Source organism: Liolophura sinensis, chromosome 8, assembly GCF_032854445.1.
Source record: "Liolophura sinensis isolate JHLJ2023 chromosome 8, CUHK_Ljap_v2, whole genome shotgun sequence".
Taxonomy (NCBI): Eukaryota; Metazoa; Mollusca; class Polyplacophora; order Chitonida; family Chitonidae; genus Liolophura; species Liolophura sinensis.
The window spans coordinates 49,083,344-49,227,522 of NC_088302.1; the positions used below are offsets into that span (position 1 = coordinate 49,083,344).

General features: G+C 39.7%; 8 protein-coding genes across 10 annotated transcripts; 6 read left to right on the plus strand and 2 right to left on the minus strand.

Moving 5' to 3' along the window:
• Nucleotides 1-13,058: 13,058 nt before the first annotated feature.
• Nucleotides 13,059-13,988, plus strand: LOC135473629 (mucin-2-like). The gene has a single exon (XM_064753490.1). It carries the CDS (start codon nt 13,059-13,061, stop codon nt 13,986-13,988), a length of 930 nt encoding a protein of 309 aa, XP_064609560.1.
• A 10,697-nt stretch (nt 13,989-24,685) lies between these two features.
• Nucleotides 24,686-55,494, minus strand: LOC135473630 (chromodomain-helicase-DNA-binding protein 1-like). Its single transcript, XM_064753491.1, is given in 42 exon segments — nt 24,686-27,749; nt 27,989-28,171; nt 28,607-28,705; nt 29,291-29,446; nt 30,180-30,319; nt 31,348-31,456; nt 31,730-31,908; nt 32,473-32,589; nt 32,855-32,873; nt 32,875-33,176; nt 33,471-33,578; nt 33,773-33,923; nt 34,751-34,883; nt 35,391-35,533; nt 36,009-36,229; nt 36,929-37,050; nt 37,738-37,816; nt 38,059-38,145; nt 38,685-38,784; nt 39,394-39,542; nt 39,807-39,956; nt 40,467-40,538; nt 40,715-40,867; nt 41,483-41,636; nt 41,824-41,876; nt 42,114-42,249; nt 42,643-42,833; nt 43,211-43,300; nt 43,701-43,917; nt 45,032-45,159; nt 45,828-46,015; nt 46,458-46,558; nt 47,217-47,442; nt 48,471-48,604; nt 50,458-50,505; nt 51,496-51,648; nt 52,171-52,269; nt 52,652-52,707; nt 53,186-53,272; nt 53,554-53,599; nt 54,427-54,735; nt 55,375-55,494. Coding segments are annotated over 42 exon segments (5,622 nt in total). The 5' UTR covers nt 55,473-55,494; the 3' UTR covers nt 24,686-27,613.
• Nucleotides 55,495-63,829: 8,335 nt separating this feature from the next.
• On the plus strand, nt 63,830-71,229 carry LOC135473877 (epoxide hydrolase 1-like). Its single transcript, XM_064753802.1, has 6 exons — nt 63,830-64,238; nt 65,494-65,618; nt 66,600-66,712; nt 68,717-68,885; nt 69,683-69,846; nt 70,765-71,229. The coding sequence occupies exons 1-6, from the start codon at nt 64,038-64,040 to the stop codon at nt 71,025-71,027; spliced, it is 1,035 nt and encodes a 344-aa protein (XP_064609872.1). The 5' UTR covers nt 63,830-64,037; the 3' UTR covers nt 71,028-71,229.
• A 3,837-nt stretch (nt 71,230-75,066) lies between these two features.
• Nucleotides 75,067-81,009, plus strand: LOC135473631 (uncharacterized). The gene is given in 4 exon segments (XM_064753492.1): nt 75,067-75,198; nt 77,450-77,596; nt 79,887-80,100; nt 80,522-81,009. Coding segments are annotated over 4 exon segments (666 nt in total). The 3' UTR covers nt 80,695-81,009.
• A 94-nt stretch (nt 81,010-81,103) lies between these two features.
• On the plus strand, nt 81,104-88,518 carry LOC135472636 (uncharacterized). Of its 2 annotated transcripts, none has more exons than XM_064752239.1 (7): nt 81,104-81,380; nt 83,317-83,461; nt 83,830-83,974; nt 84,403-84,925; nt 85,353-85,474; nt 86,345-86,488; nt 87,967-88,518. In XM_064752239.1, the coding sequence occupies exons 1-7, from the start codon at nt 81,352-81,354 to the stop codon at nt 88,203-88,205; spliced, it is 1,347 nt and encodes a 448-aa protein (XP_064608309.1). In that variant the 5' UTR covers nt 81,104-81,351; the 3' UTR covers nt 88,206-88,518. The 2 variants fall into 2 exon arrangements, with proteins under 2 accessions (XP_064608309.1, XP_064608310.1); XM_064752240.1 differs by having other exon boundaries at nt 84,430-84,925.
• Nucleotides 88,519-88,656: 138 nt separating this feature from the next.
• LOC135472638 (26S proteasome regulatory subunit 6A-B) lies at nt 88,657-101,481 on the minus strand. Its single transcript, XM_064752241.1, has 13 exons — nt 101,430-101,481; nt 100,962-101,042; nt 98,972-99,097; nt 96,844-96,951; nt 96,547-96,609; nt 95,484-95,530; nt 95,086-95,176; nt 94,769-94,841; nt 94,017-94,226; nt 92,591-92,697; nt 91,631-91,776; nt 90,375-90,456; nt 88,657-89,334 (listed from the first exon to the last, which is right to left on the minus strand). Exons 1-13 carry the CDS (start codon nt 101,469-101,471, stop codon nt 89,224-89,226), a joined length of 1,287 nt encoding a protein of 428 aa, XP_064608311.1. The 5' UTR covers nt 101,472-101,481; the 3' UTR covers nt 88,657-89,223.
• Nucleotides 101,482-101,581: 100 nt separating this feature from the next.
• On the plus strand, nt 101,582-106,160 carry LOC135473028 (small ribosomal subunit protein bS16m-like). 2 transcript variants are annotated; one of them, XM_064752803.1, is made up of 3 exons: nt 101,582-101,624; nt 102,533-102,805; nt 104,996-106,160. In XM_064752803.1, the coding sequence occupies exons 2-3, from the start codon at nt 102,574-102,576 to the stop codon at nt 105,118-105,120; spliced, it is 357 nt and encodes a 118-aa protein (XP_064608873.1). In that variant the 5' UTR covers nt 101,582-101,624; nt 102,533-102,573; the 3' UTR covers nt 105,121-106,160. The 2 variants fall into 2 exon arrangements, with proteins under 2 accessions (XP_064608873.1, XP_064608871.1); XM_064752801.1 differs by lacking the exon at nt 101,582-101,624 and adding an exon at nt 101,631-101,816.
• A 35,220-nt stretch (nt 106,161-141,380) lies between these two features.
• Nucleotides 141,381-143,170, plus strand: LOC135473941 (forkhead box protein B1-like). The gene has a single exon (XM_064753898.1). It carries the CDS (start codon nt 141,642-141,644, stop codon nt 142,650-142,652), a length of 1,011 nt encoding a protein of 336 aa, XP_064609968.1. The 5' UTR covers nt 141,381-141,641; the 3' UTR covers nt 142,653-143,170.
• Nucleotides 143,171-144,179: the final 1,009 nt, after the last annotated feature.

Consider the following 144,179-nt stretch of genomic DNA (forward strand, 5'->3'; position numbering starts at 1 on the left):
TGTTCAGATGGTGGAGCGGGAAGTGCTATATATTGAGTTACTGTGGCTTGTTACAGATTGGGAATGTCCATAAACTTGCAACCAGCCTTGGCTGCAGTTCTCTCACCCAGAGACAAGTGTAGACAGATTTGCTGATCAGAGTACTCCACCGGACAGAGGGTTGTAGATGGTGGACGTGCCCCCTATTTGAAAACTTGTACAAAAACAAGTTAGCGAACCGTAGGCAGGTTGGGCCCCTGGCCGGCACAAGTGCTCTCGGTTCCAGAGCTCCCTCTGCCTGTGTAGGTTCAAAAGAAAAAAAACGTAGATACACACCATATTGAGACCATGTGTAGCTTGGAACAAGGCGCGACCCATTATGGAAGGTGTGGCTGCGAGCAGGCTTACGTACAAATGCTGTTCCCATGTAAGAAACTGCAGTTTCTTGATCGATTCGGTTTTGACCAAACTAAAACATCGGGTCAGTCCTCGATCTAACACGTCTTGGGGTTGGCTTCCTCTGACCAAACGCCGCAGAATATATGGGTTTCTCTCTGCCTTCCGTTTCTCTCTGCCTTCCTCCCTGTTTGCGAACCCAGATCGACTGGTCTAGCACGTTAGCAGCTTCCCGTGTCCCTGGTGTCAAATCTTGTCGAAATTAATGAGGTTTTTGAGTCCGAATGGGTGCGTACAGAGCGCGCCGCTCCGCCGTGTTGTGAGGAAAGAGCCTAGTAACCCGAACTATGAACCGCCTTCACCCGCACATTGTGAACGAAGTAAGCAATGCTATTGACGCGAGCTCCCCGCTGTCCTTTCATTTCTAGAACGGAAGGCTTTTCGGTACGCTGATGGACAGGAGGTGTGTGTTTTTAACCGCTCATATGCGTCACTTTGAACACAAGACTATACCACTCATCGTGTACAGGGTCAACGATTTCATCATGTTAACCTTTTTTCCTCTCAGCTATGGTTGAATGCGGTTTTTAGGAGTAATTAACCCGCTTTCCCATGCGAGGACGTTCCCCTGGTGTTTGCAAATGCATTGCAGTTTTAACATATACAGTCAAATATTCTCCAAACAGAGGACAATTTCTAGGGATACCGTACGAAAGTATGCCTTACTGATTTTCTTTCTGACTTTGCTATCAGTGATTTAAAAAGTGCTGCTCATTAAAACAATTTATAGCTTAAGTCGAAATGGAACTTTGTAGAAACACATGGTATATCACAGCTCATGGCAGGTAGCATTCAAACACTCCACCGTTATAAACAGTTTCGGTCGTACAGTTATTTGTGTATACAGTCGGCATAAGACCTCATCATTATGTTCCAGCTAAGTTCATACCTAGGCTGATCATCACTCATGGATTTGAATTCAGATGCTTAACCAATGTTCCGGTTCAGAGATTTGTTTAGTGTCAAGATCGTCACAATTTTGGTTCCACAAGCTCCCAATTTCCTTTGAATTCCCATCAGCATCATCACAACTTTAAGCTGACCACTTTTGCCAAAACAAGTCGACTAGTTGGTCTAATTTTGTTTTGGCTCACACACTCGTTATCTCTTTAACTGAGTTCACAAGCTCACCTTAAACTCGGTTGCCAGTATTTCAGATACAGTTGTTTCGACCATTTGTTCTGATTCGCCCTTGTTATAAACGTGTTTGCTTTGGTTTTCAAGGTATAAGTGATCTGAAATTAATTGAGTTCACAAACCAACCATTAGTTCAGTTTTCAATTATAGGCCATCATCGTATGTTCAGAAACGTCAAATGCCTTTGTTTAAATTAAACAATCTCTTCACCAGTTGAAGTCAGTGCCATACAGTGGTCACAAATTTGAATTCATAAGCTGACTTTGATCTCGATTGAAGTTGATGGGTAATTCTCATATCAGGTTCCAAAAGGTTATATAGGGGGTTCCTCAAAAGGAATCACATGAGCTTGAAGATTAAGTCAAAGGAAAACCAAGTCAGACATTGATTCCTTTCTGTTGTTACCCGGCACTTTCATTATTAGTGTCGAGTTTCGTTTTAACTTTTCAAACCCTTTTACTACTCAGCGCTTGACATATGCGTTTTAGTGGACACCCTTTGGTGCTGGTAATCTTTTTGAGGTTGTTTTATGTGGCAAGTTTGAAGTTTGTGTGGGAATTCTAGTATATCATACGTTCTTTTGACACAGGGCATTCAAGGATCCTAGTTTTTTGACACTTTTGCTTCACAAGTGTGTAAACCAGAGGTATAGCAGCGTGGATGACCAGACACTTTTCGTGTATTCTCGTTTTGTAGTTCTTTATTAGTACCGGTGATTAATTGGGCAGTTCGTACAAGGCCAGAAATCCATCTATTCATACTGTTTGAAGTAGCCTTCTTCTCATAGTGTTTGATACGTCCAAGTTAACAGAGGAAAACTGCATTACAATCATCTGAAATATTGAGAGCAGTTTTACAGGGCGATTATAAAGAGCTGAGACAACCTCAACTATAATCTGACATATATTTACTTTCAACACAGAGCACAGTTCTTTTGAAGTAAGAATCATGGGCTAATCGATACAACCATTTTAGGGCTAAGATAATCTAAAGTTACTATCACCAAACTTCATATATAGGTACACACTGCGTATTTTTTCTGCTTTATACTACATGTATTCGTTTCGACGAGCGGAACTCAGGACCTCCAGCACTAAGAGTTAACTCTTTAACGTTACACTGGACTATCATCTACGGTCTGGCTGTCTTGCTCGGCTATCTGTGATTTGTGTGATCTCGGGCGAATCGTGAGGATTATTTTACTCGTTATAAACGTGATAGTTCTTGACCGACGGCGTCCTGGACGGAATCGCCTGTTATTCGCGTTCAAGGGGCTTTAAAACATTTCAAATGAATCTGACTAAGGTTGTGCGTCCTGGGTAGAGTTTACAGAAGTTTATAGCCGCCATAATAACCCGAAGGTCCTCCGTTAAGCTCGAGTGCATGACCCACTATCGGCAGCGATAACTAATCTTGGCCGCCGTATATCAAACATGGGCCATTGGTGGCCGCAATATTCACTGGCGAAAAAACAGCTGATGTGTTGAAACATACAATCACATAGACAATATCACGTGTACACATTTCGGACCACAGACTGCCTTTTGGGTATGATTTGTGAATCTTTGAGGGTTCAGTTCCTGGCACCATTACGAGAGGTTTTGTTCCTTTTCCTTCCAATTTTGTCCATGGGCTTCCCGGCATGAACAATGTATGCACAAGGTCTGGAGGAACGTTAGATCTCCGAAACGTGTACGGTTTCCAAACCGTGTGATAATGTAGGCCAGTCTGTCTACGTACATCTACGTACATATATGTATATATATATATATATAATTTGATTTGATCGGTGTTTTACGCCCTATATATATATATATATATATATATATATATATATATATATATATATATATATCTGTGTGTGTGTGTGTGTGTGTGTGTGTGTGTGTTAATGTATATAAATATATATGCGGCTTCGGACTGTCAGAGCTGGCAGCCGACTCTACGTTCACACCTCTCGTCGACCTTCTTACCACCAACCCTGTATATACGGTGATCAACACACACCGACAGGGAGAAAGAGAGGAAGTCTGTTTTTATGCGCACACAAAGGGTTCCCATTAGAAAAGAAATAGATCAGTTCTGGTTAAACAAGGCGGCTTTTGTGTCGTCGTGTTTTCTGGTGGTTGTAGTTAACAGATATTAACAGTTGACTGGCTCTATGAAGCCAGTGATACGTCTTGCGGCCTTAATTGTTCTCTGCGTGATAAAACCAGTCGATTCAATATACTTGTGCAATAACTGACACCAAACATAACGTGCGCATAATGAGAACGTGTAAGTCTTTCAGATCGTATCAGCTCCTGTAACAAATTTAAACGTTGACGACAAATGGCTCTTTAGAAAGCCAATCGCCCAGATTCACCAAAGATTTGTCGAAAATGCATAGCTAAAATTTTAGTGTATTCTCATATGCACTATAGTTGAGTTTTTTTTCAGAGCACGATTTGACAAACATTTTATTAAAATTTAACATTTTGACGGAAAAGAATATACCCGACAAGTCAGTTTTATGAAAGTTGGAAATGTGCCCCCAAAAAATTGTCTTTCCTGTTTTGTGTGCTATTTTATGCCACTGAAGGCCTTTCCGCGCGGAGTGAAACTCTTTCGCGGGCTTTGCGAATTTTGTAGTCACTATTTTTTCTACAGTGCGAAGAATTAATGAGGAGTGAAATTATTATATTTTAATGGGCTACCATATATAGCCAGAAGCTCTCCATAGACGTGGCTGTTGTTCTACGACGGTGGAAAAAGGCCTTCCATGGGCTCCCAGGTAAAAAAGAAAACAGCAAATATTATCAAGATAAGGTTTTGAATCCGAAAGAGCTAAATCTTTCTTTTCGCTAGATTGTATTTTTCCTTTGTCTTTTGTTTTCCACAAAGTCATAAATCTTCTTTGTGGAAACTTACCAATTAACTTAGTCGGATATACACGGGTAATAAACACATACAGATATTTAGATTCCTAAAAAACACTTCTGCGTGGTTTCATTGGATGAAATTATTGGCCAAATTTCCCAATTATCCTAACATTGTTATCCTCTAGAAGGAAAATTACAAGTAATGTTACGTAACGGGGCATGTTAGTCAGAGGGGATTACAAAGCGATCGCATGTTAATTGTGCTTGGTGATGGGTGGTTCCAGCCTCTTACTTCTTCGCAGGAACATCCCGCCATTAGCATTGACGTAGGTCAGCTATATGTCAATTTCACCAGCTTTTCTTCAGGCCCAATCTAACGGCGTTCAGCAAATAACCTAACGCCAACACCTTTCACTTAATGTATGCTTATGCCCGGTAGATGCTCGCTTCGTCAAGTGGCAGCCAGCTTGTTTTATATTCCCATTCATCATATCTCTCTTACAAAGGCCGACTGGAGAATGGAAATTGCGGTATTTTTTTTCAACACTCTCCGCTCGAGAAATTGAGCGCATCAGCTTCGTCGTCACACCACTGAAGTTAAGATATCTACAGATTCTCCGAACTTGCTGATAAACAGACGTGTCCGTGCCGTCAAAAAAAAAAGGCCGGACAGAAACCTGTTTGCAAACCAGTCGACTGAATCTAGTGTAATTTGTATTGAAGCAAAGTCGTCAGTGCCTATAATTACCGCAGTAATTGATGGCCCGACTCCGGTGGAAATGCCTTTACTGCTTATCTTATTGCGTGGGCTCGCCTCGTTGACCATTCAGTGTTACCTCGGAACAAAAATATGAATATCAGTTGATAACGGAAAGGCAAATTAAACCTTTTGTTACTTTCTTAGCGAAGGCCACTACAAAACTGCATACCAAAGGAGCATAATTATACGGATGTGATTTGTGGAATTCAGAGTTAGAATGTGATTCGGGGCGACTTAATGAATCATTAGTTACGTTTAAGTTTTTGAAGTTATTTTTTTCACTGCTAAATAAGCAATTTCATAATTAAAAAGAAAACAGATAAAAGTTATGCTGAGCGAACTGATGTCAGTCCATGACGATTGTTTATGGCTTGTAACTTTCAAATGATTTGAACTAAACTGTAAACTTAAGAAATTTCAGTCTGGCAAAAATTGTTGTTCTTCAACATTCTTAGTTATTTTTGTTTATGTTTTAAATTATATGACTCGTTACTCTTCGATAGGGTTCGTTTTACACGAAAAGCTGATTATCTGTTATTATTGTTAAAGTGGTACTCTTTGTTTATGTTCCCCATAATCTTCAAATGATTTCCACATATAATAGATAATGTCACTGTTTTCATTTATTTCATTGATTGCTTAACGCCATACCGATTTTAAATCAAAATGGTGGTCAAATTTATTGGATGAGAAAACTGAAATGCCCGGCTTAACCACCGACACTTGGCAAGTTACATTCGGACTTTGTAACTCGTGGTATAGCATACAGGCCCTATATTGTGGACGACAATTGATCTTCGGTGGTCATTTGACTGTACAGGCGATCCCATAAAATGCGGCGCTGTGGGCCACATACATTGTAACCAAGATCCCACGGACAACGAGTGCGCGTGAACTATATTTACTGTGTCTGTTTTGTTACATAACATAATTGACCGCGTTTTCTGGACATTATCAATGTTCATTATATACCTACAGTAAATTAGGTTCGCCAATTTGAAAGGGATTTCGTGAGGCCAGAAGACACCGGTAAATAATCGAATGAAAGCTATGGTTGTGACGTCACGACTTGAACAAACTTTCGTGTGAAACCCGTATCATTCTGGCAAATTGCTCCCTGTATTTTCTACGTAACAGAATCAGGTACAGGGGAAATTCATCTATGAGGGTATAGTTTAGTCTCTCAAAACTAAAGGTCTCTCACAACTGCAGTTCGGTTTAAAGCTTCTCCACTATTCATCCGTCAACATCCCTGGCAACTGTAAATGTATCATCGCTATCACTCAAATGCATCCAACCTGCTTCTGTAACAGCGCATCAGTCAACAGCTAGTCAAACGGTAAATCCGTCACTCCGACCGTACACAAGAGGACGTGTACAGGGTTTAATGGCTGGTTTGTTTGCTGAAGGCTTCGGCATTCTGCATTCTTTTAGGAGCAGCTTTCCTCTGCCATATACACTAGGAATCATCAACTTGTGTTTAATCTGTGTTTCTGTGCAACGCCAATTTGAGGCTACAAACAGAGAAACAGTTCCGAAAAGGTCAACTATGAAATTGCCAGGAAATAATAAACAACGCTGAATATGATGTTGACTTTGAACTTTGACCTGTGCGATGATTGGTTGACAGCTAGTGACCGTACTGGCCCCGGTGGCTCGGCTCGCTCCCAGGCTATATATCTGCACAATCTCTGACGCGATGGCTGATAAACGGAGAGCTGGCGGGCGTCACTTTTGTGTGAAACCAATCACAGCTTCATGATATACTCCAGAGATAGCGAGCGAGGTGAGGGAAATGACACAACGCTCGCACAACACAATCACATACCTCTAAATGGGCTGGGGCGAAAACGTTTTGTCTACGAACTTTTGTAATAGCCAATTACGTCTAACGTACAAAAGTGCATCGAGGTGTATATTTTGCAGAAAATGAGATGTATAATCTTGTCCATATATATATATTTCTGTTGATATGAGCTTCCTTTAAAGTTTAGTTCGAATTGAATGCTTCAAAAAATTTTGTGTCTGTAAAAGTATCAGCAGTTCAATTTATATACAGACAATTTACGAACGCAATTATTTATTGTATACAAAATCAGATGTTCACCGCGGATACACAAAAAGGCACAGAGACTATGTGTGAAGTGTACACTGTGACAGCCCCCCCTCCCCGAATATGTTTGCACAATCCCCATTTTCCAATTGTACAAATTTTGCATTTTTGGTACATAGATGTGTATGAATGCATGCAGTAGATTTTAGTTTCGTAAAAATAAAACCTATGTAAATGAGCAATTATAGGTTTTCAAGGGTGTGTGGGTTAAAGTCGCCCTTTTATCTCTTAATTGTCGTACAGTATCATGGAGAAAAAAATGTCGTTTTTGACAGTTAAGGATTGAAGCCACACCTTCTAATGAGATATACATTCATACTCGTCTCTATCCGCGATTTTTCAACATCCATATTGTATAATCTGTAAAAATCATTCAATACATCTGCATATGGAAATAGCCTGGTGCATTGTTGTAGTTTCTGATCGAGCTCTTCAGTGAATTCTCCGGATAATCGAAACAACGAAAGACGAAGATGTTGCGCGCTTGAATTTAGCTCGTTTTGAAGTGGAAGATTAATAGCGTGCAGTGCACCAGCAAGTTTGCATGACTGGAGTCTATTTTGATGCCATGATTGCTTGAAAGCAGTGTATTTATATATATGACTGTTTGATATGAACTTGTTGTAGATTGTGTTATACGTGAGTATGCAGGTAGTGATAGAGAGGTGCTCCACATTTGCATTAAAGCGATTGGATCATTGAAAGAACACGAATTCCGTATATGAGAACAACAATATACAGATGAATGTACCGATACTTGCTCACTCGTAACCAGGGGGTTTATAGAAGCTTTGTGTACCTTCAGTCTCGCCTTTGGCCTGTTTAGTTTCCCAAGAATTCAACGTTCGTTTTATTTGATTGATTGATTGGTGTTTTCACGCCATACTCAAGAATATTTCATTTTCGACGGCGGCCAGCATTATGATGGGAAGAAACCGGCCTGAGCTCGGGGGAAACCCACGACCAACTGCAGGTTGCTGTCAGACCTCCCCACGCACGGCCAGAGAGGAAGACAGCATGAGATGGACTTGAATTCAAAGCGGGAGGCCCATTGGTCATTGCGCCGCGCTGGCGTGCTAATGCACTCGGCCATGGAAGCTGTTTCAACGTTTATGACAATGTTCATAGAACGTTGATGCCAAAAAGCGGCCCTTGTTTGGCCCTTTGTGCAGCCTAACATTCGCGGAAGACCACTTGGTGTGCATATCTCTACGTCACATGTGAGAAAGTTTGTCGGTAGCTTGCCAAATGTTGGTGGTTTACCACATAAACTCTGCTTGCTCTCCACAGATAAAACTGTCATTGTAAAATAAATGAAAACTTCTTGAATGCGGCGTTAAACATTAATCAAATGAATAAATATTTGTACAATTTGATGTCTTTATATTTAAGTGCACAAACATGACTCAGATCAATATATATTTCGATATCTGTGAATGAGTATTTACCCTGAGAGAAGCACACTGGCACTGCCATTGTACACAGTAGATTTCATGACGGGTGTTTTCACAATAGAATGTGACATGTTTATCGCTACTGATGTCTAATCAGTCGACCATTCATAGATCCGTCAGCGTGTACTTGTGTCAGCGCTGCACACGTGTTTGTGACGAGGGGAGTCGGCTTAGAGGGCGGCGATGCTGTGAACGGGGGCGCTCTCCTTCACAGATATTATCTTGAACGTTTTGTATAACACTACATTTCTCACCCCCCACCCCACCCCCCATCCCTATAATGCACAGAGGAGCTACATGAGAGGACACAGTTACTCCAAATGAAATAATGTTGGCTGTTGCTGTAAAAAAAAATGCTCTTTTGCGGTGGCAGAGCACAAAGGTTACATTCTTGCCAGTAAAGAAAAGTCCGAATGTAACAAGCATCATTCCACTTCAGTTCACGTTTTCCTAATGTAATTTAGCCACGGAATTCGTGCTGGATTTGTTCGCTTAATGTTTTGTTCTTTTCAGCAAATCAAATTAGAGTTTCCAAACTCACGAACTTCATTAGTACAAACTTTTGGCAAACTTCTGGCCAGTTTGGTCATAATAAGCAACATACAGGACACGTTCTCAATGTCTTCAGTCACCGAAGGCGATAGAGTACGGATGATGTTAAAGTAAGGGTGTCGCTCAGGCGGTGGAGACCATGCACTGTGATTGGCATCGCATAACGGCTGAGACTTTATTAGGAAAACAGCTTGACTCGGGTCGACAACCCGACTTGGCCACCTTCCATACGTCTCAAATTTGGCAGATTTAACTCTCAGCAACAGTTTATTTTCTTCTGTGTCTTATTTCGTGCGGTGTTTTCTTAACATAGTTTAAGCTGGTTGTATTGCGTGAAGACGGCGCGGCTGCACGACCTTCACGACAGAAATCAAGGTTAAGCTGAGAGGCAGAGAATTTGCTTAGTTATCTCTTGGAGATATGTACTTTCAAATCTATTTCTGAACTTGAGGAAAAGCCTAAAGGTTGCTACCGACGAAAAAACGGTAAAAGTCGAGAAATGAAGCAAAAGTCCGTGATGACTAAATCTGGCTGGAACATTGGATTTGCAGGTTAATAGGCCTTCCTCGGAGAGAGAAGGGTTAAACCGGGCAACAGCTGCAAAAGATGGTTCACGTTGGAGGAAAAAAGCCCGTCCACTTCTGGAAATTCGCTTTGAGAAACTAAGAGGCGGCTGGTATCCCAGGGACTGCTACTGATGTATAGACGTCATGCAATCATACAGTATGAACCCGACGTAAGGAAGATGATAGGAGTTTTTGCGTTACTGCTTGGGTTGAACGTTTCGGACCCACTGAGTCGGGAGAATAGCTTGGTCGTCGAATTACCCAGAGACCCAGCCTTGGCCAGAAGCTTGTGTCTAGAAAACTTAACGACTATGTAACCGAATAAGAAAGTCTTATTATCTTTGCTTGACTGGCGCGGGGCAGAGCTAAGTCCCAATACATTACTGACGTGACCGACAGGATTCCAGAACGGCTTTTTTTTACAAAGCCATGATAAAACCTTAATTTGAAATAGAAAACTCTGGATAATGACAGAGCATTGCCTAGGCCCTGAAATAGAAGTTCGATTAAAAGCCCTATCATCGTGGCGGATTAGGAATTCAGACGAGAAGAGAAGATCCCTGTTTGTTTCCAATCCGGGACCGTCTAAAGATCTAAGAGCTACTATACTAACGCATCCAGCTGTGACGGATCGCAAACCAGACCTATATAATGACTGTATATAATATCTGATTCGATTAAATGAGGGTGCAGTGACCGTGTGATGTATGGCGCAGTTGGTGACGCTCTCCACGCTAAGGTGTACCGTGCACAAACAGCCTAACTGGTGGACCGCTCTGGAGATTTAGGGCTGTCACATCATCCTATACAGAAAGTTACCCCTGAACCCGGCCATGCATGGCTGCTTGCGCATTATTTACCCGTCTTTACAGCTTCAGTCAGCGGTGTTATTCTTTTTGAAAAGAGCCTTAAAGGTTGAATTGACAGTCTCCCCTGTTCAGTCGGCTCTGCGCTCGACCCCGCCCCCTCGACACCGTCCGCGGTGAATAAGCCCGAGGGCTAGGGTACACAGCGACAGAGAATAGGTGTATACGGCATTGTTCCAGAAGCTGGCTGTGGATGAGACGAGGCACACCAGTGCTGTGTGAAATGCAACAGTAAACAACCCCTCTGTCTTATACGGTATTTATCCTTCTACCTTCACGCTCCACACATGAATGCTTTCCACCCTTCGGGCATATTATAGCCGTGCAAGTTTTTTAGTTATTTTTTTCTCGGTGTAAACTTCTTCATGCAGGGAAGGGAAGTACCCCCTGCTGTGAAGGTAGACGTCTGTAGAGCTCTCTGCAGCTGTGGTCTCACCACTTGGACTCTGTATTAACATGAGAGCGGCAATCTGGGGCCCATGCTGGTGCCTGTCGACAGACGACCCCCTACACCAGTTACTAGCTAATCCCCTTCTCCGCACGGAATTTTTCCCCCCAGGAAACAATCTAACGTACTTCAGAATTCCTCTGCACTTGGCTTCATCTACAGATCTTAGGATTAAAAAGACGTCCCAGGCTTCCTTTGTTTTGGAAAACTTAAATGTTATATGATTAAAGGCTGGCAGTGGCTAACAAATAATGCTTGTTGAATATTATAGAAGAAAATTACCGATAGGTTATTTCCCATCATTTCAAAGGAACGACTCGGAGATTTTGTAGAAAGTAATCCGGAAACTGTTGAGGTCCATTTAGACGACTCCCATGTTAAACCTCCGCCTCTGGTTGCCATGGTTAACATGGCCCCACACCGCGCATCACCCTGTTCCCGCTTCACCAAAAGAAAACTGTTTCGTCACCAGTTTGACTCAAAACGTTTATATTTCCATTAATTTCATCCAGAATATGGTTTCGATTTAAACTCGGTATAGACCAATTTGCGTTAAATGCGTGGCCCGATTATACACATATCGCTTAACTGATGTTAATCCAAAAGCTCGCAAAGGGGGAGATGGCGGAATAAAAACAGAGAAGTGATCGTTGATTGAGTACAGCGATTCGGACAGTGAGAGACCATCAGGAGGTTTTCTTACACAAAAATCGATCTCTCTCGCTCTCATCTAGTGCTTGCTCCTCTCACTCCATCACTAGCCCCAGATGGCTGTTGCAGTTTCCATGAATACGTATTACGAGGGCATGGCTGCCCATTGCAACCCTATCCTCTGCGGCGACTAGACGATGTCGCCGCAAACAGTTTCCCAAATCACTTCTCTGTCGATGGAAACCCCTAGCCATTCTGGACAAAGGCGAGAAGCCTGTCTGATCAAACCCCGATAGCTCGTCCTGTTGAAATACAAGCCAGCCTAGGACGATGAACCCTATAGCGAGGTTTACGTCAGCTATCGTGGTTTACTGACTCTCTCCACCAGAGGTATACACACTGCCCATAAAGATTAAGTATGTGTTGTAATAACATTATCTTAGAGGGAAGATAAAACATCAAAGCTGCTGGCCGCGAAGAAAGGCTGTGCTTTACGGGGGAAAAGATTAATTATACCTAGTTTCAGCTCCATGTATGAGACGACCTCTCTGAACATAACCCACTAGAAGAATTCCCCCGTATCACTGACTGAGTGATAAATGACTCGGGGAATTACCATTGTTCATTTCGGTAATACTGGTCCATCGATTCCCTGGTCTTTTTTATATAACCTCCCAGACACGTTGTCGTAGGATTACAGATACTCTGTGTTAAGATATATGGGGTCTACAGCGTGGAAGATGGACTGAAGGAAGCATGCTGATAGAGACCAACATTTTATTGAGCCTAAAGCGCAATTTCTTGTCGTTCCGCATAGTTTTAGATTGACTTTTGATTAATTCCTGAAGTTTGACCTCAGCATCCAAAGAGTCTACATTTTGCAACTGTCCCTACTTGTCGTAGTGTAGCATAGATTGTCAACACCAACACGCGGTATGCAAATCAAACATTACCAGGGTGATTACCCATGGAATTAAAATGATTGTATATAAATACGTATTGCATAAATTATCTTATGTCATATTTTATCCGCACCTGTTATAAATATTCTCACCACAAAAACTATCAAAGGCTTCTCACATCACGTGCGAATGTTTCCATTCTTACTGGTCGCTTTTATAAGTTAGAGGCACTCTTAAAGTTAGAACCTAATATGTTATTTAAACCTTTGGAAAGTCACAGACTGAAATCATTTCAAAATCTCGACAGTCACAAATGTCCTCCAGCACCAGTCACATTTCATCTCTGTCAACACGCCACCCCGCTGTCTTCAGTCACACCTCTGTCCTTATGCAGTCACACGGCACCTCTGTCTTCAGGCCCACGACACCTCTGTCTCGGTCACATGACAACTTGGTCCTCATGCAGTCACATGACACCTCCGTCTTCAGTCACACGGCACCTATGTCTTCAGACCCACGCCACCTCTGCCTCAGTCACATGACAACTTTGTCATGCAGTCACACGTCACCTCTGCCTTCAGTCACACGTCACCTCTGCCTTATGTCAAACGACGCCTCCGCCTTCAGTCACACGACACCTCCGCCTTCAGCCACACCGCAGCTGTATCTCTTTAGTCACGGCATCTCCATCTTCACGCGGACACATTCGTCCTGTCATATCCCACCTCTGTCCTCAGTTGCGACCATTTTTGTCCTCAGTCAGGCCGCACCTCAGTCCTCATCCTACCTCTGTCCACACTCAAACACCACCTCTGTCCTCAGTCGCATCCCACCTCTGACCTCAGTCACACCGCACCTCAGTCCTCATCCCACCTCTGACCTCAGTCACATCCCACCTCTGACCTCAGTCACACCTCACCTCAGTCCTCATCCTACCTCTGTCCCCAGTCAAACACCACCTCTGTCCTCAGTCACATCCCACGTCTGTCAACAGTCACACTCCACCTCTGTCAACAGCAGCACCTTGCCTTTGTGCACAATTATACCCCAGCTGTATCCACAATCATACCCCATCTCTGTCCTCACACACATCCTAACTCTGTCCTCAGACACACTCCACCTCTTGTATATGCCACCACGCATCACCTCTGTCTCGGTCACATCGCACGTCTGTCAACAGTCACACTCCACCTCTGTCCTTAGAAGCACCTCACCTCTGTGTACAGTTACACCCCATCAGTAACCATACTCATACCCCATCTCTGTCCTTAGTCACATCCCACCTCTGACCTCAGTCACATCCTACCTCTGACCTCAGCAGCACCTCACCTTTGTTCACAGCACCACCTCACCTCTGTGCACAGTTACATCTCATCTGTATCCACTATCATACCCCATGCGGACACATTCGTCCTGTCATATCCCACCTCTGTCCTCACTCACATCCCACCTCTGACCTCAGTCACATTCCACCTCTGACCTCGGTCGCATCGCACCTCTGACCTCAGTCGCACCTCACCTCTGTCATATCCAACCTCTGTCCCCCGACCCACCCCCACATCTGTCTACAGTCACGTCCCACCTCTGTCCTCATTCACCCCCACCTTTGTGACAGTCACACCCCATCTCTTTCCCCTGTCAAATTCCACCTCAGTCCCACCTATATCCCCATCCATATCCCATCTCTAGCCGTTGACAGCCATATTCCAGCTCTGTCAGTGGTCAGACCTCCTTTCCTAGTTACACAAACATCTGAGCGCTGGCTACCTACACCCCAGTCAGTTCTCGTTATGCCTCATTCATTTTCATTTAAATTCCAATTCTGCTATAGTCTTGTGTCTAGTCACTTCATACCCTATAACATGCAGCGTCATGCCAAGGAATACTTTCCTCCCTCGCTCTCTGAATAACATAGCGGTGGTTTGAGCGGGATATATTTGCCTGAGCCGTTACACAGACGGGCTGTTATTGGCAATTCGTTGTTCCTCCGTGTTAGAATTAACAAGGAGATGTTTCTAGTCTGTGAGAACACCTGTGAAGGCCAGCTTTCCCCCCACATCCCCGACTCTGCTTACATAGCTGCAACTTCCCTTAGTTTTATCGTCTTTTCCAGCTTTAATTAAATCTCGAGGGCGCGTGACTTTTGGCTGCTTTCCTTGTGGCACTCACTGGACTCAAAATGTCTGTCCGCCAGCCCCTTAACAAACTGATCGACCCGATTCCACCCAGGTGTAAATCAGCGTACCGTGGCGTACCTGTAGCTCGCCCTGCCAGGTGTACGAGCTGTTCCCTATAACCCAAAGGTCGTCTGCTGAAGATTTCTTGTGTATGTTTGTATGCATTTAGCTCTATGCTATCAGCAATGAGCACTAACCCTAAACTTTTTCAAACTGTTACGGCGTTTGCCCAGCAATATTTATCATACGCTTCTATACGTGTCTACATGGGTCGTTCAAAGGTAAAGTTTTGTATATGTTTGAACAAAAGCATTTAGCCTTTGCTGATTACGGTTTTCTTTGGTTCACTTCAATAAACTCAGTGCTACTCCTGTTGTGATACATGTATGATGTGCTACAGCGTAAGCCTGGTGCTGTGATGTGCTGCAGCTAAGGTCTTGTGTGATGTATTAATAAACCCAGCGCTACAGCTGATGTGATACGTGCATGCTATGCTACAGCGTAAGCCTGGTGGTGTGATGTGTGCTGCAGCTAAGGTCTTGTGTGATGTATTAATAAACCCAGCGCTACAGCTGATGTGATAAGTGCATGCTATGCTACAGCGTAAGCCTGGTGGTGTGATGTGTGCTGCAGCTAAGGTCTTGTGTGATGTATTAATAAACCCAGCGCTACAGCTGATGTGATAAGTGCATGCTATGCTACAGCGTAAGCCTGGTGGTGTGATGTGCTGCAGCTAAGGTCTTGTGTGATGTATTAATAAACCCAGCGCTACAGCTGATGTGATACGTGCATGCTATGCTACAGCGTAAGCCTGGTGGTGTGATGTGTGCTGCAGCTAAGGTCTTGTGTGATGTATTAATAAACCCAGCGCTACAGCTGATGTGATACGTGCATGCTATGCTACAGCGTAAGCCTGGTGGTGTGATGTGTGCTGCAGCTAAGGTCTTGTGTGATGTATTAATGAACCCAGCGCTACAGCTGAAGTGATTCATGTATGATATGCTACAGTGTAAGTCTTGTATTGTGAGGTGTAAAGCTTGTTGTATGATGTATTAATGAACCCAGCGCTACAGCTGATGTGATACATGTATGATGTACTACAGCGTAATTCTTGTATCGTGGGGGGTAAAGCTTGTTGTGTGGTGTATTAATGAGCCCATTAATTTATAGTGTTAAAATGAGTGTATACTTTGAAAAATGATAATGCTTTCCACATTAAAATGAAACTTTATTACCGATTTTGATCGGTAACACGTGGAGAGACACACAGACAAGGCTGATATTTTGTGAAAGGTAATTATTTAGGATATTCTAACATAATAGCAAAAAGTCGATTGCATTGATGCTGATACATTTTTTGTCCCAATATAACCAATGGATTATCCATTGAACTGGCCGCGGGAACCTTTCCCGCCTTAGGTAATTAGGACCTAAACTGTCTTTTCTTAACTCCTTCATTTGCTGGTATGTTTTCTGAGGACATGACTGGTGATGTTTTACCCACATATTTCAAGAGAACGGACCAGTTAGTTCAGCTTATCCCCGAGTCGCCATCTACGCGGGAAAAGCAGCTTGATCACCGTACTCCTTAAAGCGCATGCGTCCGTCATGCTATTGTCCAACAAATGCTCGCTGTGTTCCAGTTCGGGTTGTCTTTCGTCGGTTAATTTCCCAGATGTATTAGGAAATATGAACTTTCAGCTTCAGTCCTTCATCTGGTGCAGCCAACTCTGTTACTAAAAGCAGACCAAAGAATTTAGCTTGCAAGAAATCAGAGAGCAAACTATAAATCTGGTCTTCTGGAAACGTGTATTAGTTTAATCCAAGAGTCGACGGTCCATAGACAACATTCAGATTTTGCCGAATGGATTGCAAAAGGACCTCACACTTTGTGAATACTTTTGGATTAAACCTCATGATGTACAGTTTGTCTTGCTTACTTTGTCACAGAAATGACTAACAACGTCCTGTCTTGCAAGGGTTTAAATGAAGTAATATATTGAAGGATTTTTTTGGCGAAAAGAGCAGTTAACAGTAAGATGCGAAGCATCATCCTCCGAAGGTAATTAGGGTAAGAGTTTGTGTGATGATGTGTGAGAATTCTAATTTGCTCGAATACATCCGAAAGACTTCTATTAGACAAAGGCACGTGCCTTTCAAGCGAACACCAAACAGCTGTAAAAGCTTGGCAGCCCATATGCTTATCAATTTTCCAAAGAAATTTAGCCAGTGGAAATGCTATATATATGCTGTATTTGAGTGAAAGCTTTCAATATAAAAGACTACAGCGTACAGAGTGCTGTTGGTGCCTTTCTTGCCTTTAATATGTTCCAGAAGCAGAATGTGCAATCTGATCATGGGTCAGGTTTATGGAGATTTCTCAGAAATCATTTTGCTCAGTATTTCTAGGGTATTTTCAAACGCATGTGTGGAGTAAGGTAAGCTTCGGAAGGCAAACTAACAAGATTGATCGATGTCTCAGGTGGCGTAAGACCTTCTGTTCTGGTCAGATAACGTAGACACAGATATCTTTCTAGTGACCATTTCGATACGTCAACACTTATATCTTGAATCTCAATTGTAGTTGGTTGTGGTTCTTCTGGCGTACTCTCTCTGGAAGGGCCTTTTCTAAACCCTCAGCGCCAATCCTGACAGGCCAAGAGACACATACATTAGCAAGAGTGTGGAAAAACAACGGGCGGTACTAATCCGATCGCTTATTCAACGCCTGTCTGTCTCCGATCAGAAAATATCCACATACATGTTCTATGTAACCACCTGGGTGTAAATGGTGGCACGGAAAACGTGCGCGCTATCTGGCGTAATAACCGCACATAATTGTGCTGGCATGGAATTATTGCGCATTTTTAGAGTTCCCGAGAAGAATTGGATTGGGTCATCATACGGACGAAGTCCTTCCGAGAACTCGTGAAATGAAATCATTTTAAAATATGATTTAATGGGCAATGGATCATCTCCCATGTGCTGTGACATGACTACAGAGTAGCATTCGTAACTGAGAAAAAGATTCTCCCTCCTATAAGCTACATACCTGAGCCAGTGTAATAAACATTAGAGAAAATTCCAAAACGACCACCGCTTTTTAAGTCTCAGAAACAAGGCATATATGGAATTCATTTTGAAATTCCAGCGTGCTTTAGGCAGCATCGCTGTAGACGTTATTGCATGCTTCCAGACGTTTATGATTGTATGATGGAGCGATTCGACGGTCCCACAAATTCAGCCGTACAAACTCAAGTACAATCAGTGGTTTGAATACTTGCATATTTTATTATTACTTCACTTACAAAACGAGCTGTAGCAGAAAACCGAGTATGACCAATGAACGAGGACTCGTATATGAGCGTACGAGGACCAAAACCCTCGTACCTTAGGAACATCCTGGTAAGTATCCAATGGTTTCGAACTCTCGACCTCATTACATTATCCAAGGCCAGTTGTCACCAATGAAGCGGTCAAGGCCATTGGACCACAGAAATGCCCGGATTTCTAACCAGCTTGATTTGAAGCAAAAAAAAAAAGGAACAATCTTTTTTACTCCAGTAAATCACGTACTAGATTTAAAACAAACACCTTGTCTGAGATTTCTTATCCAACAGTAATGATATCCAACTGCATCGGTACGTAATTCAAACGTCTAAGTTTGTACACACATGTTTCCATGGCAATGGTCGTTTCTGTCTGGATTCAGTCTTGTTCGACAAGCCTATATCACATTAAACCAGACCAGATCTAAAAGGCATCCTGTAAAAGAAAATTGATTTTAGATCGAAATTGCATTCCAATACCGTTCGTATTTGGTGAACGAGATGTTGGAAATTTCGTGATTCAAGCTGTCGCTGGTGGCCTCGGCAGCTGTGTGTACGTGTGGCTGAATCACCGTACCCACTGCACACACTCCCCACCGGGCACAGCCTGGAGAAGGCTAAATGATTGTCCATGATGACTGGGGCTTTTTTTAAACAGCCTACTGAGGAACCAGTTGTGAGTCAGACTCAGGTCTGGTCCGAAAAACGGGTCGATATGCATTGTAAGATGTTGACGTCTTGGATCAATCAGCTGTGGAGAGCGGTCTATCAGGACGGTGCCTGGGCGCTAAATGTAAGGCAATTTAGCCACATGACGTAGGCCCATATACAGCACATATACTGTGATGTCGTTCCCACATGACACAGGCTTCATCTTCGGCCGTATGCGGGAAGGCCTTCCAGCAACCTGCTGATGGTCTTGGGTTTCCCCCGGGCTGTACACGGTTTTCTCCCACCATAATGCCGTCGTATAAGTGAAACACAAGTGAGTATGAAGTAAAACACCCATCAAATAAATGAATAAACAAATAAATGACGCACGCCTTTATATACTGCACACGTACTGTCCTATAGTTCCCACACGATAGGGGGGTATGGGGGGGGGGGGCGCCGTGGCTCACTTGATTAGCGCTCTAGCGCAGCGTAATGACCTGGGAGCCTCTCACCAATGCGGTCGCTGTGAGTTCAAGTCCAGCTCATGTTGGCTTACTCTCCAACTTTACGTGGGAAGGTCTTCCAGCAGCCTGCGGATGGTCGTGGGTTTTCCCCGAGCTCTACCTGGTTTCCTCCCACCATAATGATGGCCGCCGTCGTATAAGTGAAATATTCTTGAGTACGGCGTAAAACACCAATCAAATCAAATTAAAACATGAAATAGGCCTATACACAGCAGATGCATATATACTGTACTCTGGTTTCCACATAACAGGCATATACACAGCACATGTAGAGCCTACTGCACTGTCGTTCCTTATATTTATATGTTGTCTATTCTTTTAAACAGAATTGCTAATTTATACTTACCGGTACATTTAATTCTTGTAGTATAGCCAAACACTACGGCTGGGTCCGCGGAGTGATGCCAGATTGCTACGGTATACTATTTTTCAGTGAGGCAGCGGTATATTTTTGTTATGATTATCCCGCGGGGAAAAACTTTTCATAGTGAAAATCACAGCAACTGATCTAAAGCCAGTAACAATGCTTGTCGGGGTGAAAGGCATAGTGACAATAGGGGAGTTTCGAGTTTGAACTCTTTCATCGCTAAAGGTAAAAAAGTCCTACTGTATCATGTGACCTGTCAAAACTATTTTCTGTGACATTTACTACAACATGAAATTTCTAGAGGTAAGAGGTGTCATAAATGTGCATCAGAAAAACTGTGAGACAGGTGATTGGTAAATTAATGTCAATAAAGGTTGTCTAACATTTTCCACAAGTCACATGATATAGTCGGGCTGTTTTTACCTTTAACGTCAAAAGAGTTCGAACTCGACACTCCCCTATTGAATGAACGCATTCCTACGTATATTAGCTATAACGCGTTTTACACACATGGTATTTCGCATAACTACATAGTACATCTAACCACCCATGTATACGACGGACAATACATGTGTGTTAGTTGCTCTTTGATAAGTGTATGTACATCATACAGACCCTATAACCTATACATGTAAACTGGCAGGGCGGCTAGAATTCATTAAACTAATTGGCCAGCGGAAGGGATCAGAAGACCATTCTTGGAGAAGACCAGGAACGTAATCCACGGTATCGTCTACATACAGTTAGATTAAACGTGTCCTGTGCATTCTTTACATGTAGTCGTCTCAGATCTGCTGGTCGGCTCTATAACTGATACAACAAAGGCAGGCCGAATCCTCTAATTACGCAAAGCACACTTTCTGGCTTCAAAGAAGACACTGTCCGCGGCCAGTCCCAGGTGTCATCAGAGAAAACCGCTATTTTATCCACGCTACATCATCCAGATTGTAACCTCCGCGAGACCAGTCAGACCCGGGCGGGATTCTGAGAGAGGTTCGGGCTTACGGTCTTGGAACCCAGCTTACGTTCAACACTCAAGACGGCCCAAGAACAAAGCAAGACACAAATGAAAACATACAATGCCATCGGTGTTTGGTAAACAAGCCAGTGTTGTCCTAACCCAGTAACAAGTTGACACAGGCGTTTGGAGACCGCTACATCAAACAGTCCCCTGTTCACACCTTGCTGTGTGTATTGTACAGGCCTCTATGTGCCCACCGTGAGCGGACTACTTTAAACCCTCCTGCCCCCACGTCTGAGGGGACAGAAAAGCGGCGCGGCGCGACAGCTCGCGATTCGCTCGTTGTGGAAATCTTTACGGCCTTTAATTATGTGGCGGTGTCGGCTCAGTTATGTACCTGAATGTTAGCAGTATTTTGACTCGACGAGGAGCAGAAACACAGCGGAGTTTCACCGTGGTGTGGTGGAGTGTTAGTCTTGTATCGAAACAAGTTGATTCTCTTCAAAACAGGAGCGCTCTGAATTTCCCCATTGACAAATAGCCCGGAGGTCCATATAGGCTTAGATCCCTGGAGAACAACGACAAGGCTTCATCCCATATTGTCGATTTGACATGAGCCTCTGGCAAATGCCATGGGATATTTATTAGAAATGTAACACTAATTAAGACATCCGAATTAATGTTGTTATTTTTTTTATGGTAAGGTAAATTTAAGCAGGAATTATTAATCAACTAGAGGTAACCTCGACTTATATTACTTCACTCGGTCATTACTTTTAATATTGGTGAAGGAAACCAAAAGCAGTCGCAAAAGCAACGTAATTCGCGAAGTTTCCTCATTTTTCCCCGAACGTAATGGCGTACCGTAGTCAATCCACCACAGGCTTGCTTCGATTTGTTCGCCTCATTTGTCAAGGGTTAGTGATCTTTGATCAAAAAGGTGATTGCATTTAATTGTGCTGATAGTCCGCACACCCTTAATGTAGATTTGTAGAGGATATGTAAAATGGATTACAAACTACATGCATGATATAGCACAATAAGATATCAAAACGTAAGCCAAACGAGGTATTTCTCCATTGTAGACATACGATTACACGCATGGAAAGCTACATGGGTGTGTTATAGGTGTCGGATAAGCTTATATAAGTATTGTTCTATAGCGCCACATGATGGGAAGAATCAGTTGAATAAATTAAAGAGAAAATGTTAGTTTAAACAGACGTTACAACCTGCCCAAATCATTAAAGTGTCGCAGTATATGTATGTATTTTGACTTTTCCCTACATATCGATCGCGTATTTGAACCTTTCAGTGTTGATATCCATGTGAAATGTTTGTAAAGTATATAGCGTTCATCCAAAAAAAACTGTTGTACATTTGTTTCATGACAGCGGTCAACTTTTCTAAGTGGTCAGAACCTGTGCTAATCCACCACACCTGCCAGAGCCAGAGCGAAACCACGGCACACAACCAGACTCGTGACACAGCCATGGAGAAAAAACCGCACCTCACCCGGTACGTGACAGATCCAGGGCGAAACCACCGCACCCAGTGAGACTCGTAACGTAGACCAGGGTGAAACCACCGCACCCAGTAAGAATCGTGACAGAGCCAAGGCGAAACCACCGCACCCAACCAGACTCGTCACAGAGCCAGGACTAAACCATCCCACCCAATCAGACTCGTGACATAGTCAGGGCAAAACCACCACACTTCACCAGACACGTGACAGAACCTGGACGAAACCACCGCACACAAGCATTCTCGTGGCAGAGCCATGGTGAAAACACTGCACCAATTACAATGAACCCGTTAGACCTCTATTTTGCTAATGGACTTCACAATAAACCCATTCGACTCCCACTTTGTTGAGGAATTTCACATAAAACCCTTTAGACTCTTTTTATTCTTTCACTGAAATCCTTTGCTAATTTATAACACACATTGAAATACACGCTACTCAAAACATGAGATATATTTGAGTCCCCTTTGCTAATTTATAATACAAATTGAAATAAACGCTACTCAACACCTGAGTTATATTAGAGTCCCCTTTAATAATTTATAATTCACATTGAAACACTCGCTACTCAATACACGAGTTAATACATGTCAGTGTTGTATTAAAACTTACATTTGATTCAAACCTGACATCTTATTCTTGTGAACAAATCATAAAAAAATAATAATCTACACCTTTACATCATTTTCATTGTTAAAAATGGTAGGAGAAAAACGAAATGTATAGAAACTTGCAGCCAGTCATTTTAGTCGGCTATGGGCCAAACTATTCACAGCGGGTATCATAGTCTTTTGGGACAAATTTCGGTGATCCAAACGTCTCTGGACTATATTCGCCGTCATTCGGTATACATACAAACTAGGTATATACATGTACTTCTCAGCTGGACAAAGGACATGGTTTGTGAAGTTGTTTCTGTCTTTAGGCATAGATAACTACAAACAAGGTACGCACTTCTCAGCCGGGCGAAGTGCATGCATGGTTTCTGACAGTGTCTTCCTCTGTGGCAACCAAGACACGATTCCTGGCTCCATGACCAGATGTTACCAAACGTCTACGTACATGCGGTAGAGCACCTCGATAGTGCAACCATTGATATCTTAAACAAATACAGCGTTATCTGGCAGATCGCGGGGTGGGGGGGGGAGGGGCAGAGTGTCGGGGTGACGGGTGATCGATTGGCTGCATTTTATGGTGGTGTTATAATAAGCTATTACACAGGATAACAGTGAGGATCAAGAGGAGAGCGTGCGAAATCCAAGTGACCTCTTGGGTAGAAGGGAACCGCGTGTTGACCCAGCCCTGACGAAGTGGAGAGAGAAAATACAAACAGGTGCGTGTTTAGTGGAGTAGGATAAGGGCACATTGATCCCGAGAACAAGCCCGATGTGCCCAAAGCCCACTCCCGTCACCACAGCGATCAGATACCCCCGGCACTATTTGGACAACTCGGCGTCACATTATCGGCTCGAGCCGTCCGATTAAAGGCGGAAAAATCTTTTGTCATTTAAAAAAAAAGACGTTAAGGTGACAGCTTCGCATTTTTGTTTTCTTAGCAATCGTATTATTCTCTTGCTAATTTTGTACGTTAGTGTCCTCGGTGGCCCTCGTTCCTTTAGAAACTCTTCATAGTGTCGCATCGCTTGTAGTCTGGTTTAATCAAGGACATACCCATACAGCTGTGGGTTATACATTCAACCGCTAACAACTCACTCCTTCCTTGGGTTTCAAGTACAACATATATTTGACATTAAACCACTGCTTTTTAGTGTGCATTATATAGGCCAAAGAGATCATTGCTATCCGTTCACGTGCATTCGGTCCGTAACACTTACGATGGCCTGCTCGATCTAGGGGAGATAACTCAGACCGTCAAATGAAAGTACATATACATGTACGGGTAAATTGACACTTCAAGAATTACAGTGAAGATATAAACATTTTTGAGGGACTGGCACTGAAGACATTACACGTGTGACCAGTCAAAAATGATTGTACACAAATTTCTACACTGACATGGTTCCACTATTGTCTCGTGCAGGCCGAGATAAATCATTCATGTACAGGCGCCCATGGTTTTTAATTAACAGTATGGGTATTATTGAGTCAGTAATTTCATCCCGCACTAAATCCTCCACTAGGGCAAATTTCACACAGCGCTTGAATCATCTTATAAACTGTTCACATATCCAGCTTTAAACTGTGCATTTGTTACCAGTGACAAACGCGCAGTGTATTTTCAAACGTTGGCTTCCCTCATTTTTCCAGTCCTGATGGCTTGCAAGACCCTTTCTTGAGACTTTTTACAAGGCCTTCCTCCTAGAATTACTCTCGAATCACGACAAACTTTGTTCTTCGCAAACATTTTTTTCACATTTAAATAATAAAAAAGAACAATTTTTAATTCAAATATTCAATTTATTTTAATTCATCTGCATTGTTATTTACATACCTACATGTTAAATAACATAGATACGTTTCAGACCGGTGTATATGACGGAACTCAATGCCAGGGTCCCGCCCATTTATATGGTCTGATAACGATGAGAGATGCCAATCAATGAGCGAAATAACAAAACAGGCGCAGCAAACATCGTCGTACTCGAGTACTGGACGATAACAATGTGTATAACGCAGGTAAGGTTCACCATTACCCGCCCCTTACCAACAAAAATATAAATCAATTAAACTATTGCACACGGGCAAGATCAGGCCCAAAATATATACTAGAACATCTTTCCGGAAATAAGCCTCAATTATTGTTTGACATTGACTCCAATTTTATCAGTACCCTCGGCGACATTCCTTTTAACCAGCTCCCAGAACAGCTAACACAGCCATCTGCCCTATTGATGGAGAATTGTTACTCTGACTTGGCCACAACAACTTTGTTTTGTAGTATTTTTTTTTTCTTCAAAAGTGAGACTTATCAGCATTGCCAGCATCTGAATTAAACAGACATTACGGTTAGCCTATACAGATTTTGTCATGTGAAATTATCAACAGTCAACTGTGCCCCGCACAGCTTTGTCCTAGACTGTTTAAAAAACCATTGATCTTGTAAAATAAACAGCCATAAACCAGTTTGCAGCAGATTTAAGAAAAGCAACTTAACTGTTAACAAGGAGATATGATTTTGACATTCTGCTTCTAGCATGGCTAGAACAGCCCTAGACTTGCATAAAAGCCTAAACAACAGCTGAAAGATGTGAAGGCACAAGACCAAACCTTCCCCTTTCTGTTTGGTTAGATGTGGTGTGATGTCAACATCCAAAATATATCTCTAAGGGTTACACTCCTAAGCCTTGACCAAAAAGGCCAAAACAGATCAAAAAATGATGAAGTGACAGTATTTGTAGGCAGCGCAAGATATCAGCCTCCAGGACAGCAAAACCTTAGGACTTTGGTGGTCAAAAAAAAGTTTCCTTTCTGACACACATTAACAGCACTTACAGTATTTGAAGAAAAAAAAAACACACACACACACACACATTTTTCTGTCTTGCCAGTCTCAGTGACATTGCTTCCTGGACATTCACTGGCACTAACGTCCCTGGTGTACATAGCTCACCAACAAGATATGTAAGGGGCAGAGTTATGATATGTACATTATAGCAGACGTAATGCTAGCCCATCCTGGCCACTAACCCTTGGACTTTCCTATTAATTACATATGATGTCCTGCAGACTTACAGTATGATGGTAGGACATGCTGTGGAGAAGAAGCTTGATTAAGACAGATACAGAGCATTTAACATAATCACACCAATACTCGCAGAAAATACTGTCGTGGTAGAATGGGATTGATGACAGAGATGGAGAGCCTGGCCAGCTTAAGCTTCACGTAACAATACAGCCAGATCCTAACCTTACATCCTGTACAGATGGTGATCAAACTGTCTACTAATTCTACGTAACATTCACCAGGATAAGATGTTATTGATGACCTGGGTGGTATTAAGCAGGACTGCTCAAACCATGTCATGACAAAGCATTCATACACCGTAAAGGTAAATGTAAGTACTCTCCCCATCTTACATACCTCATACGTATATGCTACCCCAGGTTTCATTCACACTGCAAGTATGATGTAGACTTAGAATCCAGCTGTTTTGTATATGCAAAGGTCTATGGGCACTTGGATGAAAACATATAGTACATACTGTACAACTGGACTTGCCAGACAAAAAACAATTCATAGATTTACATGTCATTAGGCCATTCACAAATGAAGCAAACAGGAATGAAAGGATTCAAGAGAATGACGACGAATGATAAATTTAAAGTAGCCCACAATGACGCCAGGGCAACAAAAATTTCAAACAAAGTCAACCAGCCAAATATTCACACATCTATAATTAAATAATAAGTTAAAAAAATTATTTCAATTTCCCGTGTAAAAAGCTTACACGTGAATGTTTGTAGCAGAAAGCTAGTGCAATTAAACCTGGGCTCACCAAGAGTTATCTCCCTTCAAACGCATAGTTTGTCTGAACACACTTCAGGTTGATGAATACATTTTCCCCTTCAATGAGTTGTAAACATATTTCACCGCTTCAGTATGTTAAATTTGTGAAAAATTACCAACACTGAAGGTAGGTAACTTATTCACGATCATTATGAAATCAACATAAATCTACAGTCATACATCTTTGCCCAATCCAAATCAGTTTGTTGGTCCCAAGTGATTTCACAACCAGTTCATATATAGCTCCAGCTTACTTTGCCACAAGACTTCATCTGAACTAAATAACTGTCTATCATTTACTCATCACTACATGGAGGAGCGGATCTGACAAAATTACCACACAGGAAAAACAGAGAAACTGGTGCTGCAAATCCTAGCACAAACAAATGCTTTATCCAACAAAATATACACACATGACAAAAATCAGCCTGTGGAAACAGTTAATGACAAAACAGAAATGGACAGCAAGTCTAATTTGAAAAGTAAAAATGTGGGATCAACAATAAGGTCACGGATGTTTCTTTGGCCAGCGAATATATGAACATCTAACGTACAGCATGGAAGGATGTGTCTCATGAAATATGCATGACCCTTAGTCAATACATCATTCTCTCTCCAAACAAGATTCACAGCATCTCCCACTCAAACAGCCGGAAATTGATCAAAGACCAGTCAGAAGTGGAAGGATGATCTTTCTGTTACAAGACTCTCCTGATGATGACAGTCCTGCTCGCCTCTCTTTTAGCCGGAATCCGGTAAATCACACAGACGTCCTATCACATCGCACTGACGCTTCATCCATTGACCAGTTCGCTTTACAGTGTAGGATTATTGCATAAACTGGAGATTAGTGAGAGCCGGTGTCAGTGCTGCGACTGCAAAGAGTCTGTGTGTAACTGAGAAGACAGGCCAGCTTTACTGGTGCTCAACTCCTCTGGAAGCCGACGTTCTTTGGGCGAGCGCCTCTCATGGAAATCTTCCATTTTACGTTTTCTATCACTGAAAAGAAGAAACACTAATGGTAAACTTTAACTTCAATTACACATTCATACATGTATATCCACTAACAAAATAAACTGGCAAATATTTAAGATGATATTTAAGTTGAACAGCTCTACTCTTACATAACAGAAACATTCAAGTGCTGTGGGAATGTGTGTCATTTCTGATGCAGGATATCTCCATCTAATGTCATAATGATGGTAAGACAAAGCATGTAGGAATGTGTACATGTGTACCTGTCTCTCTTGTACTGGCTATGCTCATGCCTAGGGTCAGATCTATGGTGCTCTGTTCTGTGGTCTCCACGGTGATCTGGTCGTCCATGACGATAATGTGAATACCCGCCCATCCCAGATCCCCCATATTCTCTGTGATAATGCTCTCCCCTGCTGTGCTGGTCTCGCCGGTCATGGTTATATCTGAAAAAGAACCGTAATTCACTATCCCCTTGTAAGTGGGTAAAATGCAAAGCTTTTAAAAATATTTTAAACAGACAAACAAATCTATGCACTGACAGGTTTCGCTCTAATCAAGTTCATGGCTGAAAAACAATGTCAGTTTGAACGCATTAACATTTTTAGCAAAAGTTTTAAAATTACTGCGAGCAACCAAGAAACATTTGCCAAAATCTGTCACGCGTGTAATCCCCTGCCTATGCCTTGTTTTCAACATCATTAAAATATTCTGCTACAGGGTCAGTCCAAACCTGTATTGTGGAGAACAATTAATGGCAATTTATCTAAAAATCAAGGTATTATTAATTAGTTATTATTAAGCTTGGGTAAAATGGGCCTTGACCAACAAAGAGATATCCTAGGCGCAATCTAGAGTGAAAGACTGGAAAATGGCAATACCTTTGTTGTGATTCCCCGTGGTTAGAATGCTTATACTCATTACCATAATAACTACGATGAGACTCTTGTTGGGCACGGCCAAAGTTGTTTCCCTCAAACCTGAAACCAAAGAGAGCAAATAAGACTCAACCATTTTATGTGCAAAATGGATTTCTTTAAAATGAACTATCACCTTGTTCAAGCCAATTTTTTTTTTATTTTAGAAATGTACATCATTAGGGACAACAAAAAATTTAGTGTTTTGATATGCTCAGTGTTTCACATCGTATTCAAGAACATTTTATAAGCCAGCAGTTGGGCATAAAGGTGGAATAAACCAGCATACCTCACCCCAGGCTACACCATACCTCACCCTAGGCTACACCATACCTCACCTTAGGCTACACCATACCTCACCCCAGGCTACACCATACCTCACCCTAGGCTACACCATACCTCACCCTAGGCTACACCATACCTCACCCTAGGCTACACCATACCTCACCGCAGACTACACCATACCTCAGGCATTTAGGTGCAGCCAAACCAGTATGAGCTAAATTTGTCCACGCCACGTCATTGGCAATGATTGATCAGCACAAGTGAGACCAACACTTTACCTGAAGAATCCAGCAACAGTTCTTCTTAGTTAAATTAAGTTACATGCAACATCTAGCTCTTTGCCAAGGCTGTACATGTAATTACCTCGACCTGTGGTGGTCAGCTCTGGCCAGAGGACTGGCGTGAGACCAGCGGTCAGAGGAGCTGGACGCGGCCTCTCCTCTACCTTCTCGGCCCACATTACGAAATGCAGGATTGTGAGACATCCCTCCAAAGTGACGTGGACCATTACTCATAGAGCTGAAGAGACAACAGTATTGGTTAGCTTTTTAGCAATGGCATCAGTGGGAGGACAGCAAACACATGCACACATATATCTTCTTCATTCATATACATATGGAGAGCTTTTACATTAAGTAGGCATTTCTAAGGAAGAGGCAACTGCTAAATAAATGAGATATATGACACACCTTTTTAATCTTATCAATCAAAAACCTTCGTAACTATACTTGACACATTAGAAACATTACACAGACTTCCATTCTGTGAAAGTAATCAGGACAACTGATCATGTATCTCTAAAGAAATTGAGCATTTAGATAGGTCTAAAAGCTTCATGAATTCTGGTGTTTCACTTCATTGTCAGCATGTTAAAAAACAGTATTCAGGTGTCCACTTCAAAAAGAGATTTTACAAAGAGACTTTAGGCTTGTGCCTAAAATTATCATCCAAATTTAACTTTTAAATAATGCACCAAATTTGCAAACATTCTAAGAAAGTTTGAGCATCCAGCTTAAAATATTTTATTCCATGAAGAAGATTTAAGTTTTGACTTTTCCTAAAAAGGCCCTTGTAATTCTCCACGGCAAATGATCTCTGCTGTTCACTGAGATTGAGTTGTATTCCAAATAAAGTCAAATTCCAAAACTGAGTTGCATTCCATATTTCAGAGCCACTTCATAACAGAGTCTAAGCTGACAAATCTTTTGTAAGACTAAAGACAGGACTTGTAGCAGCCGTGCCTCACCCTCACCCGTCATGACTGTCCCCCTCGCTGTTCCTCTGAACCCTCTTCCTGTGTGAGGACTGCTGTTTATCCTCTCTGTGGCGTTTATACTTCTTATTATGCTCTCCTGATACAGACGTCGGTGTACGACTTAAGGGAGTTTGAGCCTGTTATCAAAGATGGTAATTATTTCTAATTAATACAGCACCTACAGCAAGGTGATTAATTAGTGAAAATTTCATGAAATTATAGGTGATTTGCTGTAATAATACTTTTTTGTCAAAGTGTCTTACTTTATTTTCATTAATCTTCATTCAGGACTTCATTCAGTGAAACCTTGCTAACATTAACGGAATGAAAACTGAATAAATTTAACTTGAAAATATACAGCCTAAGGCAACACCAAATTTTGTGTTTTATGGGTTGAAAATCCACGTTTTTTTTTGTTAAAGTTTTGATGATTTTATGATTTTCCAGTTGTTTCAAGGCTTCCTGATCATGTAAATGTGTTTTAAACAGAAAAAATTACTCGGATAGTCTATATTCCCTAAAAATTGATGATTTTTACTGAAAACTATTAATTTAAGTTTTAGTTTTATTTTCATAGCCTTCAGCTACATTGAAAAAAGATTTCAAGATATGAAACGACAAATTAAATTGGTATGGCCTGGAGTATCTTTTACGATACGAGATGCTGCATCAGGAGTACACACAAAGTGATTCTTACAACTTTACCACGTTTTGTCATATCCTTGCTCATACATGCATTTTCACCATATCGTGTTGTCATTAGAAGTAGCAAAACTCTCAGAATAATGAATGAATGCTTGGGGTTTAACGTCGTACTTCTCAATTTTTCAGTCATATGATGACGAGAAGTCATTAGGTGTGTGTACATATACTGTGTCTCCTTGTGGCAGGGCAAGTCCAGGCCGCAAAAATGCTGCCGTCACTGAAGTATCATGCTGAAGACACAAGACAAGACACCTCACCAAGTCACAGACAACAGGCCAACCAGTCCTGTGTCCTTGCTCTAGCCTCTCAGTGCTGAGTGCGTGCGAAGTTAGGCAGCAACAAGTACCACTTTTAAAGTCTTTGTAAGACCAGACCCAGGTTTGATCCCGCATCTATCGGCTTTGAGGCAGACACTCAAACCATTAGGCCATCAGATCAGAAAATGATCAAATTTACTCACTTCAATCTGGCCTTCCAAATCTTCCCTCTTCCTGACAGCATGTTTATACAGACGGTGCAGCTTTTTGGCATCAAACTCCGTAAACTTGGAGACAAAGTTCCACAGATGGCTGCAACGACAACAAAAACACAAAGGTGAGGACAACTATTACAGAGGGCATAATGGTTACGCATTTAAACAATGAGAATTCAATTTTGGGAGACGTCAGTATTCATCCAGCTAGTCTGCATGTGGTAAAGATTATCAGTACACAATATGAAACAGATGATCAAAAATTTATAATCCCACAAAGTGGTTGGTTACTATTGGTCATACAAGAACATGACATGGCTCTGACATTACACATCAGTCATGTACAGCAGTCTTTTATTACACCCCTTACCTCCTCCATTCTTTGATGACCTCAGGGTCGTTGTAAACAGCCAGGCAGGCTGTGATTCTGTCCCCGATCTTCAGCAGGCACTTTCGGGTGTGCTCAATCTGTTCTCTCTCTGATAAACCTTCGTCCGGATTGTACAGCTGCTTCAGGGCTCTCTTTACTGGACGCATCTTCTCTTTACACTTGAAACCAGAATATGGAAATTTTTATGTTTTTGTTGCTTAATCACCACACTTCAGAATTTTCCTCTTACCCTAATTCTTCAGCCTTTTTCATATAAAAGAACAACTTTCAGCACAATTTATGCACATTTTAGAATTGATTTTATAGACAAAACTACAATGACTGGATAGGCCAGTTTCAGGGCTTCACAAAAAGTATAGTTTTATCAGTCAACACAGAAAAATGTCTTCAGCATATGCTTAAAAAAAAACACCTTGCAAAGATGCGAAAAGATTTAAGAACTATAGTGTATGATCATAAAAGGCCTGGGGTGAACTAAAGACCTTTGACAAGCCCCAGGTGACACTATTTGTGAAGTGTGAGTATGACATAATGGCATTATGATGGAATCAATGGAACCATCAAGGGAGACTCATGTAACCATCAAGGAAGATTGATGCAACCATCAAGGGAGACTCATGCATCCATCAAGGTAGACTCGCGCAACCATCAAGGGAGACTCCAAACCACAGGCAGTAACAATAATAAGAGAGATCACACACGGCACTGAAGAGAGATCTCACCTCATTGAACACCTTACTGGGCAGTTCATTCCCTATTTCTCCCTCTTCTGCTATTGCCACTGGATCTGATGATGCTGTGAAATGCATAGGGCCAGGTATCTTGTTTTTGGTATTCCCCTGTTCACAAAAAAGAAGTCAAAACTGTTTAAAAAAAATGAGCAAAGTTTCACAAAAAAGTAGAGATCAAGACACATAAAATATGGAGTGAATGTGTCATTCAGAAAAAGAGCAACGTTTCTTACTATTTTTAGAGTATTTACTCTTACATCAGATACCTTCGGTACATAATCAAGAAAAAAAGACACCCTGAACACGAAACTAAATTCTCCCACAGAACTGTTTTATTATGTCACATGTCCAATTAAACATGATAAACAATTACATAAAGCACTACTTGCAGCTTTCTCTTCATCTTTGTTTTTCTTTTTGTCCTTTTTCTTCGCCTCTTTTTCATCTTCATTCCGTTCTTTCTTCTTCTTTTTCTTTTTCTCTTCCTTCTCCTCTTTTGGCTTTATCTCCTCTTTCTCCACACTCTCCTCCTTGATTTTCTTCTTCTTCTTCTGGCTGGTATCAGGGAAGCTGTCATTGGTCTCCTCCTTGAAGCTGCTTTCGGCCTCCAGAGCTTCTAACATCTTCTCATCCACCTCAGCTGCTGACTTCATCTTCCTCTGCTTCCTCTGTCTCTTTGGTTTGGTTGCAGGTTGCTAAAACAAATAACATGAATCTAAAATGCTCAACCATCATCTATATTTTTACCTGTATCAAAAGGCATAATCCTCTTTCTCAACACTGAGGCGTGTTATTATTTGCTGTGCTGCTGTTATGATTGAGAGTAGTACTGAATAAAATGGGGAAATGGTGTATATCATAGAGGAAACTACACCTGAAACTGACCTTGTCAAGCTCATTCTAGACCATGTCAGGGGTAACATACTACTTCAGACATAATTTCAAATAAATTTGGACAAGGAAGTTTCAAACTAATTAATTTTACTTACTATGCCTTCTTTTTCCAATTCCAAATGCTTCTTTAACACCTTTAACAAATAGTCTGCCCTGGTTTGTAAATGTTTGGCTTGAGGTTTGTGTTCGCCATCAGGCAGGATCTGAAAAACAAAACAAAAAATAAACAAATGATTATGGTTTAACCAGTTGTCAGCAGTAAGAGAATTATGCATGTGATTGCATGTGCACAGTTCAGAACAGAATTACTTCAAAAATCCCACAACGTTGAAGCTAAGAAACTTGCCCAGAACTCTCAGGGTAAGACAAATGTGAGCATCTCGACAAGTACACCTACCTTCTGATGAAGATTGAACTCTGGGTCCATCTTGATGGACTCCCAGTTGCCTATGCCATATTCATATATGCCCTTCAGTAAATTGGAGTCATCCGAGGAGTCCCACAGGCAGTCCCAGTGGACGTTCTTTACCCGGAAACTGATCTCGTACCTAAAATATACACACAGGGTAGGTTAACATAAGGCAAGAAAGCTCTTAATCTGTCCTACATGTACAATTTACGCAAAGAAGTCAAGCTGAATAAAAACGTTCTCTGTCTCCCACAATATATACAGTATGGCACGCAGAGCTTCCAGGCTTTTCTCAAACATACCAGTCTCTGGAGTTAAAGCAAGAAAGAGAATGGATGTGGCCAACAATGCAACATGCCTGCCCACGAAGTGTGAGGTTATGATACTATCTCATTTGATTTGTTCATTTATTTAATTCATGTTTAGAGCTGGATTTGAACATGTGAGCTCTACGGTCAAAGGGTAAGCCAATGCTATAACCATCTGTGCCAGCATGGATCATATCTTTTACCTGATTGGGGGCCTCCGTGGCTCAGTCGGTTAGCGCGCTAGTGCAGCGTAATGACCCAGGAGCCTCTCACCAATGCGGTCGCTGTGAGTTCAAGTCCAGCTCATGCTGGCTTCCTCTCCGGCCGTAAGTGGGAAGGTCTGCCAGCAACTTGCGGATGGTCGTGGGTTTCCCCCCGGGCTGTGCCCGGTTTCCATCCACCACAATGCTGGCTGCCGTCGTATAAGTGAAATATTCTTGAGTACGGCGTAAAACACCAATCAAATAAATAAATAAATAAATTTTACCTGATTGATGTTGTATGCAGCCAAAGAACATTTCCCTAATCTCATTTCTCCAGACTAAGAATCTCATTTCTCCAGAGTAAGATCCACACAGCTATAATTGTGAGACAGGCCTGATCACATTCTCCACAACCATGACAGAAATGAAAAGAATGTCTGTGAGGAGTGACTTACTTTTGTCTCTCTTGTTTATTGGCAGGAAGGGCAGTGGCCAAGGGCTGTAACTCCTCTTCCGCTTTTATCACAGATGCAGCATTGACTGTCACACTGGACATCTTGAATGTAGGGCCACGGTGAGTCTTCTTCCCTGATCAAAGTAACATGATCACGTAAAACTCGAGCATGACAGGTGGCCATTCACAATGTATATCTGTATCGTATCACTTTATGGACACATGCACAAAAAGAATCGACAAGACTTAGCACAATATACTAAGTTAGCAATTTTCCCCTCCCTCTTATGGTTTAAACGAGGTGTACTGAATATCACTTTTCGAAAATAGTTTTCAGAATTAGAATTAAATCCATACTATACAATCATACATTTCTTCCATGGTTGACGAAATAGAAGTGAAGGATGAAAAGTTCTTGGCCCGAGGTACTGAAAGAGGGTTCGTCAGATATGTGATGTTTCTCCTTCAATTACTCAGTGTAATGACCTTAATGACTTATAACTTCTTGAATATTTTCATTGTTAAGGAGGTGCTCAACGAGTAAACTATATACAGCGGTGGATAACTCTTGGGTACGTATCATCCTCCTCTCTTACCAAAATTCTCCACTGCCGGTGTAGAGAATGTGAGCCGGTGCTTACCCTCAAAGTTGGGATCTTCCTCTAGTTTGGCCTTGTATTCCTTCATCGCCTCGTCACAACGAGTCTTCAGAATCTCAGCGATGTGCCTCAGGTCAGCCGCAGACTTCTCCTGGAGCTCAGCATCACACGCTATGGCATCCAGTCTGACAAATGATGAAAACAGCAGCTGTGATCAGGACTTTTCTTATGGATTACAAACCAGAATAAAGAACATAGTTTTTTCTTAGCCTGAAAATATTCAGCAAGTTTCTATTTTTGTCTTATTAAATTTCCACATGCAGTTAATAGTTTGATGAAGGAGTATAAAGATACAGATGCTTTCTCATGCAGCGATTTGTATACAAACAGAACAAGTTGTCTTTGATATGTAGCATTTACATGGAGTCATCCGTCAAAATTCTACAGATTGTACCAAATAACATGTACCTTATTTTCATTCCATAACCCAGACCTCGTCTACTTGTACCACACAGCATTTATCTTATTTTCATTCAACAAGTAAGCCTTAGTATTAAAATAAAAATTTTAATCGACATAAACAATTTTGACCGAGTCTGACTTTTAAATCGTGTTCTGGAGCTTGATATCTCAAACTTCACTGCCATTCAGCCTTCATACCTTGTCATAGGGGCTCCAAACTTTTTGTAGCTCTTGACAAACCGTCTGATCTCGGCTATGGTAAAGCCCTTGATGTTGTCCTTGTTGACAGTCCTGGGCCTTCCCCTTCGGCGAGTCTTTCCCTCCTCCCCGTTATCATCACTACTCTCGCTGTCCTCGTTTTCCTTGCCTTTCTTCTTTCTCTTGTCCTGATCTTCATCAGAGTTGTACTCCCCCTGAAGCTAAACACAGGCACAAAGCTGAATTAAACCCTCACCCTAAAGACAAATTCACTTTTACCATCTTAGTCAGACTTTTGGGATGCTCTAGAATACTGGAATGGAATAGCTTCAGTACAAACACAGAAGATTGATACAGGAGCAAAAATTGGATAATAATCCTGCGAAGGATAATAAAGTTAGTTTTTCATACAGTATCTATTTTTCTTCCAAAAAGAACAAAATAGTTTTTTCCCCAAAATAACATTTGTCATTTTAGTCAGATTTTTGTATCTTTTAGGTCTGGAATAGTTCTACTATCAACATAGAAGTGCAGACTGGAGAGTCGAGAGATTGACACACAAGTAAAAAAATATGATAATGATCCCTGCTTATAAAGTCAGTATTTGAAACATTTTCGTAAGAATGACAAATGTGCAGAAAATTTAATGTCCATTGTCGTGAATGTAATTCACTGAAGTTCTTGGTCAGGCTTATCCATACATTCCTTACCCAAATAATTAAAAAAACAAATTCTGGTAAACTCACAACCTTATTGCTCTCCACCTCCATGAAAAAAACTTATGTTACCCTCTTAGTCAATCGCGTGGAAATAATGAGTATTATTTTTAGCACTACTGAGTAATAGCATCTTTATACAAAGTTTATCAGTCACAGCTCCTACAGCCAAGCACCTCTGGTGTTTAGCACTGCTAGGGTTACCTGTTGTATGGTTTTCCGACTGCGGGGAGGAAGGTGCAGGTTTATCAGCTGGTGTTGTCTCTCCTCTTCCTCAACTTTCTTCCTCTCATCTTCTGGTATAATCTGGTCCCATTCCTTTCCAACTGTAAACAAATGCATGAATAATTTACACCATACGTCTTTCTAAATTATTAGAAATCTGAAAGTTGTTCTCTCTATAGTAAGTCAGATGACAATCTCCCATACTGACAGGTAACCCATCTGTATCTTCCATGCTGACAGATAACCCATCTGTATCTTCCATACTCACGTCTAACCCACTTGTATCTTCCATATTGACATCTAACCCACCTGTATTTTCCATATTGACATCTAACCCACCTGTATCTTCCATACTGACAGATAAACCACCCGTATCTTCCAGATTGACATCTAACCCACCTGTATCTTCCATATGACATCTAACTCACCTGTTTCTTCCATACTGACAGAAAACACACCTGTATCTTCCATACTGACAGACAACACACCTGTATCTTCCATACTGACACTTAAGCCACCTGTATTTTCCATACTGACAGACAACACACCTTTATCTTCCATATTGACATCTAATCCACCTGTATTTTCCATAATGACACGTAACCCACTGGTGTCTTCCATACTGAGAGATAACCCACAAGTATCTCCCATACTGACAGATAACACACCTGTATCTTCCCTACAGACAGATAACCCACAAGTATCTCCAATACTGACAGGTAAACCACCTGTATCTCCCATACTGACAGATAACACACCTGTATCTTCCATACTGACAGAAAACAAACCTGTATCTTCCACATTGTCATTTTCCTCGACTTCTTCCTCCTCCTCTTCCTCTTCTTCCATATTATCAAAGCTCACCACCTGGATGCATGGAAGACAGGTAACAGGATGTATGCTTCATCAACACAATGCCGCTCAGGACAAAATTTAATGGACCCAAAGTGTGAATAGTGACACAGTATAAGATTTTTATCTAGTAAACTGAAACCTTGCAGAACGGAGTGTTCCAAATTGATGATAATCCAATATTTAAAGTCTTGGTTTTAACTGAACCAAACCAGATCGTGTCAGTGGATACTGAGTATAGTGATGTATTTTTTCACCTTAAACTGTGATAGTAGCTCATCTCCCACCATAGATGGTTCTGTATCCCTGGTCTCAGCCCTTGTCAATATTTCATCAATATCCACCTACAGAGGCAAACAGAATTCAATTTATGGACACATCCTAAACCACAGTTAAAATGGAACACACGCATTCAAAAGTACCTTCATAAAACCATATTTCCATCACATCTGAGCAAAAATTAGGATACAAAAATTAATTAGGTACACACAGTTTGATTAACTCCGATTTCATATTTTTCAGACTCAAAATTCACATTTTTCACACTACTTTGAATTAATATTCTACACTTATATCTACAAGCTTTAAGCAATGTGAAATGATCTGGCATTAAGTAATTTTGAAGATGATGGAATATCTCTAAAAGAAAGTCAGCATACTATGTAGTGTGCCATTTATCCAACAGTATAAGAGCAAGTCAAGAAAACTGTCTACGAATCAGTCCACAGCACTTGTCCCAAGCTGGTAATCTATTTCAAAGATTTGCCAGTAAAACCGCAAAAAAAAAAAGATTTTCCAGGCTTTTCATGGCCCGGAAAACTTACTGTCCAGGCCCCATACGAACCCTGTTTACAATGCCAAACAACAAACAAGCGATGTGTACCTGGGGTTCTTCCTCCTCAGCATCAGTTTCCTTGAAGAGATCTTCAGCTCCAAACTTGAGAATGGCAGCCAGCTCTTCTTTGTTGAACGGTGTGCTATTGCTGTAGACAGAGGAAACATTCAATATCACCACATTATGAAACAGCAATGCCTCGTACATATGCTTCTGGTCTGTTAATGTATATCTGATCTGAGGGCACTTATTACGAACAACTGCACATACTCACAAGTAGGAAAACATTTTACCTAAGAAACAGTCATGCTCACATGCCATGAGATGACTTTTGTAAAGCTGCACAAAATTCATAAACTATTTTGACTAGTCTTCATGGTATTAAAAACTTGGATAGGGGTAATGCATATCACCAATGGAAATACACAATAACTTTACTGGTTTGTTGTTTAGCACCATACAGCTGCACTCCACAAATTATAGGTGGAGGAAACCTGGCTGCCCAGAATAAACCACCAAACATTGGCAAGTTACCAAGACAAATTTTCTCAGGAGAGGTAAAGACATTGCGGCCATACAGATGCAAGACAAAAAGTCTTTTTGAGAGCAGGGAATCTCTAAATTCTTTGTCGAAGAGCCTTGAGGTTGGGAGGTAAGCACCTTAGCACTGTGACAAGTTCCTATCATTTTATTATAATTTAAACCTTCACGGAATGTGAAGATAAAACAAACCTCCCTGACGAATGTAGTCACTCACCTGCCTGGGACATTTCCTCTGTTAAGGACCGTTCTACCCGTGGTGTCCATCCTCTGTATGACCAGGTGATCTAACACCATCTTCCTCTTGGCTCTCTCCACAATGTCCTCCTCCACACTGCTCTTTGTTACCAGGCGGTACACGCTCACCTAAATCAACAGTTCAAATACTGATCAGCAATTTTCCAATCTTACGTGAAATTCTTCACCGCATACTAATGTCATAAATTTATTTGGTGGTAAAATCAGCAAGGCCAAATTGCACAACACCTATTCTCAAAGTGTCAACTTTGAGCAAAATTTAACTGATTTTTGTTAGGCCATAGGGTTTAGTTCATTCATATCCAGGTAACTGATTTTCTTTGCATGGCCTTAAATTCCAGAAGTGACAGTAGATCCCATGTATGTATTCACCTGGTTCTTCTGCCCAATCCTGTGAGCTCTAGCCTGGGCCTGAAGATCATTCTGGGGATTCCAGTCACTGTCAAAGATGATCACAGTATCTGCTGTGGCCAGGTTCACACCCAGACCACCAGCACGTGTGGACAGCAGGAAACAAAAATCCTGAACACAAATATAGAACACTCGGCAATCAAAACAAAGATCTTCAAATCTCAACGTATTTACTAAATTTATACATTTCTGCTTGTCAGGGTGTGGAAGTAGTTACCGTTAAGTGTATGTACGTTGCAGGGGGGAAAGCAGTGCTTTTTGGACATGCCTATACAAGCACACAAAAGAAGTAGTATTGTAACAGTACAAAAAAACCAAACTGATCTTTCAAAATAATGAATGATAACACTTTAATAAAACTGTGATAGGTGAAGTTGGGAGTCTAAAATATGAGCTTACTGGTATAATTCAAGATACCAGGCCACCAACCCTTCTATTAAAATACAACAAAAAGAGCTTCATAACTCTGAAAGCTCAATCTTCTTAGTCAACAGCACTCATTTAAATCTTTATTTGCCAATCAGATCAAACACATCAAGGCTACTTCTGGCGGTATGACAATTTGGATTATTTCTTTCTTTTCCTTTCTCTCTCTTTCATCTCATGTGAGCTAGCACTCACCTGGGAGCCTTCAGCATTGAAATGGTCTAGAGCTTGTTTTCTCAACTCTCCACGGATAGACCCATCGAGTCTCTGTGAAAAAACAAAAACAAGGTCTGTATTACATTAAGTTAATTTTCTAATCTTCGATTTTTACGAAGTTTTTAAGGTAAATGTTGGCATCAAACTATCATTTAAAAATTATAATTTTATTTAATATACACAGCCAAGAAGAAGACTGTTTGCCTATGCCAACAGCAGCATGTTACCTGGAATGGGAAATGCCTCAGCTGTAGGTAGTCGGCCAAAATGTCCAGCATGCGGACCATCTGTGAGAAAATCAGCACTCTGTGGCCAGTCTCCTTCAGGCGACATAACAGCTTGTCCAGTAATATCAGCTTACCACTGCCTCGGATTAACGTCTAAGAAACATACCATAAAACATGGTTACAGATACACTTGGTCATTGGTTATGGTGAGAAACATACAACAAAACATGGTGATTGGTTATGGTGAAAAACATACAACAAAACATAGTTACAGATACACTTGTTCGATAATTATGGTGAGAAACACACAACAAAACATGGTTACAGATACACTTGTTCGATGGTTATGGTGAGAAACATACAACAAAACATGGTTACAGATACACTTGGTCATTGCTTATGGTGAGAAACATACAACAAAACATTGTTACAGATACACTTGGTCATTGGATATGGTGAGAAGCATAAAACAAAACATGGTTACAAATACACTTGGTCAATGGTTATAATAAGAACCAAACAACAAACTTAACAAGAATTACACATAATACAGACCATATTTACAAGTATTTGCTCCATGTTTAATGCTGTATCCAAGCCAGGTTTACTAGTGATCAAAACCAGAGCACCCAAAGAAAACCAGCTCCATTCACCAGCTACTTAACAAATCACATTTTAAGCTGTAGCCGAAGTAGTGAGACATTCTCACCGTTCAGTGGCCCAGATGTATAATGTTGTTTCCTTTTCTGTGTTCTAATAGTTTGTTACCTGTAGCAAATCCCCATTAACAGCACCATCAGGGGGCCGCACTAAGCTGGCGTGGTTACAGCATTTCTTCAGCTCCATCACTATGTTGATAAAGCCACTTATGCTGCCCTTCACTCCTTTACTTAAAGCCTTGTAATTTTTCGTCAAGATCCACCTGAAAACAGAAGCACAATCACAATAAAATAAAAAAGTCAGGATTTTAAATTCAGCTTCATGAACCATACAGACCATGTTTTGACAATTTAATAGCCACAATCACTCCTCTGTACCATAATCATACAGGAATAAATAAAAAGACATTGAGGTTTAGGGTTATGACTATGTCAGAGAAGGAGACTTACTTGTAGTAGTTTTTTTGGATGTTTGACATCTCTACCCTAAGAATCTGTTCCACCTGAAAGAGTAAATATCAACAGTGGTAACCATATATCCTGTATGTGTACATACAAATGTCCCTGTAGGCACACCTACACAATAACCTCAGGGGCCACTTGTCCTGAAACTTGTTGAAATTTAAACAACACTGGATAGGCACATGCAATCTCAAAAGCTATGAACTTGTAGATTACAGGCAAGATGCCATATAAAACAAGGAATGTTGTCAGTCAATGATCTACATGTAAACACTAACCTTCGCAGGTAGTGACTTTTCCACGTCTTTCTTGACTCGTCTGAGAAGAAACGGCTCCAGCTCTTTATGAAGGGCTGAAAATCCTGTCTTATCAGCAGCTGAGTGTTTTTCTTCAAACTCTGACCAGGAGTCGAACCTGTAGTCAACAAACAAGTAAAAGTCAGTATTGATTGATTGGTGTGTTGACTTATTGCTTTTGGTTAGGCCATAAGTCAGAACACTATTATGGGTAAATTCTTACAGGTTATGAAGCTTAACTATCTTACATATTGGATTAACATCTAGACAGGCAAAAGCAAAATATATGTGCATAATGAATGTTCTACTGCTTAAAAAAATTTCACTTCGTCTTTAAAATCTGAACAATAAAGACCTGTATGTGGTGATCTTTAAGGATATATGAAAAGAAACTTTGTTTGCTGGTACTGTTACATGTTATTACACATGATAATATGAACATTAAGTAATAAACCCAAAGCATTTCATGTATCATTTAAAGAAGTTGATAACAAAAATTACACATATTTACTTTTGTGGCATGATGAAGTGGAGGAGTGACCAGAGTTCCTTCAGAGAGTTTTGCAGTGGCGTGCCGGTAATGAGCAGCCGATGGTTGGTGTCAAAGTCCTTCAGACTCTTGTACAATAGCGAGTCATCATTCTTCAGGCGATGAGCTTCATCTACCGCTAATACCGCCCACTGGACACCACCCAAGAAAGACTAGTAAACAGAAAAATACACTTAAAACATTTTTTCTCGGTTCAAACCCGTATATTTATAATCAAGATGGAAAGTCTAACAAGCTGGATCATATCAGGCATCGTCCTCTGACAAGAATTTTTCCCACAATTTATGTCATATGAAACTCTTACACTTACAGGAGATCTTTACTACATGCCACCTGATGAAGTTTCAAATCAATTCTTTTTAATTCTTAATAGCCAAACAGATCTTATTCTAAGTCCAAAAAGCTATGACAGTGAAAATGGTCTGGCCACAACCAAAACACCTTTCCTGTAAGACAGATGAGCTGAATGCTTAAACTGCAGGCCTGATATTCTCAAAGATTGTTACCTGCTACAGAGCATTATTCATACCTTGTCCTTGAGAAGAATTTCATAGGTTGTGACTATCACATTGAACTTTAACCTCTTGTTACCAGGGTGACACCATTCATAATCTCGTATCTGCACGAAAAAAAAGAAAAGAATGATATATCAATATCATGCCAGACGTGTTGATGAAGGTAAACGGAGCAGTGGTGGGGTAATGGAGCACTGGTGCAGATTCACAGACATAACACCCCGCCCAGTCACATTATATTGAAAACAGGCTTACCAGTCTTCTTTCCTTGCTCTCACCTCAATGCTGAGCACCAAATGCGGAAGTAGCACTTTTATTCTTTGGTATGACCTGACCCGGGTTTGATCCCAGATCTCCTGTGACGTAGCATTCTAGATATTCATTACTGCATGAGCGGGTCATAAGAACAAACAAAAGATTACACTGATTGACCAATGAACTTGTATGGTTTACACAGAATATGGATGATCATTCAGACTGTAACAGAACACAGCAGGAACCTACCATATTTCTACTGGTGATGTCCCCTAAGTAAATGATGATGTTCATCTCTGGTGCCCACATCTCAAACTCCCTCTGCCAGGCCACCACTGTGGACAGCGGCACAACGATGATAGAGGGACCGTACAACTGATGACTGTTGAACAAGTAGGAGAGGAAGGCTATGGTCTGGATTGTCTTCCCAAGTCCCATCTCATCTGCCAGTATCACACTGTTGCCTCTTAACAAGCAAAACACGAGGACAAAACAAATGTAAGCATTGTTTGTTTGTTTATTCACCAATATAATATACAAAACATAAGATTCATATAAACATACAGAAACATACTGGCAGGAATAAAGCTCCATAGAGCTTGCTCTATCCCATTAATATACAATTTGTATATAATACAGGCATGTGAACTATTGTGATTATAAACATCGTGATTATCTGTTCTTGTGAAAAAAAAAAATAAATAAATAATATATACAGATGCTTATAGTAACGACTATCAAGCATATTATTGTGCGTTAGACTAAATGGTTGAATAAGTGCTGCAGCATATACGATTTCAGTTTAGATTTGAATAAGGAAATTGACTCAATATTGCGCAAGTATTGGTTGTTCCAGGGAGTTTGTTCCATTCCCGAGGGCCAGCTACTTTAAGTGAACGATAAAACATATTACTTTTAAAGGGGGCTCGATACAGATCTAATGGCCGACGTGTTGTGCCATAGTGACATATGTCAATGTTTTTAATAATGTAATTATTAAAGCTAGGTGGTTACACTTTGGGGTGATAAAAAAAATTATGCAATATCATATTAGTAGAAAAAATGTTCAATTCAGATAAGGGCAAAATTTCAAGAGTACAAAAAAGTGGCTTTGTGTGTTCTAGGGACCTAGACATAATCACAATTCGAACAGCGCATTTTTGCAATATTTGCAGAGGTTGCAAGTGAGACTCTTACGTGGTTGCCCACAAAATATTCCCGTATGAAAAATAAGGGTAGATCAAAGAATAATGAAGGATAAAAAGTGTTTTTTTCATTCCCCGAGTCCCTTATGTTGTTTAATATACCTAGATTCCTCGAGACAATACAATCTATGTGTGACGTCCAATTTAGCTTTTCGTTAAACATAAAACCAAGAAATTTGAACTCCCTGACTTGTTTAACCACTGTCCCAGAAACAGTCAAGGGAACAGTAATTTGTGGTCTATTTCACCCATCTCCGATACGGACACCCTACCAACTGAGCCATCAGAGCTGGTTCCAGCACATTTTCACACTCAACACCTAAGTTAAAGTCGCATCATGCTTTCTGTGTACTCACTAGTGGAAGTATTACTTACTTAGACCAGGACTGGACTTGCCAGTTGAGACCATCCAGCTGATAATCCCGCAGTTCCAGCTTCTCTGCACCTCCCAAATAAGATGGCTGGTACTTCAGAGGCTGGAATTTGGGACGGACCTTTAATACCTGTTAAAAGGATATCATCACAATCAGATTTTAGCCATGGAGATCCACAATAAAACCATAAAAGGAGATGACAAAATGTTGTTTTCACTTCCATAACAGATATGTGTATTATCTGCTTTTGACACCAATGAACAGCAACTAAAATACCTCCCTAATGCATGGTGCTTTGTATGGAAATTTCTCAGTGTACAAAACATAACACTGAGAAGATAAAAATGTGGCAAATCTGACTGACAAACATTAAAGGATACATGAAAAGGAACTATAAAAGAATGATTACGTTTCTATGCCAACTGAAGAAAACCATTTCTGCAGAACATTGGTTTAAAAAATTTTAATTTTGGGGGTATTTTAAACCTGTTAATTACCCCTCTATATTATTCATATTTTCTGTCAACGGTAGGATTTTTTCAGACATTACCTCATCGTTGCTCTTGCTCTGAACTCGGCGGACACCCCCCGAAGTGCCCCGAGCCTGGTGAATCATGTTACTACCTTGCGGGCAAGGTAATATGTACACAGATGCTGCATGGCTTCTTCGAATGAGCTTAGCGCCATGACACACACGCCTTAGTAAACCACTTCCCAAACCATTTTTTTCCCTTCAATGAACTGCTACTTGCCTGTTAAAGGGTTAAGTCACGATCAACAAGCTGGGATTACCTTACCTTGCAAAGTTTGGTTGGAATTCTCTGTGACTTGTTTCTAGCATGATACTCGTCAATGTGTTTTTGGAATTTTCGGGAGATGAGTTCGCCATCTTCCCAGGTGCAGTCAGAGTAAGGCAAGCCCTGCCACTTCACCAGGTAGTCAGGGAACCCATTGTTCTCATTAGCTGCCTTAGTGGTAGAGTGAGCTGAAATGAGTTTAAAGACTCATGCTGTGCAAAACCTTTGTCATCAGAAAAGTGAAGACTGTAAAGAAATTACACTAAAACACTTTGAAAACACCTGATATACAACCAGCGGGACTGAAACCCCGCCAAGCACACAAGAGTATGGTTGGAACATGTAATTTATAAATACCTAAAGGGCCACTGAAACATCAGCAGAAGTCATCTGGCCATTTAGCCAGAAAAATACCCATCTAATGCATAAAGGCAAAAGCGATTTTACAGTATGCAAATTAAGTCTTGCAAATTAAATGACATGACTCCTAAGAAGTGTTAGAATCTCTTTTGAAAAACTGAAGCAGAGCCTATAAAATTTACCATAAATAAACCACTATATCACTATAAAAATACACGTGGTTTTCCTTGGACGAAAACTGTTTATATGCTGCACAATTCTGTTACTTACCAATAATACGTGCCGCTTTGACGTAATTCAAATACAGATCTGTCATCATTTCTTGCTGACAATCAAAGTATTCCACATCTTCAGGAGTTGAGGCTGCCTTCCTGTTCACAATCAAGAATTTACCATTGATAGCTCGCAAGTCTGGCATCACAAAGCTGTCTGTCACTTAAGTCAAACTTAGTCCTGAATTATGGTATTATTCTTGAAAGCAGCTTTGAATAAAAACGATAATTTGCATTTTTATCCTGAAGGTCTAAGCCATCGGTACATATTAAAATACAAATCCATAAGGTGAGTCACAATTTTAAAGCAGTTAACTGTTTAATAGTTAAGGCCAAGTCTGACTTAAGTCTCAGACAGATTTGTGAAATTGTGATTCTGGAATCAGACACTTTCAAATTTGATCTTTATACAAATTTGATCTTTATACGATTGTCCGAGTTAATCAAGCAGAAAATCCATCCTCACCTATATTCTTACACGATTCTTCAAGTGAACAAATGAATCAACAGAAGATCACAATTCTAATTTCTTCTCTAATGATCGAATTTTAAATTAAGAATGGTGTCCTTACATTTAAATGTACTTGTTACATACCGACAGTTCTGCACTGAAAAGCTTTCAAACATTTTTTGTAAAGTGAATGTTATTCTGTGGCTTAATTCAAATGATCAACCAATATAAGCTTCCCTGGTAACCCACATTGGGAATGGCATCAAATTTTTTACTGGCAAGTTTCTCAGAAATGACAGGATTTACCATTCCTGGATCTCGGCCTCCCTTTTCTTAAAGTTTTCTACTTTCTTCCTGCCATTAACCTTCTGTGCCTCTAGACTGTCTGCCGACTCCCAGGTGTTGTGTATATGGGACCAGTTTTTCCACTTGATCAGGTACTGCTCATCCCCTTCCTCTTTGGCAGGGTCAAACCCTTCATTAGGGTCCCCCGACAATTCCACGTTATACAAAGTCGTCTTGTGGCCAATAGCTAAAGCAAAAACACACACAGCATGCTTTATTATCTTCAAGTTCAATGCAGCTTTTCACATTATTTTAGCCTTAATGATAACGTAAAAGTGGTGAAGTTGAAAGACAAGACAGTCTCAAGTCTTTCTGATTAAGAGTCCAGGCCCCAGGATCAAGAATCTGTCTTAGACAAAAGCCAGACTTCAAAACTTAACTTCAAAACTGTTTACCGCCATAAAAATGATACTTATCTAACTTTTATTTTAACACTTAATAAAATTAGCACAAAAGTTCAAATATAAGCTCAGGAATTATACCACAAGCAAAGACAAAGTCTGACTTAAGCGTCAGACCGCTTCCTGATACTGAGCCTCTATTTATCTTATGTCAAAAATTCAAACACAGCTAAATTAAAATATCTTGCTCCTGGAAATTTAAAATTTGTACAATGATTCATTACAGAAGAACAATATACAAGCCAGAATTTCAGTTCTATTCTTAGTTTGCCTTCTTAAGCACTTGCAAGTCCTAAGTTGCTTTATAAACACAAGTCTTGATCCACTCAGTCATCATACACAAGACCACAGTTTATGTTTCACTCTGGCAATGCTGTGACAAACGGCAGAGGTTTTCAATAAAAAGGTCAAGCAGACACATAAGTAAAGTAAGTATCCTCTAGTGCATTTGAATGACAATAGAATGATGAAGGAAAGTTAATGCTTAACAAGTTTTTGCGTTGGGATCAAAACACATCCAAGGGAGATAACTCACTTGCGATTTTACTCAGAAGTTAATGTAATGCATATTAAAATAGAGAAACAGCTACAGAAAGGTTTTAAATTATTCTTTCACTGAAAGCCACTTGCAAATGCAATGTATTGACTTTGCTACTACTTTTGTGAATTCACATTCTACTTTCGGTTTTCAAAAATTCTTCCCAACCATGTATATGTAAGTTCAGGACTGTATTGCCTTCACCAGATTCACCAGTTATTGCCTTCACCAGATTCACCAGTTATTTGCCTTCACCAGATTCAGGTAGAGGCCTACCTGTTTTTCTTCCAATGCGTATGTCTATGCAGCGCTCTATGGTCTCTCTGTATTCTGCCTCCTCGTCCTGGGCTGTGGTTGACTGTTCTATGATATCATCCGAGTCAGTCATATCATCACTATCCTCTTTGTAACTACAAACACAACACAGACGTATTACTGGAACATCCTTTGTAACTAACCTCAATGCATAGATTTTACTGGACAAGCCTTTGTATGTTGTCAGTTTCCTTTTTCTTTCTTGTCTTCATCTGAACATTTTTGAAGACAATGCTCTGACAGTGACACTAATTGTCTCACATATCAGCCAAGATGTATGCGTCCATCTTAATACCTATTTCTTTTATCAGTCGTAACTCATTTAATGCCTATTATTAACTAAACAATCTATACCAACAAAGACTGAAAAGTTACAACCATGTCAGATCATGCCATGACTTGTAAAGAAAGACCTTTAACTCTCCAACCTTGTCAACAGCTTCTGCAACCAATATTTGAAATATTCTGTGAGAACTAAGGTGTGTAGACAAATAATTTGCACAGTTTTATTTAGATTACATCTTGAATGACACAAACAAATCATTTTTAGTGTTTTCATTAGAATGCTTCAAAACATGTTTTAGTGGTTGAAAAGGTTGAAGATTTACAGTACATGCAACTTTACCACTTATACACAAATAGTAAACTGGTAAAAAGAAAGCTTGAGTGGAGTTTTCATGATAAGGAAAACTACCGTCTAAGACTAGTGGGTTTACAACAGTATTTAGACAGTAAACTTTCAGAAACTTTACTTGGCACACATGTCTTCAAGTGAATGCAATGTCAAGAGAATCTTACAAATTTTAAAGCATCCTTCATTGCGACATGCTGCTAAATAATGCACTGCAAGTGCTAAATCACGAGTGCCCATGCTCCTGTAGCTCAGTGCAAATTCATTTGTGAGAACCAGTCTATGTCTACAAAGCCAGCCAAATGCATGTAACATATTACCTACCATCAACACGCAGTCTTACAGGCAGAGAAAACAACCATTTTGTCTGCGTATGTTTGCTTTGTGATGATTAGAAATAGAATAGCTCATCAGATTACTGAAGTAAAAACTGCATGCTTTGAAGCTAGACAGCTGTTATATCGGGGGGAATACAACACCAACACTGATCGGACATCAGTGGAGATAAGAGTGAGTGAGTCAGTGCTTGAGGTTTAATGTCGCACTCAACAATTTTTCAGTCATGTAACAAAGGAATCCTTAGAGTGCACGCAGTGTGCCTCCTTGCTGCACAACGGATTTCCAATGCTCTTTTATCTAGTGCTGCTTCGCTGAGGCGACTTACCGAAGGCAAGGCTTGAGCCATTTTCTCATACAGGTCAACCAGTCATTGCACTATCCTCTTCATGCTGAACGCCAAGCGAAAAAGTTACAACATCCTCTTTTAAGGTCTTAGGTGTGACTCCCAAAAGCAGACACTCTACCAACTGTGCTATCGGGGCAGGTCAGTGGTGATATGAGATGCAGAGTTAAAGTATCTAGCTATGTAACACTTGAGTGCATGGGAAATTTACAGTGCCTAGAACCTAACCTAGCCTTGCGTATCTCCCACTGCTGCCAATTAGAAACAGTTCGGTATCACTTTAACAGGCTCTTAGGTACAACTCCTTAAACAGACCCATAATTCCATGTACACTTTCAAAGCTAAGACTGCTGCCTGTGTTTACGTGGTATAAACTAAATGTATCTACCAAACACCCATACGTGCTTTGCGACTACCAAGAGAGTTGCCATCAAGTTTTGAGTGGATCTGTTGGTGCATGCAGAACTCTGCAATACTTAAGTCTTGGTTTTGTTTTAAGCTTGTACGAAGCGACCAGAAACAACTAACAAACAGAATGACCAACACAAATTCACAGACCCATCAAGACACACAAAATGCCAGCTTCAAGCATGCTTGCAGAAAGCCACACAAACGTGGAAAATCTTTATGGTTACCTAACATTACGATTTGCAAGTTTCCTTCGAGAGGCTCTAGACTTTTTCCTACAGGAAAGAAGATGGCTAACTGAGATTAATGGCCCACATAATTTTCACTGATTTATCAGGTAAGCTTATTGCTGAGAATGTTGCTGAAATGTTCTCTTGGTTAGTCAACTTTTTTTCTTTTCTTCCACACCATGTCTTGAACACAAAATACTATACAACAGATGTTGCAGTTATAGCAAATTTGGGCTTGTTAATTAAAATTTAATTTTGGCTTACGGCTATTCTGTTCCAGTAGAAGAGAATCAGAATGATTATGAGGTGTAAGCAGCAAACAAGATAACGAAACAAAAGCCATGAATCAGACAAGTTAGTTTTAAACTGAATCAAATGTGCCCAAAACAAAATACTTTTTTCCCCTTCCACAAAGTAGAGGGTAAAAAAAAACAAAACAGTGAATCATTCCAAGTGAAATGTGGTCATTAGAGAATGGCTGCTGTACTAATATAATGCTAACAGAGCGTACATGTAGCTCAGGCTATTTAATGATGTGTGAAAACAAGTCATGAGGGCACAGTTGTTTCAATACCTAAGGGTCACTGCAGGTCATGAAAAAGTAGTCTTATCAATAAAACGAAAAAGTTAAATTTTGGGTATTATGCAGATAAAATCACTTATAGTATAACATATAACAGATGATCTGCTTTTTGTTACACTGTCCATCCGTATATTCCAACAATCTACCTAGGAATGTGCTAAATGTGCCACCTATTCAAATTACCGTAGTCATACGTCAAACTCATTAGTCAATTCCACAAAATATTACATCGAACATGTATTTTAACATCTGACTTTACTCCGACCAAATAAAATTTCACCATCTGCGGTCTGTTTTTGGTGACTACTTCACACACCACTAGATTTTAATGTATGTGGCCAGCTCTGATGAGACATGGTGAACTCACAGAACAGTACATCTATTTGTATCTTTCCATTGCGGATATTTCTAAGTTAATATGAAACAGCCACGTACAGCTGACAATACCGTACCTGACTTTAGAAGCCCCCCTCGCTGAGTGCCTCTGTACCTCGCCGTGATCATCAGACCCAGACTCATCCGACGACCTGGCACCACGACGCCGACCTCCCCTCTTGGCTTTTCCATTGTCCCTGCGTTTTGTTCTTGTTACCCTCCTGATAGGCCTGTCCAAAGAATTTCACCGTAAGACCATTTAATACTAAAAACTGTTAAGCACAATTAAAAAAGGAAACTACATCCGTTGGAATCATGGAGAAAAAATTAAATGATTTAGTGGTAACAGAAATGCACAGCCAGGTATGTTTTAATTTTTGAAGAAATTCAGTGTTTTCCCTTTCCATCTTTAATCACAAAACCTGGTACCAGAAAATAGATACAGGGGTGAGCCTGGCAAGGTAGCTAAGTTTTAATGATAGGACCATACGATCATGATATAATGTCACCTAATGAGATTCAAACTTACAACATAGCTAACAAATGATGTGCATGTAATCTGATTTGCCCCTCATGACCTACAAAATTCCTTTGAAATTGGCTGACTTGTATACACAGTTTTAAAGTGGTAATCCTTTGAAGTGTAGACCTGTATACAATGCTCACTACCTTAGCCACTCAGACAGTGAAGAAATATTTGGAGGTATGTTTGAGGAGATAGTGACAAAATGAACACTTGATGCATTACATACTTGGCAGATGAACGCTTTGCGGGCATGTAGTCCTCATTGTCACTGTCACTATCATCAGAGTTGTCTTTATCTCCATCACTCTCCCGCCATTCATCAGACCTGAAACAACCCACCTTGTTACGCAATGGTACGCTACAGGGGAGACAACTCTGTCAATGCATAGCAGAAGGAGTTATCTCCCCTTTTAATAGACTAGAATTCTGAGCAGGCAGATTTGCTGACTGCTGGCCCATACCAATGTTAATAATACTGCCCACTTTGATAAAAAAATCAGATTAGGCATTGACTAAAAAATAGACATCCTTGAGTTAAAGATATGTGGTAAAAAATTAATGAGCGGGCCTTGTAGACAGTGTATTTAAGAACTGTTCACATGTCAGTCAACCACAACCTGTGTCCCAAGATTCACCAAAAGGGAAAAAAAAAAAGCGTAACCTACTGCAGGTTTAAATCATCAGTTTACAGGTCACATGATACTTACATGGACCGCCGGCCTCGCCTCTTTCCTCTTCTCCCATCTTCCTCGCTATCCGAGCCCTGAATAAAAGAGTTACAATGAAGTTTAAAAGCCACAATTTTATCACAGCATGAAGAACTGCTGTTTTTCTGATGTGAAAAACAATCGTTAAAAGACTGATACTGGTTGTTCTGGCGATTTATATTGAAACGATGTCTTTCCTAGAGCATAAGGGTTTCCATACAATATGTAGCATGCTGTCTCACTGAAGAGAAACACCCAATCATCCAATACTGAGAAGATAATCAGTTTGTGTGCTTTCACTTGAACTCTTGGGTTCCAAAAAAGCAGGTCAAGTACGATCGTCAAAGTAATTTTATTAACTTTCACAGGAGTGCAACCACAGTTTCTTACAGTGAGAAAACAGAAGATTGACCAATCTTCTTCTCAAAATACCCTTCCTTTATTTTCTGATGAGTGATAAGAAATTCTTAGGTAGAGACAATCCTCACAGCCACATGCAGAGGTCCACATAAATGTGTTTAACTGTTCACTTACATGGCCAGCATTGTAGCGTGTTGGTTCTTTCCTGGATCGTCCAGACCGTCTCAATCCATACAAATCTGGCATATCTTCCCAGGCCTGCTGAGAACAGAAGATGCAAAATAGGACAATTGTCTCAGCAAAACAAATGTATGCAGAGGATAATTTGGATATAATTTCAAAATGGGAGAAACATACTCGTGGTTGTACTAATAAAAACAAAATGTCCTTCATAATAAATGGATTGCAGCTTCAAACTTGCTGTTGTTAATAGATGTCACCACTTGTTCAATTACCAATGAATTTGGTTGACAGCAGCAGATTGAGTTTTACACGTTTACAAACACCACAAGACTTCAAATGTGAATTTACTCTGCGTTTACCTGAGCCATCAGTCTACAAGAAACTGTTGCTGTTTTCTTATTATAACTACACATATAAAAATTTGCTTCAACGTTCAGCTAAATTAACATTTTGTGAAAAATAGAGGACTGAACAAAAAAAACACAGCTTTTCACAAATTCTTTACTCTCCATTTGTTTTGTTAATAGAAGAATTAAAGCTTCAGCTGCTAGGATACCTCCTTCATCCAGAGGAACTTTAGACTTGATTTAAAATTCAAGATGGCTGTTTTAACTTGCAACATGAGTTTTAACTTGCAACATGTATAACTAAGAACTGCTGATCCTTCTGCACAATATCAATGGTGTGATCTGATATACTGAACATATTCATACTGTAAGAATGCGTTCTGTTGTAAATGTACATGATCACAATGTTTTGGAAATATGTGTCCTAAATGCAACTGAAGTATACGACCTGACTCAAGCTGAGGTACGTTGTAGGTAGGCGTTGTGATTAAATATGCATCCTGGCCTATACTGATGTACATGTCAACTCATAATATGCATAAAGGTGTTCTCACTCCAAGTTCGTGTTCTAACTGTTACCGCAGTACGCCTCCTAAGTCAAACTGAAGTACAGGTTGGTGTTCTGACTGTCATTTATTTATTTGAAAGGTATGTTATGCCATACTCAAGAATATTTCACTTATACAACGGCTGCCAGCTAGGTGGGAGGAAATTGGGCAAAGACCAGGGAAACCCACAACCATTTGCAGGGTTCTGACACACTTTCCCACATAGGAAGCCAGCATAAGCTGGACTTGAACTCACATCGACCACATTGGTGGGAGGCTCCTGGGCCATTTCCTGACTGTCATACCAGAGTACATACAAGTGTGTGTTGTCACTGACCTCTCTGTCCTTGGTTTTCCCCTGCGTGCAGCCTTGGCAGGGGAGTCTGACTGCTCCCTGGAGGAGCTGTTCTGATCCTCACCTCCCTCATCCTCATCATCTTCCTCGGAGGTGTCCTCTAGCCGGTCAGCGCGGGACTGTACCCCCAGGTTCGTGTCTCTCTCCTCATCCACGGCCTCCCCATTCTCCTCCTCAGACTGACCTCCTGACCCACCAGAGTCAGAGTCTGAGCCACTACTGGAGCCAGAGCTGCTACCTGACTTACTGGAACCTGAAGCAGAGTCAGACTCTGACTCTGAGCTGGAACCACTGCAGACAAAACAGGCACAAATGGCATAACCACGTCACTACCTGCCAGGGTTTCATTACAAGCCAAAAACTGAGCAAGTAGCGGTCTAGTTTGATGAATTTTCCTCTTTTACTTCAATTACTTCAGTCATGTTACTAGATACTTTTCCAGGGCAGCTGCATGCCGGTATTCAATCAGATAATGAAAGCCCTTCCCTGCTCTGTGTCATTAGCAAAACATGTGCCCAACACTTCTGACAACACCCCTATTGAGAAAGAGGTAATACCCAAGTCATATAATATTGGACCAAGGTAGCTTAACCATAAAACACCGACAATGTCCTGCCACTTTTGCCATGGGAGTGCTTTTCAAAATGTCAGACACCAACCTTCAGGCTTGGGGTTACAACACGGGAGCACTTTATACAACACAAGATTCCATCATGTATGCATCAGTTGTATATTCAGAGCTATGCCAGGTTACAGGCATATATAAGCCTATTTTCAGCCAGAAACAAGACATCACCTCCCACTTAGAACAGCTTAATTATACATCAATGGTTCTTAAGGGCTTTCTAAGGTCAGTTAAAATCAGAAAACATGAGTTATGGGGTGTAATATATTCCAAGTGTCTCAAGACGCAGACAGACGTAAACTCACCTGGAGTCTGCAGAGCCAGAATCAGAATTCTTGTTTGGGCTCACATCTTTTCCATTTCCATCTTCCTCGCTCTTCTGCTGTCCCGTACCCTTCTTCATATGTGCGTCCGTGCAAGTAACATAGTCCCAGATGTTGCCTAAAGTTGTATTTTCATTTACATCCACATCTGCTATTTCAGTTTTGAGTGTCCAGATGTCTGTAAAACAAAGAAACAAAACAATTAAAAATTATGATTACTTCATTGTTATTACAACAGTTCCAATATCAATGCTTAGGAGATTGCAATTCATGAGATAATGTACCCACGATTTTAACACACAACTAGGATACTAGTATTGGAGCATCTTTCATTTTTGTGAAGACTGCTATAAAATTTCATCACAAACATGATAGCCAATTATTCTTATTTCCAAGCCAGATGTCATCCTGTAAACTGTGACATACATTTTAGAACCATCTAACTACACACACATTTTTTTTTCAAATTCACATATAGTTCGTCGCTTTGGGGAGAGGTTCACGAGCTCATCATAGGCTACCTCGCGCTATAACGATCATGTAGGCCTACAGTCTATCTCACATGTCATGACATTGACACTGAACTAAGTTTTAATCGATACAAATGTGTTTAGTCAAATGCTTTCTTTCTGTTAGTTTACTATGAAACACATTAGATTTTTGTTACCTAACCATTCAACTAGTGTTCCACGGTGCACCAAATTTTCATGTACAAAGCATCTTGGCACCATTCTAAAAACATCAAACAACACATGGGTCACACACAAACAGTAGGTAATAAAGGAAATTGATGTCATGCTACTTACCATATATTTCATGTAAATCATTGTTTGTATTTTAGTTTTTAGTTTCTGTTCATATCGAAATCTAAGCCTTCTCACATGAAAGTATACAACAGATTTTGTTCCATTATATCCCACTGCAACATATCGAGGCATCGTAGAGTGAGGATACACTGTATTTTTATAAATATTCCTGTAAGGTGTTAAGATGAGTGAAACCAAAAGCTTGTAGTAATTTTCTCCATACTTGGTATCTGATCTCAAGCGCATTTGCTGAAAGTGTTGACAAAAAAGTGCATTAACATCAACAGTGTGCAACAAACATACCACAATAAATAAACTTAAATATTCAATACAATATAAATATTCTCTGCCAACACAAAGATTTCATTATAATAAGTTTACAAAAAAAACAAAAAAAAACAAAAAAACACACACATGCACAATCAGCAACAATTTTTGTTAAATACAGATATCATACAATGATATACAAATCAAGCAACAATGGGATGAGTTTTTGGAAAGCTCAAACAAGGTAATCATGAAACTCACTAACGGTAATTTCAATCAAAAATTAAGTCCAAAAGATGTCTTCAAAGATAAATTCTTTATAAGAATCCTGATTAATAAATAGATCTTGCACTTTATAAATCTTAATGACAGCGCTATGAATGGTAATGATGCAATCCTTTATTATAAGGAAGTAAAGTCAATGATATAATACAAAATGATAAAAGTATGTCAAATAGAAAGAAATGAGTACATAGATCACACCAAAGTTACTGAATACTGATCTCCAGTATCTATACATGGATATTATAAATATGGAAACTGTAAACAGACATGTCAGCTTACAGAAATTTATGAAATACTGCTATACCACATACTTTGCTTGTCTGTCAAGAAGTAGTGTAAGCATACAAATGGTTATCAATACACATGTAACTAACAAAGTATTGTAACATTTTAACTTATCAAATATGTAAGCATCTCTTAATCAAACTCCTGATATTCAAAATAGCCTTTTTTCATAACCAATCCAGTGGACCCATCTTAGTACTAAATGTACAAGACCAATATCACTGAGAACACTTAAGTTTAAAGACATACACCTATTGTAAGTTTAAGTAGTACAGCATAATGGTTTATGTCCATCCAACAATACAGAAAGACTATGAAAACCTTTATTTTGTTTGGTATTGTATACTTCTGTTGTAAGAAAATAAGTTTCAAGGCATGTATGTTTAAATAATATCTTGGCAAAGAGTGAAAAAAAAAAAAAAAAGCTTCAAGTCACAGACTGAATTTTAAAAAAGGAAACATTTAAATAATTTGTGCATCTTACTTTTAAAGAACACATTCCTAGAGCCAAAAGTTTTGTCCAGCTGCATAATATCGGGTAAATTGCATCATGGAATTCCATACAACTGAGAAGAACAGCCTACAATTACCTTTTATAATGATCATTTCTGAAAATGGGTCCCGTTCAAATTTTCAAAAATCATACATTTTTGAAGACCTTAAGATCTTAGCTAATGCATGCAATGGCATTTAACCTGGTTCACAATCAATGATTTTGACATCTAACCACTAGGACTACATAACTGATACCTTTGCATTTCAAAATTTCAAAGGTGGGAGGCTTTCTTACAGTCGACAAAAATCAAAGTTTCAGCTTCAATAATTCTTTACAGAAAGAAATATGCTGGAAATGTAATGTAACTGATACAAATGTAAGATCATCTAGAAAAAGAATTCAATTGCTCATTTTAAACGATTTTCACCCCACAGTCATTTCTCTGGGTGACCAAAAAGTGTTCCAAGCACAGTATCTTTCTCACCCAACATATAAACAAAGGTGAGCATCCCTGAAATCTATGCTCCTCTAAAAAGAACAATTTCCTTTCAAACACCTGAAATCATACAATACGTGTCAGGAATAACTGGTCATCAGTTAGTGTTCATATGTCTTTTGAGACTGTGATCAGTAGATGTAAATTGCACAAGTTCCTCGAGTCTCGAACTATGGAAATACCAGAGAAAAGGATACCGAATTTGACACTTGCCTCTGCCATGGTTATTCACAAGCATGATATGAACCTTATTTTACCACATGAAACACAAACACCATCATTGTCTAGACAACATGTACAGGATATTGCTCAAACTGCAAGACAGATCTCAATCAGGTAAACAAAGACAAAAGTTAGATTATAGCATATTCTTACCAAATACAGATGCCGCAGAAACTAGATAATACTTAAACAATCCAGACTATACTGAAGATGTTGTCTGTGCATATAACATCTTCACTACATTTCCATATACAAGACCAAATATTCTTTCACACATTTAAAGCGTACATCTGTCTGAGATTTAAATTGTGATAAACTGAAGATGAATTTGGACCAGTAAAAGTAGGAGAGCTAAAGAAAAGTCCCCCAAATGTTCCTTTAACACATGTATAGATGATTACACTACATTTAACATGTGCAAATTCACTAAGTCGCACAACAAACATCAAACCATTTGATAATATGCACTATTTTTCTAAAGGTAATCAAAAACATGGAAATAAACATCAAAATTTCTCCTGGAAGGCTTTTCATTTGCACCAATGAAAAGTGTTATGAAATATGTGTAAGACAGACAGAAAATGAGGCATTTTTACACTGAAATTCTTTGAAGAGATGGGGCATATTCTCAGGGTTTGTGAAATATATCACCACTTCCCAGGAATTCATGTCAATTTTGTGAAAATGGGCCCTCTTCAGAAAGTGGAAAATTCAAGGTCATTTGAAAGTCATATGGTTAAGGAGAATATTCAGAAAAAATTAGCTTGAAACAATTTCAATGAAATGGTAAAATTGACAGATTTCTGTCAAAACTAACACTTGTTGAAGTAAAATCACACAAATTTCAACATGCTAGTCCAATATTCAAACAATTAGAGACAAAATCCAATGTACCACTGCATGCCACACAAACGGAGAGTGGAAATGAACACAAACACGAACTCATAAATCTGCAAAACGCAAACAAATGGTCAGTTAATTAGTATTTTCTTTCGGAATAAACACCAGATCTCCAAAGAACGCTAAGTTTAGAGAGCAGTGGTATCTCCATAAAATTTCACTAAATACTAGTCACTGAGACAAAAATACTGGCTTTTAGTGTGAAAAACTTAAGAACAATGCTGAAAACATTGTTCTCATTAAATTTTACCACGCTGCAATAAAAACAACAATCAAAATACAAGTTATCCAGAGTACCATATTTTCCAAAATTTCGCCTCGGTAACAATCACCCTGCCACAGGGTGGGTCAGTCTGAAACAGATTTTTACACACATTTTGATGTCTTTAACAGCACAATCGTTCCAAATGTCACCCTCAGATGCCACTGCGGTCGGAAACAACAAAGATAAATCATAATAAACAGACGTAACACCTATACATGTCGAAGAAAAATTTACAAACGTGGGATAATTCCCCATGTCTTACTATGGCCGGGGAATGTAGACAACGCTGTTGGTAAAACGAGGAAATGTCTATTTGCTTGACATTTCCATCACAAAAATACTGTCACAGACGTTAATAAGAGCATACTACATCTACTTACCACGTTACAGATGTCTGTATGCTTACAACAACAACACTTCTGATGATCTAAGTTTCACCCAGATTTCAAGACGATCACAATAAAAATGGCCGCCATTTTCTTCTTCTTTCATCCTGGACTTTGCGGTGCATTGTGGGATAGCTGTGCATGAGTGACCTGACATTCTGTTTCCAGGTCGATAGCTTAGTTTAGCCCGTCTAAGTTATGCAGCACACGTGGGCATGAAACAGGTCTTTTTGTAAACGACAGAAATGATGTTATTCAATATATGACCCAGAAATCAAAAACATCTTCATCGTTGTGTAATATTCGACAAATGATGCATCGCGGAGCACGTCACAAAGCCTGCAAATTTATACAGACCTATACAAGTGGGCTTATGAGAAATAGGCCTAGCCTACATAATGATGTAATCTGGTAGGCCTACATGTACATGTAGGTCTATAGGCCCAATGAACAGGCCTACGTACATAACCTCTTTATAATACCCTAGCCGTCACGCATGCTATGGCTTGGATATTTGAATTTGAATAGTCGCGGAACTAAATGTCGGCTTTTAACAACCTGCTGAAAAATATATACAGTCTGGACCGGTTGCATGAAGCTTACTTAGTGTTAAGTTGCCCTTAGCTAAGTGCACTTTGTATCTCTACAACATACATTGCTATGATAGTTAAGGGCTTACTTAGCCAACTGAGCTTCATGAAACCGCCCCCAGTTATATATATTCCACGTCGTTAACATGCCTAAATAGGTACATATGTGATATATGGTACCTGTGCTAAATAAAATTTATGTTATAGGAGGATGGTCTTGAAGAATGTTGCAAATTGAGAAAACTTGTTTAAATATGTGTATCACTTTTTAAACTTTTCAGATTGGAGAGAGAGCACTGGATAAATTAATAATACATGTATATGACAAATTTAAGCAGGGGAAAGACTAGACGGATTTTTTTTCGCTCGAATAGGCGTATTTGTGCATTGTTGGCTCATGCTGGTATCCTCTAAGACCTTAACCTGCGGATCGTCGTGAGATTCCCCCAGGCTCGGTTTCGGTTTCCTCTCACCATAATGCAGATCCCTGTCGTAGAATTAAAATATTCTAGAGCACGGTGTAAAAAAAATATATACATGTATAAATGACGGGTCGGGGTAAAGGTTGGATGTTGAGGTTAATTGTAAGTGTTGAATGCCTTCAATTAATAAATTAATTAAAGAAAATAAATGTGTCCACGGAAGATTATTATTTAGAAACTGATATATAGAAACATGTAGGCCTATGTTTGCCATCATTGATATCTATATGTGATATCATCCATTACTTTCACAATCAGTTTCTAAATAAATTTGTTAAATCCCTGTTATATTAGTCCCAGGTGAAATTTAACAAAACAGCTGTTGCCTGAGTGATACTGGCATGTATTCTGTTATTATAATATAGTAACAGGATAATATCCTGTTAGTCTAATAGAATACTTATATGCTGCATTTATAGCATATTTGTGTTGCACTTAACAGAATAATCTGCAGCAATAACAATGCATTCTAGCACCACTTAAACAAGAGACTTTCTGTTAAATTTAACAGGTTATATTCTTGAGAGTATACGACGTACGTATTCATCAATGCCAGAATAAATGTGGCATAAATTAAATTTTATGTCATTTAACTGCCTTACACCATTGCAGATTTCGGTCACACATAAAACTATAATCTCCTTTCTTTATGTGAATACCTTGGAATATATATATATATATATATATATATATATATATATATATATATATATATATATATATATATATATATATATATATATATATATATATATATATATATATATATATATATATATATATATATATCCTACCTTGTTAAGCCCCTATCAAAGAATTATTTGCATTAATAAAAAGCTGACAGCATATTTATGAATATGTTTTTTTAAGCAGGGAAAATGCTCCCCATTCCCATTAACTTCGTACATTCTCCTTGGTATACCGGTACACATGATCTTGCCACAATATCGCAAACGAAGCTGGTCGATGACCATACATATGTTATAAGATTTAGTGTGTTCTTAGCCGAAACATTATTTTAAACCTAATGATGTTCTTTGGTCTTAAAGCGAAAAAAATTATAGTGCGTGCCGAATCACTAGCTAACAAAGACACGATGCAAGCATGACACCCACATGTAGACACGGCGGCATTGAACCGACCATCAATTGCCTACGCCAATGAACTAACCATCGGCGCAGCTCATTGAGGTCATGTTAGAATAAAAATATGCCTTGAAGTGTTTACTGTTCAGACAAATTGCTCGTTCCATCACATTCCGCTATGTTAGTATGACTATAGTAGTTATACAGTAGTTATTTTAATCCATGATCAAACTTTTAGTCTTGCTTATGTATGCAGTCTTCGTTGAGAAGCCAATTAACATTACAATACAGGTTGAAAAGTTTCAGTTGGCCGCTGCTCTTGACTCAAGTTGCCAACACGTTAGGTTTCTTTAAGGGATGGTTCATTATGAACCAATATCACGTTTGTATATGTAATAAAACATTTCCTAAATATGAAATTTAGGAGTTCATACTCTAGGAGAAGTAAAACATCATGTGTTCAGTCATTTGACACCGGCCGAAACAGGGGAGACAACTTCGCAAGACAAAAATCCGTGTTACATGCATGTTGGCTTATTTATTTATTAATATCTGGTTGATGTAAAATACTTTATCTATCGTAGGAGAGCTGAAAACCCTAGCGTTTGAGTAGATTAATTTTTTTGGACAGTTGAAAGGAATTTTTAAAATATTACCGAAATGTTTGAAACGAAGCTCATGGGATACTCTGCTTAGGCCTATATCAACAATGCAACTTTTGCCACTTACTTAACCATATATCAGCTAATCACGCTATCCTTGCAAATTGAAACGTGTTGCAAAATACTTTACAAATTGCTGTCATGCATGAAGTCCACATTATACACAACAGTGGCGTGACAACCTCCTCCGATGTCTCTTGGTCTATAACGTATATTTGTGTTCCTAAACTACGTCCCACCACTTCAAAGCGCACCACGTGGATGTACTGGTATACTCTCTATACTCTTGTAATTGCACTTTAACACGATGTGCCCCAAGGCAGGTCGCTTCTGTGGCCTATTGGTTTGAACGTCCTTGAAGTCGGGAGACCCCGTGATCAATCCTGGGTCGGGTCATACCAAAGACTTTTAAAATGGTACCCGTTGCTACCTCGCAAGGGGTTAGACTAAGGAAACAGGACTGGTGGGCCTGGTGTCAGTATAATGCGACAGGGTGGGTTGTCATGATACTGATACTTCAGTGGTGGCAGGATTTTGGCGGCATGGACTCGCCCTGCCACAAGAAGACACATTATATGCACGCACCTAATGATTCTTCGTTGTCATATGACTGAAAAATTGTGAAGCACGACGTTAAACCCACATACAATTCATTCGACGAGTCGAGTATAGACAATGCCATTGTGTGCGTGCGAATGCCGGCAAACAGAATTCTAGGTATGGGAGCTGCAACTACTGCAAATCTGCCCTTGAACAGTAATGTATCTAGCCTATACTTATTGATGGGAGTTTATTATATTGTTTATAATGAAGCATTGTTTGACATTTCTTGAAATTGTGCGTAAATTTGAAAGCAAACTGCATATGAATGACTAGAGACGTGCATGTACAGCCTCAAATGTAAGTATTGATACATGTGCTATAACTTGCTTATGATTTCTATATTATTTTGTTCTTGTCACACCGGCAAATCTCATCGTAGATGGCATTTCAATGCAAATACTGTCAAAATTGATGTTTTGCTGGTTCATCTGTCGCACAATAAGCCTACATGTATAGCCGCTTGAACCGGCAGGTCTACTTTGTACACAAAAGGTCAAGAAGACATCTATATTGGCTTTATTGACACGATTTATTCAGTTATGCAACTCTTTATATTATACTGTATGGCTCTGTTGTTCTGAGATATGTACAATCCACGCCTGGATATATACATAAAAGTAATCGCCAACGCCCAGCACTTTCTGTTCAAGTGAGAGTTTATATGGGTCATGCATACAGAGTCGCTGTTCATATCACTTGTGGCTACTACAACAGGCGTGCGGCAGCGCGTGTAAGTCTTAGTGTATAGGCCATACAGTGAGTGTCTGACCCTCAATCGTCTGTTCTAACGGACACAGGTACATAACTAGCTGACCATGGCCGGCTTTGTAGCACACCTCGTCCGACGCGTCATCACTCTTAGCATTGGGCTCTACTACGGATCTGTGGTCAGCGGTGGGTTGTTGATAGATTTTGTCAGGAATGGCCGGGGATTGTTTTACATCAAGAAGAGAGACAAAAGACCCGAGTGCCTGGATGACCCCGCCTTGGGGAAGCATAAGTTCATTCAGCTAGAGGTGAGGGTGCAGAGATTAATGCTCAGTTCGCGGTGTGATGTATACTAGTAATGTAGAGACCACAAGTCAGCAGAGAACTACATCGGTGTACAGTATATGTAGTATATATATATATATATATATATATATATATATATATATATATATATATATATATATATATATATATATATGAGACCTGAGTACCTGGATGACCCCGCCTTGGGGAGAGACCAATATATATATATATATATATATATTTTTTTTTTTTTAATTTATTTATTTACTAACATGCATGTATGCTGCACGTCTGTGAATATGTTTCTAATCTGCCGTTACAATAAAATATATTTCACCCTTTGAGTGAATCCTCTTTTCCCTAATAGCCCAAAACTTTCATAACACTTCATAATATGTGCTATGTGGGTCATTATAGGTACACTAGTTATACTTGAATATACGACGTCTCATCTGTCCAATATTTACACTGTGCTTGAATAAAGTGCTCCACTTTGGAATTTTGGCACCACAGTGCAGCTCTTTTTGCTTGATCATCGTTCCCATTACTGACCTCGTTGTTGCCAATATATCGAGTCCTATATTTGCAAGTAAGCCAAGTTTTCACATTTGCTGCAAATGAATTGGATAATTTAAAGAATAAAGAATTCCATGGATGTGAATTCAGATGTATATCAGCGTCAAATGTAAAGAGTTTTGACAAAGAACATCAAAATGGACTGATTTCACTGTCAAACTGTGTTTTTTGACATACAGTGAGGATATTTTGCAGCATGAGAGTTGTTAATGTACTCATATGACCTATGTACAACTTCCACGCACACATTAACCCAATTACTTCTTCTAGAGGGCTAGCTCTGCCCGGTTTCCTCCCATCATAATTCTGACCATCGTCGTGTAAGTGAAATATTCTCGAATACAGCGTAAAACACAAATCAGATAAATAAATAAATCAAACATCTCCCGGAGACGTATGTGAAATGAGGAAAGTGTTAGCTACATTGTTAGCAATGTCTCCAAATTCATCTGCATTCCACCCATCGTGGTCGGTCACTACTGTTATTGCATTGGAAAGCCAGGGAAACAGCTGATGTTGTTCGCCATGGTTTCCCATTGTTTTGGTTCTAATGGCGTATGGTTCCTTTTTCAGGATATTAAGTTACACTAATGTGTAAGCCGGGCAACCAAGGAACAACTGATGTTGTTTGCCATGGTTTCCCATTGTTCTGTTTCTTATGGCATGTGATTCCTTTTTCAGAATATTAAGCTACACTATGTGGAAGCTGGGCAACCAGGGAAACCACTAATGTTGTTCGTCCATGGTTTCCCAGAGTTTTGGTTCTCATGGAGGTATCAGCTGAGAGAGTTTCAGAAGGATTACAGGTGAAGTGTAAAACAATTTTTTTTAAAAATATAAATGCATATAGCTGGGAAAGATAAACAACAAACGAAGGAAATACTGTAGTCTATTTCTTTTAGCCAGTCACCTATATTCAGCTCTCATTAAAATCAGTCACTACTCACTACCAAACTTGCCTTTAGTCGGTGACACATAACAATAAAAATTCTATACGGGAATATATGAGAAGTTGCAAGGGAAATGAAGTTAGAATATTTTTTTGTAATTCCTAATATGCATTTAGAGATGACATATGGGAAATTAAAGCCTTGTAGTTTATTGTAGATCGTAGGTGCAGCCATTGTAAAACAAATTGTTCTGCACGCCCGTTGTCCAGCATGCAACATGCTTTTGAAAAATTATGACGTCACCCGAGGCAGTGGGCTCTAGGTGTCGAAACTAAGCTTATGGAATTTAACATTATGAATTAGAAAAATTATCTTTTTAATAATATGGACGTTCAATATGTCAACGTGTAGAGCTTGAGTATTATACTTGTCAAGTACACTGTATGTTCATCAATGACGTCATTTCCAAACATTCCCGAATTTTGACGGAAAATCTGCACAATAGAGTGGTTATTAAAAAATATAGAATATGCGGAAAACAAAATGTTTTTGGCATTTCTTTCTTCAGTACTCTTCAAACCAATACTCTGTGTTTTATCGTACAGTTGAATGCATCCTTTAACTTCGTTGAACACCTCTTGGTCTTGAATCCATATGGCCTGCAAACGTGTATTCCTCAGTAACTTACGCACTCCAATTTCCACCACCCATAAAACTGATCGCGGTCGCATCAGTGAAAATAGGAAGTTAATTAAGCAACACTCAAATAAAATAAAATAAATAAATATAAGTGAAAAATTCTGTTCATGATTATGGGGTTAAATATATAACCAATATAATAAATCAATAACTATACGATAACGGTTTTATCCACGTTGTTTTGTGATGCCAACGTAGAGTGGTGGCTATTGACCAGAGAGGTTACAACGAGTCGGACGCTCCCAGCGGGATCGAAAACTACACCATCGATAAGATGGTTGGCGACTTGAAACAAATCATTCCAGCATTGGGTAAGTTATCATTCTGAAATACTTGTAAATGCCATAGTGAAATGCAAGATGCCCATTCTAATTTGCTGCGTATATCTAGGCTGAAAAAAAAATGGGTCAAATATATAGTTACGTTTACCCAAGGTACAAGTATATACATGTAGCTCTGCAATGTGTCCAGTCAACGCAACGAGATATATGGATAACGACTTCTGTTTATTTGGAAGCGACGTTTCGGTATAGATACTAATACCGTTATCATGCTTGATAAGTTGTTATCCATTTATCTCGTTATGTTATCCGACTCAACTTGTAAATGCCTCTCAAAGATGTTAATGTGTCCAGTGTTTTGTAGCGAATAATTGTGTAACAGCAAAGTTGGACGAACTTCTAGAGTTCATTACGTTAGCAACTTGAGCTGTTATATTCTTCTCTGTAGAACGTCCAATTCCATGTGGCTCATAAAAATAGTGCAGATTTAATTTAAATTTTCATAAAATGTTTTTACCGATATTACACGAGAAACCAGGTTAATCACATAATAACCCAGAACTCGCTTTACGAATCAATATTTAATGGAAAACGCTATGTTGCATCACAGCCAGTCTCCACCAATGGACAATCCATTTCCTTTACACCCATCGTGGTCGGTCAATACTGAGGCGAGGTGTCGTCTGCTTGGCGTTCCCCTCAGTACCTCAAGCAATGCTCCGTTACAGGCTATGACAAATAATGTCCTGGCTGGTCAGGACTGAAGTAGTATGACTTACTGGGCTTTTGTGTCACAGTTTGTCACTGGAGTGGTGTCGTGTTTCACAGTTTCCTTAGTACATACATGTAGAACGTCTGATCGCCCTCAGAGCTCTGTTACAGGCTATGGCAAATGTGTTCTGGTTGGTCATGACTGGGGTAGTGTCGTCGGCTGGGCTTAAGACTCACAGTTTCCTCATTATATCGAACGTCTGATCACCCTCAGAGCTCTGTTATAGGCCATGATAAGTGTGTTATGGTTGGTCATGACTGGGGTGGTGTCGTCTGCTGGGCTTTAGTGTCACAGTTTCCTCATTACATCGAACGTCTGATAACCCTTACAGCTCCGTTACACGCTATGGCAAGTGTGTTATGGTTGGTCATGACTGGGGTAGTGTCGTCTGCTGGGCTTAAGTGTCACAGTTTCCTCATTATATCGAACGTCTGATAACCCTCAGAGCTTTGTTATAGGCTATGGCAAATGTGTTCTGGTTGGTCATGACTGGGGTAGTGTCGTCGGCTGGGCAATAGTGTCACAGTTTCCTCATTATATCGAACGTCTGATCACCCTTAGAGCTCTGTTACAGGCCATGATAAGTGTGTTATGGTTGGTCATGACTGGGGTGGTGTCGTCTGTTGGACAATAGTGTCACAGTTTCCTCATTATATCGAACGTCTGATCACCCTCAGAGCTTTGTTATAGGCTATGGCAAATGTGTTATGGTTGGTCATGACTGGGGTAGTGTCGTCTGCTGGGCTTAAATGTCACAGTTTCCTCATTATATCGAACGTCTGATCACCCTCAGAGCTTTGTTATAGGCTATGGCAAATGTGTTATGGTTGGTCATGACTGGGGTGGTGTCGTCTGCTGGGCTTTAGTGTCACAGTTTCCTCGTTTTATCGAACGTCTGATCACCCTCAGAGCTTTGTTATAGGCTATGGCAAAAGTGTTCTGGTTGGTCATGACTGGGGTGGTGTCGTCTGCTGGGCTTAAGTGTCACAGTTTCCTCATTATATCGAACGTCTGATCACCCTCAGAGCTCCGTTACAGGCTATGTGTTTTATGGTTGGTCGGCTGGGTGGTGTCGTCGGCTGGGCAATAGTGTCACAGTTTCCTCATTATATCGAACGTCTGATCGCCCTTAGAGCTCTGTTACAGGCCATGATAAGTGTGTTACGGTTAGTCATGACTGATGTGGCGCCGTCTGCTGGGCATTTGCTCTACAGTTTCCTCAGTACATGGAACGTCTGATCACCCTCACTTCTCTGTTACAGGCTATGACAAGTGTGTCTTGGTCGGGCATGACTGGGGTGGCATCATCTGTTGGGCATTTGCTCTACAGTTTCCCCAGTACATCGAACGTCTGATCACCCTCAATGCTCCACACCCTAAGGTCTTCCTGGAGCACATGAACACTCATTGGAGCCAGTTTCGGAAATCTTGGTAAGCAAATCAATAAGATATTTCAAAATCCACGCTGGTTCCTAACGAAATTGAGAAAAAACAATAAAACAAAGAAAAATGAGAAGCGTTTTCTGCCACAGTTGCGTTTTCCGTAGTGCCCTGACATGGTGTATGTCCGGCTGAAGTGGATACAGTTTACTATTACGTTTAGAAACACATGGCGGACTAAAGATTTACTACCACAAAGAGTCAAGCTTGAGAGTTAAATTGGAGAGTATGTGAAACAGGTAAAAAAGAACGGAATTGTGTTTTTACAAACGTTAACAAGTTCTATCCAAAATATACCAGAAGCATACTGTAACGTTGCCTTATTAGAGTTCGAATCCGTCCGAGGCTTTCCTGTTGTGGTGTGGGGCCTCCGTGGCTCCGTCGGTTAGCGCGCCAGCGCAGCGTAATGACCCAGGAGTCTCTCACCAATGCGGTCGCTGTAAGTTCAAGTCCAGCTCATGCTGGCGTCGTCTCCGGCCGTACGTGGGAAGGTCTTCCAGCAACCTGCGGATGGTCGTGGGTTTCCCCCGGGCTTTGCCCGGTTTTCTCCCACCATAATGCTGGCCGCCGTCGTATAAGTGAAATGTTCTTGAGTACGGCGTAAAACACCAATCAAATAAATAAATTCTTGTGGCGCCTTTTACCGGACACAGTTGGGAGAAATGGATTCGTCACCTTGCTTTAATGTCTGTTGAGTGATAATGACTTAAACAACTAGCTGTATATCTCCTGGTGATTAACTCACACATCACAATAATCCCAGTTTGTTCCCCATGCTGGGAACACAGGTATATGTTTCTATTTCAGCTGCCTTACCTGCCAGAGTTCTGGATGAGAAATATGGATATGAAGCAGTTGGACGAGTTTTTCCTGAGCGAACAGTACGGAGTCCGCTCTGGAATAATGACTAAGGAAGATCTGGAGGCCTACAAATACGCATTTTCTCTCCACGGTCTGTTTAATTGAAAATCCTGTGTAACAATATTATGGTAAAAAGGAATCAACATTTATATATAATATTTAATGACTGGCTTGGCAATGAATGTATTTTTCTCAACATGATCTTATGACGCTCTATTCAAAGGAAACTTTTTTTGCAAGTGAGTGAAAGCATGTAACTTCTCTTCTTATTTTTGCTGTAGAAATAATTCATTTTAATACGCTGTTAACACAACGAGATTGCAAGAACGTCGATTTTCCCTAAAATAAGCAACATGCGTCAGCTGATTCAGGGATGGCAAATGCAAGATCACAATTTGACGTTCATGGCTATATCTGGCGTCACATATGCCACATATATGTGTTGTATTAGAAGCATTGTGTGAGAAGCACAATGAATTCCAACTGATAAATTTGAAAGAGTTTTAAATTCTTCAATCAGAATTTGAATATTTGCTGGACTGATGCACCCTGTACCACCCAGCAAAGGGGTATGAAGCCCTGAGATCTGTTGGCCATGTTCCCCACCTGTGTTTCTTATGAACCCTCTAAATCGTCCCATTCATTAACGTGAAACTTGGCCTGGTCGCCAGCTCTGTCCTCCGGGTGTCAAAGATGTATACCATAAAACAGGCTAAACGTGATCTTAAGGTAATTCTAAATTCATATCACCTCAGTTATCCGTGAAGAAGGACAATTAATAACACGTATGTAACTGACAGATGCACATCATATTTACAAAATGACACCGACATTTTCTAAATCACATGACTGTTCAAAGAGTGAACTCGACTGCTCTTCTCAAAAGAAATGATTTCCGGTTTAGAGAGTATACCGATTCAGAGGGGTTAATGTGGGTGATCAGAGCTACCACTGTCAGAGCTCGACTGAACACAACCTAATGTATTTTTCTTTATATGCGTTTATCCAGGGTTCACTTGTCCTATTAACTACTACCGTGCGTCTTTCGCTATACCTCGGGCTCGAGCGGATTTTAAGCCTGTCCAGGTACCCACGCTGACTGTATGGGGGAACAAGGATGCTGCTATAGACACAGAAGTTGCCTACAGTGCCGCCAAGCATGTCCCCGACTACACTCTGAAGATCGTGGATGACGCCAGTCATTGGGTGCAGATGGACCAGCCAGCTATTGTTAATGACCACATTCGAACCTTCTTGAAATCCAAACTTTGATAACATCAACTATCTTAAAAATACCACGAGGATATCTTTGGAAGTTTCGCACGAATATGTGCAATGGGAGAATTCATTACTTGTCTATTTCATGTGATACAGTCTCGCAAAGCGGACCTCATTTGATATATGGCCACTGGTCAGGAATATAACGTAGACTATATGTTTTCCTTATAAACCCAAGATATATATTTATGTATACCCTGAGAACCTGAATCCTGTTATTAGTTCACACCTTTTGAATCACTACATCATGTTGGAGAAATGACACACTGACATCATCCTGCCTTTGCGTAATGCTTTGTTTGAAGAGCTACAGTTTAATGTCATTATATACAGTCAGTTTTTACCATGGCGTCAGACGAACTATTTGGTTTACTCTAGAAATAGCGGTGTCTTCTACCGAGATGTAAGTGAAAAAAATCTCAAGGAAAGATTCTTTCCCTCCTCTCCGATGTTTATGTATTGTGACAGCTGTATAGGTGTCGTGCTAACATTCGCGTGCAATCGGGCCTGTGAGGAATGGGCACGATTATGAAAAAAGTAGCCATGATGCGTTACGAATGCACACTACTTGTATACCTTAGACCTATAGCTTATATAGACTTAGTTACGAGGATCCCGGTGAGCAGCTTTCGTTTACGTGTTTCCTCTGCGCAGTTAATGGACGTTGTAATGAAGCATGGCCACAGATACAACTGTAGGCCTGTCAATAACGAGAGGATGTCGTGACCACTTGGTTGAGGTACTCTAACTCCTGAATCGTCAGATCAAAGGAGTCGCTAGTTCGACCCTATTCTCGGGCAGTGAATTTTTCAAGATTCCTCGCTTTCATTGTTGTCACGAAACAAACATATTACCTACGCATCATAATATTACTTAAGTATAGAAATTTGTGGGATAACTCCAATGAAACTGCAAACCGTATAAAGTATAACCACATTCCAGGTAATTCCTTCATTGTTGAACTAAGATGAAACGATGAGACGATTTCCCTATGAGAGATTTCTTGGTTCTACTTAAACAAATCTGTTTCCCGTCATCTTTGCTGTCAATATTTTGTGCCAGACACGAACAGCCATTGTGCTTTTGAAAGTTACAAGAGGAATTCATTTAAACTTGTCAGATTAACCTAGTTTGATATGTACGCATATTTAAAGTATACATAATGTCAGTCACTAAAGCTGAATTAATTGATAAAGTCGCATTCCAGAGATGTTCTAAAACATTTTTAAAAATCTACACCGCTAATCAACAAAAGAAATAGCAAACAATCGTCAGTATCTAGCTACTCATTTGGTGATACAATTTTGCCATGTTATAGCTATCTAGGGTAACATCACAAAACCTAGGAGGTACAAAACAATGTGACAATGAGAAAATACAAACGAAAACACCTGATACCCAACCAAAGAGTATCAGCTCTGTTTCGTGTCCAAAGGGCCAATGTTTCTTTTGATTTGGTGTTCGGTTAGGGCGATATTTGTGGACACATGCGTCGTGTTTTAGCGGCCCTGCTCGTCCTCGTCCTGCATGGGTGTTAGCGTTTGTCCTAGTTGACTGTACCGAACTCAGGGGATTTATTGAACATAGCAGGACCGTCTGAATGATAACAGACTCTTTCATTCAGATTTTGTGAAGATATTTTCGTAATAAATCTGACTTTGCTAAGGAAAAATAATGCAAAGTCACAATATTTTTGTTCAAGCTATGACTCTCCCGAGGCGGCTTTTTTGCCCGCTCACCCTCACTGCATTATCCTGCATTCAAAATACATTAGTTTAACACTTAAACTAACCGCAAAATCCACTTTATTGCATCGGTATCTCTTTATCCACCATAAGAAACCAAACTGACAATCAATAGCGAATAGGAAAGAAATGATATTAACTCTGGCCGGAGGCCAAATTTCACATTTTGAGATAAGGGCACCTACCAGTATAAATAAGGAATTTTAATACTGGCTAGTTTTGCAGCCGTTATTGTCAATGCCGGTAAAATACGCAAAGAAGCATTAATATTCATAATCCGCACACTCACAGTCAGCAATCTGGTGAAGCCACAAGTCAACGACCACTTTTATTTAAAGGACCTAGTATCGTAAGGCGGGAAATCAGCCCCATTGCAAGAAAATGTATGTGCACTTCAAAAAGCGAAATTGACTATAGCCGTGATTGGCAGCTGTTGGCACACTCGTAAGGCCACTTCCTTTTTCAGTTCTGTTTTACTCTACTTTTCCTGTTGTTTGACAAGCATGCGACTTGCAAAGCTCCAAACAAGCACTGAAGTAAGGTTTTGATCAGAAAATTAAAAAATGGTATGCTACTCCAGTCACACTGAAATATCTTTTTTGGCATTAGACACTATAGTTGCCACACGTTACGTAATACCATATCTTAACAATTATCTATTCTAATTCATGATGTCACTTATTTAACGCAAAATGCCCTATATCTTAACTCACACAAAAGTATGCGTCCAAAGAGAAAAAAAGAAGCCACAGATTCGAACTCTTGCTACATGTGCAACCTTTGTCTCCACATTGACTTCGTTAGTTAACCAAAACGAAACTTTGACAGCACCTAGAAATACACATTTTTAGTAAAAATATTTTTCTGCTTAACGTTGATCTTCTTCCTGTAAATTATGAACACAGTGCCTCGTTTGAACCAAAAATTGACGTTTATGATCGAGAGTGCATTTTTGGTGGGTTATTACTAAGCAACCATATCCTTTATGGCCATAGAAGTTGGTGCTTTGGCCAAGTTTCATACTTCTAATTCGGATCGGGACCGGTAGATCCAGGATCAATCCTTGATCGAGTCACACCTAAGACTTTAAAAGAGGAAGTTGTAACTTCCTCGCTTGGCGTTCAGCATGAAGGGGATAGTGCAACGACTGGTTGACCCGTATCAGTATAATGGCTCGGGCGGGCCGGCTTACTTGCCTTCGGTAAGTCGTCTCAGTGAAGCAGCACTGAATAAAAGAGCGGTGGAAATCCGTCCTGCAACAAGGAGGCACATTACACGTACATGCACCCTAATGATTCCTTCGTCATCATATGACTGAAAAATTGTTAAGTACGACGTTAAACCCCAAGCACTCACTCTAATTCGGAAATTTACAGAATTTTGTTGGGATTTTGAAATTCACACTTTCTTATCTTACCTACCTGGGGCCTATCCTCCACCTTACCATACCAGGTCCTTTATTGGGTATATTTTCACATCTTTATACATGTCGTCAGACGCAGTTTAACAAGCCAAGCCAGCCCTTGTGACGACTACTATGACGTCATGGCTCTCAGCGGTGGCCTGGGTATGACCGGTTAACAAGGTTCTAATTTCTGTAATTATGAACAGAACCTAGATCTGGAGACTATTTTTGAAAGATTTAGTCTGACTTCGGGAGAACTCTACTTCAAAGTCACGAGCAGATACACAGTGTTTGATAGAAGGTTACACGTTACACTAAAAAAATTAATCTCTTGATTTTGACAAAACATCTGTTGTCTGGGTGATGCTAGAATGTATTCTGCTATTTTAGCAGATCGTTCTGTTAAGTACAACATACATATTCTATTAATTTAACATAAAGATTCTATTAGACTAACGGGATATTATGTTGAATATAGCAGAGTAGTAAGCTACAATAATAGAATACATTCCACAGCACTACTCAGACAACAGACTTTCTGTTAAAATTAAGATATTGATTTTTTGAGTGTAACATGCGACTTAAGCCTGGGTTGAGTGTATTTTCTGTCACATTAACATACTGACTACGCGGTATCATGACGTAATCATCAAATACACTAATTCCGTATTCTACATGTGACCTCATGTTTTCATTACTATTAATAATAATAATATTTGAATGCGATAGAGCTAGATATGAGGATTATCGAGAGGTTTATTTTAGTTATAATTTTTCTGATTTTGCGATGAAGCCCATAAATTCATTCATCCGTATACTGCGGAAAAGTACGGTAGTAGTCTAGTTTGTATACATGTATGTATGCTATGTAATGTTTTCTAAGATGGCTGCGGTGTTCGATCTGTGTATCGTGGGAGCAGGGATGGTAGGGTCTGCAGCAGCCAGGCACGCTACGCTAAGGGGCAGTGCTCTTGACAGAGCCCGTGTGTGCCTAATAGGTCCACCAGAGCCGCAGGTAAAACGTGTAGCTGAACGGCGTCCTTATAGGGGGGTATCTTATGTGATCCGAATTAGGAGACTCAATGTATGTCGCCATCTTGTTTGTGACGGCCTCTCATAATGCACAGTGATGAATGGAACTCAGCAAACCTGCCTATACCTTGCGTTTATCAGAAATTTGGATTTCTTAATCACAAAGTTTATACCATTTTAATGTACTAAATTTATTTATTGTTACTCTGTTTTTAGGTATTAAGAGCAATGTCTTACTCATGCGCAATATCTTACTCATCCATCAGCGGTTGTCCTCATACTGTAGCCCCAGGTGGCAATTTCAACTCCTCTCTTTATACCGGGCTGGCGGAGTATTATATGATATTTCGCCTGCCCAGTATGACGAGAGAAGTTAAAATAGTCACCTGGTGCTACTCATAGTCATCGCTACGCATGAGTCACGGTCTACGCTCGCTTTACATTGCTGCCTCAAATAATAATGTTTTGTACAGAAATCTTGAACAAGAAAACAATGCTTTATCATTCGTTATTTCTATTAATATATTTGATACACATGCAGTCCTTTTCATCTGTAGCATGTATAACGTGGTTTCAACGGACAACATTTTTATTGTTGAAGGATGATCATAGTTCCGGCTGAGCGCCTTAGTAGTGAGGCTAAAGCTGAACAAGACCATGTTTACAGTTGCTGTATATTGCTATGCTGAAAACATACCACGGGATGGGGCAAATACGGCACCGAGTTTGCTCGCGGATCATGTAATTTTCATATGTAAGCGACATCTAGACGGCGTTAGTTAAGGGACATTTCGGGAATAGACGTGGATGGTTTTAATGAACGGTGCTGCAAAGTCCATATGCCGGTCAGATTTCATAATTAATCCTGGTAAAGTTCTTAACGAGGCGAGCATTGAATATTATGTGTTGTTGTTTTTTTGGGCTTGGGGGGGGGGGGGGGGGTCCCTGTCTTGGAAGTGCGAATACACCTCGGCCAATATTTTCATGCACGGTTTTGCAAATTACATTCCAGATGCCAAACTTCATAATTGTTTTACCGATTACGATAAATTTCACAACAATCGTTTTTAATATGGACGGGCTGAAAAGTGTGTCCAGGGGGGATGTATATATATATATATGGTCTCTCCTCTTTTTTGAACGTGCGGATGTACCAACTTCGACCAGTGTTTGAAATTTCTGTTTGCATAATGAAAATCGTTTGCGAATTTCATCTTACCGGATAAAATTTCGACAGGAACAATTCTGCGTAACCGTTGGATCAAGGCAGTAAACGGAGTGATGTAAAACCTTACGAAATGGTGCATGTCTGACTTGATGTAATGGAGATGATACACCTGTTGGTCATATCTATTGAGTGTATAAACATCGCCAAAAGCAGTGAATATGTAGAACCAGCAACTTGAGCATCCTAGTCTGACCACTCAAGAAAAATCTTTCACAAAGATCACTAATATATCATTCCGCATAAAACAGAAACTTAGTGGCACTATAAAGGTTGGTTTATTGGCGATAACCGATATACATTACCCATTCACAACTGACAAGTATTAGCCTACATAGTGTTTGATTCATGGTGTATGATTTCAGTATTGGTAGTTAGCTTTGATGCTACTCAGTCAAGCAAGTATAGGATAGGCGAACGTATATGTATATATGGTATGGCTAATTAGCCATTTTCTCCATGTAATTTGGCTCACTGGGTCAATGTTTGTGTGTGCTGTTTACTGTATCACGTTACCGCCCAGACAGTCCAAACACAAGCACTCTGACACGCCGCCACTGTTTAGCCCTTCACCAGTGAGGCCTTGTGTTCGAATCCGGCTCTCACTGCTTCGAGTGCTGCTTTAAGTTAGCAGGTTTGTCAAGGGTGGTAGTTTACTACGAACAATTAGGTCTCGTATAAGGAAAACAAAATTGTGCACAGCGTTATATACTGACCAACAAATCGTGTACACCTGTCACCATGCCTGGCGACAAAATGGTTAAAAGGGACTAAAAATACAACACGTAACGCAGTGTTTGTGCAAAACTATAGGATATGTAGGATTTCAACAGTGAGTTGCTTTTATATGAAAAAAAGTGATGTCTAAAGTCAAATCACGTGGTCAGTCAGAACCCACGGATTTCATCACTTTGAAGAACATTGTAGCAGTTCCGGTGTCAGACTGCACGATGGAACCCAGGCAGCTTGATTAAGTATAAGGTTTTTTCGAACTATTTTTTTTTTGTAGACCAAATCCATGACGTCATCACGGACTATTTTCGGTTGCCATTATGATGAGGGTAGGCTTACCACAGAAATTCATGTTGATAACGTGACATAATCAATACTGACATCTCATTCCACGAAGAGATACAAATATATTGAGAACAAGTCGGTGAGTGTAAAGACATGTTAAAGTTACATCTGTCAATGACCCGTCTTCTATGTTACTTTCAGAATTTATTATTTCATTGGATCTCGGGTCAGATTTGTTAAAAATGGAACTTTAACACATGTTCGTAAAGGTTGGACTAATATAGGCTTTTATGGGATAAAGGGGGACGGGTCGGCTGCCGAGAGGATGAAAGCTTATCTTTCAGTTACTATAACTAAGGGGATGAATGACTAGGCTTTACTTCTGTGTTACCATCAATAGTCAAACTGTTTATTGTTTGCCACTCGGCGCATGTTACTTTGAATTCTACAAATTGATGAGACAAATAACACCATGTGAGAGCGGCTTTAACCGTTTGGAAGGAACGTTAAGAACTGGGCATCCAAAGAAATTGTGTTTTGTATTTTTGTAGGCGTGAGGTTTTTCTCAGAATCTGGTTACATTCTATCTGGAATATCAGACGAAAAAAATTCAAGGATTACCTGGAAAAGGCGAGGAAAGTCAGCAATACACTACCATTTGGGTGTCTTTCTGCAAGTGAAACAAGCACACTCTTTCCCTATTTTAATTTTGGAAAGTATGACATTAGTTGTTACCAGAAGATAAACGTTGGTCATATCAGTGCGAGGAATATGGTGTTAGCTCAGTAGACGATAGCTAAGCAACAAGGTTGTGACGTCATATACGACGTAGTGGAGCAAGTCGTAGAAGTTAACCACGCGGGCAAGATTGTGATGGAAATAAACTCTGAATAAACACCATAACACTGGCCGCCGTGGTATAAGTGAAATATTCTTAAGTACGGCGTAAAACACTATTCAAATAAATAAATAAACGAAGATCATGATTTTTCGTCTTTTAGCGCATACCTCTTTTGTACATTATAAACTCTCATAAAAAGTCTCTGATACCGCAAACATGCAGTAAATCTGTCCCTGCCAATCATTTATATATAGGGCCCATATAGGACTAGGTACGAAATCGTCTGTCGCTCGGGTCGATTATCCACCTGCTCACAGTTACAGATTGTCTGCGAAATGACACAAGGTCTCCCTCGGTATGCGGTTGAAATATTCGTTGCCAACCATCACCCTTCTGCTAAATGCATAGGGTATCATCCTTTTCTGTCTAATATTGGTTTTTGAAACAAGTTTTGTTTTACGAATTATACTCTGAATATATGACAGTGTATTTAATAGACATTTTTGAAGCTAACCCTTTCCTCTAATATTCCACCTTAAGGCGGTTGAGATGTTGTACACGGTTGTGTCAGAAATTTCCTAGTCCTTTTTTTATACATAAAAAGGACACTCTGTCAATTTTCCAGTAGTGTCTAAGAACATATTTAAAGGTTGAATATTTTGCTATTTGTTTTCCAATTTTACATTGATAGATATATAATTTAGCCAAGATTATCGTGGTATCAAAGGCCTTATCTTTGCCATCCATTCCCAAAAGAACTATACGTTTGTTTAAATCCACTGGGCCACGCGAGGCAAGTTTGAACCACTCACTTTTATCATCCAAGAATTCTGTACTTTGACTGCATTCAAAAAATAAATGTTCAAGCGTTTCTGTCTCTCTTGGAATTGTACGATATGCTGCTAGCTGAAGTAAATAGCCTTGAGCTTTCATTCGATGAAGACTGTATATAATCTGTATGGATTTATAATAATAGATTTAAAGTTATCTAAGATATAGACTGACAATATGTGAAGAAATAGAAAAAATGAATTTCTCTGGAACGTTCCAGGCCTAGAATTATACTATCAATATCTTGCACAAACACTATGTTTTGAAAACGGCTTCAGCCTTTTTCATCATTTGGGGAGGGGTGATGCTCTTTCTGACATCGACTAGTCGCATTCTCGCTCATCCCTTAACTGGTATTCTTCAATTCGTCGTTAGACACAGATCCAATGAATAAATCAAATAAGTTATAGTGACACCAAATAGTCTATTAATATTTGTACTTGAAAGAGGGTTTAAGGAAGGCGACACGATAGAGTAGCCTCCAGTGCCTGAAAGAGACGTTACAATCGGACTGTTGGCAAATATAAACATTGCAATAGGTCTGCATGTAGACATTTCACAGTATATCCAATCAAAAGCTCTCCGTTAAACACTTTGCATTCATTTATAGGAATGGAAAAGAACACGTATGCAGTCTCTTTCCTAAATGACGCATTAATTAAACATTAATGGAATTCCATCTAAATTACTCCGGAATGTTCTTTAAATGGTTCGGTTACAGTGGATTAGATTCAATGCTAATATGATTGAAAACTGAAGGCACAGTGCTATATGTTGTACACGATTGCGTTTTAACCCAATGTTTGGTAACAGGCTTCGTTCCATTTTTGACTTTCATCTTTGTTTTGCTTGTGGAATGCCCACTGTCAATTACGAAGGGCTCGGCGCCGACGACTTGGCTGAGGTAAAGAACCTGGATATATCAAATGGCTACTCTGTGTATATGCTGCCACCAATACGGTACCCAGATGGTAGGTTCCCAAATGCATCTAGACAATCGGAAAGGCTTTTAAACTGAAATTGATTTCTTTTACGATTTCCATTATACTTGTCTATTTGCATAAATATGTCCTAATTTCTTACTCTATATATTTTCTTAGTTCCTCGGTGGTTTGTATGGGCCTTTTTTTATACTGGTCTGAAAGTTATTGACCCAGAATGTTGTCCATTTTGGTTGACCACGGGTATAAGACTGTACGTTTCGACGCCCAGATTGAAACTACAATTTTACTATCAAGCTTAGTAGCTTATTGTACTTTAGGTCTTTTTGGAATATTACAAAAACCAAATGTTTATCAAGACGTGCAGCTGTCGACATCTAGTGTGGAATAATTTAGGTGTTTTAAGAAATGTCCTTCGTAGCCAAATCACCATACCAAGTTTGTGTTGTAGGAAAGTTTTACATAAAGTTGGGCTGCCTACACAAACTGACCCCTCCACTGGACACCCTTCAGGACATGAAGGCATGGTACTGCAATGCCCCGCCCAAAGAGCTTGTCAGTGACATAGCCTCCGTCTTCACCAGCATGGTTAAAGGTGTATTCTGTATAGTGAAGGGCAAATAAGGCATTGGTGGAAGAAACGATAGTAACACTGGAGCCATGATTAATGGTGTTTTGTGATAATCGACAAACGTACAACCGACAAAAAATGATTTTGTGGACGTTTATCAAATAGGCAAGGGAATTCATTGTGGAGACAGCAGAGAATAACCTTTTCTGGAGCACGTACATTTAATAATAACTTTCCGAGCTCCTTCATCCTCGAAAAAGAGCACTACAAATTCGTTGAAAACGAAAAAATGTGCTTATTGTAAGCTCACATCTGAAAAATCAAAAATCATCTTCTTTCTCTTACCGGCACATCCCTAGAATTCCAAATTCTAGGGATGGTAGAAAGGGTGGTAGAAAAGTGTTCCGCATACATGTAATATCAAAGCTTGGTATGACGCTAACTGTATTGTACGTGTGCACACAGGTATCGAGCCAGTTTCAATCAGCGGTGATACCTGCATTACTGCCTATATGGCTACCGGTCTTCCGTACATAGACAAGATCTCAGATAGCTTGACAGTGGCATGTGGGTGTTGTGGTGTCGGTGCCATGTCGTCTGACGAAATTGGACGAATTGGAATGGACCTGGCGTTGAGTGACCAGCTTTCTGAGCTTTCACAGGAACTGTTCAGAGTACAAACCAAACTAACAGCGTAATGAGAGGACACCATGCAAAACTCTGATATTCGGTGGCGGAGGTATTTAATATTTTGTTGGTAGCAAAGATGTCAAAATCAGCCTAGTTATACATTATCGTCTTAAAGCCACTCTAAATCGTCAAGATGTGGCGTTAGATCCTCTAACCCCATCAGTAGTAACCGTTTTTTGCTATTGTTTTAAACTGCATTGCTTCAAATGATAAATCAGTGTCAACCATCCCTGTCTTGGATTTCGTTCAGTGTTGGAAATATCAACTCACTTTCCTGATGTTAACTGAAACTATACACGTATTTTTTTCGGAACTTTATTTATTTAAACAGTCTGACCTGCTATAATTTAAAGTGAACAAAATCGCGTACACTGACGAAATCGAGAACGCCGCCATGTCATCAAGTTTAACCAATCAGGTGCGACTTGACTCTTTTCCACACGAAGTGACGTAATGAAAGTACTTCCGCTGACGTAATGCGGACGCTGGTTTGGCATATGAGCATGGGGTTAGAGTGACGCCATAAACTATTTTCGGTTTGTCTAACGTGGTGTATTCCAGGAAACTGATTTTTTCAACATATTCTTCATATAATCGTATGAATAGGGCAACACAGTTAGTACCCATTGGGATACCTATCTGCTGTATATGATATATTTCTCTGACTGATTTCATACTGATGTATTAATCAGAAATTCGAGTAATTCTATAAACCGTGCAAGAATGGTGACCTGAATAGGATTTTGAACAAAAATGGCCTTGTGAGCTCTGATATTTATGAAATGTTTGCCTGTCTTTTGAAACAACAAACGAATCAGCTTTCTAAGACGCTGGATTAAATTTTGATGAGGAATTGTTATGCAGAGAGTCGAGAAGTCCCATGTGGACACATGTTTATCAGGCTGCACTGGACCTATTAAATCTACTTTTTCGGTCAATGGACGTGACTTCAGTATTTGATTGCTGTTTTACGCCGTACTCAAGAATATTTCACTTATACGACGGCGGCCAGCATTATAGTGGGTGGAAACCGGACACAGCCCGGGGGAAACCCGGGACCATCCGCAGGTTTCTGGCAGACCTTCCCACATACGGCCGGACAGGAAGCCAGGATGAGCTGGACTTGAACTCACAGCGACCGCATTGGTGAGAGACTTCTGGGTCATTACGCTGCGCTAGCGCGCTAAGCGACTGAGCCACGGAGGCCCCTGTACTGTAAGACAGTTGTCAATATAATTTCACATTTAAACAGAGATGTAGAATTGGGATTCCTGATTTGTGCTGACAATTTGTTCCATTCCGTGCATACTTGAAATGAATAGTACGATAAGATACTTCTATAGAATGGTCTATTTAAATTAAGAGATCTTCCTCCGGTATTGTAGTGCTGTACATCTGTTGGTGGAACAAGATAAGTATTAAAAGTGGTTGAGATTAGCTTTGGATGATGGAAGAATGTTTGCGTAGGAACGAGAAATGAGAATTTGTTTGCTTCCACTAGTGGCAGGATATCTAATTGCCGAAATATTGGGTCTTTATGATCTAAAAGATTTTGATTTTGAAAGAGATATGAGGCGGAGTGCTCGTTATAGTGAAATCTGAAGTGGTCTGAGGTGTGATCGATAAGTATTTGCCCAAAGTGCATTCCAATAAGACAAGTAGTGATATATTAATGAATAATAAAGGATAAACAGTGACTTTTTGTTGATTGCATTTTTGATATTATATAGAATACCGATGTTGCGTGAGATTTTTTTGCTTATATAAGTAATATGAGAACCCCAGTTCAATTTCTCGTTAAAAATAAATCCGAGAAATTTAAAGTTAGTCACCTGCAGGGATAGCGAAGTCAGTTAGCCAAATAAGGAAACGACCGATACACGTATGTCGGGCTGGCCTCTCCAGGAAAGCGGGCCATACGTCAGCCTGTTCCCTCGAATGACCTGCTGATCCATTTTTCTGATGCCTTCTTTCACATTGCGCAGTGAGAACCTCACAATGGCCACCGTGTACGATCTGTGTGTTGTGGGAGCGGGACTGGTGGGGTCCGCGGCCGCCAGGCACGCTACCTTAGGGACGGGCGACGAGGCTAAGGCTCGTGTCTGTCTGGTGGGGCCGTTGGAACCGAAGGTAGGCGTACAATCATATAGAACAACGTACCGCTCGACTAACCGCTACTGATTACCTGATACTCCGTCCAACACAACAGAAATGTTAGCCAGATCCCTAGACCAGCATGTTAGCCGTCTCTGACACTGCCTTTCCTGCTGAGCGTCGTGTGCAATTATTTAGCAGTTATCGTTAAAAGCCATGCCCAAATAAAGAGTAGCTTAAATTATCACCTTCGTGCTTATCCGTTTCACTTTTCACAAATATCGATCTCAATATTTATCTGAAATACAGCTATGTCGACAGCGTATAGTCTGGCCAATCACCAGTCACCTTGGTCGACACGGTTGCTACTGGATAATCGTAAATGTCCTAAATCTTTGTTACAGACGAAAGATGTGACGTCATCGCGGACTATTTTTGGCTGTCATTATGACGAAGGTAGAATAATCCGCGATATTGATCCATGTGTCACGTGGTCAGTACTGGCCTCCCATTCAATCCAGAGATTCAGAGACATAGAGAAGGTGTCTGGTAAGTGTTTTTGTGCCTTTGTGTAGGTAGCCGTTTTGCTTAGACATAAAACTGGAAGTGAAACGCAATGAAATAAATTATCTGCTGGTAAGAATTAATCCCCGAGGTTTGTTCCCTTTGCTTTGTTTTCATGTAAATATTTATTAAATGTGATTACACGCTATTTTGAGAAATTCTAGATCAGTGACGTCTAATAAATTGACCTATTAAAAACTTGAAAACTTATTTAAGCATTTACATAAACAGTTAGACAGTTGAAATACTATGACAGAGGTAAATAGGCCGGGTTTTTTTTTTCATCTCCCTGCCGTGCTGCCCTAAAGTCTTATGCTCTCAATGCTGATGCCTTTTGTTTTGTACAACACATGTATTTCTTTTGACATTCCCATGCCTCGGTATATACAATTATACCGGTTAATAACTTTCAGGTTATATTCCACATGTTCGTCACACAGGTATTCAGTTCTTTTCGGAGGTGGGATTTATATGGAGTGGAACGGATGGAAACGAGACTTTAAATGACGTAGGAAATACGAAGGAAGCGAAGGAAACAGATACAGCAAGGCGTCTTACTGCTGCTGAACTGCAAAACCTATTTCCTTATTTCAACTATGGAAAACACGACTTGGGGTTCTATCAGAAAACAAATGGAGGCCATATCAGTCCGAGGCGGATGGTTTTGGCTCAGCAGACGGCTGCTAAGCAACAAGGCTGTGACGTCATATACGAAGTTGTGACGCAAGTGGTAGAAGATAAGATGGCGGACGAAAATGTGATGGAGGTGAAAACTGAGTCTGGGAGATGTATCCTTGCTAAAAAGGTTCTGTTGGCAACAAACGCCTTTACAAATCTGTGTGATTTGTTACCAAGGGGACAGAGGCTAAATATGTGGTCATACCCATCATGTGTCGCCTTTGTTGAAATCTCAGAGGAATCGGCAAAGAGACTGAGGTAGGTCAAAATGTAATAACCGATGACTACCAGACCTGAATGCTTAACACAAATTGATAAATTAATTCAGTGGTATATATTGTATCTAACATTTAGACAATCAAGTTCCAATGGAATGAACCTGGGGATGGTCGTGTGTTTCCCCCGCCTCGGCCCGGTTTCCACCCATCATAATGCTGGCCGCTGTCGTATAAGTGAAATATTCTTGAATACGGCGTAAAACACCAATCAAATCAAATAAATCAAATCCAATGGAATGCATTTGGGTGGATTAAAAGATTCTAGTAAGCCTAGTTTTATATGTACTCGTATAGTGCTTCATTGTACAGAATGCTTCTGTTCATCTATTTAACCATGGGGTGTTATCTGTGTGCTAACACTTGTTTCAGTATTCAGCCAATCAAGCAATGCCTCTGTCTTGTTACAGCGGAATGCCTCCCGTTATATATAGAGGTAAAGGTGCTGAAGACTGGAAGCCCCCAGCAGAAGCAATCGGCACGAGCGATGACTATGCCTTCTACATGCTACCTCCAATCCGCTATCCAGACGGTGTGTGTTCGTCTTTAACACACAATGTTACGTGACTTCAAACACTACACCCACAACATGCTTTTATTAACAAAGACGCTAATCTGTTGTATTATGCTATATATAACTGTAAATGTATGTGCATATTACATGTAGCTGCAAATTTAAACAAAATATACTCATTACAAGATTAATTAAACCACAGATGCTCCCAACAGCACACAGAAATGTAATTGCAGTTTTAAAATATATTTGATATGTTATGGCGCAGGTTTTTTTCGAATGTTTCTCTTTGGTGTTACCTGGCTTCCTGTATAGCATTTTAATAATGTAACCCGTCTACAACCTTGCTTCCGAAAACAGAAGACATAAGACTAAATGTGTGTATAATCCGTCACACTAGCTCTATTTTTTTGTCTGAGTTAAAGAATGTAGCACACCATCCATCACATGCAATTTATGTCGTTTGCATAATTTTGTTGGTATTTGTTTATTTATTTATTTATTTGATTGGTGTTTTACGCCATACTCAAGAATAGTTCACTTATATGATGGCGGCCTGAATTATGGTGGGAGGAAACTGGGCAGAGCCCGAGGGAAACCCACGACCATCCGCAGGTTGCTACCAGACCTTCCCAGGTATGGACGGATAGGAAGCCAGCATGAGCTGGACTCACAGCGACCGCATTGGTAAGAGGCTTCTGGGTCATTACGCTGACCTGACGCGCTAACCAGCTGAGCTGCAGAGGCCCCCATTTTGTTGGTAAACCCATGTTGAAATTCCACTTTATGTCTAGTGGCATGTGTATGATCAGGTGCAACCATTGTTTGTATCGCAGATGAATTACGTCATGTTAGCTGGTTTTTGAGGGGAAAGTATGTTTGTTGTAGGAAGATTCTACATGAAGCAAGGTTGTTACCACAATCTGACCCCAGCTCTGGAAACCCTTGAGGACATGAAGGCATGGTACTGTAATCCTCCACCACGGGAACTTGTTCTTAACACAGCCTCTGTCATGACCAGCTTTGTTAAAGGTAGTCCTGTTTTGTAACACCTACATGTATAGTCGGGCTAACACACCTTTGAATAAGAGGTCAACAACATCATCAACATAGCATAACTTTCACCGAATGGCACTGTAGGTTACCGCATGGTACTGAGCAAAAATGTTTACCCGTACAGTATCACATGGTTTTAAACCTTGCGGTATTAAACAACATCCGCACGATACTCTGTGGCTCACAACCGCGGAAAACTGATAGCTGCCACACGGTACCTTTCCTGTTAAACCACTGCATTCGCACATGGTAGGCCTACTCTCTGGATCACAACCGCAGAGAACTGATAGCTGCCACACGGTACCTTCCATCTGTCGAACCATAGTGCAGTCGCACACGGTACTGCCTGACTCAAAACCTGAGCAGCTGCCGTGACGTACTTTACATGTCAAACCACCGAGAGGCTGCATACGGTACTGTCTGGCTCACAACTACAGGGAACTAATCAGCTGCCATAACGTGCCTTACATCTGTCAAACCACCGTGCAGAGAACTGATTAGGTGTTAAACAATACTTTCTATCCATCAAATCACGGTGCGACCTCGTACGCATGTGTGGCTTACGGCCTCAGAACTGGGAATTGAGCATTGCCACTCATTTCTCTTTTTTCAGATGTAATATGCAGTCTTTATTTATTTATTTATACTTTGAATATTTCACTTCTACGACGGCGGCCAGCTTTATGGTGAAAGGAAACCGAGCAGAGCCCGGTGGAAACCCCCGACCATCCGCAGGTTGACGCAAGACAATCCCACTTGCGACCGGAAATGAAGCCAGTATGCGTTTGATATGAACTAACTGCCATCGTATTAGTGAGAGGCTCCCCGAATCATTGCGCCCCGCTGGCACGCTAACCGCTCGGCCAGTCTTTATACCCTTGTATATTTAACGTGTTTGACTTAGTCACACAAGCCATGCTTCGATCCCCGTATTCCAACCTTGCTTCGATGATATTCTGCTATGCGAAATCTGTGCAGCCGCCTAAATCTGTTCAATCTCTCATCAGCTGTTTCAAAGATCATGCATAGTGTGTCTCAGCGATGCTTAAATTTATAGATGCAACACTGATAATACGTGCCAAGACCATGGAGGTAGAATATTCTAGTTCCATGCTATGACAGACCGATGGCTAACAAAAGATGTATCTATTCCAGACGAAACTACAACTCGCCATCTCAGTGAAATTTTCGAATGTTTTGTCGACTTAGTTACATGTACTAACAGACTTCGAGGGCGTGAACGAGTTCAGTGCAACATTTATACTATTGTACCTACATTGTGACCTAGGTTTGAACCTTTGCAGACTTATCACAGGTTGTTTACCTTGGTATGAACAGGGAATTTCTTGCATATAACAGTAGTTAACATCCTAACCTCTCACTTACGTGTATTTGGACGGTTTGATCATAATTTCCATTGACTTACACACTTGATGTCTATGTTTTTCGCTTAGGCATTGAGCCTCTTTCCATAACTGGTGACACTTGCACCACAGCATACACTCCTAGTAAACATCCCTACATCGATAAGATCTCGGAGAATCTTACTGTGGCAGTTGGAGGGAACGGGCGTGCGGCCAAGTCAGCTGATGAAATAGGACGCTTAGGTATGGAGTTAGCCTTGAACGGAAGATGGGACACGGATCTGCCCAGAGAGAAATTCCGAGTAATCCTGGCAAACCCGAAGTTATAATCTTACATAATCTATGGGCTTACAGCGTCACAACGCCAACCTTCAGCGGTGAAAGAATTCAACTGTTGTATAAGCACCCAAAATACGTGTAACTATGGATCATATGCAGACGTTGCATATGGATTTAAAAAAAAAATGGACAAAAATAATTATTATACGTATATGGATCTTATATTAATAGACGGGCCAGTTGTTTACAAGCACAGGGATGTTTGTGAATGGCATATGTTTAAATGCACAAGAATGTTTGTTAGAGACAAATCACGCTTCCCAACTTAAGTTCCTTTAAAATGATCACCCAATAGTGAGCTTCTCCAATTTTTCACGCAGAAAGTTTTCATAATAACCCTGAATGTACCTAGGCTTTGTGGAAACTAATAAATAGACAATGCTGAACGAAGATTATCTTTGCAGTAACTTATACATAGATGCCAATCAGACGCAGCATTGGTAATATTTATACAAACATTTATTTATTTGATTGGTGTTTTACAACATATTCAAGAATATTTCACTTCCACGATGGCAGCCAGAATTATGGTGGGAGGAAACTGGGCAGAACTGTTGGGAACATTTATTTTATGGATATTTGTTCACAGAGATCTATTTTCAGGTAACAGAAATGAGATTGCATCACTTCCATGTGCAAATAAATATTTCAAACACAAGATATTTTTACTCCGTTTTTTTTTTTTCATACATGAACACTTTATTCTTAATATGTCTCCAACAATAAAGACCAGCAATGAAATCTTTGTTTATAAGATGTTAATACATCCTTTTTACATTGAAAATGCCAGGCTACAAACTTCAGGGGTGTCAATCCTGTTTCCACAGTTCAATTTGTTTATTCTGTCCACATTTAGCACTACTCTGAACTAAGGGACAGGTAATTCAGTGGTGACTTGTCATTGTGACTTATCTTAGCAGTTGCACAGCCTGGTGGCTTGTTCTTAGTACCACTTGCACAAGAGAATAGGGTCAAGATCAGAGCTTAGCTTGTCAAAGCAGTTCAAAACTAAGCGTAGTACTGCAAGTTTGTCTTCTTCTTGGCCTGTACCTCAATAATGGCATCACTATAGTCCTCATGGATCAATTCTGTAGCACCTCGTCTCAGTGCAATCATACCCTGTAACAGAAAAACAAGACAGTTATCCCCTTGCCCATTATTCCACCATCTGAAAGCCAAAATTATGGATACAAACAACATAAGGTTCATCAGATCTCTTGTACATTACGTTGTGATCTCTGCTATACACTTCACCATTTCAGCAATTATGCATGTATAATGACGTCAGAAACAAGTGACCTAACTTAAAGGTTTGGACTTCTGATATGGTCAAAGTACTGGAAACAATCTGAGAGTCAGCTTATCAAGCTCACATATGATAATCAAGTAGAGTAGACTCCCTCCATCTGATTTTGTCTACTTGCTGATAATTTAATAGGGCCCTACCAAATTTTCTCCTTAAATTAAGGGTCATTCTCTCATTTAAGTGGTGCATTTTTAAGAGCAAGTTGTGGATACGGGGGCCTCTGAAAATGGCTACCTTGGTGAATTTTAATGTGAAAGAGGCAGAAGTTTAATTTTGTACATTCAGAATGAGGTTACATACTTTTTTAAGCTATTCAGAGAAAATTTGAAAACCCCGCAAATGACACATGTACTTGATGTACAATAGTTTTAGTTCTAATTTATACATGTATATCTAAGCTGAAAAATATCAACTCCATTTTTGACATTTCTGCAACCCTCCATGGCTGACTTCAGGAGTCAAGGTCCTGCTCAAAGTTTCACACCTCAAATCTTAATTTAGCATTAGGTATAAACATCTAGTGCTGTTTGTCAAGGGAGATAATTCAGAGGAGGTTTATTCTGGTCTATAAGGCAGGAATGGGAAACTATCTGATGCTTCATGACAGAATAGCCTACCCCCTTGCAAAAATTTTGGTGTAATGTAAAAAAAAAGAAAACGAAAAAACAAAGAAACTCTCTCTGTCAGCAGCATTCACTTTGCCTATTAATTAAGATATCAGTTAATTGGCTTTTGATTAAGTGTTGTTTAAGAAACATAACTTCTGACATTGAAAAAGGTGCAGCTCATCCAATAATTTAAAAACTGATTTTTATAGCAAGAAAATATTCAGAAATGAACTGCCTGTACTCACAGCCTCAACACAAACAGCCTTGAGCTGAGCCCCATTGAAGTCGTCTGTACATCTGGCCAGTTCCTCAAAGTTCACATCTTTACTGTTCACAGGGGAAGAGCAGAGGACATGAAGTAATACCCAAAAGCAATATAGATGTTTAATAAGTTGTTCTCAATAATACAACTTGTTGTTAGCTGAAAAATAGAAGCCATCTGTATCTATTTACATTCCTTTAGCACAAATCTGTAAGTCTTGCACACTGGAATGAGTGATTAAGGTTTAATGTCACACTGCCAGTATTTCAGCCACATTTGGGGGAGGTCATGCCAGAAACAAGAAACAGCTGAGGCTTATGACATGGGAATGATAACATATTGAATGAGAGCAATAACCAACTACCAAATAAAATGTAAATCCTGTACAACTTCTTAAATTAACTTCTGTATTTCACCGACAGTTCAACATTTTTCAGTGATACACTTTGCTTAATACTGATTGATTCATCCAGCTAACAGGGACTCCTATGTGTTTTCTTGTGTAGTTTAAGCAATTCCTTATTAGGAAGTCTAAGTGTTGACATCAAAGGGGTACAAGACGATATTGCCGGCCAATATGGCGTCACTTCCAGTTACCTTAATGGTGTCCATGTATAGATACATAACCAACTTGATTAGAAAGCCTACATTCTTCGTAGTCATCACTGCACTGTAAGTACACTGTACAGCATGTATATGCAGATATACCAAACCAAGTACATCGACCTTTGGGCAATATTTGAAGGCATTCATGCCCTCTGTTTCAACAAAGCTCAATGATTTTCAGCACACACAAAGTACAGCTATAGAATTTTTTACTTGATGATTTTTAGCTTTACAGCTGTAACAGTTTTTGGTCACGAAACCCCCCAATATGGTGGAGAATTTTTCAAGCAATGCAACTCCCGCAGTTATGAAGACACTTCAACGATATTCTGCATGCATTCAGTGCACATATATAGTCCTTTGCACTCAGCCATTATCAGCTTTACAGCTGTACGAGTTTTCTGTCACGTGACCTGCAAAAATGGGGGGAGTAAATTCTTGATAGGAATAAGTTATTAAAGGAAAAAGGACACTCTGGGAGTGTCAATTTGTAATAATTATGACAAATTGCATTGTTACACAGCCTACTCTGAAATGATTGTTATCCCTGGTGACAGAAACTGGCAGAAAATATATGGTTGTACTCAAGGAAAAGTACAAAGTGGGCATGAAGTTTCAAGTACATGTACTTACCTGACGTTCATTTTTCTGGAATGGATCTGTAAAATTCGCGCTCTGGCTTCTTCATTAGGATGTGGGAATTCAATCTTTCTGTCCAGTCTTCCTGACCTCAGCAGGGCTGGATCCAAGATGTCGACTCTGTTTGTAGCAGCTATAACCTGAGGGAAGAAACAATGAGATCATAACAACTGAAAAATGTAGGAAACTTGTACCCAATATCATAAAGATTTATTTATTTATTTATTTATTTATTTGATTGGTGTTTTACGCCGTGCTCAAGAATATTTCACTTATACGACGGCGGCCAGCATTACGGGGGGAGGAAACCGGGCAGAGCCCGGGGTAAAACCCACGACCATCCGCAGGTTGCTGGAAGACCTTCCCACGTAAGGCCAGAGAGGAAGCCAGCATGAGCTGAACTTGAACTCATAGCGACCGCATTGGTGAGAGACTACTGGGTCATTGCGCTGCGCTAACCGACTGAGCACGGAGGCCCCAATATCAAAAAGATGCACCCTAGATAATATTTATGACAAATATTTCTTTGGTGTTGAGTATGCCATACTGAGTCAAATCTTTATCTTACAGGGTACAGTTAATAAGGGATGGAAACTGGAGTGGTCTGAGCAAAGCTACTGGCTTAAAGCCTGTAACCTCAGTAGTCAGGGGCTATCAGCTACTGCATTAACAGAGAATTTGTCAAGTGAGCCAGCGATTCCCTTATGACATGCATTTTTACATGGATACATGTATATATTTGGACTTTATTTGGTCCTAGCACTATTCCCTTCATGCTGAACGCCAAGCGATGAAGTTACATCTTCCTCTTTTAAGGTCTTAGGTGTGACTCAACCCAGGATTGACCCTGGATCTACCGCTCCCAAAGTGGACGATACATATAATGGATACTGGTTTAGTTATACGTTGTACCACTCCATACAAAGTACACACAAAAGTCAAAAATCTTCATACCTTGATTTTTGAGTTCGGCATGAAGCCATCCATTTGGTTCAGAAGCTCTAACATAGTTCTTTGAACTTCTCTGTCACCTGCTTTCTCACTGTCGAACCTCTTGGTACCTAAAGAAAACGACACACGAAAACCACACCAAGTAAGGCTAGTGGTAGTACCGCTTCTAAACGATATATACAGTGAATGACCTGACGTTTCGCACGTGAGTCACGTATCGTTTACTTTTGCACGATCTGAGTTGGCAGAAAGATGACAGAAGAGAGTGATTTCATTAATCTGCAAGGCTATTAGCAGCTCTTGTAGCTAATCCTCACCACATGGGGTCAAGTCACTGACAGTGGAGTGTGCAGGTCTCCCAATTAGTAGGCCTACATGTACATCTCTAAATATACCTATGAATAAAATCAAAAAAAAGTCTTAAGATGTCTACTACTAACCTTTTAATTCCACACACAGTCAGAAAGCATGACCGTGCCAAACAAGGAATGTAAATGCACAATGTACATTGCAAACCAATTATTCGGGTTAGGTCTATGTGGAAGTCACCTCACACCGTTATCTGGTGAATGGTTGTCAACTGAGAGCCCCCATTATGCAACGAATATGTGTACAAATGTATTTTAGCTAGAAACGAATTTCACTGAGAAATATCTGTCGTCAGCTTCCTGTGTCCATGTAATTCCAATGTAGTATGTCAGTCTGCACGCACATTTTTTTTCTTTAGAGTTGGAAGTGTCCCCCTATTGCAGAAGAGTTCCTTTTCCTGTGTTTTAATATCGGGAACCTTCATTAAACACAGGAAACATACTCCACACACGGTTTGGAAAACTACCACAATTTACTTTTACCCCTTTTCGGTAACACTGTGCAAGTCTGGCATATCGGAAGACAGGATTTGTTGAGTTATCACAGAAGTTTGCACTCCGTCACTGGCATTATAAACAAAATGTTTTATGATTTCCTGTGTACAATATTGCTCAGACGTGATAAGCATGTCGCCAGCGACAGGTAAGATCATTGTCTTGCCATTTGCCAGCAAAGAATCACGTGATCGATGGGTAGACACATGGAAATTACACTTTCTGGGTCCCAGGGCCAAACTTTAGGTCATTTACCGCATCACAAGTTTTCCAAATGGCAAAGCACTGGGGTAGCAAGAAAATATACCCTCAACGTCTCTTTGTTCCGATGCATATATATACAGTATTTGGCATCTAACAAATTCTCCTATGTACAGACTGGCCCACAACATTGGTGGAAAACAAGTGAAACAACAGTAAAAATACACAAAAGATCATATAAGCACTTTAGAAACTCTGATATATATAAATACACACTATGGTCATGAAATTCTGAGGACTCGCACTCTGGCCCCTGTGTGATTGTACAGTAGGTAAACACAGAAACAAGATGTAAGATTTCTCACCAATAGCATCCAATTCATCTATGAAGATAATGGCTGGAGCTTTTTCCTTGGCCAGAGCAAAGGCATCTCTGACGAGTTTGGCTCCATCCCCGATGAACATCTGCACTAGCTGAGGGCCAGCCAGCTTAAGAAATGTGGACTTTGTCTGAGCAGCACAAGCTCTGGCCAACAGGGTCTTACCAGTGCCCGGGGGGCCATACAGCAATACACCTAGACACATCAAACAGAATATTACAGAATTATCATATTTTTCATCCCACTAAACTAAACCATCTCGCAAGATGATGTTACTTAAAAACTGAAGTTCAGGCCAGTATAGTATCTGGACTGATTATTCTCTGTTGTTAATTGGCAAAGAAAGTTGTCATTACAAACTGAAACTATACCAATGCAATGATACCAATAATGAAGTTGAGGCATCATCATCACCACGTAAATATAAAGGTTTCACAAGCTTTCGATCCACAAGCATGTCGATCGAAAGCTTGTGAAACATTTTATTATCGGTATCAACTTCATTATCGGTATCACTGAACCCATATATGACTATGGGTCTTAAACAGTATATGTACCAGTGACGTCTTCATGACAAGGTATTTTCAGTAGAGTGGGACACAGTGCATATTATTTTTTTTTTAATTTTGCCATTATAATGTACACTATCACTACACTATTCATTACTTCAGTGGGCCTCCACTGAATTACCTCCCTTGTCACATCACACTATTGTAGTAGTATTGTAGTATGAATACCTTTTGGAGGCTGGATTCCCAATGCCTCAAACCTTTCTTTGTGTGTCATGGGTAATACAACTGCTTCAATAAGCTGAAATCACAAGAAAACAGATTTTAAACACAAGACAGGCAAACAACAGCATGACATATATTAAAACCACAGAAAACTCAGTTATTCATTGATTAAGTATACTTATATGACTGTAATTCCCTTATGCAATGACATCACGACAAAAGTGTTCTACTTCTTAATAATCATACAAAAATTATCACCAGCTGCAGGAAACATACAAACTTCATAAGGAATCGTTGCAATATAGTACAGTGAAGCTTACCTCTTGAATCTGTTTATCTAACCCTCCAATATCGCTGTACTGTTCTGTTGGTCGCTCGTCAACCTCCATGGCTTTTACACGGGAATCATATCTGAAAAGTGATCAAAAACTATTCAAATGCGATAAAGAGACAAATCTAATGTGAAGAGAAGTGAATTTTACACATTTCTATTCTACTGTTTCAACCAAAACCTTTGAAATAACTGACTAAGTGGCCCTATAAAACCTCAATGACACAGAAAATTCCAAAATTCCAATAACTTCCACCAAAACCACAGTGATTAGTGATGTCATAGTGATAATAGCTTGTCCTGAGTCCTTATTTGCAACAATGTTAAGGGACAAATCACTAATATAAAATATTCAATAATAGACTGCGATAAAGACTATGAACTTACTCTGCTGGTAAAGTCTCCAAAATTAAATAGGAATCTTTGTTCACACCCTGAAAATAAACACACAAAGAAATTATGTGAAATAAAGCAAATTAAAATTCTGTATCAATTATTTCCTATCACTGCAAAATGGTCACATGGTTACACTAAGCTGTAGACAAACCGATACTCTGATCTGATTAGAGAGGTGTTTCATGCCATATTCACACTTATCATAGAGCAAGTGATAATCTATGGCTGTGCAAAACTTAACACAAGAGAGCCCCAAGTAGCACATTTCATCATGTAACTGCATGGCTGAGGTAAAACTACCACACCTTCGTACTAACTAAGATTTACAACCTTGCTGATAAGGGTTTTCTGGCGAAATGTATTACCACGGTCTACTTGTACATTTGCACTGGATTTCGAACAAACATAACTTGTAATCGATTAAAATCATATATTGTATCGACTGGCAATAACGGTTTAAAAATCTTACCATATCCACTTGTATTCACTACGGGTTGCACTCACTGATTAGACTGGCTAATATTGATGCAATTGTGTAAGTGCTTACACAACCACAGCTCACTGATAAGACAGGGCTATGGAAAGAAGCTTGTGTACATGTGCATGTCTGTTTAATAAGGGAGTTGAGTGTGAATTCTTATTGTTAAAGGTAAAAACAGTTCTACTGTCATGTGCCTAGAGTAAAATGTTTGGCAACCTTTGTTGATATTAATTCATATGTCACCAGTCTCACTGTACTCAAGAGGCACACAGGACTCCTCTTTCCTCTAGGAGCTTCTCAAGTTCACAAAACATTCAGTTCCTCAAGTTTCTCCATGGTCTGTCTACTCTAAATTATTTTTCATGAATCTTTTTTCAGACACCTTTGTTTAATGTTATCAAAAGTTGCCATAACATTTTTGACAGGTCACATGATACAGTGGGACTTTTTCTACCTTTAGCGATAAAAGAAACCAAACTTGAACAACTCAATTGGTATTCATTGTTAGCACAAAGATTTGGACATATTTTAATTGGAGAGAAACACTCTGATATAGCACTGTAGGCAGCTTACCACTAAATCTCCTGGATGCAAGTTTTCTGGATCAACCAACCCAATTACTGGCAAGAAATAAGTCTGAAAGAAAAATGAGCAAAACATTCCACATGTAGCTCAAGAATAACATCACATATGTACAAGCAGTAATGCTAAGATAATAGAACAATTTTATGAGGTATATAGCTTTGCCCTCATGCGCCCAGCAGCAAGTTTCGGTTTGACTGAGGCAAAATCAACACTAATGCAGAAGGAGCAACTGAAGGGGACAACATTTCCATTTGTTATTTTTAATAGTTATACAAAAATAAACACCTGTCTGGTTGAGGTTTTGATGACTGCACATTTTCCTTTTCTTTGAGAATCAAGATCAATGTTAGCCCCATCTTCTTCACCTTGGTCTTGAGGGTCCACATCCAACAACTGAAACATGAAAGACATGATCACATGATGAGGTGTATTTCTGTTGTCTGATGTCCATTTATCATTCTGAGTATCTAATACCCAGTAATAAATTCTTTGTTCCATAATGAAAATGTTGATCTTTACATTCTGTAACTCAGCCTGAGCATGGATGTTAGAGGTGAGGGGAAATTAGTCATCTATTCATCCATTTGTGTAAATGCTCTTGATATTTTTGGACAGGACAACTGAGATCTACTTAGTAGCAAGGGTACATGTATCAAGAACTACACATGGAAATATGAAGTTCATTCAATCTTTAGTGTCTGCAGACTTCAGCTGGTCATCACACGCCAAGTCGTTCAATCTTATGTGTCTGCTTCAGCTGGTCATCACACGCCAAGTCGTTCAATCTTATGTGTCTGCTTCAGTTGGCCATCACAGCCCAAGTCGCTCAATCTTGTATGTCTGCTTCAGCTGGTCATCACACGCCGTCGTTCAATCTTGTGTGTCTGCTTCAGTTGGCCATCACACGCCAAGTCGCTCAATCTTATGTGTCTGCTTCAGTTGGCCATCACACGCCAAGTTGTTCAATCTTATGTGTCTGCAGTCTTCAGCTGGTCATCACAGCCCAAGTCGTTCAATCTTATGCGTCTGCTTCAGCTGGTCATCACACGCCAAGTCGTTCAATCTTATGTGTCTGCTTCAGTTGGCCATCACAGCCCAAGTTGTTCAATCTTATGTGTCTGCTTCAGTTGGCCATCACACCCCAAGTCGTTCAATCTTATGTGTCTGCTTCAGTTGGCCATCACAGCCCAAGTCGTTCAATCTTATGTGTCTGCTTCAGCTGGTCATCACACCCCAAGTCGTTCAATCTTATGTGTCTGCAGTCTTCAGCTGGTCATCACAGCCCAAGTCGTTCAATCTTATGTGTCTGCTTCAGTTGGTCATCACACGCCAAGTCGTTCAATCTTATGTGTCTGCTTCAGCTGGTCATCACAGCCTAAGTTTGACCGCCAAAATCATAAACCTAAATAATATGTGCTATAACAGATGCACAGAAACATAGCTGTTGAGCTCATGCACCATGATCATGTAAGGTCCTATTCAAAAGTTATCTCCCTTCAGCAATTCTCCTCTAGAAATTTGTGAATTATAATAAGTGGTAACTAAAACCTGGATGTTCCTCAAGATTTAAAATATGCCACGGCCCTGGTAAGAATCTCCGTCTTTGACAAAATATTTCTGGACTGAGCTAGATCAACATTTATTTATTTATGTGATTGATTTTTGCACTGTACTTAAGAATATTGCACTTATATGATGGTGGACAGCATTATGGTTGGAGGAAACCAGGCAGAGCCCCGGGGAAACTCACAACCATCTGCAGGTTGCCAGATCAGCAGAAGGCATTGTCTGTGATCAGAGGAAAGGCTGGAGGAGGAGCTACATGGGATTGTATGCATATTAAATATCCACAATGATATACAGTGAACATTCCTGGTCTTGACTTGGAGTTTTCAAGCATTAATATTATTTTTAACAACCTGTGCCTGAACGGCACAATTTGCTATTCATAACAACATATTTATTTATTTATCTGATTGGTGTTTCATGCCGTACTCAAGAATATTTTACTCATACGATGGCAGCCAGCAATATTGTGGGAGGAAACCGGGCAGAGCCCGGGGGAAACCCACAACCATCCGCAGGTTGCTGGAAGACATTCCCATGGCCGGCCGAAAAGGAAGCCAGCATGAGCTGGACTTGAACTCACAGCGACTGATTGGTGAGAGGCTCCTGGGTTATTACACTGTACCAGCACACTAACCAACTGAGCCACATAGGCCCCTGTGACAACATAGCCTCAGCCAATACACTAGAAATTATGTTTGAAACTCACACTACCAACAGATATGCAAGAAAAAGAAGTTGAAATACGAATACAGATGTTAGGGTCAGGCCCATTTTGCAGACACGATGTGGAAGTTGGGTGGAAAATTCATAAGTAAATTCAACCAAATGTGAACACACTTTGTACCTCAATAACATTGGACACAAGGTATGGTAGGGTTTTGTTCACTTTGATTTTCTCTGTGTTCTCCTTTATTTTCTCCTTTTGTGCTTGTAATTCATGTGATATCCGCATGACCTCTGATTTCATTATCTGAAAACCAAAAAAAAAAAAAGAAAAAATACTTGGAAATAGATACATGTATTACAGTCAGCCACCATGGAAGTGAACAATTTTGGAACAATTAGTTGCCTACTTTACATGTGTTCTAAAGGATTCTTGCCATAACTGTTTACATATCACAATGTCAACATACAATTTATAGCGCTGCCTCACTGAGATGTTATGCTAAAGACACATGAGTATCTACATTATACTCACACTGAGATGGCCAGTATTTGACTGCAAAGACTGCAGGTAACACTCAGGTTATGACTCAGTTAGGAATTCAAATCGAACCAATGATAGATGGGTACTGTAGGTGCCTTAAGTCTGCTGTTTTGATTCTTTAAAATTTCAAAGAACGCAAGCAGATTTTAGAATGGAGGAAAGAGATGAGGGCCTGAAGAAACCACCCATTTCAATAAACAAGACATGAGAATGCAGCGCAGCCCAGTGAAACATTGGATTTGACTTGCTTGTCTCAGAGTTGTTCTAAAACCACAATACTGAATATTCAACCTTTCTGGATAAGGGCTACGCCACTATCCGTCTTTCTGGAGAGTCCTGTAGATTGCTCCTTCAGCCAGGATCCTCATCAGATGACCTAAATTCATAGCGTGGCATTTTATTATGGACCAAGCCTATCCATAAAAAGTATAAAATCCCTAAAAGGGTGTTTTGATTTCCAGCTCAATTCATTTAAATTTCAAAATAATGATGACTGGACTAGTACCCAACTAAAGGTATAAAGCCTATCATCATTACCGTCATGAGTTTGGTGAATCAAATAAATAATGAGGCCAAAATCACTACGGGGAGCAAGTGGTTTGGTACTATCAAAGCTCCGCCAGAAGATATATCCATAAAAATGCAATATTTTTAATGTCATCTATGAGAAAAGTGAGTTGTTAGTCTGCACAATTCAGCTTTGAACTCATCTAGATGAGCCAAGGTGAGTAGTTTAGATAGCACGACTGCAACTGAAGCAGGGGATGGAAATGGGCAAAATATTTAATGAGATACGAACAGTCCAAATTATCTGAGTTGAACATTCTGTAAGTTCTATTCAAAAAGATATGGACTAAGGTACGGTCATAGTTTCAAGCCATCAACTGTAGCCGAATTGCCGAACGCTGGGAATACTTCTGGTTAATAGAAATAATGGACTTTCAAGGTTATGCAAAAAAGACAGAGTAAGTTCAAATTAAGGTGATGCTACTGAATGCTTCACATGCATAAAGATATTAATAAGTCAAGCCATATCTTCTGTACCAGTATTTGTCTGGAAGACTGATTATGTCACTCAACATTATAAAAACACATATGAAGAGTTCTGAGTCAAGTTTCTTTCAGTGTTTAATGGGTAAAATTGTCTGGTTTGGGATATAGTTTTTGGACAGTTTCAGTTCTTAATTGACCAGACGCTGATCAAATCCTTGGATTTATCAGGCAAATGAATACAATATGTTTCAAAATGAATCCAGGAAATATTCTTTTAGCACAAGAGGCAGATAGCAACTTAGATGTGTTCATTTAATTCGCGTTTTGAAACTGCCAAATGGGTTGTGGGTTTTTTGTGGATAAACATTACAAATCTGGACAAAGACGCAGAGTGGGAAGTTATAAGGACTTGGATGATCCTTTTGTTAGTCAGTGAGCCCCTATTCACGTGTTCATTGTGAAAAGTTGGTTCTTCAATGAATTGACACCTCTCTACCACATTACACCAACTTAAAAATTCACCAGTAATACACTGTGTACAACAGTGAATACCGAATTTTTTTTATTAACATCGGCTGAAGTCAGATGATATAAAAATGATAAGCTTATTCACAATAATTCAAACAGAAACTACCTTAATTTCATTGTCCAAGAGACGAGTTCTGCTAACAATTTCATCTGTTCCCATGCGCAGCACCTCTTCTCCAAGTGAATCCTGAGAAAACAAAAAATAAACAGATAAACTGAAACTTCAAACACATACCGACAAAGAACGTCATAAGAAATCAAATCGTTTCGTCCAGAACGTTAAATTGCATCATTTTACTATGAACTATCAAAACAGTATTTTCCTTTAGAGATTCACTGAAATGAAGATCAGTTTGGTATTGTTGATGTCATAAATATACTGGCGTTGTTGTAGTAAGCTGGCAGAAAAATGCATGTCATTCAAACACGCTTCTTGTTCCCCTCAAGCATGAAGCTTGGCAAAATCTGTTAACGAGATAAAAAATCCATAGAACAACGCTAAAGTCTTCGGAGTCATCAATCATAGCAAAAAACATCATACATGATACTTGCAACTATATTAAAATATATTTACCTCTCCATCCTCCCAAATCGCCTTGTCTTCCAAAGTCGCCATTTCCAACAACAACACCGGTGAAATGATGCATACAACCAATATTGATGACGTTAACGCATGGACGGTACCCAAGCAGCTCATTAACTCATGACGTTTTATGCATATACTGATGCACATGGTGTTGTCAGAAGCTCGCAGTTGTAACATTTGATGGTATGGTTTTGTTGCAGTTTCGTGTATTGTGTGGTGTTTGTACAAATAACTCACAAGTTTTATTCAAGCAACCTTAAACGTTTACGAATTACAGAAGGTTTACTTATAGGGTACTAAGTTTGACATATCCAGGTAAAGACGTGACGTTCCACGACCAACAACTGACACAGCCCGTGTATTCTATTTACAAAGGCAAGCATAATGTCAGCATTCATATTTGTACTGTGTATTAATGTGTGAGTGTGGTAATGGTTATGTTGCTGATATGTTGGCATCATTTGGTAGAGGATATGATGTCAGTTGCTTTTCATAGTGAACATGTTTAACATATGAGAAAGACTTTAAGATATGAAAACTTTAAGATAAGAAACCTTTAAGACAGCTTTACCAGTACCAATGTTCACTCCAACAACGTACAAAAACTTAAAGGAATACATAAATGTCTCTGACAACTGCTTCAGTGGTCTAATGGTTAAAGTGTTCGCCTTGAAGTGGGGAGTCCAGGGCTTAAACCAGGGTCGGGTCATACCAAGGACTTTAGAAATGGTTCTTGCTGCTGCCTTGCTTGAGTAAAACAATCAAACATATAAAATGGTGGGCACCCAGTGTCAGCATGAAGTGACTGGGTGGGTGTCATGTCTGGTGACTTCGGCATGACACTTCAGTGGCGACTGTAGTGTTTTGACAGCATTGACTCCCCAGCCGTAAGAAGACACAGTCTATGTGTACACACTCATCATCATATGACTGAAAAAGTTTTAAACTATTAAGTACAGGTAGGATATAAAGCCCCAAGTATACATCCATACATATATTGTCCCTGACCTTATATTCTGTTGCTCTAATTATGGGAATTCATAGTATTTAACATCATAAAGGACATCTTTTTTTTTCTTTACTTTATTTAGGTGGTGTTAATGTTGCAGCAAGTTATCCAGTAGCTGCAAGGATGAAGGTTGCCATTCGACTGGCACTGTATGGATGTGCAAACCGACCATTTTACCATATAGTGGCCATTCCTCACAGAAGGTCCAGGAATGGGAGAGTCCTGGAGCAAATTGGATCATTTGACCCTCTTCCAAATCTGGATAATGAGAAGTTGGTGGCCATTAATTTTGAGAGACTGAGATACTGGCTGGCTTCTGGGGCTGAACCAAGTCTGCCTATGCAGATATTGCTAGGTGAGTATGATTGGCTGGATGTACATGTATTGTGTACATAAGGTCTTGCTAGGTGAATGTAATAAACTGTACTTATTACTAAGTGAGTATTGTGTGCAAAAGGCCTTGCTAGGTAAGTATAATATACTCAAGTTATTACCAACCGAGTATTGTGTACACAAGGTGATAGATGAATATTGAAGCTATAAATAAGTGAGTATTGTGTACACAAGGCCTTGCTATGTGAGTATAATAGATTGGACTTACTACTAACTGAGTATTGTGCACACAGGGTATTGCTAAGTTTGTATAGTGGATGTTATTACTAAGTGAGTATGGTGTACACAGGGGGGCATCCATGTCTGAGAGGGTTAGGGTGCCAGCACGTTGGTATGACCCATGATCTCCCCACCAGTGTAGTTAATGTGAGTCCAAGTCCAGCTGATGCTGGCTTCCTCTCCAGCTGCACAAAAGGAAGGTCTGCCAGCAACCTGTGGATGGTTGGGGGTTTTCCCCAGTACAGTTTAAAACACCAATCAAATGAATAAATAAATTGTGTAGACAGGACATTGCTAGGTGAGTATAATGACCGAAGTTATTACTGAATGTGTATTGTGTACACAAGGTGTTGCTAGCTGAGTATAATCACTGATACAGAAGTTCTTACTAAATGAGTACTGTGTACACAAGGTATTGCTAGGTAAGTAAAGTAGACTGAAGCTATTTCTATGTGAATATTGTGTACACAAGGCATAGCTGGGTAAAGGTAAATAAAGTGTAGAAGATATATTACCAATACAGCACAGAAGGTATTGGCAAGTGAGTGCAGTGTTCTATTGCTATGTTAGTGTACAGTACAGCAGTTATTTATAGGTGAGTATAGTGTGCAGTGGTTATTTCTAGGTGAGAGAAGTGTACAGTAGTTATTGTTACGTGAGGAAAGTGTACAGGGGCCATGGCTGACTCAGATGGTTCAAATCCTGAGTCTGGCTCTTTGAGACGGGCCTTGATCTCTGAAGTTGCATGGTGTCAAGTTACTCTGGTTGTTGTTTTTCTGGTTGACAAGGTTTATCATGTACATGTACTTCTAGTTTCTTCTGCACGTGAACCTGACTGGTGTAATATTAAAGAGAAAAAGTCCTAAAGACAGCATTGAACACAAATCAGATATATAAATGAAGGTGAGTATAGTGTAAAGTAATTAATTCTAAATTAAAATTTAATGTACTGGTCATAAGATGGTATATCTATATAAATAATTATGCTGGGCGCCCAGTGTCTGCATGAAGTGACTGGGTGGGTGTCATGTCTGGTGTCTTCAGCATTTGCTGGTATGTGACTTCTCACGTTATTAGTTTTGGCACAGGCACCTGTGGTTTCGGCCCTGTTGCTCATGGTGTAAATTCAATGATGGTTCGAACTTTAAAGAAAGGCAAATCGCCCAAGGATGAAAAACAAGTTCAGCTGGAGTTGGTTAGAGCACGAAGTACACATTGATGAAGTGGACAGGCAGGAGATAGAGTAAAAGTAGGGTTGTTTTATTGGAAAGGTTCCTGGGAAAGCGATGTGTAACTGGTGTAGGGACCTCAACAACTATGTGTCTCTACAGTTAGTGGCCAAAAAGGCAAAATTAGCTTGACTGATCAGCATCGTGTGTTCAGTTACTCAGTATCAATACAATTTTAGAACATTGGAATGATGAGGTCTCCTCGGTACTCTTGCACCTTTCCAAAGGTTACGGTGTTATACGTTTTTTTTTATTCACCACATGGAGCTTCTGATTCCCTTTTTTAATATAAAAATTACAATTCAGCATCAGTTTTTCTGGAGGGCCTTTGCCACCCTGAACCCCTTATCAGGGTGTTGTCCTGGACCTACATGGGGCCCTAACTGGTCCCTTGACCCCCAGCTTTTCCTCTTTTTTTCTTCCAGCCTGTGTCTCATACCTGCACCAGTATGGTGTGCATATCTGTACGTCACACATTGGAAAGTTACTAGTATTTTGCAAAAGGTTTAACATCCCACATCTTTGCAAATGTGCAAATTGGTGTTTTACCAAGATAACATTTGCAGTTTTCACTTTACTGTTAAAATCTTTGAGAGTAAAATAATCAGACTGGATATGTTGTTGTTAGTTCTGTTTTAGAGCAAATATGAGTTTGTGCTTGGTATTGCTTATCACTTTACATTTTATTATTGTTTCCTGACCAGGTTTGGCTGGTTTCTACCCACTTCATCCCCGGACGATCATGGAGGGCAGACGACTGAGGCTAGCACAGAGTATTGGAGTTGCTACTGAGCAAGCCTCAGAAGAGGTTAAAGAGACCAAAAGCTGATAAAATCTTGTTGATTTGTGTGAAATCATAAAGACAAGTTGTTAAAGGCTGCATTGTGTGAGGTGGTCAGATACTCCATTATTGTGACATTTTTCACAGGCAGACTTCCCACAGCTGCATGAATACTGATTTGCCGTTTGCTGTAAGAACATAGTGTGACTGTCTTTTGGAGTGAAAATGTGTGTGTTACAGTCATAAGATTAATTATTTTGTATCTGTCTTTAATCACTTTAATAGTTCCACTGTTCAGTTATTCTGGTCATTGTTTATGGGTAGTTACAAAACAGAATGCAGACAGAATTTGATCTGTAAAACCTTGGTACTTTTGACATTGTGTTTCTGTCATGTGTTGGACAATATAGCAGATGTTGATGGGAACAGGTTTACTTTTGTATGAAATGTTCTTAAAATGATCCAGTGTTTGATAAAAGACCCTATACCAACAACAATTGTAAGATTTGCATGAACAGTGCTGTATAAAGGTTAGAAATGTGCGCAGATAGGAGAAAATCTTTGTATGTAAATATTTTAAGAGGAACTAAAAACGTTTATAAAATGATTCTGCTTTTTTTAATGTTTTTTGGGGGTCAGGAGTTACAGTCTATTGAGAAAAGGTCAAAAATGTGTTTATATTGCAGTACCACATCTGAAAATGCTAGCCATTTGTCCTTTCCAAAGCCATTCTCTACAAGATGTATGAGTGGTGGAGATTCAGCAAACAAAAACCTCTTCCACATTATTAATTGGTTTTCATGTTTGTCTGCCTTATCTCTCGTAGCCATAACATTAACACTCGACCCAGTGGATTAGCCTGTGATTTGACTGCCTACCATGCATGTGCCTACCTGGTCATATTAGCTACTGTACATGTTTACCAGAGATCATTCCTTATTCCTGTAGCAAAGAGAGAAAAAACGTTGACGTATTGGTAGAAAGTGATCTCGTATGAATTTCTTTTTGTCACCAAGACCCGACCGACTCTACCACAGCCAACCAAGACAGTTCTGTAATAAAAGAGTAAAGTTTCACTAATGTTTCCCGGAAAAGACCAAACTTCATTTAAGGCCGTCTGAGACGGAGTTAAAAGTTATAAACCTACAAACAAATGAAACGAATCCCATTCATCGTCAGTAGGTCATCAGACGATAATGCTTTGGTGTTATCATTAGCATGTTAGTAAAAGGACAATGTATAAACTCGTCCTTGTGACTAACTACAATGGCAATCAACACTGTAGGCAGTGGCGTCTTCGTAACGATAACCCGGCTCCAAATGCGTATTGTCTCCATGCTCTCAGTTAAGCACAGTGCTATAATGTGCATTGTTCAAGGATCAAAGCGATCATTCAAATTGGTGTGTTCCTTTCTGTTATTTTTAGCTGAAAGTTGTTCTACAGTAATCCAGAATTTACATTTTGACACGATGTGTAATAAATAGAAATTTTATAGTGATTTTAAATTTTGACTCAAGATTACGATCGTTGCGTGATCTCGCGGCCAGCAGAAGAGAGACACTATGACCTCTGACGTCATTCGCTGATTTGTGACTGGAATGCAATTACGTTAGTGTAGAGGTATTAAGGTACACAATAAAACCGCAATCACGCTTTACGATTGATTTCTCTTATGCAGGCATGTAGGGCCTATTACATTGGTAGGAGTGCAAGAAATAAAGTTTGGGTTGGCCTAGATCTGTTTGGTTATTAACTAGAGTGACGTAAAAGCATCGTATGGAGAAGCAATCATATTAAATCGTCGGATGGGTGAGGATAAATGTTTAATGTGATGGTAGTTAATATTTGCCGAATTATTTCGTTTGATGGCCGCCTGTGGTGGATCATATGAGAACATTGGTATCCTAGATAAATCAGAAATGTGTACATGTACATATCACTCTTCGATAACAGAATTATGAGAGATTATTGCATACTTGTTGCGGTAAAGGTACGCACAGGGTGCACAGAGCTTTACTAGTATAAAGCTCCGCCTACCATGCACCGACTCTTTATGAAATTCTTTATGAGTCCATTACTAGGCTTGAAACCAAAACCTCTAAAAAAGACTTGAAATCACATGAAGGGACCGACCGCAGACGCATGTATAGTTTCACAGTCGCCGCAGCTGGTAGCTAGTCGCCTATGTGAGATATTAAAATGTTAAAGTATGGCAGAAGTATATACATATATGTATTTGTGTGATTTCTAATGTTCTTTTACATAATACTGTATGTGGGTGTAAGAGTGTTTAGCTGGTGAGCGCAATCGTTGGATACGATGGTGCGAGGGTAGCTTTATATGTCCGCTGTAGTGCGATCATCCATGCTGCCACCGTGAAGTCACGTTGACTGTCCAGTTGAACCGCTGTATTTCTCTCAACCACAGGTAAAATCCTTTGTCACTGTACATGTCAGTCATATCATAAGTAATCAAAGAAACTTTCTGCATGATCATTACCGCAGATGACACGCTAGTTGACAGTATAACTGTATTACATCAGTACCGGGTACTCCCACTGCGTGTGAGCAGTCGGAAACGCATTGCATAATTATTGTTGTAACGGATTTATACTAAGGATATGATTCGTGACTTTCTCTTATACCTGAGATAGCTAACCACTTCATTTATGTAACTCAAAGAACTATACAAAAATAATAGAAATCATGTTTATTGTTTAATCGGATTGTTATAATTCGTTCCTCGAAAATGGTATTTTGTATGCAAATGAGGTGGCCCACAGGATAGTTGAAGTAGATATTTAAACATGGCGTTTTACCAAACTTTTGTACAGTCCGCATATATAAGGAGTAAAACTGAAAGAGTACATGTAGTTTTAGATGTCCGCTGTAGTGCGCCCACCCATGCAGCCACCGTGAAGTCACGTTGACTGTCCAGGTGAACCTCCGTATTTCTCTCACCCACAGGTGTCGTCAATAAAGCATCAGAACCTCAGATACCGAGTTCTTGCAGTCCTTGTACTCTACCCGCGAGCTTACAATGACTGTCGTAAATATGGATGGTTCAGGGACGTACCCTGCAACACAGGCTCTCCATGACCGTCGTAAACCTCTCTGGATGGTCCAACGACGTACCCTGCAAAACAGGCCCTTCATGAATGTCGTAAACAACCCTGGATGGTTCAGTGACGTACCGTGCAACACAGGCCCTTCATGAATGTCGTAATCAACCCTGCGTGGTTTGGTGTACCCTGCAACACAGGCCCTCCATGACTGTCGTAAATATGGATGGTTCAGGGACGTACCCTGCAACACAGGCCATCCATGACTGCCGTAAACCCCTCTGGATGCTTCAACGACGTACCCTGCAAAACAGACCCTTAATGAATGTCGTGATAACCCTGGATGGTTCAGTGACATACCCTGCAACACAGGCCCTTCATGAATATCGTAAACAACTCTGGATGGTTCAGTGACGTACCCTGCAACACAGGCTATCCATGACTCTGGTAAACCCCTCTGGATGGTTCAGTGACGTACCCTGCAATACAGGCATTTTATGAATGTCGTAAACAACTCTGGATTGTTCAGTGACGTACCGTGCAACACAGGCATTTCATGAATGTCGTAAACAACCCTGGGTGGTTCAGTGACATACCCTGAAACATAGGCACTTCATGACTGTCGTAAACAACCCTGGATTGTTCACTGACGTACCCTGCAACACAGGCACTTTATGAATGTCGTAAACCCCTCTGAATGGTTCAGTGCGTACCCTGCAGCCCAGGCCCATTACGAATGTCGTAAACACACGTGGATATCCCCCGTGCCCTGCACGTTTTGCTATCACCATGAGGCTATAGCAGATACCGATAAATATCGATAAGTAAACCCACCATTAAAGTAAACAGATACAGCAGAATCGTTTTTCGGGCTTCATCAAACTAAAACAGAAAGGCGATATTTTTCTTATTAGAGAACGTGTCGTATTGTAAAGTAAAACTCGATTTTTGTGTAATATTTCATGTCAGATGTTAAGGTGGAAAGGCTACACATGTATACGAGATTCCTCGAAGTTTTAAGCTCTGTGTTAGGATCCCTTAATTCATGTAACTGTGGGCCGCTTCAGTGGCGTGGTGGTTAGAGCGTTCGTCTTGAGGTCGGGAGACCTGGGACTCACTGGGGCGGATCATACCAAAAAACTTTAAAAATGGTACCATACTGGCTGTTTGCCTCGTTTGGCGCGAATCCCAGCTTAGAACAGGAAACAGGATTGGTGTCAGTATGAGAAAATTGGTGTCTGGGTGGGTGACATGTTTGGTGTCCTTGATATTACAGTGGCATCATCACATTCGCGTACCCACACTTATGGACTTGCCCAGCTGCAAAAAGAGACAGTATGTGTACACACCCTTAATGACTGCTCGTGGTCATACGACTGAAAAAACAAACAAAACAAAAAACAAAAAAAAACACCCAGACATATATAAATGCCATATAACTGTAGACAGATGCGTACTATATAAAAAATACTATGATTCATTACTGACACTAACTTGATAGCACTAATTCCCCTATGTATTAGAAAGTGCACACACACACACACACACACACACACACACACACACACACACACACATTTATATATATATATATAAACTTCCCTGAAACATTGTCGGTTTCGAAACAAACGACTTCTTTCAATACATTTGTCTCTTTCAAGTGACATGCCATTCTTCACAATGGTGAATATTATACTCACGTCTACTAACTTCTTGACACAGATATCGGTATGTACGTTCACACCTCATAAACATACAATAAATAAAACTTTTGATAAACTAATGTAGATTTTTGTCTTTTTTGAGGAAGTCGGACCAAGTATATACACTCGACTGATTAACCTATGAAGAAGAATGACTTTCTTTGTTTTGTAATCAGGTCGTACAGCGTGATCAATAGCTCCTCTGTGTGATTATTTTGAACCGCTGTCCTATATACATATAGCACACCAGGAAACATTACACGTTTATTTCGGAGTTTTTTCATCAGCTAATCAGACTAACAGTTGTTACAAGAGAGAAAGAAGTCAAAACGACTGACTGGTTAAGTCTGTAAGCCGAAGGTGTGCATATTAACCATCGGGTTAGACTAGCAATTGTACCAGAAGAGAAAGAACTCCAAAACGACTTATTGTGTTTGTAAGCCGAAGGAAAATGGCGAAAATTCGGCATGCCATAAGTTTAGCGGACTTGCGGCCTTTTACTTTTAAGATGAAAATGGCCACGTTATTCTCTGCGTTTACCCTGATAATGCAGTTGTTGGGGGTAGTAACATCCAGCTGGGTGAAGGTAACAGGAGAGGGATACTTTAGCATATTTGGGTTGTGGCAGGGATGTGTCAAGTACCAAGAGGACGTCAATCTAACTTGTGTTTCATACGTTAACCTGGAATCGGACTGGAAAGCTAACTGCTGGAATATATCTGACGTCATTGATGATGTCGTTCATAATGCGAATGGTGACGTGATAGACGAGCTTGAAAATCTGTGCACGGTTCTTGAAACATTGAAACAACAGCCATGGAGACAAGGTGGGCAATACTTTCTGTCATAATCTGTAGACTGGCTGACTGTATTATTATTATTTGGGGTTGCCTTGGGATCTGCCCGGTTTTCTCCTGCCATAATGCTGGTCACTGTCGTATAAGTGAAATATTCTTGAGTACGGCGTGAAACACCTATCACATAAATGAATAAAATATTATATCGTTATTAGAGTTATACTTTCTGAATACTAACGATGACACTATTACGTGTACTTAACAATGCACTGTCTGAATAGAGTGTGATCTGAAAAAGAGCTTTTGCTTATAGGTTTTTAAAAATCCCATTTCTGCACGATTACTCATATCCGTGCCACATGGATGTTTCTGTCGTGTGATTTAGAATCCGACCATTTGTGCTTGGGGGTTACGTGTATAATTTATCCAGATTTTCCCGACCCTTCAGAGTCACAATGTTTTGGTTCAGTTCCAGTTTAGAGCAAGGAATTCTGGAAATCCACACCCTTCCACTGTTGACGGTTGAGTGAGTGAGTGAGTGAGTGCTTGGGGTTTAACGTCGTAGGCCTACTCAACAATTTTTCAGTCATATGACGACGAAGGAATCCTTAGGGTGCATGTACGTGTAATGTGCCTCCTTGTTGCAGGACGGATTTCCACCGCTCTTTTATTTAGTGCTGCTTCACTAAGACGACTTACCGAAGGCAAGTAAGCAGCCCCGCCCGAGCCATTATACTGATACGGGTCAACCAGTCATTGCACTATCCCCATCATGCTGAACGCCAAGCGAGGAAGTTACAACTTCCTCTTTTAAAGTCTTAGGTGTGACTCGATCAAGGATTGATCCTGGATCTACCGGTCCCGATGCGGACTGTTGACGGTTGAAGGCCCACGTTTAAGGCGCTTATTTACATTTCATTGGAGATCTGTTTCCACCACTTGATATGGCAGTTAGGCCTACTTAATTTTGAGCTCCGTCTGTGAGCGAGTATCCACAAGTCACGTAAGAAAATCTGTCAATTACGTGCCAATAGCCGGTGGTTTAGACCTACTTTCTCAACTTATTTCACTCATAAACTTCAACGCGGAATACACCGGTAAAAAAACAGATAAATATATATAGAAGAAATTTCCATCGGGAATATCGAAACCATATATGTAGGACTGATTCGTGTTTTACTATAAAAATGACATGCGGAACTATTCATGCCAATAAACATAAGTATAATAAACAATATTTCAAAAAATGTTGTTTTTGATTAAACAGCAGAAATAATATATATTGCTGCTAACTCAGATACTGCTATACATATACTATGTATACATATTGATTAAACAAACAATGTGTTAAAGGCCATATATTATCTGTGCAAATTATTCACGGCATCTCCCTGACCTTGGTAATTGGTAATCTCATTGACAGTCACGTCTAACATCAAGCCTCCCTTTTTATTCAGCTTATCTCTCCAGGACATCAGTATTTCGAACGTCTATATACGACTATATCAGGCATACGCTTTGGTAATAAAACCTGAATGAAATTACCTTTGTTGATGGTAATATTAGCCGTATAACTAGACTGTTTACTTAACACGCCCTCGCTGAAACGTCACAACTTATCTATATATGTATGCCTAAATGCGGAATGATTACGATACATGTACATATACCCAATGTAGACACAGCACCACCCCCGCTTTCCTCGAAGTCACTCAGTCCTGTATATCAGTTCCTCACATACATACTGATAATTTTTGCCGGTAAAAGAGAGCAATCCGCTCGTCCTTCAAAACAGACCCGCATCTGCGCTTAATTTAAGGTCTGGAGAGATAGGAAACAGGTGTAGCTAATTATATTTTCCGACGTGGAAATTTTTTTTAGAATAAACTGAAATCTATAGGGCACGCAGGTAGGTTCAATAACCGCATTCCGGTTTTCTGGAAAATGTGTTTATTTAAGTCCATTTATTTAAAGTCAACCGGTTTGTAAGCTGGCCCTGGATCAAATCAGGGTAGTAACGAGACATATTTGTAAGACTATATCACTATTAACTTGTTTTGAGAGAGGATAACTACTTAATGGCTGTCTATACACATTTATAAAACCTATAAATGTCGTATGTGGTACGTGCATATATATGGTAACAAACTGAACTGTGATGTTTGTAATAAAAGCAAACACCGATCGGCAAAAATATTGATGTCTGCTGAGCTAGTAATACTTCGTCATCAATCCGCGATATGAAATAAAAATATATGAAAATAAAATTGCATAACGTATAATGACTGACTGCGACTCTAATACCTTAAACGATTAAGAAAAGAACGCTTTATTCACTTAAATTAATTGCCTACATTAAGAATACTTACAGACTGGATTAAAAATAACACAGTCAAGAAATATTCAGGCCTACGGGTATGTACTGGATATACACAGGAGTGCAGTTAGTAATGGTACATGTAACTGGATATTCAGCGATAACCAGACTAGGATGTGACAACAAACGCGTTTGTTAAGCCTTGGCATATTTCATCTGCGCCCAAGCGTGAAATCAAGGGCTCATGATATGCTCGAGTTATAAATGTCTGCTCTGAACCTTTGTCCATGAAAGCTGTTGTAAATATTTTAGTTATGTATTTATTCGCACAAAATACTTATGTATGACACTGACTGGTATGTACATACATATACACATTTGATTCCTTATTAAGTTATACGTATTGACGTTTAAATACCAGTACAATTAGAGAAGTCGATTCGAACTCATCATTCACGGTATAGATTATGCCTTCCAGCTATCAGTATGTTCCATGAATTTTGATTCTGTATTTCCGTCTTGCTGCGTTTATTTTTATCATGAAAATAATTCCACTTTTAGAAATCATGCTGAGCTACCCAGTACAAGTGACTTTTGGCTGACTGAAGCAAAACTGCGTGTCGTTACTTTTGCATTGTCTGACAGGACGGAACAATGCCATTTGTAAATCACCTGTCACACAGTACTGTTAATGTTGTTCACCCATCTATAAAGCATGTTGGGACATATGCATGTACATTTATTTCCGTATTGCTTGATTTCTTAATTATATCACGATTATAATTCCACATTTAGAAATCGCATAAATCTGCAGAGTAAAAGAGATGTGTTGATAAATTTATAATGCCTAACAACTCAAAACCCTTTGATTTAAGCAACCAGGAGGAATATTATACTAAGGATAACCGATAACCGAGGTGGTTAGCGTGCGCAATGACCCAGAAGCCAATGCGGTCGCTGTGAATTCAAGTTCAGCATATGATGGCTTACTCTCCAGCCATACGTGGAAAGGTCTGTCAGCAACCTGCTGATCGTCGTGTGCTTCCCTTGGACTCTGCCCCGTTTCCTTTCATCAAAATCTAACCGCCGTCGTAAAAGTGAAATATCCTTGAGGACGGCAAAAAACACCAATCAAATAAATAAATAAAAAAATATTAAAGATTACTGGGGTTACTGGTCCATTCCTTCATACATAAATTGATCGCCATCGTACCGGTGGACAATTCTTGAAAATGGCATTCAGCGACGATCAAATCAAAACATGGCCTAAATTACATGCATGCTGAGGACGTTTAATGGCGGGGTCTGTAGCGTTAAAACAGACATGCGTACACTAGCCGTCAAAATGGACGTTCCGGGTCAGCAATCGCGAGATCAATTTCCAAAACAAGGTTTAACGCAAACCACAAAAGAACTAAGAAAGTAGCCTATATAAAGTAAGAAATTAGGACGAATTCAAAGAGAAGCTGTCAGCAGTTTTCAATGTTGATGTAAAGAATGTTCAAGGCGGATGAACTGAATCACTATCCGAATAGTTTACCACATACTGGTGCTTGTCCATAATTTCAGCTGGCTTTGTTTGTGGCCATTGTTCATATATCCAATGCTTCGATCTAATTCAACACGATGAATAAAGTCTATAGCCCCAGGGTTAAGCTGAATAAGACAGAATTACGGAGAAAAATGCCACAAATCCTGAACACTGCTTCCATATTTACCTACATGGGAACTGTACTCATTGTAAATTTTAGGATAATGCAAGAATAATTTAGAGTGTCAAAATAGAAACTATCCCTCTTGTAAATTTGGCAAGACACAAAATAACACAAGTGGTTTGTGGAGACAAAACAAGGGAAACAACTCCATGCTCTCATTCAAATGACTACCGGGTGTCTGAGGGTTGATGTGTAACAGCAATAATGGTCAAGTGTGTAATATTTAAAGGAGAACTCGGGATCTCCAATATGACAGTCGATACACTCCACAAGTCGTTTTGACCACACGGGGACATAACAGGAGATGGATGGTGGTTATCATATACAGAAGGCGGAAAATGAAAACTTATGTATTGCTTCATTATGTCTGCAAGTCAAGAAATCAGATTTATTTCCCCCAAAAGCGGAATTGGGGGTGTTCGTATGAGCATAGCAAAGTGAAGCTAAGTGTAAAACAAAGAACTTTACAGATGTTTTGAATTAAAAGACATACATTTCAGAGTAAGACTAGTGTATGGAGAGCAACGGCAACTTTGTCGTAGATAATGCGTTTCCATTGACATGTAATTACAGAAAAGCTTAGGCACCCAGAGTAGACAATCTTGTATTAAAGATATACATGTCTACCCTTTGAACTGTATTTGTATAGATATAGGCCTATACCGGAGCATAACTGTGCTGAGGGAGCACTTTAAAATTACACTGATATGCCCTCTTGGTTAAATTCGGTAATTTATTAAAAGGGATATGTAATTTAATATGTTTTCAGACTGGTTCCAGGTTCTCCGTGTTCTGGAAGTGATCGGAGTAGGCGGAGTTATCCTAGCCGTGTTTGTCACACTACTGTCTCTCGTGTACGCCGATCTCAGATTGAGATGCACCAGTATCGTTGTCATCGTTGTGTGTTTTGTATCAGGTATGTAGCCATATTTATTTATCCCAAAATTCTGTAGGTAATGTATCAAAAAAGTGTATTTGATCATACACTCATTTTCATTATTGTTAGATACTTCAACAATTCTCAGTTCAAAATATAGGCCCTTTGTCAGACGTTTTTACAAAGCTACTATAATATTATAATGTATCACTTCGCATTTTGTCCAAGCTTTCAATTTTGTCTACATGTAGATCAAGACTTTAGGGAGACCTCAAATGGTTTGTCTCTTATACTTTGTCAGCTGCCGTGATTTTTACTGGAGGAATTCTGATAATCCTTTCCACCGATGAGCATCCGGTTAAAGCGGAAGCGCAGCCATCTTGGTCTCTCGACGTATCCATGTTGTCAGCCATATTGGCCATGGTTACGGGAAGTATAGTCATCATTGACATCAAAGAGGACGCATGTATCAACCTGTATGAAGAGGATGAATACACGTGATTATAACTGACCAATAGGTCAATACATATAACGTAATGCAATCCGCAAGCCTGTTAATAGCCAAAGATTTATCTGAAAAAAAAAAAAAAACAAACAAAAAAAAAAGTACACGTTATAATTTTCATATTTGTCCAAGACTAAGCCAAGTCATTTCATACAGATTACTCGGGCCAGTTTAGTAGGACATACATGTGAAGTACATTTTTATATTTGCTAAAAATCGCTGTGCTATTATAGATCGGCTGTAATCCGTATTGTTAGTGTTCCTTGGGGACTTGCATGCTGCATTGAACAGGCTGAATTCCAACGGAATTTGTGCTGTTATTTTGTAATACTCCAATAAATCCTTCACAAAATATCAGGCTCGTCTGTGCTCGCATTGCCGTTCAAAGTCCGTAATATAATATCTCAGATTTATAAAGTGGATCGCAGTATTACTTTTTGAAAGTATAGAATTGTTTTAAGGCCATAAATACTAAAGGTATTAGTCTGATACTTACTAAAACGCTTAATTTGAGCTTTTCTTTGTAAACAAAGAAACTTTGATTTGGTATCCACGGTAAAGCCTCTTTACCACACTTAGGCCATTTCTACGCTCTTACCCTAAACAGGCACATTGCAATACGAAAGAGGATGATTTGTGTTTGTGTCCCGATTTGTTCGATTCTGTGGAAAATATGTGTGTGCGTGTGTGTGTGTGTGTGTGTGTGTGTGTGTGTGTGTGTGTGTGTGTGTGTGTGTGTGTGTGTGTGTGTGTTTGTGTGTGTGTGTGCGCGCATAAATCTTGCTTACATACGCGGAATCGAATTCTTACATGTGTTTCAAATGCGATCTTTGACTCGAGAACGTATATGCAAAATATTGTTTTCAAGATACAGTAAAGATTGATAGGACTTGACCATTCACACATAGGTGCATTTAATTGCAGATGATTCTGTTATAGTATGAAAAATCATAATAAGTTATTTCAGGCTGTCGATGCCATAAATTGTAGCTGCTCTAAGAAAATGACATGAATGATTATGGTCACTTAATCTGTTGAACTACAGCAACACTTTTCTTTAATATGTCAACTGAAGGTAAAGAACTCAAGCGCTGGCTGGCGTGCCTCGCTCCGTTGCATGGCGGAAAACGCCATTACATATCACCCCTCCTGATTCTGTTTGTTCTTATATATGTGCAAAATTATCGTTTCACCAATATCAATCGTCGATTGTTCGTATTATGTTATTTGTGTGTTGTTAAACATATCTGTACAGCGGAGACCCTTTTGTATGTGAGAAATAAAGAACTTTACACAAGTAAATGTATAAACATTTATTTCTATCTTGTGTAGATAAATTTGTTTTTTTATACGCAACATTTCTTTGCTTGAATTGTTCATTTCCATTCGCACAATATCGAGCAGAAATAGGATTTACTTGGTCTTCGTTCCAGATAAGAACGATTTTATTTACACCCTGCGGTGCCAATGATGACATCTGATGCTGGCTCAGGGGTTTGAAGCGCTGGCTGGCTGACTGATCTTTGACCAATGAGGGCGCATGTTCGAATCGAGACCAGGTTGTTTGATTACTAGCGATGAGATGTGGTTTCCTCCGGGCACTGATTTCCTCCAAACGTATAAATCTGACCGCTTTATAGTGAAACATTATTTAGTACGTCGTTAAAGACCATAACATCCATAATAACATAACATAATGCTGGCTGCCGTTGTAAAAGTAAAATATTCTTGAGTACAGCGTAAAACAACAATCAAATAAATAAATAAATAAATATAGATCATACTATCCTCCCACCATAATGCTGGCCGCCGCTGTATAAGGGAAATGCTTTTGAGTACGGCGTAAAACAACAATCAAATAAATCAAGATGATAATAAATAAATACATGCAATTTGCTGACCGAGTCATGAAAAACGCTTTGCTCAAGGATATTCGGCAACCTTCTAATTCAGCATTTGTCCTGTTGCCTTTGACTAGGAAAGGTTTATTTGACTTAATTTTCAGCTTATTTTATGCAATGCCCTGTTCCACCCATAAATGCATTTATATAGAATAGAATTTAGAATTACCTATTTACATGTTTAAAAGCATGTTGATTTAGCTATATAAACACATATGTATTTTATGGTTGCATGGTTCAACACAAATCACCAAACAAAAAACAAATAAGTGAGTTGCCAACATTGAAGGGACAAATTATGAAAAAAAGGCTTCAAACTTAGTCTTGTCAAGTTTACATATTGCACCTAGCAATTCGGCGAAAATTGCGCACAATAATAAAGGACGAATGTTTGCTAACAATTGTGTCATACTGCCTATTTGTCTTCATTTACCTCGAACGGCCGTCGCCGTATAAGTGAAATATTATTGGGTACGGTGTAAAACACTACTGAAATAAATACAATATTTTGAACGAGATTCATCACACACGTTATACTAAGATATACCTGATTATTGAACACGCACGGTAAGAAAAGCCGCTGGTTTGTTCTTCCCCAATCCCTCTCGAGCACTCCAGTGTTTAACCAGGCGCAGTGTTATTTATCACCCTGGTCACTCAATGACACTTTGAAGGATGGGCGGAGTGATCGCTTCCTGATGATGTCAACAAAGGTCAAGTGTTTTGAGTGCCGGACTGCACTTGGAGGATAACTGACAACAACTCCGCCTTTATATCCAATAAATATTCCACAAACTCTGAGCTTGACCATTTGTTCATGGACTCAATTTTCTTCGCAGTATAAATCACAATAAAATACTTTTCGCTTTACTTAAATTCGCTGAATTTGTTACAAGCATTTTGTACACTTTATACAAAATTGAGAGATTGAGATGATCTCTTACAAAATCTTTACTTTTTTTGCCAAAGTAGCTATAGTGCACAACACCTACATGTACATTGCAACATGTCAAAGTTACAGTATTTCGCCTAACGTTTTGTTTGTCAGTGCACTTTTAAAAGCACATATAATCATGAAAATGATACTTTTAGTTTTCCTGATAAGAAATTAATCAAACTTCACAAAAGACGTTTCAGTGTCTCTATAAAGTGGATGAATCAATCAGAATCAAACAGTGTCGCCTGTGAAATGTTAAGTTTTAGGTATAATACGGTCATTCATGAATTATTCTCATTTTAGCCAGTTCCAAATATTTGGGTAAAAATCTAGATAAACTGCATGAAATGCTTTCCTCCTTCATCGCATGAGCTGGTATAATGACAGGATTAGCTTTAGAGGCCAATGCGCACATCATGGCAACTGTAATCTGTGCTGTAACACAAACAGTGGCGTGCGACACGCCGCAGAGTCAAGCCTCTGAACAATAATTGTTATCTAAAGCATCTGGCCAAGTTCAGGTGTGGGACTTGAACCTGTCAACACCTGACTTTGTGCCTCAATCCCCATTATCCGATCGTATTACGCCACGACCGGTGCCATTAACTCCGCAGAGACCTCGGGATTTTCGACAGAAGCTGCATCTGCAGACAGACACAATACCGGTCTCTCACCATCAGCATTTACCGCGGTCTGACGACAATCTCGACTTAAGAAAATCTCAAGTTTCAGTGGGACAATGTGACCACACTCCGTGAACCAATTGGAATTCAATGGTTCAGCGATCTTACCTTTTATAGTTCTTAACCCTCGAGTAAAAGTATCCCTCCTGTCACCCCACCCCACAAGTCCTCTCACTCCAGCTCCCTGGTCTTCTTCATTATCACACCCCCACCGTCGGTTAACCGTAAGGTTCGGGGTGCATTGACAACCGCACAATGTCCATTTATTTGGTTTCTACTACAATGTAACCGTGATACAAAGTAAACCCAGTCCATGTTCTGTGGACGTAACTATGCTAAGATGGGAGCTAACGCCTATGTCATTCTTCCCACGTCCATTCAATGTATTGCAAGGGTTGTGTTTGGCTGACGACACCCCAGAGGCCCCGTGTCAGTATACTGGGTGTATTGTTACACCCTTCATATCCTAAATTAAGAGCCGAAATGAGCAAGGGTTGCACGTGTTTTGGCATGTCTAGTCATCGTAAGGTACAATAGGGACTGGGCCAATTCTAGGCAAGGCACCAGTCTCTATTGCCAGCTTGCATGTTGCCAGCGGATCGGCACAATACCTTAGTAATTATTTGCAATGACAAAGTGAGCCTTAGCATGCGTTCTATCCAGCTTGTAATATAAACCCTAAGTTACTTCCCAAATTAATTTATTGTTCTTTTATTGCTACTTGGTATTTATAAATTCACCCATGGTATTGTTTCCGCTGACAAACAACACTCTGTGTGCAGCATATAACTCTTATTCACCACGTGCTGTCAATAAAATAACCAATCAACACAGAGCTTTCTTAATCCAACTTGGCAGGATTTCGGCATGTCTGTTGACTTTTTTCTTCTTTTTTTTTGTTTTATTTTTCCTACAGAAGACCTATGGTATAGGCAGCGCTGAAAATATTACCTATTTCCTCACACAGAATGCTTAGAAAGTTTGTTTCATGCAAATTTTTCTTCACAAATCTGATCTTAAAACCCATCACAAAATGGTTGGTAGTACATCAGAGACATGCCTATATACTTAACATAAATACATTTTATAAATTCATACTCTATGAAGAAACCTGAAATATAGTTTTGAAATGGATTACAACGCCGTATTTATGATTTGATTTGATACGACTGCTTTTTACGCCGTACTAAAAAGTATTACACTCATTCCGCGGTTGCCACTTTTAATAGCGGACGGAAGAAAATTGCAAAGATTAATCCATCTTTGTCTGTCAGGTAGCTGAGGAACTTTCGCACATGTGGCCGAAAGATTTTCACCCCTACAGTGTCTTCAGTGTAAACATGCCTTATTGGTGTTCAACAAATTTCATGCAACACCTCGTAAACGGCCGGCGGAGCACTGTTGACAACTATTTGTGGTAAGGCCCAGAGAAGCCATGACAATTTTCTTGTTCGAGGCTGGGCTGGATTCAACACCTAGGTGTCTGGAAGTCAAGCATCTTAACTAAACCGCCATCACCTGCAACTTGAAGTATTCAAGACATTTTCATTCATGCGATGGATGTGAATGAATGAATATGGCCCAAAAACACAATCGGCAATATTTCAGACATTTACGATGGTTGTGAGGTGTAGGGTTGCTGGAAATCTGGCACACAGAGCCCAGACAAAACCACAGCTCTTTGCTAGGCACCTGGAGGGCACCTTTTGCTATATATAAGGCCATACTTTGTTCAGGCGACTTCTTTAGTCAAATCCCGAATGGCTGTGACGAGACTAGGTCCTTCATTTCATTCTTACTTCCACAAAACTTAACTTTGTAATTAAAGAAAGACAGATGGGCAAAAGTAGTAAAAACGTTTTTAGAAGTGTGAAAAAACACCTTGGACTATCAGAATTTGAAATGATAAATACCGATAGTCATATATTGTTGTTACAATTATCTGCAAAGGAAGGATGTATCTCTGTCGGGCTTTCAAAGGAAAGAGTTAACACACATGGTGACCGAAAATGAACGCACTCCATAACAAAGCTAAGTACATCATAGATAATAATGATATAGCTTTCATTCGATTTATTCTATTAAAAGAGGAAATAGCACAAAAGGATCAGTATAGTTCTTAAAATAAATCTTGATTCAGAACAACTTTTCTGAAGTGCTTTGTTATTTCCTCGTCTAGCAGAACCTGGAACATGAAAGTTCTAGCTTGCACTATTGCTTATGACTTAAATAACTATGTTATGGACTACATTCAGTTTACACTGTATAACACATATGGGAACTATGGTTATGTAATGTGTCTTCATTGATACCTGTAATGTTATTAAGATCTATAATCGACGCTTGTGTATAACTCACGCTTCCCCCAAGGCACAATAAGTCAATGGCTATATGACATAATTTAACAAATGTGATTCGTTCTTGATCTTAATGTTTGCCTCCTGTTAGTGCAATACTACAGTGCTTGTGTTTCAGAAGTGTAATTTCTTTGGTTAAGAAATCCATACAGGATTTCCCATTTTAGTGACTCTTTGGGTTTAAGACCATACCAGGTTTTGAACCCCGGTTGTCCACTTTCCTAACATATTCTCTAAGTCATCAATCACCGGAATGCTGTCTACTTCAAAAGTAGGAAAGTACTACACGTCTTTAAAATGAAATAGCATGTCTTACAATAAAGCTCAGGTGGTTCATGAAACAGGCCAGAGTCCATTTTATACGGTGAATGACTGACATGCTAATGTTAAATCAGCCGGTTGCATTCAAAACCTAATTAAACTTTCGTAAAGAAATTATGCTTCTAATGTAGATTAGATATCACAATGATGATGCAGTGATAATGTTGAATATTGCATGCAATAAATTCTAACACCTAATTGTTTATCACGTTATCCTCGATGAATCTGTTCTGATTGCCAATCAATATTTGACTCACGCTATCACCTAGTCATCACATGCACAGTGATGCTTGAAAGTGCAGGGCTAGATCATTGACTTCATTCATCATAATGCATGCACCGTTGCTCTTAAAGGAACTGAAATTCATTCAGCAATATTTCTATATCATATTTGCGGATCTCGCTTTGTCTTAGGTGCACTTAGCGGTCGTAGGTGTCTCAGAAATCGTCAGCCAACCGTTATTCTGTTACAATATCCCGTTATCTTTTCCGTGACAACGATTACATTGACTTTGCCGTGGGTTATCGGCTAGAATTGACAGCCATGGAAATGTATCAAAAGTACATATTGTTTTTAGATGGCAATGGGTGATCGATTTACTTTCAAAATCTGCAGTCTATTCGATGTGAAGGTTTCAACTTTGACAGTCAGCCTTTTGTGTTCACTCTCAGGGTAAATTGTTGAAACAATTATTGGTTGATGATATCCAGACTTGTTGAGATTGACCAGCTGTTCCCGGCTGCGCATTGCAAGATTAGATTCTTCACAGTGTTAATAAAATACAGAACTGTACGGGTTGATTCCAACTTAACCTCTAGCCTTTGTTGTGAAATTTCGTTTTTTAATTCTTTTGTTCTCCTAACAATATACGAATGAAACTTGTAGGCGAGGAACCGTGTTGAGTAAGATCACCACGTTGGATATATGAACAGTTGGAATCAAACTTACATACACAGTTTTTTTTATTATCTTATAAACTAGCATGGTACCCGAAATGTGTAATGATTTAATTCATTCGCCTAGCATATACCATCAACACTGCTTTTCTTTGCATAAATCTGTACGTCGTCGACACTGGTGAAATTTTTATGTAATCCAGGTGTTAAACACGCAATCCTTTAATAATAAACACCTTTACAGTTTCACGGGTTGTTTGTTTGTTATGCGTTTCATAGTGTTTCGGTGTACAGTTTTTAATAATTTGGGTTTTTATGAAAATTTCTATTAATAAAACTGACCTTGCTTGTTTGATATCATGTTTTTACTGAGGAATCTATAAACCCCCGCGCAATGGCGACCGGATGGAGCATTGTTCGTTACTTGTAATAGATGAACACACGCATAATTAGAAATGTGCTGGCAAATCGGTAATGGAAGGCAGAACCGCCAACGTATAAGTGAAATATTGCTAAGTAGGGCGAAAAGCTCCTATCATACAAATACATACAAAGACAGCAATGAAAAAGAGACTTCTCAGGATTAAGCCGTATTATTTTCTGACGTGAAATTCATGTACGATGAAATCACGCTTTAGAGCAAGATTGACATGTTATTAAAGAGTCGCGTTCACGTGTAAATCCTATTTATTACTGTGAACTGAATCTCGGATTTTTATTCAACGGCCAGAACAACACTTTTGTACATCATCGCATGTTAATTATAACACTGACTTTATGTACTTAGACAAGGAGAAAAAATAAGCAATCTGGCTTATTGTTGTATTTACTGTCACAATTTGGCCATATGCTTTTTTCAGAGATAACAATGAAACTGAAACTCGTGGAAAAAGTCTCGCATGTGAACTGATGTTAGGTCTTACTTACAACGTGAATCTTAAATGGATTATTGCAGCGGTTGTCGCGTGCGAGGCGTCCTGATGTTACAAATGTAAAATGCTGGGATGTAGTACATACTTATGATTAAGATTAGATCAATTTGTTTTATCATTTAATTAGGGGCGTTACACTCAATATATTTCACATATATAACCGCGGTTAGGTTTATCTGTCTGGAGAAAACGACCGACCTTTGCCCAGATACTCAGCAAACTTTGAGAAAGCCGCAGCCAACCAAGATGATGCTGCATTTGAACACGTGATTTCTGCTGTATTGTTCAAATCTCGCAAGAGAACGTTCCCAACTAACCTCAAAATGCAATTGTTAAGAACATATAGAGAGCCCTAATTTCACGAAGGTCACATATATACATCTTGATCAGTCTTCTTAAGATAATGTCACGCAAAGTGGTACAATACCTGCTTATTTATTTAACAAGTGCGTACGCCGTGCTCCAAGATTGTTCACTTAACACTGGATTCGAACTCGCGACCGCATTTGTCAAGAGTGAGTGAGAGAGTGCTTGGAGTTTAACGTTGTACTTAAAACATGACGACGTTGGAGTCCTTAGAGTACATGTAATGTGCCTCCTTGTTGCAGGACGGATTTGCTTAACTGAGACGAAGCACTATCCCGTTTATGTTGAACGCTAAGCGAGGTAGCTACAACTTCCTCTTTTAAGGTCTTAGATATGACCCGACCAAGAATTGACCCTGGATCAAACGCCTCCCGAAGCGGACGCTTTATTAACTGTGCTATCGGGGTAGGTCATTTGTCAAGAGAATGATGGTTGCATTAACAATCTGAACCTGCGAAAGTTACACAAATATACTGACTTTTTATTTTCTTTATCTGATTAGTGTGTTTCGCCATACTTAAGAATAGTTTGGTGGGAGGAAACCGGACAGATTCCCGGGGAAACCTACGGACATATATTGAAGTAATATACAATATGCACACTTCTGTTTGACAGTGTGGGGTTAAATTTACCATGTCCTGATGCGCATTAACTGTTCCATCTAAAGCCCTCATCAATTCATTCATTCGCTATATACTGATATGCCCACTTCCGTATATTCACACCAGTTCGCGGAAGTAAATCATGGCCCACGATGCTTAATGTCCACACAGCTCACTCCACCCCAAATGCAACACGAAAAGCTTTACATACACATTTTACACCAGTAATCTTTCAACAAGAACGGAAGCTACATTGGGAATATGGCTAATTGATCAGTTGCGGCCATGGCTTATGAGATGGCCAGAAACCCGTTTAAGCACAGGCGTTGTGAGCACAACTTGTACGCACTTGTCAATGAAATCATTGGCAAGCTGTGTTTATTTAGATAACTAACCAGAGTCAGAGCCCACGTTTGAATTTCTATGAGCATAATAAGAGCATGGACGGCTATAAATCGTGCCGGCTGGTCTGTATAGTGAAGAGCAAACAGGCAATGGCAGAGTTAAGATCATTTGTATGTATGCCATTTAAGCACCACCAGGGGTGACAAAGGCAGGCAAAATATTTATTTGGATACAAATCAAGGGGATTTCTAATTGAGGCGGATATGTGTGACAATGCCAGTGACAAAAATAAACGACGGGAAAGCGTTGCTGATCTCAAAATACACTGCCAATTACTTTATTGATCTGCAACACATTTTTTATTTCCATTCGGTAACTCCACCCACTTCCCGCCATGACGTGAACCATGACTCCGTGGGGAACTTAGGGCGCTTATCTAGGGCTCTCCCGCTTGCTCAACCCACGGCTTTGTAGGCTCAATACTTTTCACACGCAACTTAATATATACATTTTATATATACTTTTTTCATTTCTATTTTTTGGAAACTCATTTGATGAAACTCATGTTGGAAACTCATTGGTAAATATTCTCAAAATCCCGTTGCTACGACATAATAAATGTTCGAATGGTAAGAATCTCTCTTAAGGTATCTCGTTCTAGAGACCTTGTAACCACTAAACTTTTCAGGCTATGGGTATATACAAGCACCAAACACTTACGCGAAGCAGGCCTGTCCTCCATCTATATAATGTTTATATGATGTGAGTATTTGTTCCAGTAATACGATAATATGAAAATAGTGACTGTTGTGTAACTCACATAGTTCAAATACATAGAAATCGGAAGGCTTTTTTCCATTAAACAATATAACTATTTTACTTGGTTGATACATAAACTTGCAATTATACCTGTACCACCCATGCATAGATTAGCATGTCTTAAATTTTGTTGAACACTTTCAGTCACCATTGTGCATGTGATGGCTTAATGATTGTGGACTGAAATATTGGTTTTATAATCAGAATGTAATAAATATTTAGAGATTTTGCTAAAGCCCTGACCTTTTAGTTACATGTTTTAATATCATAATGTTCATATTTAGAAATCGATATTATTCTATATATTAAGATTTATTACATTTGTAGTGCCGTTTGGACAGCTAAGTTTTTCTGAGAAATCTAAAGGTCATCTGGAGCACACAATGTAATGTTTTAAAGATGCTTTATTTAGTTTTTTTTTTTTACATATATAACAAACAAATAAGAAAATAAATACTAGTATAAGTGAAATATTCTTGTGTACGCCGTAAAACAGCAATCAAATAAACAAATCAAAACAAATCCGTACAGAAAGAGCCTCTCAAAAGGAATAAATCAAGTAACAAATAATATAAGCTACAAATTATAAATCATTGAATGAATGATGAAGTGAATGAATGAATGGCTGGATGAATGGATGAAATAATCAATGAATGAATCAACTAGGTGGCTCAACACAATATGTTCTAGGAAATGACGCCGGAAGCTTTTGATATAATATTGTCCAAAAATATAAACTCTCAAGGACAATGTATAACGCAGGTACCATAAATAAAGTTCTACTATTGAAAGGTATAGCCTGTGAATCACTTTTCGATTATGCCAAATTGAGCAGTATGTCTGCATCTGTAATAATGTATATTATTCATATACACGTAAGAGAGTAACATAATGAGTACCCGCACCTTTTGAAGTGCGACACCTGGTTCGGAATATATGCTTAGGAAAGATATTGACTAATGGATTAATCAATTGATTGATTGATTGATTGTTTGGTGATGTGTGTGAGATATCGGCCTGCAGCTAGCAGACTGGCGTATTTTCTACCGATGTACAAATCGAACATAAAGCCTGGTTCACATCGCTTTATCGCAATGATAATGTATTGATCGTGTTGACATGACAAGCGGTCGTGTTTAACCCTCTGACAGCAATGGTGTCGACAGGCGGAGCGATTGCTCTGGCTGAGCGATCGCTGGCGGTCTACACCCGTCGCTTCTCAAGTCAGCTAGAAGCCCACAAGAGAAAGTAACGGGCCAGTGCCTGCCTGATGCACTTCCCGTTAGCACCATCGGCCGATCCGTCTTCCAAGGGAAGAATTACAGCACTGCGAGCCCCCAAACTCCAAATGAATAGCTGATCTTAAAGAGAACGGACAGTGCATGAACGATTGATCTGGCTTTGATACATTGCAGTCATGTTGGAGTAGCTGTTAGGTTGCTAACCCTTGGCACACATCGCCCTCTGCGCTCCAGGGCCAGCCAACGTGTCACGAGGAAATAGTCACCCTCCTCAGTTTTCGGTAATGTCATTTCAACTTCCCGTGCACGCTAATTCGTTGATTTCCTGTCCGCTGATTTCGCCGTCAGATAAGTTATAAACTTGTCGTCACGTGTCAAAGAGCGCGGATTGCTTCCTAATGCACGCTATGGAATATTTCCATGCATTTTCCACAACTGAATTTTACAGTCTGTCCGCTTGGTTAGAAGTAGTTGTAAAGGGCTGTTTATTTCTACACCAAGTGTTAAAGGTCGGCTTTAATTACCCAAAAGCCGATTCGATGGAAATTGTTTAATATAACCTAATTTAACCCTGACCATAGATCTTGATGAGCAATTGGACGTCAGCTAACACGTGACCGTACAAGGCAATCGCACGCAGGAGATTTCCACGAACTTCATTTTGGCTGCTGTGTAATACGTACTTTTTGTGTGGCGTTTCACTGTAAAGAATACTATTGCAAGCATTTTGGAATGCTACCGCCTGGATAACTGTACACATAATTGATTTTTGCAAAAGCTCTTTTCTTAAAGAAATAAACATGAAGAAGGAGAGACCAATAAACATGAATCAAAATTGCCACGAGTTAATTCTGTAAGAGTTCAAAGGAAGAACATCAAATCAGCTCCCACATTTATTTTAAGTTGGTTTAGGTTCTTAAGGCTTTTTCCACGTGAGAATCAAAATACCTTCTTGTTGGAATCTTATTGTCAAAAGGGAGGTGAAAATGAAATTACTTGATGTTAACCTTGAAGTCTTTCTACAAGGCTTTTTGATTGCACGCAGTGGACAAATCTCAAGACAAAAATGGTTTATGTAGCGCATTATTAAAATGTGTCATATTTCAAATAGCTCTTTGTCGATCAGTTCCCTGGTTCAAATCCAGGCCTCGCTGGTATGATATGGGCTGTACGTCAATACCTGACGAAGAGAGGGGTGGCTTTCCTCTGGTGGTTTCTTTTGCCCACTCATGAACATGACGTCCGTCATACAAGTGAAATATTCTAGAGTACTGTATGATGTGAAACCCCAATAAGATAAATAACCTACTACTCTATACCGTTTATGATCTACACATAACATTAGCCTGTGTATACTCTGTGTACTGTACAGAAAAACTGACATTTCTATCAGTATGTATAAATATTGATATGTTTGAAAAGCGCCTCATATATGCTCAAAACACAAGAGTAATCTGTGCCACCCTCCATGCAAGGGACAGAAGCAATGACAATTTGCGCTTTTGAGATTTTTGTGACTATCATTGATAACCCTGACTCAAACAGAAATGATAAAGCAAGATTACAGCTGAAACTAATGTTTAGCTTTAGATTCGTTTTATCAAAATGCTTTTTTTATTGTATTTATGTGATAACCATCACACCTAGTCTCAATGATAAACTTTATAATTGAACAACCCCAATAACGGCCATCTGAAACAGTCCAACACAGTTAAAATAATCCTCCGACGAAAATTAAACCATTCTTTACAATAGTTTTCAAAGTTGCCACGCTCCCTGTGTTTGTTTTCTCGTTTTTTCTTGATTAGTTAATTGATGGCTATTTACTGCGGGAATTATTTCACTCGTATGCTAGGTGAATGACGGACTGTTATACAGCATGTGGTACCTTATATATTTTCAGTGCTGCATAACTGATGAATCATGCGGATGATACCAGACTGACGCCCCATATACTCTCAGGAGAACCACCTGAAGCATTTCAAACCTGTATATATAGCCCTAACCCTAACGCTTGACCTTACCCACACATGTCCCTCGGTGCCCTACTCGATCTAATGGGTTCTTTCGGAAGGTGCGATTCGACACATGTTAAACGATATCGCGAATCCAGTTCTCGCTTGTTTAAATCTAGTACCCGTTTTTCCAGCCCATATTGAATTCATCCACGAGTCAATATACACGCGTTACTTTTTTCACTAGAAGGAATGGTTGATCTAAAATTACGTTTGCGATGAGGTGAGTATTTGTATGAACTACTTTCTTAACTCAACGAAGTATGTATTCTGGGTATCATCAATACTCATGATGTCACGGACACAAATACTTCTGAGTTATGGATGGCCAGGCCCCGGGGTTACGAAGCGATTTTATTCTTTCAAATCGCTTTAAAACTGTTATCTCTTATGTAATATCAAAATGTAGCTTTACAATGTAAATTGTGGGTAAGTTATTGTAAAACAAATTTCAGCTAACGGACACGAACACACCAAATTTAACGTAAATTGAAATGTTGGCTTAGATCTAAGATCGCTTCGTGATGCTGGGACCTGTTAATTTAACTTTAGCTGCATAGTTACAGAATGTTTATAAAAGTTATTTTGTTACGATTTTTGTTGCACAATTTGGAAAACCTGACGAAATTCAGACGCGCGCACTTACCACGGCTGTGCAACGACGGTCTTGATATCTTTGTATTTATTGGCATCACATCACACCATAAATACATGATGAGAGATTTTCCAGCGTCGAATATTGCAAGAGAATTGTGTTGATTCTGATAAACGATCTACCTAGCTATATTTCATTGAGCCCCAGTTAAATACGACATCACGAACTTTTTAAGTTACATTTGTAATATCACTAATAACTTTATGGTCATTTGTGAGAAATCCATCAAAATTTGAAGATTATCAATTTCTCTAAACGTCATAAAAATTGTGCAAAAGAGGTCGGACATCGTTCGTCAATGATGACAAAGTTATATTTGGGATGACCCGCAGTGGACTGTATGTGGTCTCTGGGGAGATCGAAGGCTCCATCTAAGGCTGGCAAACTCAAATGTACGATGTCAGTAGAACTCGGATTATTTAGAAGCAGACAAGCGCGGGGTATTTAACGCTTGTGTTTATTGGGTTTTGGTAACTATTAGTGCTAGGCGGAATGATCATCACCTTGTAGTGACAAGTCCTCAGAGACCTCTTCGGCGCAGTAATACAATTACCACCGGGCACTCGTCTTGATCTGACGCTCACTGGCTCGCTACCGCGTTCCCAGTCTCGCTACAACAAATTAACTTTGGTCCCGAGCAAGTGCTGAAATCGATGTCTAATCCGATAAAGATGTTTTCGCGTCCACACTCCTGTAATTCATTCTACAAATAATTACATTCCCACATGCTAACATACTATTAATCACAGAGAACGACCTCGTCCGACCGAAGCACGACCAAAGATGGCGGAGTTTTTAAGACGGAGTCTATGATAGGTCACGTGGCACGAGGCATCTGTCCGGCAGCGCTCATCTCGAGCGCACGTGCGCGCGCAGTATCATGGCCGCGCTCGGTTACAACAGCTACCCTCTATTAGGTTAATTTCAATTTTATACAAGACGGACAACAAATTAAACGTCGTGTAAGAGAATTAAACGTGCCTAGATGCATAGCTGCACCCATCTGTGGTGGCCTGTGTCGAGGCATTGTCTTCGGTAGCACGTCGCACAACTTCTTTTTAGCCGATCAAAGTGTCACCGGTTAAGTGATAATAACAACGTTAATCTGACAATTGCCATCGCGTGAAAATGAACAGACCTTGACAAAACATTGACTCAGCGATGTCTATCGGCAGTTTGTGGATACCCTCTCGCCTTTACTGGTGGCACAGTGGCGCTGCGGAGAGACTCAAATTGAATTGACACTGAGCGATCTATATCCTTGTTACGAATAATCTGCCCCAGGATGGCATTAGTCCCAATGAAAGTACAACGAGGACGATACTGTGTGCAATTTATCAGCGAGTCTGTGTCAAATAGTCCCTCCACCATCTCTGTAAATCTCCTTGTCTTTACATTATCGCCTTCAGAACTGTGTACATATTTGCATTAAAAAAACATTTTCAGGAAAAACACCTCTTTTGTTAATACATTTACATTTTCCGTCTTGGTGAAAGATGAATGTATCATCAAATACTTGAGAAAACAACAACAGTTATATTCAGAAGAAGCACATATAGTCTGTAGTGACCACTAATACGTACATTCTAACAAAATTGCAGTCGTTTTTAAGAGCTCTTTTAATCTAGATTTTAAAAAATAATACTTGAATCAGAGAATTATTTATAGCTGATAGGCACATTTTCACACATTCAGGAGGACTACATGTTCTAAGAAAAGGTTTATAAAGAAATGAATTTTCTAGATTGGCTTATAGAGGAATACACTGAGCCCCAGTGGCGTAGAGGTGAAGTATGGTGTAATTCTGTTCAGTGCAGTTGTTGAATAGAACTGAATACTCTAAAAAAAAAAACCAAAAACAAAAAAAAAAAAAAAAAATAACCCGGAAAATTCTCTCACCTACCCTAAAGTACAAAGTGGGGCTTTGTGTATTCATGTTGTTTGCTTTGTTGTACTATTGTGACATTTCTGTTAGATAAAATATTGTGATGTGTCCGCGGAAGTTAAAAGTCATATAACGTAAACAAATTATATTATACTTATCATGTTATCTTGAGAGATTTTTACAATAACTTTTACAAGACATGCAGATAAAATGAAAGTTTCTTGTGTGTAACTATTTTAATAATATTGACGTCAATCTCCTCAAGTTCTCTGTTTAAAAAATTAATTCAGTTATATGACTTAAAATATTAGAAGGAAATAATTTTTATCTCCTAAAAATTGGCTTGTCTCCGGAACATGAATAGGGCATTTTGAATTTATGCCAAAATGATGGTGACTAATCAATCTTTCTATTCTGTGTACACGAGTGAAAAGCTGACATTTGATTTTTCTTTCTTCAGAATACTTGTTGAGCCATGCTCATCAGCTCAACCGGCTATAAGCAGAGTTTTGCATGAATGCGTGTATTTATGCAAATGAAACCATGTTTAGCATCTATTGTTATCAGCTGAACTCCAGTCGATTGATGTTTTCTTGCAGGGTCTACCCGATATAACACAAGATGTGAATATGAATTATCATAAAATGATGAGAAGTCATAAATGTCACTCTTCTTTTATGCACAAGATTGTGTGTCAGTTAGCAAATGGCCATACTCATTCGATGAAACCCGTATGGGGGATGATCAGAAACGTAAGGTTATTTATAAACACACACACATAAAAGAGAAAATAATTTATATATGACAACACCTTTCAACGGCGAAAAGTTGTATAGTCAGAAAAATGACACTTTGGAAACTAAAAAATCTTCAACAGTCAAGTTTTCAGTAACTGACACGTAAAGCTGTGTACTTCAGTGACAACTCTTTCGCCAGGTAATTGTTCAATAGGTTTTACAGTAACGTGGTCATTATAATCACTGCAGCAAACATTAGTGTCTGGTCGTGCTAAGCACAAGATTTGTGACCTGTCTTGTACACTTTTGTGTCCCTGGAGTATCTATTGCCCCTCCCTGCTTCCACTTGTTGTGTTATATCACCTTAACGGGATTTGGCGACACTTCTCAAGTGGCTAAGCCTATAGCTGGTGTTATAATCGCCTAGTTGTCAGCACACAGCCCCCATGGTGATCTCAATTACTCTACCTTCATTTTTTCCTTTGACTACTACTGCTTATTCCATTAAGAGAGTTTAACAACTTTTGTAATCCTATCCGCAGGCGCTGACCTTTCTTCACCAATATTTCCTCAAGGACGTAGCAGTCATTAGGAAATCTAGCACTACGTCCCAAGACACTCCCCTAAAATGTTTATCTTTCCTTAGGGATCACTTAACGAATTTACTGGGCTCTTTTTTTCAAGCTCGTATTTTGCAAATAAAATCCCCCTATTCTCAGCAAACAGATTCACATTTCCCTAGACCGCAGGTGTGATATCCACCCAGCCATGGCCATGCGAAAAAGTTCGATTCCCCAAAGTGTTCTCCTGTAGAGAAGACTGAAAAGGCACAGTCACGCGGAAAAGGTAGGAAGCAGTTACTGGCTGCCATCTTCAAGATACCATGACACAAAGATGGCGGACAAACAAAACACGGAGAGCAGAGCCATTGTCTCCCTCTGCTGCTGTTTGGTATGAATCCCACCCAGAGGGAACAGACTGAGCCAGTATCAACATAAAATCTTTTATTGAAAAACATAAAAGGAAAAAATACGATACATTACAAACATCTGTGATTCTCTACAGCTTCCCTGCATGTACTGTTCTACTGTTCGCTGTGATGAGCATGAGTTCTGTTGGAGAGGTGGACAAGTATAGGACCTGTGAAGCTTTACAAATACTAAATAATAAAAAGCCGCTTTAAAATATGAAATATAGAAATAATATGCCGCTGAAAACGAATATCTCACATCACAGCTTAAAAATTAACTGGTGACATGCATGGAACAAGGCTTCAGTGGCTTTACTTGATTAAAAGACAAAAAGTCACTGGGTATTTGTTGGGCAAGTACGAGGACATCTATAGTTACCCATTTAGGTAACAAGAATGACCCTTGCTTTAATTTCTTGTTATCAGGGTGAACCTGACAGCGTTAGCTGTTTGGAGGTACTTACAAAGACATAGAGTTGTTCCTTAAATGGATCGATTAATCACTCGATAAACCAATTCATACGTTAACCAATCCATCAGTCAGTTAATCAATAATTCATCTATTCAATATTATAATTAATTATATCAATAAAGCGATACACCAAATTTAAGTAAGGAAATAATTTTCTTGAACTGGGCGCAAAACTACGTGCTAGTTTTATCTTCTATGACTTATATTGGCAGATCAGGGTGTCAAATCGACGTGACACATGAAAATGTATTTGAAAAAATAAATATTAACATATTTATGTCCGATATATAACATATAAAGTTTCCACTGGCGATAAAATGATCACTGAGAAAAGTTTTACACACAGCTGATACACGTAAAATAATTTGAATAGATTTATTGCTGTCACAGACTAGTATATCCTTCGAAATGTTTCTCAAAGGCGTACCCTTTTCTCACTTGCAATCTCGTGTATATTACCCATAACTTTTCTGATAGACTGGTCAGTTTTATTATCAGAAAGAATCTCAATAAAAATTACTCAGCTGTGGTCGCACACAGAGCTCACCATATTTTCTCTTCAGCAGATGTGGACGATAAAGAAAAGCACTCAAGACAAACAGGACTACAAGCAAATATGACACAAAGGCTTCTAAGTGAGTCCATGGCCGTCTCCGTGCTATAGTAATGTTTTATATGCTCCCGTTCCTTTATTCTGTGGAATAATATCCTATAAATACCAATTCATGTAGAAGTGCCGTGGCTTTGGACTCATAAAGATCAATTGTAGAACAAAGAAAACAGTGGCGTTTGCCAAATTCCTATTCATCAGCTCAGGGTTTTTAAAACGCCGTCTCTATTTACTCACACAACTTCAATTGTTACCAAATGCGAAGGTTTAATCTTTGGTTATTTATACGAATCAAAATAATCTCCGTAGTAAGCAAGCAAAAAGCTCAGTAAGGCGTTAAGGTTGGAGTCTCTGGCGCTTTGGGTCTGTGTCCTTAAACGAAGCGCACATCCTCCTCGTTTGAGGCCTACGTCAAAAGCCATTCAGAGCGTCAGTAGCTAATGGTAAAATCAGCATGCTGCTCCACGCCGACTCCAGGCTGCGCCGACAAGCGACGGATGTTGAGAAAGAGCTTTCGCTGCTTCACTCGCCACATTTCAGAGAACAGTAAATATTTGAGAAAATATGTGGTCATTTACACAAGCCTCCTCTCTTCTCTTTTTCAATGAGGTAAATTGATTTAGTGTTGAAGTGTGCAAGACGGAGAAGCGGAAATAGTTTCCTCAAAAGTCCCCTTCCATTCAGCCGCCAGTATTCTTGCTTTAATGCGTCCCTGCCTCAGCGATTGAAGCCCTTTAAGTCTGAAAAATCAATGTTGAAATACATTCGCTGTATCTTTTAGCCTAGCCCTTCCTCCCATTGACACCCCATTACAATGAGTATGCTCCCGCATTTTAATTGCTGTTTCTCGTTAAATCCCTTATAATGAAGAGCCCGACCGTCCGACACTCGACCGCTTCTATGCAACTCACTGATTTCGGGAGCGTACAAACAAGCTGCTCGCAAGCAACGAGGGTTTTCTTTTTTGCCTCCAAGAGCGAGAGTTGTTGTCCATTTCCGTGGGCAAATTATCGGGTGTTGTTTATTCAAAATCGGCGGAAAATACAGAAAAACAGTCCAATAGGTTTAGAATTCTCTCAACACAGCGGAAGGTGTGTGCGAAATGATCGGTCCAGTGACCTGCCAATTTACGCCGCCAAACACTGAGACAAAAACGGAGAGCTGGTGAGGAAGGTGGTGGCCCCGGTATCCAGGCGCCCACCTCGTGAACAGATTGCCGCAGAGAAAACTTTCTCTGCAATTGGCTGTCATCACTTTGTAATTAAATTCTTTTATTCGCGGTGAAGAGATAGCGGGCAGAATCCACACGGACATTATTTGGAGGAGCTTGCAGCATGATCTCTCATTTAGAGTATCACTGAACCCTGAACGCGGACCTGGGCGACAGCGCAAACACTGAAAATCGCTGTCCATTGTCTTTCAAATTTATACAATTATCACCCATACAGAAGTAATTCTGAAATCCTGTCGCAATTAAAGGGCAAAGCCAAATGATATTTTTGTTGCTTATCTGAAACAAAATAGGATTAGAGTAAACGAATACAGCTTTAAGAGAAATTTTACAATATAAATATAGTATGATTTCAGAACTGGAGGCGTTTCGTGGGAATTGAATGTGGCATGCAGTTAAGGAAATGATTTCACCTGGAAATTATAAACCACGCAATTTGGACAATAGAACTTGCGCATTGAGGTGCCATAAAGGAACAATGCATTGAGGTGCCAATAAAGGAACAGATCCGATCCTTTGGAAGCCTACTACGCGACGATGCATTCTTTATTATTGTGACTGGGGAAATTTGAATTAAGATGTATACTTAATTGTAATATGCACTCAGCAAAGTTGTACTGGATTATATAATACCTAAGTAAATATTTTTAATACCACAGATGCCAATAGCAAGCCCATCTAAAAATAAATGGAGGTAAAAGTGATACATATAAATATATGAATATATTTCTTGTTTTTTTCCCCTCAAATTTCCAAATTCTGGAGATATTTCGCATACAGAGGAATGTAACATGCCTGTGCAATTGTTTTCACAGTGCTTGTATATTTGCAATATTGACATGCCACGATTTTGTCTGCAATTTATAAAAATGTTTTAAAACCTAAGTTTCTCCTGAGAACATCGTTTAATCTAAATAGGGATATCAATAATCAGAGGAAGGATTAACGTCAATGGATTATCGCTGATACATTTGGGCTAAAGCGATTACGTTAATCCCAAAAGAGGAAGCTTTCAACACTTTTTGAGTTGTGTATACGGTGTTATGTATTTGTCTGAAATGGGAAAAAGATTTTAAAGTTTGTTGACGTTTTACCTGTTGAGACAAACTGAAAACAAATACGTGTTTTTAATGAATGGTTGTCGGTAGAATAAGTGGTGAATTTACCAGTTGACTGAGCATTATAGGGCTAACTTGGGCGGTCCGCGCTAACAGTGTCTATTTGTAGGCTGGAGTTACTGGGGTCCTCTCAACACCAGGGGGTCCGAAACCTAACACCGCCCCTTCGGGATCGTATCACAGGGGAACAAATTTGATGGTGCGGTCATATAAAGGCTCAGGGGCGAAAACGGAGGTATATACACTATTTTAATATGTCGTCCTACTTTTATTAGTGATATTAATTGAACAGCGGCAATGCAAACGAATAAATCAAATGATCGCATCAGATCTAACCATTTTATTCAATGCGGGCTTTAAGATTAAGCCTGTAACTGGGACCTACACACCTGCGTGAGCAAATAATCTCAGAAAAACCACCGCTTTCTTTCAAAATATTTAAAATATTTTTGTACAATGACAGTATAGCTAGGTCACATGTCAGCCTCGGTTCCAGTGATTTAAAATGCAATGTAACTTAAAAACTGGTGCTCAGATCTTTAACTTTTCCGTTAAATCCAGGTAGTCCTACATAGGTCTAAACCATAGAGTGTATATATATAGCGTTGACAGATATTAGATGAGATTACAGCCTTTGTTGCCAAGACTATACCTCTGTGTTCTTGTCACATGTGAGCTATTTTTACCATACGAAAATGTATGCCTAAGCCGAATGTACTCAATCTCCCAGTCCATCAGACTATCAATATTATAAAATACTACCAGTAAGTCAGATCATCAAAAACAAGAGTGTCTGTTAAAAAACTCTTTCGTTTCATATACAGAAGCGTGTTCTGAACAGTCGAGTCTTCATCGCATCATCGAAAAATGCTTAAGAGAAATGGTTACATGTTTCTTAGTGCTTTGTAGTATAAATCATTACATCTATGGTAATTTACTACCTGTATAGTTTGGAAACACTAAATATTTAAACTACGAACACCTTCGTCACTTTTTCACACCGTTGGCATGTATAGTTTTCATGCAGCTTTAGTAGTCAGTATATAGTCTTAGTAATATTTCAGAAATGGTCTAAACTGTAATAAGTTTTGCGATAGACTTTTGCACAGTAGTTTTTCGCTGCTCACAGGTTTATAGAAACATTTTAGTGGAGCTCTTTTATTGATCATAAAACGTAAACTAAATGATTCGTAAATATTCTCTCGTTCAGTGTGGCACCCAATGCCCCCATATAAAAAGTAGCTTATAAATAATAAAAAAAAACACTGGCATTTTTTGTAATAATTTTTAAAAGTGTGTCAGAACCTTAGATTTTAGTGTATTATAGAATATGATTGAACTGATTCGAAATTGTTTTGTTTGTCTGATTAAATTATTAAATGAGGTGTCCAAACTACATGCATTTAAGTTCTCCACACACTTGGGTAAAATTGTTTTCTGTCGGGATATACATTCACCAGCGTTGGAATAAAAAATGATCAGAAGGGATGAAAACTTATGTCTTATTCATGATACATTATAGACAATATTCTAGACACAGTAGGAAATAGCTTGTATTTTATTAGAGCATAGGCCATGTATTTGTAGAACTGTCTTTCTTAAGATTTGGGGCAAGTTTAAGTTTGGGTGTCTCGACTTCTTTATATACTGACGGAGCATAGGTGTATCACATCTTTATAGCATGAATGTAAAGCTTTCTGACAGACAGAATACCACGTATAGAGACTTTTATCATTGTAACAGAGGACATGGACATTGTGGTAAATACACAGGCTTTGGCTTCATCTACATTTCACATCTACTATGTACAGCGCTGAATTATAAATCGTCTATTTACCAAAGTAAAAGCCGTAAATGATCTTGCTGAACACTCCAATGCATCTCAGTGTAACAGCTGTGCAAATTACAGTTAAATGCATTTGTATTGATTTGTAAGCGGTGTTTAAGCCTTTGCGATTTCAAAATAATAACGTATTACTTGAAGAGTTTCCACGATGTTTGGTCCGGATCGATTTCAAATGATCACTGATATGTAATCAAACATAGTTAGTGGCCTAATAATTTATTGCAAGTTTTACTCCGTTCGTTTTCAGAACGTTAGTCAGCATTATGTCACCCACGGATTGGTTAATGTAAATGAAACCTGTTATTAGCTATCGATAACCTTGCGCATCTGTATTAGACCACAGGTATATCACTTCTCTTTCATACATATGTATTGGGTGTTAAGTTTGTTAGGTGTACCCATCTCAGGTGTGTGGTTACCTCCGAGCTCTATCCGGTTTCCTCCACTCACTCAACTGATAGTTACAAGAAGATATTAGAGTACTACTTATATATCGTATCATTCAGAAGAAACAATCATCTGATCTAAATGACTAGCATATTTAAATTCGATAACTTTCGATTTTCTTTTTGGTTCCTTATAAATTCAGTTACTAATCGCAACATTGTCCACTAGAAACTTCAAGATAACATTTTAACAAAAAGAGGGCTCATTTGAGGTCGAACATAAAAAGACATTTATATGTCCCTTAAGAAGTTTTTGTACAAAGAAAATGTCCAGGAAAGTCCTCGAACTAAGACCATGCCAATAAATACTTTGAGAACGACCATCAGAAGATATCAAGGACCACCATGTAAGGTCAATAACCACATTGCTACGTTATTGTTTGATGTGGTGGCGATACACCTAAGCATTTAGCAAATTAAATTTGTTCATATTTATTTATTTTTATTTGATATATATTCTATATATTTCTGCCCTCTCTACAATATGTATATGTAGAACTCACTACATAAATCAATAAACATGGGCTATATAGGCCATTATTTTGCGGGTCTAAATTCTCTTTATGACGAAATACTACTATTAAATGATGCACATGAGCCAATGAGTAAATTTGTGATTAAAAAAAAATAAAAAAATCAGTGTCGCAGATTTTATGATTAAATGTTTGGAAACATTCATGTCGCGTAAAAAACAAATTTAGTTCGAAGCCTGTCACTGACAGTATACAAACAACCGGGGCATACCAAACGAGGTGTATCAGTAAATATATGTAGTTGTATACAACTTTAAGTATATAAATATTCAATATATTTTTATAAAACCGGTTAATAAATCAGTTGGTTTAATGTCACAAGATTTGGCCTAGTTTTCCTTTCACAGTTTCTTAAATAAACAGGCGAATATAAAGGTATAGGGCGAGTAAACCCAGTCCTGAAAACCATTCGTGTTGACAGTATCAATTCTCTGAAAGCTCAGAAAGACCGGCGATTCAGCTGCAGCGACAAAAGCCGCATTAGGGTGTCGATTTGAAGCGGTTAATTCGAGAATAATGCGTTGATACAACTGTCTCACCTTAGATCGGTTTGATTCCGCACATATACCGTCAAGTCCTTTGTCACGGGGCCCTCATGAATCTACCCGAGAATGGGACAACGTGGGTTTACAGCTGAAAGCCGTGTGAAGGGGGGAGAAGCATTCTACTAACAACAAAGTGTGCAATCATTTCGCGCCCATAGCTGGTCACCAGAAAGCCACTTTACAGTCTGACTAAAGCTCATCTATATCTTCAATAGGTGCCAGCTACTAATCGCCGCACTGTCACCACAGCAGCGGTATTTATTTTTTTATCAATTACGCAAGAGAGATTAATCCACTTATCGCCTCGTGTGTTGTATTACTACTGCGATAGATTATTTCCAGTCTCTTGGATTATCCTAGCTATACATGAGGAAAATTTGTTATTAAAACTGGAAAACAAAACAAATATATTCCCTCACTTCGAAGAAAAAAAATGAAATGAAGTAATGATAAATTTTAATTGCCTAACGTCATAAACCGACTGAAATGTGTATATTTTTGACCACGATAACGACGGCACCGACCAGAGTCCAAACTATGAACTGACACTCCAAGCACCTCTTGAGTCTGCTATTCCATACATCTTTGCTGAAGACAGCCTCGCCGTGCCGTGATTGGCTGGAAACATCTAGACAGCCTGCTAGGGGGATGTCCTGAGCACGGAAGCACGTGACTTCATTGGTCGCCCATCAACTGTCAGCCAACATAATCAACCTATTCAAACTGGAATGAATTGCAAAATAAACCGTCTTTGTGAAGGCGTCAACTGGGCTAAAGGAGCAACTGTAACATTGTAGTGCAAGAGGCGAATACATAAATATAGTCAACACTCATGCCACTCTTAATACGAAATTTGCCCGATCAAGTTGTAGAGGTTTGGAGAAAGGCGCACAGAGTGTTGAGTGTTCTGGCTGTGTGTGTGAGTTAGGCCGACCACTTCAAGCATTAACCGAACGGGCACGTGGTGCATGATCACAAATGACCACGGCTACCTGGGCAGGCAGACTTCAAATAGCACAGGTGAGGAGGAACTGACATAAACAAACTGCAGGGCAGCGCCTTTTTTCGCATTGAAAGAGAACTGAAAACTTCTGTGGTTAGTTTTCATCGGTCCCGCCTGCGTGACAAGATGCCTCGGCCAGGCAGAAACAGTTACAATGACCAGAAACCACCGTATTCTTACATCGCTTTGACAGCTATGGCCATCCAGAGTTCGCCAGAAAAGATGTTGCCTCTTAATGACATTTACAAATTTATCATGGACAGATTTCCCTTCTACAGGGAAAATACGCAAAGATGGCAGAACTCTCTGCGTCATAACCTCTCATTCAATGACTGTTTCATTAAAATCCCTCGGCGTCCTGACAGACCCGGAAAGGGTAGTTACTGGGCACTTCATCCCATGTGTGGGGATATGTTCGAGAATGGCAGTTTCTTGCGGAGGAGGAAGCGGTTCAAAACGATGAGAGCACTTCAGCAAGCTATCGCACAGCACAATCTACAGAGCCAGCTTAACAAACACAACTTAGAATCTGCCGCCTATTTGGAACATGCGGCCAAACTTCATCTCCAGTCCATAGTGTCCGGAACTAGTCCTGTCCATTCATTTACCTCGCTGTCGGGCCGCGGTAACACGACGAGAACGAAACAACCGTTCACCATTGAGAACATCATCGCGCCTGACCAGAAGACTTCTCCGATGGTGCCCAAACCTATGTTACCTACCCAGCTGCCCGCGTTCGCGTCTCAGTTCACGGCGGCAATATCGACACCTCCTCTACCCCCGGAATACTCCACCGTAGCTACCTTGAACAGTTTACGGAACTCCATGTATGAGAGAAGTTTACGGGCAGAGATGGAGGAGAGCAGCACCAACCACGGCAAGTCATCCGGTGACAACCCCTTACCCGGTCATACCTTCCCTCTCCCCATCAAACCAGCACCTCTACCCCCCATCTCACTGTCGTTCGCACAGCCTCATCTTCACACGCTACATGGTGTATCTTTGTCCCTGAATCCCGGGATAGCTAAGACTTTGCTGGCGGATAGAAGCTATATCACGGATCTGCATGAAGCCAGTTTGAACACGATGCGAACATTAGGGGGACCGAGACCTCCCGTGTTGTCGGCCTCCAGTTAACTGAACAGAAGTGTGATTCTGGAGGTAGACAAATTAACCCTTAAAATGTTCACTGAGAGTGGACAATCAAACTGTATTAATTTACTGAAAGTTTTAATTGATGAGGAGGGTGAGAAGCCATGGAAGATAGTTTCTTGTAAGTGTTCATAAAATGGACGAAATTTGAACTGGAAAACACAATTAATTCACTTAAATTTCTATTAAACTGATGTGAAAACAAATTTCTGTGTGGCTGATTACTGTTGACTATCTCAGGCAGAGACTGTTTTCTGCGGCAATCCATCGACACGATCGACTTTCATTCTTTAGACACCACTGTTTCTTTTTTTCTTTTTTTTTAAATCTTCCATAGTGGTGATTATTCTGCCTAAGCAGAATTTATAAAGCGATGTCAATAACTTGTACCACATTTCTCTTGCCATCGGTGAACATGTACTGACTCGGAAAAATAGGACCTTGTCGAAAAGCGTTATTAAGACGATGCGTAGTAATCTCTTTTCGTTCTGCATTCTTCTCACTAAAATCTCTACATGTTGTTGTTGTTGTGAGCAGACATCCTATTGTGCATTTTTACCTTCTCGGTGTTGGCAATAAAAAGGTAAGAAATGTGAAATTGATTTTATTGGTTCGGTGTGCTACTTATTTATGTGATGATATATTGCATTGCTACAGTTTTGTGTGTATATATTTATTGGTATTTACACATATCTCATTCTGTTTAAGTCTTCCAAGGATTTGTTCAGTAGGCCTACTACATGTAAAGAAACTCTATGTATATACCTTTATATCTATAATAATTATGATTCTTTGGTACAGGTAAAAATATTTGCCATAACAGTACATCATTTGTGCTACATCAGCAATTTAAACTTATCACTGTTGGCAAATAATTGTCTGCCAAATATACTGTCAACACTTGAAATCATTTGGCATAATCGATAATTATTTTTTGGCATAATTTTGTGCACTTGATCAAACATTTTGTGAATCTAAAATCTGGTTGTCGACTTCCCATGGATATCCAGTTGATGATAATGTCTGCTATGATATGACTGAAAAAGTGGCACATTTATAACTGTCAGCTGGAAAGGGAATTTGAAGCATTGTATGACCAATGCTAGTCCATTAGTCTGTTTTGCTGGAAAAGCAAAGGTAAATTTTATTGAGTAAAATCTTTTTTTTTTAAATTTTTAAAAATATTTTGAGGAATACTTTGATAAAAATGAAATGTATTATAATAGTACAGCTATCAAAATAATATTAGTCATTGTACACATATATATCTCTGCGAGCAACTCATGTGGGCAACTAAGTTATGACTGAATTCTATGAAAATCTACACGGAGCAAATCCGTGTTTAATGTTGTAGAATATAGTGAGTTAGGTTCCCTCTTAATACATTTTCACTTTTGTATTGCCACTTGACTTAAACTCAGGAGACACGGAGTCTTCGGTGTTATGGAGAAGTTTGGTGGTACTTCGTTAACTGCCATGTTTTTGTGTTCGGAGTTTCGTTAACTATTTGGC

Excerpts from the sequence above, each read along its gene's own strand:
- LOC135473629 (XM_064753490.1), top strand. The coding sequence starts at position 13,059 with ATGTCCTCCAGCACCAGTCACATTTCATCTCTGTCAACACGCCACCCC.
- LOC135473877 (XM_064753802.1), top strand. The coding sequence starts at position 64,038 with ATGGCCGGCTTTGTAGCACACCTCGTCCGACGCGTCATCACTCTTAGC. Across the intron at positions 65,619-66,599 it reads GAGTTTCAGAAGGATTACAG|AGTGGTGGCTATTGACCAGA; the intron begins GTGAAGTGTAAA and ends ATGCCAACGTAG. Across the intron at positions 66,713-68,716 it reads ACAAATCATTCCAGCATTGG|GCTATGACAAGTGTGTCTTG; the intron begins GTAAGTTATCAT and ends TCTCTGTTACAG.
- LOC135472636 (XM_064752239.1), top strand. The coding sequence starts at position 81,352 with ATGCAAAACTCTGATATTCGGTGGCGGAG. Across the intron at positions 81,381-83,316 it reads TCTGATATTCGGTGGCGGAG|TGAGAACCTCACAATGGCCA; the intron begins GTATTTAATATT and ends CACATTGCGCAG. Across the intron at positions 85,475-86,344 it reads TCCAATCCGCTATCCAGACG|GAAGATTCTACATGAAGCAA; the intron begins GTGTGTGTTCGT and ends TGTTTGTTGTAG.
- LOC135472638 (XM_064752241.1), bottom strand. The coding sequence starts at position 101,471 with ATGGCGACTTTGGAAGACAAGGCGATTTGGGAGGATGGAGAG. Across the intron at positions 94,227-94,768 it reads GGGAATCCAGCCTCCAAAAG|GTGTATTGCTGTATGGCCCC; the intron begins GTATTCATACTA and ends TGATGTGTCTAG. Across the intron at positions 92,698-94,016 it reads AGATGAATTGGATGCTATTG|GTACCAAGAGGTTCGACAGT; the intron begins GTGAGAAATCTT and ends CGTTTTCTTTAG.
- LOC135473028 (XM_064752803.1), top strand. The coding sequence starts at position 102,574 with ATGAAGGTTGCCATTCGACTGGCACTGTATGGATGTGCAAACCGACCA. Across the intron at positions 102,806-104,995 it reads GCCTATGCAGATATTGCTAG|GTTTGGCTGGTTTCTACCCA; the intron begins GTGAGTATGATT and ends TTTCCTGACCAG.
- LOC135473941 (XM_064753898.1), top strand. The coding sequence starts at position 141,642 with ATGCCTCGGCCAGGCAGAAACAGTTACAATGACCAGAAACCACCGTAT.